Consider the following 144,179-nt stretch of genomic DNA (forward strand, 5'->3'; position numbering starts at 1 on the left):
TGAGTGTGCTTTGCCTTCTAGTATGCCCAACAGCTCACTCCTCACCTACAGCCATGCTAACTCAGTATTTAATTGAAATTTGCCCAGATTCTTCATTTGTAACTATAATGACTTCTCCTTTTATGTTGGAAGCAATTAGTATATTTTAGGTGTCCCCATGGCCAAGAATGGAAGCACCCCTTGATGTACTGTAGCGGTGTGCTTATACCAGGACTTCACTTAATGTCTTTTTCTTTCATTTAAATATTCTGATGTATGATCCTTATCAATGACAGATATTCAGGGAACTCAATTTAAATCAAGTTCTTTAGCAATATAGCCCTTTATCTGTTTATTTTGCTGGAAATAATAAAGAAATCTTACCTGAGGTACCCTGGGGAGTTTTATTCTTAGTGGAATAACAAGAATTTATTTAAAAAAAAATTAAAAATACATAGTTCAAGAGAACTATATATATTAAGATTCTTCCCCTCCTACCCGACTTCCCTCTTAAATGTCCATTAAAGATGTAACTCTAACACCTTTTACTGGCACTTCTTGTCATCCCATTCACTTTCATGGTTTTCACTTGGTTTCGCCATTTTTTCCCTTTCTTTTTGTTTCATTTCACTTCTTTAAATTTGTCTCCTGTCCCTTTATGTGCATTCCTTTCCTGATTTCAGGATTTGAATTGGAGTAATTTTGGCAAGTTTTGGTCCTTTTCACTGCCCCTCATTTCATCTCAGGCCATTTGGTCGGAATCGCTCCAGTTCCAGATTTAATTTTCTTGTTTTTTCACTTGCACTGTTTTTCATCCTATCTCCTTTCCAGAGCAGTTGTTTGACTTTGATTTCATAGCTGTACAGCGTTCCTCACTATGCTTGGTTAATTAAAGTTATTATGAAAATCTAAAATCATTACAATGAATAATTGTACCCTCTTTTATTAATAAAAAGGCATAAATTATCAAAGAAGCCTCATGAACTGCATACAGTAATTTTAATTTGAAAGGTTTTAGAAGTGTATGCTCTACTTTCTGTGGCCTGCAAAGCACTGCTCTTCATTATTTCATGAAGAAATGTTTTTTCTGTGTTTTACTTTTGTGAATTTCTTTTTAACAATAGCATGCTTATACTTGTAATGAGTTTGAAAAATTTAGATTTATGAAAATTTAAGCAAAATCTCTGTATTAATGAAGAAGGAGGAGTGTATGAGGAGAACAAAAAGTAGCTTTTATAGGATGGTTTTTGTAGATTAGTTCTCCAGATCCCTAAGATGTGGATTATCATGTGGGTTTGTTTTTTTGGTGGTTTTTTTTTAACTGTGGGGTGGGATTTTAAACTCTATTTCTTCAGAAGACTCTCTGTGCTGGGTGTTGTGATGAGTATCCCTGCACTAGGGAGTGCCAATGTGAACACAGAGGATGCAGCACACCGGGGCTTGGGACACCAGGGGAGGGACAGAGGTAGGGACACTGCCCCAGCTTTCTGTGCAGCTCCATGTGTACCAGAAGGCTGGCTGTGTGCATTCATCACGAGCCATCTGTGAGGCTGATATGGAGACAGAGGAGAAAGAATGGACAGAACGGTGATTCTTCACCTTCTCCAGGCCTGTGTTTGGTGATTTGAAGCCTGCTGAGCAGAGACTTTCCTTGTCTTTGTGATCTCTCATGGACATCAGTGGGCTACTCTGTGGAGTGTGGTCTGAAAATCGCTAGGTACCTTGAGGAGTAGTGATTATGGTGCAGAAAAAAGCCCCAGAACTGGAGGTTTTGGATTCTTTCAGGATGATGAAGTAATTTACATTATTTGTAGGCACTTGTTTTTAATGCCAGAATTCCATTTTTGTTCAGTTAGAAAGGAAGAAAACAGAAAAAGGAGTATTTTGAGAAAAGCGGGCGATGGTGGGAAGACTGACTAATTCTCACTCTTCTGTTGGCTCCAGCTGACCAAGGATGAGACAAGTTTGCTTTGCAACAATGTTGATGCTCAGCTTTTTGCAAGACAGCTAGATGGGAAACAGGAAATCTGCCCGTTCTACAAGCACACTTCAGGTTTCAAAGCTATGTAACTACAAGTGAAAAACTTATTTTTTGAGTTTAACTGGATGTCTTCAAATCTCTGTGATGTGTTATGTACTAAAGAAAGGAAGTGGTTCCTCGTTCTCTCTAAGACTAAAGCATATCCTAAAATATTTTTGTAAAATACCCATTTGCATTCTTGCATTCAGATATTGTATTTAATAACTCATCAGCTGCACCAATTGCCTTATGTGCACTATAAATATTGTCTGAAATGTAGGTGTACTGTACCAGATAGGATTGCTTACACATGCACAAAGGCAGCATCATTCTCAAACATGGTATTTGTTTCCAGATCAATACCAATTTTCTTAGTAGCCAAGTTAGCACATGACATGCCTTTGACCAAGTCCAAAATCATACAATGAAAGAGCAATGCCTTGTGTACAAGTCAGGAAGACATTTAAAAAGTGTAATTGGCCAAAAATCACCAGGAGAACATTATGCACCTTACTCTGCTTTCTAAGCTGCAGTCATTAAACACTTGGCAGCTTCAGAAGCCAAAAGGGCAGTGAGACCTATTGCTGGGAGACTGGAATGCTACATTCACTGGCCCATAATATATGCTCATAGCCAAGAAAGACAAGTTTACATTTTTGAAGTATTTATGAATTCTGCTGCTTGGAACTCACAGGAATCCAGGTCTTAATTCAAGACTCTTCTAAGTCTGCCATGGGTATATGCAGGATCTGGAGTTTTGGTGTAAATATTCTGTGGAAGGTAGGCAAGAAAGCCCTTCCTTAAGGAAAGATAAAATGTTCCTGAAGCCTCAGTCTCTCAGTTCACTTGTCCTTACATGTTAAAAGGAGTCTGAAGGACGGATGACTTTCTGCAGACTTCTCTTGGCTCTTTTTTTGAAATAATTGGAAACGCTACACTTAGATCTTTGAAGTGTTTTTAATGATGCCTCTTACCAAAGAAATGAAGCTACTGTGGATAAAAGGACATTTTCTTCTGGCTTAATAACAGGCAGGAAATAGCAGGAAAAGATTATTGCTCAAAAGGAGAGAGAATACCAAAGGAACAATCCTGAGGCCAGTCTTCTTGGTCACTGATTGATCAAATGAGTGGTCTAAAAAACCCTTTACTGACAATACTTTCTTTACTGATTCAAGAGAGTAATACTGAGAGGGGATCTGCCACAGTCATGTACCCAAACAGCAAAATAGCTCTTTGATTGCTATTGTTCCCAATCAATGCACTGGTGGCTATCTTGAGATGTGAGGGGAACTGAATCTAGAAGAGGAAGGAAACCTGTGGATAAAGAGCTGGAAAATTTGATTTCTCTTCTGAAGGGATCGTCTGCTTCAGCAGTAGGAATAAAGAACTGTCTCTAGGTGATTGTAGAAAAATTGCATATCACAGGTTCCTAAGTACATTGCTAATGTGAGCTCCACAACCTCCCTTGTTTAAGCTTTTTACAGAATTGTAATTGTTGCTTAGGAGTTCCACTCTTCACCTGTGAGAGGTTGTTTGCATCCGAGTATATCTGTTAAGCACTCAGTGCTTAAGAATACCAACTGCCACCTTCTTTAAAGTGATCTTGTGCATATATGAAGATCCCTCTAATGAAGTTCCAGATAGAAAAGTATAAGGTTTATTATTTTCAGAAACATTAGTTTGAGATACTGGTCCTGTCCCTTAAGAGTTTGATTTCTCCTTAGAAGATTTTTAGGCTACAGGTCATAAGATTTTTATGCTCTTTTTTTTCTTACTTCCTTTTTAATGTTCACAACTTCTGCATAAGGTGCAGATTATTATGGAAATGCCCTAGAACATACCAGCGAAAGAAGAGAATCTGACTGCTTCTCCTTTAATAATTATGAGGTAATTAAACTCATCTGTCAAAATCCATTCCTGCGGGCAGTTTCTGCAGAGAGGGCTTGCATGAGTACTGCACTGTGAAAGAAACTTCTCAGCCTTGGCCTTTACCAAGGAATAACTCGGGTTTGGAGGCCTTGAAACTCCATCCGTTCAGCAGGACATGCAGGGGACGTGGAGTCGAACTCGTGGTAGTTTATGGATTTACAGCATGTGCATAGACTTCGTTTCTTCAAACTGGAGTCATTGCAATGGACAGGTGGGCATCTTGCCCTGGAAGGTGTTTCACAAAAGTATTTATTTCGGATTCTATCAGCAGCTCTCCTGTGCTTCTGATTCACATGTGCTGTATTATTTCTGACTGCTTTTCTTTCCCCCTTCCTTGAAGAGATGCCTGGTCCCAGGCTGGTGTCTGAGCCCACACAGCCAAGACAAGGTGGCTGGGGCTACTCCCAGAGCTTCTGAAGGGCTGGAGAACCTACGTCCTTTTTAGTGAAGAGGATGTTTCCGTGAGTTTGAGTTGTGCACATTTGTGAGTTTATTTGGAATATGATCCAAAGCAACGCAAATCTATCTAGGCTTTCATGTTGACTCATTGCACAGGGTAACCTTCACTTCTCTGTTTGTTTTTGGGCCTGCAGACACCAGTTGTCTGCAGACAGGTTTCTGACCAGAAATGTGTCAGCCTCGTCATGTTGTCTTCTCTGTAAGTTGAAGGTAAAGTATCTTTATAACTCTGACCAGGTCAGTATTGCACTGGTTTTGTTTTAGACTGCTCTGGAGAGCTGGGGATGGGAGATTTGTTCCTGAGCTCACAGGAAGCATCAATTCAGCCCCAGAACTTGATGATCTACAGGTCCTGCTAGTCTACCCTCAGCTCCCAAGGGCTTAAGAACTTAAGAACAGTTAAGCTACATACTGATTTCAGTGTCTTCTGTTCGTCTGTTGATTATTGTGGTTGGATTTCTGCCCTTCATGGCTGTTTTTTGAAGGCAATTGATATGAATACAGCCATTCTAGACAGAAGATCAGGAGAAGCTTTTTAACATAAGCCCATCTCTGACCCATGTGCTGATAAAAGGCTCATGCAGTCATTGCAGAGAGTTGCAATAAAAAATTATTACAAAGGTAGCAGCAGGAGACAACAGGACAAGGACAAAGGCACACAAGGCAGGAGGAGGACTGCTGTGCCCTCTCACTGCTGTATTGTGCAGCACTGAAAGCCAGCAGCTGCAATGAGGTCTGGTGATGCTATTTGCTTTTCTGGGATTTTTTCCTCATCTTGCTGTTATAACAAGCCCACTGGATGGTTACTGGACACTTACAGGGCTAAGCTGGGGCAGCAAGTTGCCAGACCTTGAACAAGGGTGCACACTTGTGGCTGGTAGTGCTCTGTGAGGGCAGGAGATGGGCAATGATGATTCCAACTTCAGAGACACCTGAAGAAGCCTCATGCTGGAGGCAGGGACCTGCAGTCCTGCCTGAGGAGGTTCAAGGTGGCCAGTGGTGGGCTAAAAGTGCTACTGCCAGGCTTGTGTGGCTCTGTGCTGCAGAGCAGGTATGGCCCTGCAGGGCAGTGTGGGGTCCATACACAGCAGCAGTGGGTCTGGCTCACTGAGCACGCAGTGCTTCGGCCTCTGAGGGCAAGGAAGAGAGTCTGCCACAGCTCAGCTCTCCTCTCCAAAGCACTGAATTTGTCCTGGGCATCCTTTCACAGTCTGACATCAGGAGTTCAACCTTGCCTTCACCTGAAGGGTGGCCTGGTTACATCTAGTGCCTTGTCAGAGGCATTTGCTCTGGCTTGTCCTTCTGGTGAAAGCCAACAACTCCATTTTTTTTCATTCCTCAGCTTCAGATCTGTGATGCTTTGGCATGTAGAGATGTGTACACATACCATATAGAATGCTGCATTCTGGTTCTCCTAATCACATCCTGGGCTTCACTGTCTGGAAGGTTTTTCTACCCTGTGGCTTATTGTCAAGTCAGGTGTTTATGCTTAGGGCAAGGTGTTGCCTGAAAAGATGTAGGTAATTCCACTTGGTTAAAATGGCTAGCTCAGAGTTGCTTCACATGGGTAATCTAGTCTGCACAGTTCCCACTCAGAAGAGAGATGGTTTCTGAAATGCTGTTTGAAATCCAAGCCCCTCACATGTGTTTAGCCTGTTCTCAGGAAGGATGAGCCAACAGAAAGCAATGACTTAGTTGTATTTGGTAAATGAGAGTTTTACTAATGCTGCTGTCCATTCTGGTGCACAAATTCCCCCACAATCCATGCTGAATGCTAAAAAACCTGCTTACCTTTTGATTAAAGACACACATTAGTTGCAGCTTTTAAGATGGCGTTTGGAACCTTTTGAACACTTACAGACTGCATCAAGCACACAAGAAAATGAAGTGTGGAGATTACAGAAGATTCCACTTTGTGGGACTATAGAAAATGGAAGGACTGCTTATATATTCTTCTCTGGCCTTGCTCAGAGAGGAGGCTTGGGGAGGATGACATCCTCAAGGATGACAAAATAATTTGTCTGAAGATGGAATAAACTTGAATCTGGGACTTTTCAGGTCAAGTTCTATGTGTGCCCTTCAATGCAGTTATTGGAGTTGTACCTGTGTTCCTGTCTTGTGCCTTTACCCTCCTGTTCCCAAAGAAATAGATATGAAAATTCTATTTTTTTAGGTATTTTTTAGGAGTGTAATCTCTGTCAGCAGGTCTTTAGTGTCTGGTTATCGAGCAATATGGTGGGGACAAGCATACAGCCTGGACTAGGGTCTGGGTATTGATTCACAATTAATGTTACAAATTCAGGTCCCAGTCATGGCCCAAATACGTGTTAGCATATGCACGAGTGGCTGCTCACTGATGTATTCAGAGATAATTTTTCCCTTGGTCTCCTTCTGCTGGATGTCTGTTTCCTGCCTGATGCCTAACAGCATCCCTCTAGATGGATTTGTGCAGGCAGTGTAGAGCAGACTTTGCTGTCTTGGACAGACACATTAGCAGTGCCTTGAGATGCCACCTTGGCTGCTTTTGTCGTGTATCTCCCTTCTGATCACACAAATACTACCCACAGCAGAACTGCAATAAAGGTTCAGTCAAGAGAAGGAAAAGGATAGCATTGGCTGAGGCTGAGTTTAAAATCTTTTATTATTTAGCTTTGCCAAACAGATAATGGAATCTGAAGTTGATCTGCTAAAATGTTTTGAAGTGGATGCCACCCCTGCCTGAGACAAAGAGGACCTCAGTGGTAGCAGGGACCTTAGGCTATGGCAGCAGTTCAAAAGAACACTTTTAATTTTGTATGCAACAATGTAAACTTCAAAAATAGTAAACTATAACCTTTTTTCCCCCCTTTTTACATAGCATGTGATCTATCACAGATAGAAATTTAATGGCGAACCAAAATCGCATAAGTAAACATCCTGGTGCTTACAAGTTTCATAAAAAGTGTTACATTTGATGTAAATATCTTACATTTTTAACTCTTAACACTCACAATTATGGAGTAAAAGCAATTGGCGATTCACCCCCTTAGTCCATGCTCTCAGACTGTACATCAGCAACCACGCTCTTGCCAGCCCCTTTGATCATTTTCGGTCGGATTGTCCCACAAGATTTCCCCTTCCTCACATCGGCATTAATCAAGCGCAGCTCCACACAGGGGTAAAACCTGTGAAGTGAGAAGAGAACCAGGTCTCCTGCGCTCGAACTTGCAGTGCCCTGGGCCCCACGCTCCCACAGAAGCCACAGCCTGTATGGGAGGCACGTCCTGATGTCGGTGGGAATTTGGGGTCCTTTGGGGCCACAAACCTGAGCCCTGCCTTTGCAAGTGCCTCGCAGCAGGACCTGGTTCTGCGTGGATAAAGACAAGAGTTCTGTAGAAGGCACTGGATTTCTCTTGCATGATTTTAAACGTGGACTACAGTCGTATGCAGAATAAGGAGATTTGGGCTCTAGACTGCTTTCTCTCTATGCTTTAGTGCAAGCATTTTTTGCGCTTGAATTTTCCCTGTTTGCGGCGCAACACGCGCTCATCTACATAAAGTGATTTCTAAATCTTCTTTCCACACTTCCACCCCATCTTTCTGTCCCCAAAAAGATTCCCTTTTTTTTTTTTTTTTTTTTTGCTCCTTGAAAACTTTCAAAGTACAGCTCTGGTCAAAAATAAACATGTGATGTAGCATAGCATTTGTTTCTTTTAAATCACAGTGTGCAATGCATCATTCAGTACCTAATGTACAAAATGTCTGCCCTGCTTTTCATGAAAGTCATTCTTTAAAATAACCTATGCAAATATATTTTGACTATATATTACATTCATTTAAAAAGAGAAGAGAGGTTCTTGGTTTGCAGTTTTTTTCAGTGTACTACTTAAGTGAAAGATCAGATGTGAAAAAAGTACAAGCAAACTGGACATGCCAAGACTCGATGCTTTAGATGGTGATCATATCAAAACTGTACAGGTATGTACACCGTGTTGGACAGGTGTGCTTCTTCCCAAGAAAAGACCTTTGCATCATCATATGTAACGTTAACCACAAAGTTTTGGTAAAAAGAGCATTTAATGAGCAAAGGATGACATGGAAGGGCGAGTTCTCCGGCTTTTATTAGGCAGTCCTGAAGCAATGTCTCCATTCCCTTCAGGAATTTCTTCCTTCTTCCGGACTTTGAGACGTGTGAGGAGCTTTATTACCCAGACATCCCATTCCTCTGGCAGGAGCAACAGGAGGAAGCCCAGGCCAATAATGATGATGGCGATTACTCGGACACTATTGAAGACAATTTCACTTGTGTAGTGATCAACAACTGTGTGGGACATTGAACGGGTGTCATTACATGGGAAAAGGCATTAGGACAGTATCCCCTTCCCTCCCCCTCACCTTCCCAGCTCTGAGGGCTGGATGTGGCAGGGGAACATGGCCATGGAGGTAATGATGACAGGAGCTCTGCTTCCTGCTGGCTGAGCACACAGCAGGGTATGTCCACCAACAGCACAGGAACTCCTGCTGAGGTGCCGGGACACAATGAAAGGGGCATTTCTCTTCCCTGCACAGTAGCTCCTGATTGCAAATTTTTCTTGTCACCCTGAGTGCCCTGTGAAGTAAGAAACCCTGCCCAGGCTGAGCCATCCACACACTCTTGAAGGGATCACACATTTTGGGAGCCAAATCTGCTAGAGCAGTGCCTAGCTCTTAGTCAGCATGAAGCTGCGAGCTGCCACCTGTACTGTGGCACCAGCTGAGCATTCTGCGTTTTAGGAGCTGCTTTAGGTTGGGGTTGTGTCTGCACTCCCCTGGCCAGCCCTCTCAGACACTGCAGTCTCCTGGCTTTCAATAAATTTCAGAAAAACTATCAGAGAAATGTACCAGGCCATGTCCAAAATTGAATTGTCCAGTGTTCTTGATGAACACCCACAATGTTATTTACCAAGACAAGCAGAGTTATTAGTACATATCTACTCTAAAATGTAAGCAATTTTATTTGTTTGAATTAAATGTTAAGCCTGCCTTGAAGAAATCATTAAGAACTGATATTCCAGCCCAGAGATGAATGTCTCCAAATCTACTTTGTTTTTCAGTAGGCAGGCTTCTTCAGACAGTAATTTAAAAAACAATTTTAGGGATTATGAATATTCATGTAATATTATACAATACATATTTAGCGCATATAGAATAAATTTTTAACCAGTGTTATCTCTGTAAGTCTTCGAGAGAAGGTGCAAAACATGTTTAATAAATCTATTTTCTTTTATCCCTCCTGTGTATTTGAAAGGCCACAGATTTAATGTATCCATTAAGATGCAAAAGACAGAAAATCTTACCTGCATTCACTGGGACACTCAGTACAATTCCAAGAGAAATCAAGGTGGGGTAGGTAATAGCAATCCCGAAATTTAGTAGAATATTGAATGCTGATGAAGGAAAGAAAAATGTCTTTTAGTACAGTGAAATTAGGCAGAAGGAATGTCACTTGAAACATGCTTTATTACTCTATTTGTTGTTCAAATAAAGGGTACATCAACTTCTGTTGTTTTTCCTGAAGATACCAGAGGACAAAGCTCTGTCTGCTGCATGCCCACCTGCACATTTGTGAGTTTATTTGGAATATGAGACATTTGAAAAATGAGACATTGCTGTTTCTGGGGAATCCAGTATCGCTCTGGAATCCAGTGGCAGGATCAGGGTGGGTTTTGGGTACAGCCTGTCTCTCAGTGTCATGTGCAGTAATTCCCACTCTTTATACTGATCCAGTGATCCCCTTGGCCCTGCTGAAAGACTTAACACTCTTCATCTGAGAGATTTCAGCTGAACAGGAGCTTCTGTCTGGGTGCTTTTTTGTAGAAAAGCTGCCTCCAGTTGCAGGTGGAAGTTGCTGTAAACCTAGCCCTCTTCCAGGCAGGAACTTGCTAAATATAATTTCAAACCATGAGATTATAGTATCATTACTACAGAATGATTATAATATCACTCCATTGTAATACCATATGCAGTTTGTGGGGTGTTTCATGACAAATTAATAATTGCTTTGGATCAAATTCACCCTTGTTTTAAGGTGATCAGCTTTAGCAGAGTCAGGAGAGCCTTGCCAATACTGAGCTTGTTGGGAGCTGGGGCTTCAACTGTCTTCCAGTAGTACCCAAGTATTGCACACACCTGGAATTGCTTCTGCAGCACTTTCTTACAGACACTTTCCACTGAGTCCACTGATAAGTAACCAGGAGATACTTCTGGAGTTGTGATTGTTCAGGGTAAAAGGAGCTGGGACTCAAGACAGGGCTAGAGAAGAGCTCTTTCCAGTAGAAATTCATGTTTTAGGACAGGGGATTCCATTATCCAGTTTAGGGACCAACTGTGGTAGCAAGTCAACACATCTAGTTTAACAATGAACAACATCATGTTTCTGGTAACCTTTAAAATTCAGACTGGCATCCCTCCCTGCTGGGCTCCTTTACTGGCATAGTAATGGCAGCAGGAGATAGGATTGCCACTTATCAGAATGTTTGTCACTGTGCAACACTACATTTTCAAAAGTTTCCTCCTCTTTAGGAGTAGCAATTAGCTGTTACTGCAGGCAGCAGAGGCATTGCCCTTGACTGGCCTGGCCTAACCTCCTTGCCATCGGGATGCTGATGAGCCCCAGGTAATGCCCTCCCACAGGGCTGCTTCCATCACAGCCTGGGCAAGTGTTACCTGTCTCTATCACACAGAGTTCATAAATAAGAGTTAGGACAAGCTTTACAGTTTAGTCCCACAGCACCTTCTAGAGAGAGCCACAGTATTTTGGTGTAATAACAGCAGAAGCAGGTCTTCACCGCCTTAGGAATGGCCCCTCTCATAATATCTCAAGCTAATAATTACATTGAGAAGAAGAGAAAACAGCTCCAATATGGGAGAGGCTTGCAGTTTCCACCAGTGGCCAGTCTCTGGCACCCTCTTCCACCCTTAGCAGTGTGAGAGCCCTCCCATCTACTCACTCAATAAGAGAATTGAAAATCCGCAGAGGTTCCCCCAAGGAATGACGTCAAAAGAGCTCCAGTACTCCACTTTGGTAAAATAAAGGATGACAGGAATACAGGTAACGAAGAGGACGTTGAAGACAGCTAACACAGACAGGAATAAGGCAGCTTCTCCAAATTTAGCACTGCCCAAAAGAAGTTTGAATAAAACCTAAAAGAGGAAAACACATAGGTTTAACTCTCTTGCACCACATCCCTGGAAGGCTGGTGTTCTGTTCTGGCACCTGTGCAGTGATGCTTGCTGGACACTTGGGACGGCTGCTTGTGATACAGTGGTGAGCAGCTCGTGTGGCCCAGCCTTCACCTTCCTGGCACCCCTGGAACACAGGCAGGGGCAGCTGCCAACAGAGTCCATGCAGAAAGGGGACTCAGCACCTTTGTCTATGCATGTCCTGAAAGAAAAGGTCACTAACCCTAACTTGGACTCTTCAACCCTAGCTTAGACCCTTCAGTCTTTTTTCTGCACCTCCAGAAAACCTGTCATTAAGGAGACTGTGGAGCAGGGCAGGGGGAGAAGATTGAGCAGTGTAGATGAAGAGTCTCCCTCCATGAGACATCACTGGTCCAGGCCTTTGGCTGCCCCCTGAGTGATGCTGTGGTGGTGGGCAAGCACAGTCCATGCTGTCTGTCCTTTCACCTTCTCCCTGGGAACTCATCTCCAGGAGGCAGATAGCAGAGCAGCAGTGCCACAGCCCAGAGCAGATGCAGCCTGAGCAATGAGACTGCAGGGAGGGATTTAAAAGCTTTGATTTGTTAGTGGGAGAAGGAAAAAAAGACAATAGAAATGAAGGATGTGAGCAGCCCATCTGTGGCTGGGGACTGCCTGTGGACAGGTCTTTAGTTTTCATTAGTTTTCACCACACAGCTGCGGAGATTCTGTTGGATACCATGGTCTGGGAACAGTTTTCCTCTGCTGCTGGCTGCAGACCAGGACAGCCAATGGACTCTTAGTGTTTTGTGCTGCACTGGCAGTCCCCCTCACCAATGTCAGTTCTCTCCTTTCCCTACACAGAGCAGGCAAGTCTGCAGGGCTGCTGTGTTAGCAGGGCTCTGCCCACTCCCACCATCCCACAGCCATCACTGGCCTGTGCAGCTGTGTTGCTGCTCTGCAGTATGGAGGAAAATGTCCCCAAAGCAACTCACTCCTCGTTTGCCACCTGAGGACAGTGTGTTGTGCTGCCCCCGGCAGGGCCACCTCTACTGTCCTCCTACCCCGCATATGCAGTGGCTCTGCTGCACATGGTGAGATCTGCCTGCTTGCAGATGTGCCTGCCCCTTTGGCACCCACCACTCGTGGAAACTGAGCCAGACTGTGGAAAGCAAGAGCAGGGTGGCAGCAGCAGTGGCAGCAGCATGTGTTGCACAACAAGCTGCAGAGCTTCATCTGTCCTGGCATGCAGAGCACACTGCAGAGAGTAACACCCTGCTGGCACTGCCACCACCACCCTCCTGTGCACAGGTTCTGGTGGAGCAGCCCTGAGACTCCCATTCCCAGAGGGAGCCACAGTGTCATGGGAAAGGGAACACAGCTAGGCTCTAGCCTTTCATTTTCTCTGGTTTGGTGGGCCATATCTCTGGTCCTGCAAGGAAATGCTCTGTTAGAGGAATGAGCTGTATGAAACTCCATAACCTTCCTAATGTAAAATACCATCTGATCTGAAAAAATGAGCAGAAAGCATTGCAGAACTGTGCTGCACAGGCAGATGCTTCTCAGTTTGGCAAGTTTCCCTGGACTGCTGGTATTAGGGCTGCAGGGCTCTCCTGGCCAATTCCTGCCGGATGACTGGTACAGGGCAATTCATTACACTAGATGAAGGCATCTACACCTCCTCCTAATCTATGCATCCGAGCCAGGGTGGACAAACCACGCTCTACAAATGCTTATTCCTTACTGCAGACTGTGACTTGGAGCACTATGAGCAGCACAGAGGCAAATGCCCAGAAGTGTTTCAGGCTGAGTGAAATGGCTCTGCTCAGCAGAGAAGGCTGCAGCTTACACGTAGTGCAGCTTACCCAGCTGCTCAGGATGAGGTCTTGATTCATAGGGCATGTGCTTTGCATTTTAAGGATGTGACTGCTTCCATGATAAGCAATGCTTTAAGCCCAACACAACCTACATATGTTATTGAAGGAGGTCTGGCAAGGGGAGGTAACATAGTCACTTGAACAAACTAAATCTCTGCAGGGTGCTTCCAGAATGAGTGTTCAAATCCAGAATCCATGGAAAAGCAGCCTCATTTTTCATGAAGATGGGTCATCTGCGAATCCTCTCCCTGGTGTAGGAGCACTGGAGAAGATATTCCAAGGAAATAGTTTTTATCCTAAGTGAGAGCAGATATCAAAGCAGTGCTGCAGTGCTGCAGAGCCAGCGTGTTTATGGCAGAGCTCTAAAAGAAGGGCACATGGCACTGAACTGCACAGAGGTTTGCAAGTAAGACAGGAACAGCCCAAGTGAGTGACGAGAGTGACAGGGCATCTTTCTGGGGGGAAAGAGCCAGGTGTGCTTACCTTGTAGAGAGCAGACATTGAGGCAGAGCCCACCACCAGGGCTATCCCAATAACGGAGTGGCTGTGAAACCCATCGGCGTACGTCATCATAACTATCCCTGCAATAGCAAATATAGCAGCCACAATCTGGTTGGAGACAAAGAAAGAAAGCAAGAAAGTGTTACTAGACAGCCCCCACGATGGAGAAGCAGGCAGGCAGATTTACATGCCAGTGCAGTACTTCTGCATCATCTGCTTATGTAGAAAATAGTCGCAAGCCCGGGCCAATACCCAGGGAGCAGATGCTGCCTGCCCTCGTGGTTTCCCTGGCTGCAGGGAAGCTGCAGGCAGAGCTGCAAAGGAGTGGCTGCTTTGGGCGTGTGCGACAGACCAGCCTGCAGGGCTCAGTGCCTCTGACTGAGCTGAAGCGGGGATTTCATCTCTGTCACTGAGCTTCCCCACCAGTGGGTCCCTGCAGCTTGTGCATGACAATAATACACAAGTAATAATTCCCTGGAGCTTGTAGAAAAGGCTTCGAGTCCTGTTGAAGTTTCGGAGGAAAAAGGTTATAGAAATAAACAGGGGAATAAAATTCATGCAACCACTTTCCAGTCTAGACGAGTCATTTCAGAGTAGGAGGAGGTCATTTTTCAGCCAGCTAAGCACACTGCAATGCCTGAAGGGTGTCTCCCAAACAGAGGGAGCATTCACAAAGGCAGGGGATGTGCTGCCACAATTTACCAGGGTCAGCAAGGAGCTCCTGGCTTCTCTAGGGTTGTCCTTCCAGATACCTTCAGCCTCCCAATGTGTTAATTCTGGGGTGAATAGGGTTTTCTGTATGCTCGTGCTTCCTGGCTCTGCAGGGCTGTGCACACCCCCCTTACACCACAGGCCTTTTGGCTGCACAGTCATGATGATGCCTCCAAGATGACTTATTTTGATCCACAGATGGGTAAGTGCCAGCCAACTGTCCTCTCTCCTAGGACCAGACTGGGGTTTTAAGCCCCATCCACAGGCTGCAGCTGCTTATCCATCTACGAGCATCCTCTCATCTTTCCTGCTTCCCACCAGAGATACCAGGGCTGCTGTGAAGATGCAGGAGAAAAGCCTGTGCCAAGCTCTGCTGCTGCCTGATCAGCAAGATGTGGTGAGGTAGTCTCTTTACCAGCTGCAGGTCCCAACCCAGCAGCATCAGCAGCCTCTTCCCTGGGCTGAACTGGGGCTGCTGCCAGGGGACACCCGTAAACCAGACAATCATCCAGCAGATCCTTCCTGCACACTGACATCAACACCTTCAATTTCCCCTAACACAAAAACGGCCCATTTTTGCAAGCAAAACTTTATCAATTTCTCCACAGATGTTGCTGTATAATGGCAGGGTGGCATAAGGCAGAATGCTGATTTATGACTTGAGCAGGGTGGAGTCCAGTACAAACTGCAAAGGCTGGGTACACAACCCTGCAGAGTCAGAGAGGTTCAGATATAGCATCTTGGCTTGCAGCCCTGTTGGCATCTGGTCTCTCCATGCACAGCTGTGGGACATAATTTCTAAAATGAAGTTTTGTGGTGGTGTAACTGGGCCCTATAGTCCAGGACAGGCTTCTTCTTAAGGCAAGGAGAGAGCCCCCCCTGCATTGCTCTACAGCAGTGTGAGGCAGTTCTCTCACCAGTGTGCTGATGCTTGTCAAATCATCACTCTGTGTGGCTTCAGAGGGACAAGAAAAATGGTCATTTAATGAGACTAGCATGAGGCAGGTGCAGAACAAGGGAAAATAGATCTGCCTTCACCCAACACATAATCAAGTGAAGGAAAGCTTTGCTGTTGCACCCTGTGGATGTGTAAAGTTTACAAGGATAAACTCATGGAAGAAAAAATTCCATCAACAACTATTAGCTATAGAAACACTGCTTCCATCTCAGGAAGTCTTTGAGCCTCAAATTGTTGGAGGCTGGAAAGTCTCATAAGGAAATATCATTATAGGCTTTTCCTACTTAGATTTTTCTAGGTGTCCACTACAGGCAGCTGCTGCAGGCAGGCTTCTGGGGCAGAGGCACCTTTGCTCTGACTAACAATGACTCTTGGAGAGCTGCAAGGTACCTGGCTCAGGCTTAGCTGAAACATGGCAACTCTGCACCTTCCTTCAGCATCATCTGTGCTACAGATGAGTTGACAAAGAGTGGAAGATGCAGCATCTTCTGTAGCATCTGCTCCAGATGTGACTGTCCTCCTGTGAGCTGTATGATGCTTGTCTGGCCTTCACTGGAGGGCTGAGGAGAGCCACAACCACGTTCCAGGCTGTGACATCCAGCTGGCACCTCCAGGTGCATTGCCTCAACCCCCACAGGCAGCTGTAACGCCTCTGCACTGGAAACTTGGGGGCTGCATGCATGAACTGCAGAATTAAAACTCTCCATCTTTGCTTTTAACATCAGGAGCTGATCTGCTTCAGAGCATCTTCCAAAAGACCATGTCTCTTCAGTTTGAGATTTGATAGGATATGTGTTTCCAAGTCCCACAGGCAGATGTGCTTGTCTATGATGTTATGTACACAGGAGGCACTTGCAGGTGATGGCTCTCTTGGATCCTGAGCTGTTTTACTCACCGTAGCATGGAGGAAAAGACCAAAGTCAAAGATCAAAGCAAATAAATGCAGTCTGCAAACAGTTCTGCCGGGGCAGAGGTCCTTGCTTATTCCATCAAGCATGTCACAAGTGTCAGATGAGTCTTGGCCTCACTTTGCAGCCTCCTGTTGACCTGCAAGGGGTGTCACATGCACCTTCTCTGAAAGTCTTTCAGCCTTTCTATCAAGCACGTTGTTAGTGGCAGTCACAGGCTGCTCACACACCACAGTGCCCACAGATGTCACAGCACTGCAGGGTTTGCAGAGGCAGTGCTTCAGGCACTCACAGCTTCATTATGTGTGTGTCTTTGACAGCTCACAGCCCAGTCAGTTGTTCTCTGGGCACAGTGAAGGGCAAGGGGGAAAAGCTCAACTTCATTACGGGAGATGGGGACACTTAAAAGAACCTGAATGGCAAGGATGAGACTTGTAGCTTGCCCTTACATTTAAATTCCAGTTAAATTGTGATTTATGTGCTTATACAATTTGTACTTGCATTTCTGAAGGCCAAATAGGATACTTGCTTTAACCCCACTGAGCTGCTGCCTTTCTCACCTTGCCTGTGTCAGTGGGCATGAACAGGAACACCCAAATGTGCAGTCAGAGCTTTGCTGTGGCCCTTTCCATCTGCTGCACTGCTGTGGGGATGGAGCAGGAGCATGGGAAGGCACTCTCCCCCTTGCAGCCTTGTCTGTCACACACCCTCTCAAAGGGTGCTTTTAAGAGGGCCAGCAGCTCTGACACTGGGTGGCCTTGAGGGACCAGGTGTTTGGGGCTGGGCTGTGCCGTGGCTGCAGCCCCCAGGTCACTCCCAGGGAAGCCTTAGCAGCCGCCTTTCCTCCTGGCTGCCAGGGCCAGGAAGAAGGCAGTGTGTTGGGGCCATCCTGAGGCTATCCCCCAGCAGTGACACTCTTTCTTCCTGTTGCTTTTCACATGAGCTGTACAGAAGAGAGGAAAGAGGGAAGAAAATTATTCTCTCTAAAGGCTCCATGCAACGTCCCTCTGCAGACAGGAGTGCCCTGGCGCTCCCACTGTGCCACACAAAGCTGGGTGGTAGAACTGCTGTGTGGCCATTTGCCCTTCCAATCCCTAAGGAAAAATGCCTCCTCACTTTCATATTGCCACAGGTCAGGATGCCACAACTGCTTAAGAGCAAACAGCCCAGTCTGTCTGCAAGCCCCTTCTCCCTCCACCCAGGTCCCTTGCTGGCCTGTCACCTGGGAAGGAGACAGCTGTGTTCCTTCTTAGATTCAGGATACAGCTTGTTCCTTCTCGGGAAGGCCCCTGCCACAATCTCACCAATGCCAGGTTCCACAGGGAGGGCTGGAACACATGGCAGGAGTCTCACACAGCCACCACTGCCCTGGCCCCTGTTCTGCCTCTCTGCTTCATTGCTGCTTTCCCAAAGTAGTGCAGATAGGAAACTAAAGACAGCTGGACATGGCCAGGACCACCACGTGGGTCTGTTTCTCTGCTCCTCCCACTCCTTCTGCCCCTTTGAGGAGGGAGGCATACAGAACAGGATTCATCCCCCAGTGCATGTCCCCTGCCATGGCACAAGATAACCTGCCCAAGAAGCTCCTGACCATCCTTGCTCTTCCATCATGGCCATGAACTCAGGAGAGCCCAAGAAGCACCTCTACTCCAGAATGTAAGTGTCCATGTGGATATCCCTGCACACACAGGTTGGTTTCTTTCCCTCCACACCACAGCTGTATCCCACGGTGAGAGACGGCACATTCAGACTGAGGAGCAAACTGTGGGTGCAGACTTGCCAGTGGTCACCCCTCCATATGCCATCTCTCCTGGTGTCCCACCACTGCTACAGCTGACAGTGCCACAAGAGAGATGAAGACACAAAAATACCTTTTTTTATTTTCATTTATCAAAATGGCCAGCCCATCCAGCTTTGATAACAATGAGACTTCCCTAACTCCAGGATCATTTCAGGATACCCTTGCTTCTGCACTCAAAAATCACAGTTCATTCGTTTTCAGGGTAGGGCTGCTTGGGCAGAGGGGTGGGCAGACACCAGCTGGCCACGCTGAGCTTTTGGCAGGTACATTTTGCAACCATCCCCTGAGCAGCCTCTTGGCTGCCACCACTGAAAGGCTGGCCAAGCTTTCCTGCCAAATTCTCCTGCCAGAGAGGAATACTTCTTGAAAAGTTAACTCTCAGCTGCTTCATGCAACAGCCTCTTCTTAGCACTACCAGCCTGGGTGGGTGAGCAGGGAGCTCCTCAAGTAGTGGGCAGGAGACAGGAATAATTATAGTTATTGCTGTTGATCTTGATTATTAATTAATATTAATTGGTGAAGCCAGGAAGGAGGGACTCACTGGTGCTTTTTCCTTGCAGTTGGCCCCGGGGTGGTGGGTTACCCACCCACCCACTCTGCTGCCAAAGGACGCAATGTGCCAAGGGCTGCTAGAGGGGCAGCAGGGTGAGCAGGGAGCCGAGGGGTTTTCTGACAAACCCTCTGCACGTGGCTCTGCTGCTGCTGCAGAGGCATTCACGTAGGGTGCAGAACTAAAGGTGTCAGCGAACATTTGGGGTGCCACCAGAAGAGCAGCCTAGAGCTGCCGGCCAAATGCAAGTCCCTGTGGAGACTGATCTTCCTTCCATCAGTGACACATGCAGACACACATTTCGGCCACAGGTGGGCGAGGGTAGCTCAGCTCTGTTCTGCTGTCCGCAGCTGCTGCTACCTGACATGGATGCAAAAGATGACTGTCCCACCCTGCTGTCACACGTAGAAAGGTGAGGGCCCTGTTAAATTCCCAGGATGGGACCAGAAGTGCATTATGCATAGCCAGGGCTTGCGAGAATACACAGTTAGAAACAAGCAGGTCTGGCGGCAGCCTGGGAATAGTCACTTGGAAGGCATTGTCATGAGCTGACACACATCCACAGCAGAACAGAGGTAGCGCATATCCTTTGTGACCCACTCTGGAGCAAGCTACCTCTTTCCTGAAGGAATTTGCACAAAGACATTGGGCTGGAGGAGCCAGGGGCTCCAGGAGCTCACAGGCACCTGGGAAGGCTGCAGGGAAGGATGCATTCCTGCTCTGCAAGGACTTCTGTGCCTGTGCAGCTGTCTGCATGGGTGCTGCTTGACTCAGCTGGCAGGAGGCAAGGGGTAAAGGAAAGACACAAGGGTGAGGGGGAAGAGGGGAGACAGAGATAAGGAGTCACTTACCCTCACTCCCATGAACCTGTCCCTCAGAACGATCCATGAAAGCAAGAACACAAAAGCTTTGTTGCAGCAGAACAACACGGAGACATCCGTAGTGTTTATTTTCTTTATTGCATGTAAGTAAAGGTAGTTTGTGAGTGTCCAAAGAACACCAAAGGGTGCTGCCTTGGTAAAAAACACCTTCAAAGTCAAGCCATTGTCTCCAAAAAATCGGCAGCACTCCCTAAAACAACGAGAGAAAGGCAGTGTTATTACATAAGCCAGTCACAGTCTGCAGCAAATATATGGCCTTTTTTGCTTCTCTTATTTTCCTTTGGGGAGAGAAGAACACACCTTAAAGAGGAGGAAAAAACCCAAATTTCAGCTTCTGCTGCAACAGCCAGCACCTGCACAGCGTACAAACAGGCAGGGGCTGCAAACATGGAAGGGGGCTGCAAAGAAAGAGCAAAGGGAGAGGTGACAACAGGAGGTGAAATATCGCTCTTTCCGTTAATCCCTTCACAGTGAACATCTTGAAGCAGTGTGGGGCCATCCTCCTCCCTTCACCCCTGTGGGCACCAGGATGCTGAGGGCCCGGGGTTGGCAGCAAAGCCCCTAGCTCCCCGCTCCTGATGAAGCCATGGGGAGCTGGTGCCCATCTGATCTGCTGTGTGGGGCTTGGAAGAAGCCTCGCAGGAGCCTGCTCTGGGGTTTTTCCACCCCAGGGGTGGGACCTGGCTCAAATCTCCAGCAGCATCAGGGCAGGAGCAGGAGGGGGCGGCAGGCAGCTGCCGGCTCCCCCTGAGGTGGCAACAGGGCATGGCAGCACCTGGGGACACGCTGGAGCAGCTGGAGCAGCAGTGGGGAGTCAGGAGTCATGTGTGCAGTCCAGGCTGGGGGCGCTGGGAATCCCTGAGCGAGAGGCAGCCTGAGCAGGTTCAGCCCTGGCACAAAGAGAAGAAGCACCAGCAGTTTGTTTGTGTCCCCAATGTAGCAGTGGGCAACAGGACACAGGAGGTGCAGCTTGGCCCTGCTGGCAGGGCTGGCATGGGGCTGCAGAGGTGGGGGGGACACCTGCCTGTGTCCTGTGCCTGCCTGGCAGCAGAGCTGGAAGCTGCCAGCTGCGTGGAAATTCAGTAACACAAAGGAGGAATGAATCAGCCTGCGGGGCTGGGGCTGTGGCCAGCAGCCTGCAAGGTGTGTGTGGGGCAGCCAGCACAGTGCCCTGGCCTGCACTGCCATTGCTCACTTTCAAACCTGCAAACTCCCCTGAAGTACTTTATTCGGGTGTTTTGACAAAATCTGAGCAGAATTAAATTTCCTGCTGACAATGATGGACGAATAGGTTTTCACTGCTGTCATGAATTTCAAGCTGTTTGTTTCCTGGGACTGGGCATGTAAAGATCATTATTTGGACACTGATGAAAGCTTTGTTTTGATCCACTTTCCCAGAAGACAGAGCCATACTAGACGAATACCTAAAATGCCCCCATCCATTCCTTGAACCTCATCAGATCTCCATATCCACAAGTCTACATGAGCCTACAGCCCCTCTGCTACAGCAGGTACAAGACTGCAAGATAGAGGAGACACATATTTTATGTTTATTGGGTTTTGTTGCCTGCCAGTCGCTTGTATCAAATCATAGCTATGCAGAACTTGCCCATCTCTGGATGTGATGACCCTGTACTTTGGCTGCTATACATGAACACTTTCATTTGAGCTGCTGGTTCCGCATTGTGTCGTTCAGTGTCCCTTGTCCTCTGCAAAATTGCCTGCTGGCAGCAGCCTATTCCCTGCCAAACCTGTTAACTGTCTCTCTGAATCAGTAGAAGAGCTGCCCATCTGCACTACAAACCACATCCCAACTTCCCACCTGCTGGAGCCATGCTGGGCTGTCCAGGGAGGCTCATGACCCTAACAGATGCTGCCTGTGCTCAGCATGTGGCCCTAATCCAGCCTCCCCTTCCACAGACACCATACCCACTTTGGATCTCGCCTTCAGTCCTGCACAGCACTGACTGTACCAGCCACTTGCCACAGGGGACAAAGGGAGTGCAAAAGGAAGCAGAGACACACTGAAAAAGCCAGTCCCAAACTTCATTAGAGGCTTAAACCTGCTTCCTAAGACACCATGGAGGGTTTCACTGCCAGGCTGTCATAGGCAGCCAGCCTCATGCCTATGAAAACAAAAAACCACAGGCACAGTTTAAATTAAGTGACGTGAAGCAAGGCTAGTATGAGAGGAACAGGAATGCTAGAGTCAAATGAGAGGACAAAAAATGGAATTCATGTTGGGATTCATTCTGGGGAAGAAAAATTCTTCCTGCCAAAAATCTGTTCCCCACATATAGAATTGGCTATTACTATTTCACATACAGTAGAAACATGTGCTTTTACTGTCTTGTGAGCCTGACTCTTGTTTCATAAATACCACTGGATTCCTATGATATCACAGCCTGGATCCCTGAAGCATTCAGTATAGTGCTGTGCTGCCCCAAAGGACAGCCTTGCCCTGACATGGATCATGATCCTGAACTGCAGTGCCCAGCTGGGGAGCCTCTCCCCTAAACAATGAAGTTTCCTTTTAGCTGTTCTGGCTGGCTTCACCAAGCGCGAATTACTTTCCGTAGGCTGGCTCCAGCTTTCAAAGGAGACCTCCTAATGACAGAGATTTCCTTACCCAGCCCAGAGCTGTAAGGAAATTTCTCCCTGAGGACCCCTAGGGCTGTGGAGGGTGCTGCCAGCCATGCACCCACATCCACAGTGAGCCCTGGTGCTCCAAACAGGGGCGCTCCTGCAGATGGGCTGGATGGCTGCCTTGGACCTGGCATCTTCGGTGAAGTATGAGGAGCATCTGGGAGAATGTGGCATATTTTGTGCACCAGAATGACTATGTGCCATACAATAAACCCCTCACAATTAACTGTCTCCCCAGGTTGGCCACTGCTTACTGGGAAAACTGATTTTTCCTTGGTGCCATAGCACAGTTGTGAAGCCATGCCAGGAAGCATTTGATGAAGGGAGTTTTCAGTGAGTAATGGTAGATCAGTGGTTATGGGAAGCAAGGCTGGACTGTGATATTACCTATGCTGTAAGCTCAAAACAGCCAGGGATGACTCCAGAAAAAAACGACCTTCAGCTTTAATATTTTGACAGAACATTTGAACACAGCTGTTCCTGCTGTCCACTAATTTCTGGGCCCAGCACAGACACGGGCAAATCCACTGTGTTAACCCCCACACTGTGTTAAAAGAGAAATTGTCATCTTAGACTGACCAAACTTATTCCTGGTCACATTACCAGAAATCCTGCACTTGCTGCTCTCACCTGCCTCCTCATCCTGAAAGCTGCTTTGGTGCTCTCTTGACAATAGAGTTTTGCTTGCTGGGAACAACCTGCTTTGCCCATGGAACAGTTGGAGTTTGGGTGTGGACAACAGCCAGAAAGGCTATAGGGGGAAGTTGATGCAAAGCTCAGTTGTGCCCTGGCCCTGTAAATCCCCAGGTCATGCTGAGCAGAGAAGCTGCCCTGCAGAGCCCCTCTGCTGAGATGGTCTCCCCCTTAATCTCTGTAATCCTCTGTGTGAGGAGTAAATTCCTGCAAGTGCCAAGCTGTGTGCAGGTAAGGTGGCAGCACACAGCAAGAAGCTGTGGCGTTGCAGAGTGTAATGCTGTATTTTTGAGATAAACGATCTTCCTGCATTTTTTTTCCTCGGTTTTTCCTCCATCATGAGCTGGAGCTCCATTGTAATCACAGCAATTGATTTGAAATATAAATACAAGGCATTAGCAAAGGCAACAGCCAAGGTTTGTGTAAGACTGGAATGGAAATGTCAGAGGAAGGAGTCTGGAAGGGAAACATACTGGCTTTATTGCCGCAGCAGCAATACAGAAAAGTTTGCTTCCACCTAAAAGTGCCATGTCCATGTCTAGACAGCCTGAAGATTGCTACAGTACAACAGGAAGAGGAGTAAAAGATACCACAGAAAAGCCTGAAGCACAGTAATCTTTTGTTGGTGTCTTGACTCTAAATTGTTTGCTGGTTTCTTTAGCTTTCATGCACTAGATCTTGTTCTTCCTCATAACTCTTTTAAGTGTGTATCTTCATTAACCCAGCAAATGTCAAATTAGCTCTACTCCATTAGTCAAGTCTCCCACACAATACTAGCAAAATAACTCTGTCACTGGAACCAAGCATCCCCAGTGAAGTAAACCAGAAGTAATGAGTGCCCAAATTCTATGCTAAGTAAGAGTTAATTATATTGAAAGCAGGTGTTGCAGTCAAATAAAACTTGCAAATGAAATATGACAGTAAAGCTCCACTTTTTTCCCGCTGAGTTCACAATCATATATTTAACACTATTCACCTTCCACTGCCTGTTTTGTCTTGAACCAATGCTAGGCACGGGTGACGTTTTCCCACTTCTCTGAAGCTTGTGCAAATGAATTTATAAAGTCTTGCCAACACTGGAATGAATGTTTTTTTTATTCCCTCTATTTTGAAAAAAGAAAATCTCATCTGTGAAGAGGAAAGGTAGACAAGAACCAGAAAAAAGTACACACTGTGTGCTGCCCGAAGCTAGGGGTTTGGTCTCTTGATACTCTTTGCAGAACAAACGTATGCCGAAAAAGGTTTGTAAGCCATTGAAACAGCCATTACATCTTTGGGAAATTTGCAGTAAAGTAGAAAATTTCTGGGAGTAAGTAATACATATCCTAAGGGAATACTTTGCACAAGTCAGCTATTTCTCCTCTCCAGACTGTTAACTTTTGCTACAATTTTTTCACTGTCTCGGTGCTCATACTGGAGCCTCTTCCTCCAAACCAGATTTGGATCTGCTGTTGCTCTTACAGGGTAATAATATTTCTTTGTAGACTGTGCTTCTTACTTTGACCTTGCAAGGTCTGTACCTGCAAATTGAATTTGGCTAAATTGCTTCTGATTTTCAGCAGAGTGAGCATCACTTCCCTGGAGCACAGCAAAGCCACCACTGTGCCAGTGAATCTGTCTTCTTGATTAGAGATTGGCAGGCAAAACGTGTTTTGCTAATCCCTGCACCAATTAGGCCTGCATGGATAAATAATCTGCAGATGTGCAACAGTCTTACATTTTCTGCTCAATGTATAAAAAAAGAGACATAGACTAAAATGTCATGCCATGTCTTCTGGGAGGACTTGCAAGCCAGTTGTAGTAAGCAAAAGCAAAGCAGACAGACAAGATGCATTGACAGCAATATGAGAGAAGGAAATTAGACTCAGGTTTAATTTCTTCCAGTGAAAAAAACCCCAGAAGGATGTTATTTGCAATTCATCCTGTTAGGACCACAGCATCTTTCATGCATTAAGCTCACTAGTAATGGTAAGTATGGCTGCTGTACAGATAAAAAATGCAAGTTAACTCAATATATTCTTCAAGAATGGTCTCCAGGAAAGTAAAGATGTGTTTTGCAGAAAAAAGGATCATGCCTTCAGCTTCGCCTTTGAGCCACCACTGACCCAAAGGGTAGCCATGACAAAATCAGCCTCTCAGGTGAGTGGGTTTCAAAGCAGTGCAAGAAAAGGGTGAGCTCATGAAACCCATTTGACAGATGTGCAAGCTGGGGCACAGAAAAGCAAAGTCCCTAGGTGCTTTAAAGTGGCAGGATGAGGGATGCCTGTGGATCTCACCTTCAGAGAGATGGGGATTTGCTTTTCCTGCATGTTTACTTTTTAGCCAGCTCCTGTTACTTATCAAGACAGTCCCTGAGTGCCTTTTTCCTGAGTCACCACAGGTTCACATGCCAGCAGAACAGTTGCACGAAGGCTCCTGTGGTGTGTCCCAGATCATAAAATGCTGTGAATAAACCCGCTAGCCTCAGCACTTTGCAGAGAGATGCCCAGGACTCCTGCCATGGCTTTTATTGCCCTGCTGGTCTGAGGCTCCTACAACAAAACCTGTACACCCCTGTCTGCAGCTTTCCTCAGGAAAACTGCTTCCAGGTGCTGGAGGGCACAAGCTTCTCCTCAGCTTCTGTGGGGTAGAGGTCTGAGACTTGTCCTGTGTGTGCTGGTGTGCCTTGCCTGCCCTGCTGCCTGCAGTGCCCACTGAGGAACGCTGCAGCCCATGGCCAAGGACCTGTTGCTCCTCAGAGGTGTCTACTTATCCAGTCTGTCCATGCTGGGGACTGAACTAGGGCTGCAAACCCTGGCTCTTCAGCCTCTCGTTATACCCTTCCTAACGGGAATGGCAGCACTGTAGCCCCAGAGGTAACCTCAGCCTCAATGACAGCACTGCTTTCTGGAGATGGATGCAAAGGGTGACTTATCTAAAATACTCTAATGACTTTTTAATGTCCATTGTCACATGCACACTTTTCTGTAAGCACATTATTAAATGCAGGACATTACCCCAGAAGCCAATCAACCACCCAGCTGCCACTTTTAAATGTCTGTGCCTGCGACTGACTTGATTACTTGTTTCTACACTTAGTTCGGGGGTAGTGTTCTGCCTTTGAGGTTTTATCTGTTCTGGGAGTTTCCAGCTCATTTGCAGAAAATACATTCTCATAGGCAATGGAATGAGAAAATTGTCTTCTCTTAAATTAAACAAAAAATAAATGAAATTTAAAAAACCACAGACTGACCTTCTCTGAACTAGAGAGACAAGCAATTGGTTTTGCTCAGCACTGAGCACGTGCCGTTACTAGACGTCTGCACAATAAATGGTCCCAGGAAATGCTTAGCTATGGATTTACATAATACACCAGAATGGCTCCAAAAGAAGCAAATAATACAAATCTTACAAACCACCTGAATACACATTTTCAAGACAAGTCTTAGAACAGACTCAGAAACTTTAATGAGAGACTGTTTAAACTAACATTTAATAAAAAAAAGGTTAACAGAACAAGACCGAACCACATTTCAGAAAATGCAGCAAGTATTCCTGGCAAGAAGCAGCTTTTAATGTGACAAGATACCTTCAGCAGTCAGGCAGCTGAAATTATCATGAATTATCCAACATTTTCTGTCTTTACACCCCAGAGGTACCCAGAGCCTGAAGTACTTTATGCTCTTCTAGACAACCGGCATTATACAAATAAAATGTAAGACTGTTGCTATGTGCAAGCTCCAAACACCCACAGACCAGGCAGACATCACACTTGAACACAGAAATGAGCTTTTTAGCTACACTCAAAGATTGCTGTGGAGCACCTTTTTTTTCTGAGCCCACGAGAAAGGCAACCCTTGACTTGATCTGGTGTAGCACTCAGCATTGGCCTCAAATCTTTATCAGAACCCACCAAGCAGTGGCCAGGAGGTACTCACATTGGACATTCTCCTCCACAGCAGCAGTGCCTGAAGCTGAAAGGGGCAGGAGGGGAATGAAAGTTTCAAAGGTTCCTGGGGGTGACTGGCATTCTCACAGTGCAAGCAGAGGGACAGTTCCCGCTGGTGTTTGAGACCGGGCTGGAAGATGAGCTGGAGCGAACTGACCCATTTGCACACTGGGGTGTGATGAAGGGTATGCCAGGACCCACCACCACGCCCAGGTGGAGTACAGGCAAAGTACAGTCAGCTCCAACAGCACCAGGTAAAGCCACCTACAGGCAGCCAGGCAGGGTGTGAGGAGCAGTCAATGATCTGTATGGAAGCTAATGACAGTCCTTAGGGAGCTTTGGAGCAAGCTGAGAAAACGAGCAGCACCACATCATCAGACAGCATTTACTCAAGAGTTCAAAAAAGCCCAGGAATGAAATAGGGAATTCATAACTGGGCTCTGTAATTCCCTTAAAACAGCCTTTTTGCCCAAAGCAAATGTCACATTGATTCTTTAAATCCAATTTGTGCAGTGACTATGGCTGGCTATAAAATTTGAAGATGACCATTGCTAGTTAAAGACTGCACCTCTTTCTCCTCCTGGGTTCATCAAAGAGCAACAAGGACAGGGGAATGCTCAGTTCAAGGAGCATGCTGGCACAGCCAGGTGTTGCAGGCAGTATTTTCATCGCAGGAAATTGGCTGCTGAGCAGGTGTCCTTAAGGCCTAAGCCCAGCAGGATTACTCCTTGTACCATGCACCTAATGACTGCTGCCATCCTCAAAAACAGAATGCTGTTTGCAGCAATATCATGCTGATAAATTCAGACCTTCCTGAGGGTCTCTCGCTGCACCAGTCACATGGAAGTGGCCTGGGGCTGCTGGGTCTCCAGAAGGACCATTCCCCTAAAGGCTCTTGCTCCTTACTTTTATCCTCTGCAGCTGCAATTAGAAAAACGCTTGGGGCTCTGCCTGCCTGAAGGGAAGGCGCCTCACCTCTGCAGGTGCAGCTCCTCCTGGACAGGGAGCAACACAGCACAGCAGCTCCTCAGCCTCACCAGCCTCCTCAGCTGCCTGGGCCCAGCTGGGGGGACCACCCCAGCTCTGGGAAAGGGATCCCAGCTGTCGGAAGATCTGCTTCAGGGCAGATCTGCTTTTCCTTGCCCTCTGCAGGTGGGTGTTGCACTAAGGAGGGGGGTTGTGTTTTGGGTGGCTTGGGAAATGCACTGGCACCAAAGTCACGGCTAAACTGTGTCCTGCATGGCCCATGAATGGGTTTGCTAATGTTGGCCTTCAAAAGGCTAGTTAATCAAACTGTTTTTTGGAAAAAAAGCTGAACTACAAACCCACATTATTTTTAATGTAACCCAAGTGGATTAGGCAATTCCCCGCAGGTCCCAGTGGTTTGGAGAGGCACTTTATGCAACACTTCAGTAGTTCATTTACTGAAAAGATGAAAAGCATGGAAAGCTTTCCAGGGAAAGCACTTGGAAAGGGCACCAGGAGGCTAAATTTTGAGGTCCATAGTTTAGATAGTTTATCACAAATTTTCACTGTGAGCTTGGACAAGTACCCCAGCCAGCCTGTCCCCCCTCGGCAGTGGGGTATGAGGGTAGAGGCTCGCTGTTATTTCCCAGGGCTGTGTTGAGATAAATGCAGTCAAGCATTTGTGCGGCGTTCGGCGTATGGTGAGGGACAGCATATACAAACTGAGGCAGAGAAAACCTAAACATTAGACTCTCAAAGCTTTGACTGCCAGAGTCAACATCATCACTGCTCTCCATCATCATCCAAAATTTCCATTGACGTCAGTGGATGTTCTGGGTGTGAAAGGCCTGCAGACTCTGAAACTGTGCAGCGATTGCTTGTGGATGTCTTAAGCATGCCCTGATGTGATTTATATCCAGCTTGTCCTCTTCAGCTGTGACCTGAACCACTCAGTACTTTTTGGAATAGTCAGAATGAAACTTTTAGGAGAAACTGGCCAGCTGGCCTCCTGCAAATTGGATTTTTGTAGTGGTTGGCATAGGCAGACCAAATAAGTATGCAAGAATAAAATGCTTTTCTAGTAGTTTCTGTCTTGGCTTCTGTGCTCTGCTGATATAGAAGTACAGTGCTGACAGGAGGGGCAGCAGTGCTGCTGTGTCTTGGGAGAAGGAACAAGACAAGGGGCAAAACAAGGAGGAGAGAAATATTGCAGTGATAAAATTTGCTATGCAAACACCCTGAGACAGCTGTTACAGAAACACACATATATACCCTCACACACATATTAAATTTGCACCTTTATGCAATTCAGAGAGACTGTGTGGAGATATGGCTCCAGCTGGGAAAATCTCCTGTTAGCCCTTGCTGTTAGTACTGCCAGCCTTGGGCCAAAGGCATAAACTAACCAACCTCATAGCCCAAGTGCTAACTGTTCAGCGCCACAGTGGGGTGCTGGGGATACCTGGGAAGAGGAAGGCACAATCGGTGCCTTTTGGTATCTCCTGCTGAGTCAGGATACACCAAAAGACACACCATTAACTTGGCAGCTCGTCTATGAAAAGGAGGAAAGTTATACTAAAAAGAAAGCTGAGAGTTTGCTAACAGAGAAGCTGACATTTACTATGCACAAATTGCCCCTAGATGCATTAAGTAAACGGGATATAGAAAGGAAATAATCTTTTCTAAATACTTGTATTTGTGGTCATTTTTAGAGTACCTCCTTTCAAGAACAGGTGAATCTTTTCTGTTTGAAGTTTGTTTGCCTTTTTAGTTGTACTGCTGATGTCCATTTAACACAAAACCAGAGCACTCTCTGCCCTGTACTCCCTTTCTGTTCTTCAACAAAGTCATCCCAATCCTGCACACAGCAGCAGAGCAAGGAGGGGACCATGGAAGTGGAGTGAGGAGGTCTCAAGACTCTGTGATGGCATCTACCCTCACCCCAGAGCCTGAGTGAATAGCACCTTTCAGAGCACAGCAATCTTTGAAAAGCAGTCTCTGAAAGATTGAGAAATTCTACAGTCACACGAGGTGAACGAGTACAGCCGATGAGTTTGGTGCCAAAAGGGAAGGATGTTAGAAAATACGATGTCCATTGCTTCTGAGATTGAGATTTCTGAGCAGATTTACTTGTTTTGACCTTTCTCCCAATAGGCTAATCCTTAAAAAAACATTGATGTTGCTAGCTGCATTAAATTTGTGTAACACCTTAGTATAAGTGGCAAAACCAGAGCAATATGTAACAGAAATTTAATGGCTTTCATCTCTGCTACTGGAACATTAAGGTCTCTCAAGTGGCATACAATAACTGAGAATGGCTGGAAATCAATTTCTTGCCATCCAAGGCAAGCATGAAATTTTCTGCTCCCCATATAAACAAATTGTTGTTTGAACAGTAAACATGCAAATTAAAAAATACTGACACCTACTGTATTTTTAAAGGACTGGATAGCACAGAAATAAAGCCATAGTAGCTAGAGCACCAAGACAATGTACTCATGAAGAATTAGGCAGCTATAACTCCAGTGAAGAGCTGCAAGAACTTGTGTGGTTTGGATTTTTGAGGGTAACATCTCCTCTACAATATTGTTCTACAAATATTGGTTGAAAAGTTGTACATTTCAATTTTCATTCAATTTGCAGTGAAACAAAATGCTCATTTACTGAATCAGAAGCTTCTGAAGAAGGGTACGGGTTAACAAAAGAACTTGCAAAAATAAGTTTTGGAATTTTTTGATTTGAACAATTTAAATTAAATTTGTCTGTTGAATTCCTAGTGAATATTAACTAAGTCTATAGTGGAAAATAATGGAAGTGAACAAAATCCGCAGAAAATAATAACAAAAAATAGGCCAGATTGTATTGTACTTGAAAAGTGGTTTTATTTTAATTTCTTTCCTCTGTATGCTCTTGGATTTCACCTGTCATCCACTTAGAACAAGATTTCTTTTAAAATTTCAGAATGCGTCCTAGAAAGCAAAGTCCATTATCCCTTAACGCCTCCTCTATGTGACTGCATAAAAGGCACTGCTGACCCAAGCTTCACAGTACTTTCCTGAAGAAGGGGTATTTTACCCTCCATAGCCTTACAGCATAGCTTATAGTTATCTTTATAAATAAGGCCTGCAAAGGAAATATTAAAAAGAATTAATAAATCTGATCATGCACATGCCAGTTCAGAAGCCTTGTCTCAAAGGAATTTTCTCCTCCCTACTTTTCAGAGTTATAAAGGAATCTGTAAAATGACATGTAGTATTGCATGAGGATCCTATATAAAAGCAAAACTTTCTTTGAAGACTGCTCTCAAGACACAACTGTACAGAGCATCAACTTCATTTTCTTTCTGAGCACAAGTGGCAGGTCTACAGGATAAATACAAGACAGTTGTCTTTCAGTCTTCTTGCACTGTGAGGGGTTGACATCTTCATAGCTCTTTCAAGCTCTTTTTATGCTTATGGATTGATGGGATACTCATTCTTACAGGGTTCAGAAGCTCAATCTCAGTTTCATGATCCATAAATCTGCAGGTTGTGCATTTTCTCCTTTATACACTCCAATGAAGTGAGCAGGATACTGAGTTTTGTGATAGATCCTACTTCCAGAGAGGAAGCTGAGCTACTGCAGAGCAGTCCCAGGAGCATGATTTGTGCCTACTTTTGCAGCTCAGAAAATTTCCAGCTCCTTCCATCAGCTCCTTGCAACTCCCAGACACCCTATGTGAAAAGCCCTTGACATTTCAGAATTGTGGAAGCAGGTAACCCTTGCCTTTCCTCCTCTGCTCAAGCCAGCAGCTTCCAATTCCAAAGAAACTACAACCAGTTGTCTCCTTGAGAGATGTGTTATTTGCATGGGAGAAAGGGCTACCTGTGGGCTGGGAAAGCACAGGGTACAAAAGGTATCTGCTGAGGTCTGCCATGAGCAGCCACATGCCCATCTTCATCTTCCCCAGCATGTGGCCACTGACACAGGAGAACTACTGAAGGTGAATCCGCGGATGGCTGGGACAAGGAATTCTGTCAATCTGTATATTCTAGAACATGTGGTTTTATTGCAAGGGCCGTGGGTAAAAGGGCCTTGCCTTCAGCCACCAGCCTTGGCTGAAGGGAAGTCCCAAAGAGAGAGGGAGAAAGAACAGGAGGGTGTGGGCTAAGTGAGAAGGGAGCGAGAGAGCAAGGGGGCAGGGGGAAGAGAGCAGGAGAGAGCAAGAGCAGGGGGAAGAGGAAGGGTAAGAGCGAGCAAAGAGCAGCGGGAAGGAGAGGAGGAGGATGTAAGAGAGTGAGGTCCTTGTTACAATACATTATATCTTTTTTTGTGATGAATATTCTAATTTTCAGTGACCAACTAACACAAGACACAAAATCTTATAGAATCTACATACAGCCTATAAAAACTACTATATTACCATACTGTGTTATATTCTAAACTCTAAAAACTACTCTTTAAACTTCTGTTTTGCTACATTGACCTTTGGATCCCTTAGCCAGCAGAAAGGGTTCTGCTCAATCAAAAGGGATTCTCCTTCAGCTAGGTAGACCATTGTTTTCAGGTTATATAGCAACTAAGACTCAGTATCCTACAACTCAAAGTAAGCTTTCATTTCTATTTCAATTATAGGTTTCATATTTTCAGAATCTTTGCTAAGCAATCATATTTATAAGGTTTCCCTGATTCATCTTCCCCAACATCTACAAAGCAATCCATAGACAGTGACAGATGCAGATGTCCTCCAGCAGCATTAGTAATGACAAACTCCATCAGAGCCTTGCCTGATGATGCTGGTGTGAATTTAGGGCCCAGAAACAGGAGAAACAGTAAATATATAGCACAGATTCAAAGAGCTACAATGCCCCTGTTAAGTGTATTGTTGAACTGATCAGATCAGGTCTTTAAAGCAGATGCCAGCTGCCATGGCTATTAAGTCTCATGCTCATTTGAATTCCTGAATGGTGTAGCTTTATTTATCTCTCTGGTTTGTACTGGAAGTGTGGAGTGACACATGTGGGTCACCCTTGTGCCTCCACTGTTGATTTTTAGAGCAGCCACCTTTGGCACTGACACTTTTCTTCCAGCTGCTGTCAATGTCCCACTCTGGACTTTTCAGCCAACAGCCTCCTTAGACAGAAAACAATAACATAAATATCTAATGGGGTTATTAGCCTTCAGTTGCTTCATTCAGAATGGAGTAAAGCAAGTGTGATATTAAAAAGAACAGAAAAGAAATATAAGAAAACAGAGGGATCAGATAGAAATTAATTCATTCTACAAGTAAGCAAAAGGATCATGGCACTGAAGTGATTACACTGCTTAGAGGTTATAAGAGAATGAGATCTATTTGAAGTAACTGGAAAGATCAGAAATGAGAACCGTGGTGAGGGATACTTATGGTAGTTTCAAATTTGCCATATTTAAAAAACAGAATTTGAATTTGAGATGGTGGAGTTACATGGTGCTTGTGAATAAAAATTGCTGGAAGCCATGAGAGTCCCTCTGAACAGGATGCTAACCATTATTATTTATGTGTTTGGATGGAATACACAGCTGTTCTTCAGAGGCCAGGCGGAAATTTGTTTTGAATCTGAAGCCTTCCACAGATATGATGCTTCAGAGTGTTCATCTCTGTGTTTTAAAATGTTATATTGTTTATATGAAATATTTTGTATTTTTAAGGTTTTCATCTTACATGATAAGAGGTGCTGAAGCACCAAAAAAGTCTTTGGCCAGAGTCTGGTGCCACAGAAGTAGGAAAATACAAAGCAGTTGCATCTTGTCATTGCTGTGCATGTGTGGGGGGAATGTCAGTATGGTTTGGATAAGGCTGTTACAGCACACACTGCTCTCCTTCCCAGTGACATTTTTTATGTACTTGTTCTTTTTATTTTATATTTTTATTGCCTACTAAATGGTTTCTTTTGGCTCTGCTTTGTGTGAAACTCAGTGCAAAGAAAACAGTTCTGTTCAGAGAAGCACTTTGCAAACTGCCCTGAGGAGGAGCAAGCTGGTGCCTCGCTAGCTGTAATGACTAGCACCATCCTGATCTTGGCTGTGAACCCACAAATGAGGATTTCCACCCAGTCATTGCTGAACGTACCCACTTACTTTGTGAAGGGCTGAAAACCAGAAAGGAGCCCTTATTTGTAATGGTAATAACATAGGAACTTTTCGGCATAAGATGCAGAACCCCCGAGTAAATGAATTGGAAAACCCATCTGCTGGTCCAAATGCCACACTTGTCTTTCTGGGAACAAAATCACTGGAAGACTAATACAGTATAAACTGTCCCTTCTTTCCCTGCCCAATCTGTGTCACTGAGGCATTCACTCAGAGATGCCTCTGAAGAGATGGACCTGGACCCCACAGGAATTACCAGCCTGGGTCCAGCCAAACCCTGTCCTATCTCTGGCAGCTGCTGATGGCAGAGGCACCAGGGACGTGGCACACATTAAGAAACCTGTCCTCTGGGACAAGCTGCCACTTTCTTGTCTTTCTCTTCCTGCCCTCCTGCTTAACCCACCTTGGATACATTAGCCATGCACCTTCACTCAGCCTCTAACACAAGTGTAGCTCCCAGCAGTTCAGGAGAAGTGAAAATTAACTAAAATTTCATGAGTTAAAGCACTCTGAAGCACTCAGGTATAAGTACAGAGCCAAAGTACTTCTCTACTGCCTTTATGAATCACTGTCATAAGCTCCTGATTATATGCACAGCTCAGCTTGGACTTTGCCACCCTCTACGAATGCATATGTTTGGTCTGACAAATTTGGGACTTCTTCCTGTGATAAGAAACCATCCATACTGCATGTTGTGATGGTGCAGGGTGATTGGAATTTACTGAGACTACATTTCTGGGAGAAAACAGCATCATTACTTGTTGGGAATTAGCAGAGCAGATAGAGGAAGAATACAGATTATTCAGGGAGAAGGTACATTGTCTAGCAAGAGCTCCTGGAAGACTTGCAAAGAAAGCCTTTGCTTTCAAGTGGCAGAGACTGACTGCTGACAATAAACTTGAGGTGACTCAGAAATATGGTATCTGGATTTGTCTCCGAAATGCGACTGTGACATTTGAAACTGTCAAATGGAAATGACAACTTTTAACGTGGATTTCCCTTAATTGGAATAGATCATGCATTTCATGCTGGAAATGTTCTGGCTGCTATCTGCTTCTGTGCTATTACATTTTGATGTGCCTCTGGTAATGGCTCTAATAAAATGTCTGGAATGGAGCTTGTTAAAGAGTTTCCTTAGATTTAGATGCTCAGATACCACGGGATTGCTTGTAGCACAGACAAACATCCTTTTATGACAGAAGATTTCTAAAATAAAATCTAAGAATATTAGGGAAGAGCCCCATGTACTACAACCTGATTTAAAGCCACAAAAGTGATTTCTGTTCTTGACTCTTTATGACTGGAGGAGTAAAGCTCCTTCTAATCTACGTCAGCGAAGCGCGCAGCATATCCATTCTTACAGCGCTCACTTTCGGCTAGAATGAAATAGCTTTGTGACACACAGCTGCAGTTCATGGCATCTTCTTGGATTTCATGGGTAGAGGGAGAACAGGGACTGTGATTTTCTGAGCAAGACTGGAAGGGCTATGCAAGGAGCCTCCCTCCTGCTTGTTGGTTCTGAAACTCGAGCTGCAGTGAGGAGAGCCAAGTATTTGCCAGACACGAAATTACCGGGCTCATTTGTCTTCTGTCTTCTACTCCTGTGACATGCTTATTCCTTCCTTCATTTTGGAAAATGACCTTGTGATCCTTCCTTCCAGCATCACACTATTTCCAGAGCAGCTGCACAGAGAGCAGTGAAAAATCTGCTCCCTGCTATTACAGGGTAAAAGCACTATGAGGGAAGGAAGCACAGGGTGTCCTTGCGGCAGGAGCCAGCTCCTGCTGAAACCTTGCAGCTTGCCACCTGGGAGAAAAGTGGACCCCCTCTAGCCATGATTAATGCCTGCCCTGTGGGTGTGCCTGCTCTGTCTTCATTTTAATAACAAATTTTTAAGGCCTGTGACAGACTATAATTGTAAAATGGCTTTTCTGGCCCTCTCCCAGATCTGTGGCTCTAGAGGCCAAAATCAGAACGTGCTACATAATTTGGATCAGATACCCTTTGGTTGCAGTTATGGTTAGTGCAATTGCAGCCATGTACAGTGGACTGCCTGGGAAATGAAAATAGTTTGGTTTATAGCAGAAAGCATGAGAGGAGGAGGAGGCACAGTGCTGTTCTGAGAATGGTTAAAAGCAGAGGAGACAAGCATAGTTAGCTGGCCTGTTTCAGCGTGCCTGTGAATCCTTACACATGGATAGCAGGGGGTGTTGAAAAATTTAACAGAATTACTGCTGGGGATTTATCACAGCCTACATACTCTGGTAAGCACTTACCTCAGTTTAAGTTCAGACATAGATTAATTTAACCAAATAACTTGTTGGCTCTATCTGAAAAGCATGTTTACGTCTCTCTAAGTCTCTTAGATTTCTGTCAACCTTTTATTTCATAAACTGCTTTCGGTTAAGCCAGCCCAGCCAGGCTGAGCTCAGCTGCAAGCTTTCTGGGGGTGCTTTGCAGTGAGACTCATCATTTGCCTGCTTCTCACATAGGGCTTCCTCTGTCACTGTCATTAGTAAGATCTGACGCCTTATGTCACATTCTGACATGAACTGGGGGAGATTGAGGTGTTATGTTGGCAGAAAGCAGATCTAAAGCAGAAGAGGAACTGGGCCTTTTGAAAATCCTGGGGTTATTTGCATCTACAAGGATGTTTGTAATTATTTCCCTTCCTGTTCACCTGCTACTGCATCACATGTTGTGTTACTTAGGTTCATGGTGAGGTCCATGAAGAGATGAGAAAAGCATCTCCCTGATATCCCCATCTTTCTGTCCAGCCTTAAAGAATCATAGAATCACTGAGGGCAAAAAAGGCCTCTAAGATTAATAAGTCCAGCCATCAGCTTAGCATCATTACCATGTTCACAACTAAACCAGTGTCCCCAAGTGCCACAGCCACATATTTTTTTAACATTTCTAGGAAGAGTGACTCCATCACTTCCCTGGGCAGCCTGTTCCAGTGTTTGACAACCCTCTCCATGAGGAAATCTTTCTAGTACCTGATCTAAACCTCCTCTGGCACAACTTGAAGCCATTTCATTTCCTTCTGTCACTTGTTACCTGCGAGAAGAGACTGACATCACCTCACTATAACCTTTCAGGTGCTTGTAGAGAGGGATAAGGTCCCCTCCTGAAACCTCTTTTTTTCTCCAGGCTAAATGACCCCAGCTCCCTCAGCTGCTCCTTATGAGACTTGTGCTCCAGACCCTTCCCTGGCTTTGTTGCCCTTCTCTGCACATGGCCCTCCCTTGGCAAGTACTGTGGGACCAAAGTCCCTCCACAGGTTGCTGAGCAGAAGCCAAAGAAATCAGCCCTCACCAGACAAAGGAAAAATGGTAGGTTTTAGCAGATAAAACCTGCCTCAACCTTGATGGTGAACTCTTGTGGCACAGGTGCTGTGTTTGTTTCCCCGATGAAAAAGCACCTTTCACAAGCTGGTCCAAATCAGGATTTGCTGGATGCTAATTTCATACAAATATTAAGCAATAGTAATATTAAGCATGACTGTGTGAGCTAAGAAAAGCAGACATGGGCTTAGATAATGGAGATTTAATATAGGGTGTCTCTAGGAGAGGAACGGAATTAGAAGTCAGTAAGTAGAAAACAAAAATACATGAATGAACTGTTCAGCAATGAAAATGTGTATGGCTTGAGTTAAGCCAGAGAGGCCTGAACCTGGGGAAAAAGTAAGACATCAAAGATTAAGGCTAAGTCTCCTTATTGCTCGTGGCATCTGAAGAGCATGTAAGATGATGGATGCGTTAATTAGCTCACTGTATCTCAGGAGCTGAAATAGTTGGTAGGTGGGTTGAGCCATCAACTAAAATAATCCCAGCATGTGAGAGAGGATGAGCAGGCAGCTTCAAGATTACACAGGGGATGGAAGCAGACAATGTCAACTGTCCAAAAAGAAAACATGGAATAATATCTTCGAAATCCATAGTAAAAGACTAATCTATTTAACAATACTTGCTCTTTGATATGAATTTTATTTTATTGCTATGCTTGTTAAGCAAAAATATATTTAGCCTTTTTCTCTTCATTATCAATAGCATATGTAACAAGAATGAATATACAAAGTTTAGGGTATGTGGTCAATGCATTCTTAGTTTTCACTAATTATAATTTGTGAAACAACAGATAAACTATTACTTTGGAAACTCCCCATATCCATTTTTGCTGATGTTCACTGCCAGAATGGAGTAACTGTGTTTTATATGAGGCTGATACTGAAACTTAGAGCATCCCTGGAGGTCTTTGACAATTGAGGTTTACATGTGTTAGGAAATGGCTCGCAATCACATTTAATGTATGCATGAATCATCCCAAAAAGTAAACCAACAGACAGAAATGATTTGGTGAGATTGATTAAATTTCTCATCAAGATAATACAAAAAGAGTTTGACAAATAATCCACAGACAGGAAAATGAGTAAACTGCAAGAAATGACTGGATTACTCCATCTTCACGCTGAAATCCTAGGAGGATCATACCAAATTAAAAACATCAATTCATATTCAGGTACTAATGCGCTGACTTTTCCAGCGATTCAAAGATTATCACTACCCATAGGCTTCAAAAGGAATTATGGGTGATCAATTTGGATCTTAAAATAGGTGCAGGAAGGTTAAGTTCAGTGTCTCTCACGCAGGGCATCAACCATGGTGGGATTTCAGTCCAGGAGAGAGCCAAAAAACTTTTCTAAAGGAGAGTTTTCCCTTTTGGAAGGTTTGTAGGCAGCTGAGTGCTGGGGGTACCTTGTCCTCTGCCTGGGGCTTTGGCTATGTCTGCAGGCAGGGAGGAGGGGACTTTGGGAGCAGCACCAGGCAGTGCTTTGCAGACAGATGCTTGAGAATGAGCAGCCTTCTTCCTGCTGGGAGAAGGCAGTTGCCAGTTCCCTCAGCAAACAAACTCGGGCCTGATCCTGGACACTGTGCTTTTCTATCCAGACCCCCAGGGAAAGATACTTGTTGCATAAGGGAATTTTTCCACCCCATTCAAGAGCATGACCCCCACATTGATCCTAGAGCTAGAAAGCACAAAATCTGTGGCTTCACTTTCCTTTCAACAGTTTGCACTTTACAGGAGAGCTCCTGTTCTGCAGGATGTTCTATAAATACTGTCAAAAGGAAAACAGCCTGTTACCTCCCTGGGAAATCCCTGTTCTTGCAGGATAAAGGGATGTAGCTGACATCAAATGGTGCTTATATACACACGCACATATGCACAACACCACAAGGAGACATTTCCAACAGATTTTACTACTGGTTCACCACTCCTTCCAACTGAATCTTTATGGTTCCACCACAACCTTCAGCAAAAAATGGAAAATCCAGCAGCAGAACTTCAAAAATGCTGCCCAAAATATCCTGACGCCTCACTAAATCTCAGCAACAGAGTCATTCAGAGTCACAGTGCCCTGTGATATCCTTATCTGTCATTCCCTTCCCCCTCTCCCCCAAAGGTACCTAACATAAATCTGGCTCATTATACTGTAAATGTGCACTAGGGAATCTGCTAAATTTGGCTCTATCAATACTGCACCTACACAACTAGAATAAAGAGCTTCAGTGTTTGAACTCAGCCCTTTCTCAAAACTTAATGCACTATGATGAAACTGAGAGAAAGGGAGGTTACTCAATAAGCTTAAGCCCTTGAGAGACAGAAAAATTTACTGAACAGTAGTTCATATTGTTACTAATTTTAGTCTGACTTTCTTTACAGATTGTTTCCCAGGAAGAGTGACAAAAGCAGCAATGTGCTTTCAGCTATCTGTTCAGAAATCTGGCAGAGGCGATGCCTGTTTTGCTACCCTGCTCTCTGCTGGATCCCTAGCGGTGAGGGTGCCGCTCCTCTGGCAGGCACCTGCTACTGCAGGGAAGGGATCTGAAGCACCTCACTAAGGCAGGTGGGCAAAGCACTCTTGAGATACACAGGGCTCCAGGTAGCTGGGGACACCAGCTTAGTTATCTTCTAGGGCTGCTGCCTACCTTCCCAGTGCCGGAGAGCTGGTCAGATTTGCCATGGCCACGTTTGGGTTAACCAGGAGGTACAGCCTGCTGAAATCTCACTACAACACCAAGGAGAGCTGAAGAGCTGCATAACTAGCTGGTCATGGGGGAGACAGGTGGCCATTTTGTGGAAGGGATCCCACAGCAGAAATGACAGTTCCTGTTCAAGCAGAAAGACCAGTGGCATGCAGAGGCAGAAAACAGGTGAACCTGGCATTCAGCTGGAGACATTTTCCATCTCACTGCAAATCACCTGCTCTTGTTCACTGTGTTGTTGTGGGCTGGAATGAACAGCTCTGTGTGAGCAGGGGAGAGGCATGAGATGTCCTGTGATGACTGTAACACAGCTATTGGGAACACTCAGGCACACTGCGGACCACGGGGACATCAGTGTGATTTGTACCAAGTCTAATGGAAAAATCAATTAATTCATTCTTGAAGAAGAAACAAAGCTGCATTAACAAATCTTGTCTGGTCAGTGCTATTTACATCTTTAATTGCCAGGAAAGGGGAGAGCATCAGAACACGGAGGTGGCTATAAACCGAGTCCCTGTGGAGGAGGGATTTGACCAAGTAAGCATGCACTTAAACCAGGACATGTCTGCATTTTGTCAAGCACGGAGGGACTGTGTTCAAAGGCTTGGGTGACCTGGGTGTGTGCTAAGGAGCTTATCTGCTGGAATAGGTTAGATCAGCCATGAGAAGCCAAATTAAGATGGCTTGTATCTCACTCGCTGCTGCCAGTGCCACCGTATCTTCAGCCTGTCTGTGTTTGTGGGGATGGATCTGCTTATGCCTTACCTCTGCAGAGAAGAGAGGCTCCTGAGGAGGAGGAAAGGTCTGCTGGAAGCCACACATAGATGTTTAGGGCTGTTTGCAGGATGGGGAACGTTTTAGCCTTTTTGTGGCTCTGACCCTTTGACAAGCTTTGCTGCTCAGCAAGGAGTGCCAGTCAGCACCACTGAAAATCAGCACTGGCACTCCAAAATCTTAGTAATTAGTCAAATTAAAGATACAGAAAACAACACTAGCAAGGAATCAGCATGGTTTACTGATTATTCTCTTCCCATTTGGCTTCTAAATGTTGCTGGGGAGCTGGAAGCCAGTTTCAGGTAACTTATACTAGTCCAGATTCTCATCTACACCCACCCCAGAGCTGTGCCAACGTGAGATATTTTTGGTTTGAAAAGAGTGTAAATGAACTGAGAGTTTGGCTCATGGGTGAGGATTGGATAACATGATGACAGAAGGGCTTTATAAACATTTATTATTCAAAATCTCTTCTGCAAATGTGAACACGCCTAGGCAATTATCTTGCTTGAGCCGCAGATGGGCAATTTTGATGCAATTATTATGCACCTTCAGTATGACAAAGCTTTCAGTGCCATTCCTTTTGAAAATGTCTGAATTAAACAGAATGAAAAAACTAATGAACTATTGCATCTTTTTCCTGTCAGCTGCACAACATCTAGTAGATGCCATCAGCATGCTTCATGTGGAAGAACTGCGTGGTCATGGCTGTTAGCCCAACGGCTTGCAAAAGCTGAGCTTTTTGCTGAAGACAAACACATCTGTAGCCTTTGGTAGCTGAGTTACTTGAGGAAGGATAATTTGTTGTTGCACACTCAGATCACAACATTACACTGATACCAAGACTTCATTTGTTGTCTCTCTCTCAAATATCACCAATGACATGTTTCTATGTGTCCCCAAAAATCTGTGGTTGTTTACTATTCTGTGCTAGACAAAAGCCTTTTGAGACTCCAGATACCATAATAGTGGAAAGTGTCAGAAGCCACACTGACAAAGAGAACAGTTTGTTTTTAGCACAATCGCTATGGAGGAAACACACTTGTCTCCAGTTTCTCGAAACCACTTGTGTCTGGTTTCTTGTAGCAAACACATCCGGGAAGCCAGCTGGTTTTTGTTTTGTTTTGTTTTGTTTTAGTCTTTAAAACAAAGCAAAGCTCAAGAAATATAAAGCAGCAGACAAGTTAGTTTGCAACTTGCCAGCCAAAAGTAAAGTCCACAATTAACTATACATATAACTGGCACGATTTTCAAGAGCAATTTCCTCATTATTACTCCTGTTCACCTGAAAATAAAGCCAATTCACTGCTTACTTTTAAAAAGACCGCAAGAAGGTATCTTTAGCAGTTTGGCAAATTTCAGTTGCACATTCATTCTTGTTAAGAAGCAAATCCGTTAACACATGAAATAACTCTTGGTGGTATGATTATATCTTCCTTAGGTGGTTCTGAGCGACTTATCTGGACCTCCATCACTTGGATGGCTGCTGAGCCAAACCAAGCCCTGCTATATCCTATGCTAAAGTCGGCAGCCAGCCACAGGACTCTATACAAGAACACGATTCTATACAAGAAACACACAGTCCACCAAAATCAGACAGGATTAACTGAGCCAGCTTAGCCTATACAGCAGCTATAAGTACTATCACTCATGCAAATGTTCCATTTCAGCAGAGCTCATGCACTCTGTTTCCACAACACACAACATCCGGCCCACCATCTCTGATTCCCAATGCATGCACTAACCAGTCTTTGAAGTTCTTCTTGCTTTTCAGACTCCTCACAGCTCACTAGCACACTGAAAGAAACCACCTTCCTTTGTTTCAAATACCTCCCTTATTCTGCTTGATGTCACTTAGCTCTTCCCTCACCTTCCTCAATCCATGGTTTAGCCGATCTTCATCATACTCCTGTACAGTTATTTGTCTTACATGATCAAGAGTTTTTAGCAACTCTGCTAAAAATCCATGTGGAACTTGGTAAGGCATAGGAAAATTATGGCATGGGATCTATCTGGAACTACAGAAGAGCATGGTTTTCAAAATTGAAAAACCTATGAAATAAATACAGCTCTTTATTAAATGCTGTAAGACTTTCAGACAGTTGACCTTAATTGTCAGAAATTTTATGAGCAAGGGCAGGTCTGCACACATATTAACAGAAAGCAGCTGATCATGTGTTTCTACGTCACTATATCCTCTTCTGGCACACTGTTTTTCAACAATAAGTTTTTCCTATTTCACTTCCCCAGAATCAAAAGACACTTTTCAAAAAATAATGTGGAGGATCAACATGAATTTCAGTCTGGTCAAAACCTGAGCTCCCCTCTGCAAGATGAAATACATCTAAATAGTTATTAATTTGATCTTTTTAATATTCACTCAGCCAGACACCCTCTGATAGAAATTAGGAAGAAATTAGTTGCTGTGAGGGTGGTGAGGCATGAGAACAGGTTGCCCAGAGAAGCTGTGATGCCACATCCCTGGAAGTGTTTAAGGTCAGGATAGATGGGGCTTTGAGCAATCTGGTCTAGTGGGAGGTGTCCCTGCCCATGGTGGGGGAGCTGGAACTAGATGATCTGTAAGATCCCTGCCATTCTGTGATGAAATCAGCATTCTGTCCTGGGGCTCAGTGGAATTATTCTAGATAGGGTCAAGTGCTGCCTGTACCCATCGCATTTAATACAGAGAACTTCATGAAATACTGACAATGCTAGGTGAAAATTTATTTGATTATTAAAAATAAGTTCAGCTCTCATTTTAGTGGCTTAACACAATTTCTTTTTAAATTTCAAGGTTAATAAAAAAATAAATCAAATGCTCCCTGTTTGAATTAACATATCTTTGCCTGAAGACAGAAAAACATTTAAGATGGCTCTGGCAAAAAGGGGCAAACAGAAGCAGAACGAGTACATTCATGGCAATATGTTCTGGTATGTGTAATTCTGGGATATCCTGGAGACAGCACAATGAAAGATGTGATAGAGTACACCTAAATTTAATAACAGCTATGCCTCATTCAGTATCTGCAGACCAATAATGATTAACAAACTTAAAAGGTGGATATGATGTGGCTCTGCACTGAACAGGTTGGACTAGAGATGCCTCTCCAGGTCCCCAGTAGCTAGAACTATGCCATGATTCCATGACCTGATGTTCAGGGTATTGCAGTGAGATGGTCTAACAAGACCACCAGTTGTTGGATGGAAAAAAATAGCAGGCAACATTAGAGAGCTCTGGTTTCACTTTTCTTCCAGTCAGTTTTAAGAGGTACTGAAAGCAGAGGTGAAATTCATGCTATTTTCTAGTGTTCTATTGAATAGGAGTTTTTAATACTAGAAGAACTATCTTTCTGTACTTAGAAATCTATATGTACTCCAGCTGAAGGTATAATAAACCAGACTAGTGAAGAAAGTTGCAGTTCCAGGGCAGAAAAGGCAAGATACAATTTTCAGTTGGCCTGGCTCTATAATAGATACTGTGAAGAGAATTAAGTTTAAAAAATGCAGTATTTTGGTGAAGCAAAACATTTTTTCAGATGCAATGCAAGGGCAAATGCCAGATGATGTAGAGGAAAAAAGACCTAGAGTCCTCCTTTGCCTAATGGACCTGGATTCATACCATCCAAGGTGCCTCATCTTAGCCATGTACTACATGAAGGTTAATAATACTCTGTCGCTGAAGGGGCACCCATGGATGCTTGAAGGGACTTGAGATCCTTGAGGCTTAACAGTTGAGGATGCTGAAAGAGATGGGGGATGCCATCCTTCACATAAGGCATCCAGAGGGCCCACTCCCCAGTGGAAATCTGAATGTTTCACTCAGGCAGTAGAAGTTTTTCGAGTATATGAAGGGAACATTGCAGCAGTCTCTAACTGCTTGTGAAATGAACAGCTTTAGTAAATGACTAAACAGCTCCAAAGAGAAGGGACACAATTTATAAATTAACAAACCACAAGCAACCAACATCAGCTCTAGATGGGCAAGAGCTCTATCTAGATGGGCAAGAGCTCAGTCAGAGATATGAGGAACAGGGAACAGATGAGGCAGCCCAATGAGTTGTAGTGTAGGCTTGCTTAGCAAAGAGACCCAAATGATGTGGCGATGCCCATTAAGCCATAAAGTAAATGAGGTTTTCCTTTAAACTCACTGAGTTGTAGCCCTGACCTCAAGGATTAACAAAAAAACCAACAGGAGGGTTGTTTTCTTTTCCACAGCCAGGATGAAGAGAAGCAATCTTCATTAGCTGCCACCCAAAGCAGGTGAACAAGCTAACAAAACCATATGTTGTTTGCCATCCCCATTTTTGGATTGGATTCTCTGGCAAAAAGCTAATATATGGAAAGGTGTTTTAGCATTGGAAAACACAAAATGGTTGCACATGAGTGTGTGAACACCATATATGAACCTGTCTAGCCATCAGCTCATACCTTAACATCATTTCCCTCCAAAAGCCTTTATGGATGTTCACAGACAACGTTATGTAGCTGCTCAACAGGGTTTTTCGGTTTATGATGCCCTATTCATATACCTCTGTTGTTGCCAACCTCCACCTTTGGCTATTTGTTTCTTTTTACCACTTACAGCTTTGTCTGACAAGCAAGGGTGGCCAGCTCCTGGAGACCTGGACTGAAGAGGATCCTCAGCCAGGTATGTGTGCATTTATATGAGGCCGCCTTTTCATACAAACACAAACAATCCTGGGAAATCTGGACACAATCCATAACCACTAGGCAGCTGGACAAATAGGTTTTTTCCACTTCTGTAGTACTGCCAGCCTCCAACACTTCTCACTGTATCATCCGTCTTTATTGAGAGCTGTTAATTATAGCTACAAAGTCTGTTGCCATACATGCACTTTCCTTTTATAAAGTAGCTTTAAAGGTAGATGCCTTCAAGGTATTTTGACACAGATCTGGGCTGGAAAAAACAAAAGCAGAATTCCTTATCACTCCTTCCTGGGTTTTGTTGTTATTTTTGTTGCTGCTGTAAACATCATGGAGAATCTATCTAGGACAGTCCTCATTTAATGAGTCTGGGCACTTGGGATCAAGGTACTTGGTGTGTTGACCAAGGCAAACGACATTCTGCAAAAAAGGTCACCTGTGAAACCTTCTTCCATGTTATGATGGTTGGAAAAACAGCAAATCCATGCTCACCCTCAGCTTTCTGCTTCTTCCTCTATACAGTAAACACGATCACACACTCTTTTCCCAGTCCATTTTTTTCCTTTGCCAGCCATAAAATACAACTACATTTCTGCTTGTGTGTGCAGATCATGCCTGGAGGCAGGAAAGGGAGGAGGTGACCTGAGGTCCTTTCAGCCTGGCTTGCTTTTGTCCCATGGTCTCAGAGAGTGCAGAGAGGTCAGATCACCTTGCGTGGGACCAGCAGAGGCAGATTTGCTCGTGAGGTCTCCTGATAAAAGCCCTAGCAGTGTGGGAGCTTGGCAGCTTGCTTAAGTAACCAGAGGCAGTGTTAATGAAATGCAGTTTAACTACTGACCAGGGAGAGATCAGAAGGTGCTGCAAGACACAACATTTTTTTTCCAAGCAAAATCCATTACATAAATACATTGTTTCATAGCACATGCCCTGTCTGCAGGAAACAAGAACAATTACTTCTCTTTCTAGTCCTTGCCTCAAGCACTGTTACCTCATAGGAGGCAGGTAATGTAATTATTTTGAAGCATCTGTTCAAGCCACAGCAGAGGAGACAAAAGTAATGGAACAACAAGACAAAATTACAGGACATTACTTAATTCAATCATCCTTGGAATGATTTTGCAAACCAGGCTCAAGATTAGAGAACGTGATTCTCCTGATCAGGCAATAGCCAATTTTTATTCACAATTAGTGCTTCACAGAAGTCCAAAAGCCCAGAAGAGGTGATTCTCAACAGAGAAGGCTCCTCAGATTAAGGGAAAGCTTTTCACAGGACATGAATGCTAAGCTCTTTTCAGAACATCATTGTCTGAAAACCAAATGCAAACTCCAAGTATAATCTATGAGGTTAAATTAGAAAGGACTAGTGTCCTAAAGAAGGACCCGTGAACATTTTCTCACTAAAGCTAAGACATGAGTTCTCAGAGACAGTGTTAGCTACCTGAATAGAAAGAATTAGCAAATTAGTCAAACAGCATTTTAAAAGAAATCTCTCAAACGTATTTCCAGGAGGTTTAAAAAGAGAGGGAAGCATCTAAGTACCACCTTACATTCCTGAGCCCACCATGCAGGCTTACCACTGTGAGAGCTACCTCCAGTGAAGCTAGGACTGGGCCATTCATTTTGTGGCTTTCTGCCAAACACTCACATCAAGAGTCTGATGCGGGTACCAAGCTCCATACCATGCATTTGAGGGAGAGAAAAACTATCACCTTCACCACAGTTCAGAAGTTTTTCAGTGGAAGACATTGAGAGGAGCAGTATCTCTAGTTAGTATCTCTAGCAGTATCTCTAATTCTAGTTAGGTGCCTAAATCTGGGATGGTGGAAGGCCCCCACTAGCAGCCTGTTTGACCATAGCCTCTTCCCTTTCTCCTCACCTGTTTGCCTTACATGCCTCACATTTGTGTTTCTGCTGTAGGTTTTGCTCTCCCTGTGAATTCTATGGGGAAACCAGACATTCAGCTCCAAGCTGGCAGTGCTGGAATATGCAGTGTGACACTGAGAAGCCAGCTGTGGCACATTTCCTCTCTAATTCAATCCCTGGTACTGTCTTCAGAGGAGACTGATGTAAACAGAAGGCTACTCTAGAAAAACTCTGGAGCTGTTTTTTTGTCAGAAACAGGCAGCCTGTAGAGCATATTTTTGAGAGCCGGCCGAGAAAATTTTGCTTCAGGAGGCATAAAGACCAAGAGACCATGACATTAATCTTTAATCACCTAAGAAAACAAATCTTCCCAAAGAAAGCAGCTGAAACCACGACTCATGCAATCATCTGGCCATAGTACAGCACAGCTGTATTATGTCAAGGCAGCAGTGAGAAGCCACCTCCAGAACCCCTGTGGGGTGACAGCACACCCACCCCACCTCCCATAGGGACACACCTTCCTCCTCAAAAGGCAAGAAACAGCAGCTACTGCAGGTTTCATCAGGAAGTGGTAACTACTTGACTTGAGAAACAGAAGTTAACAGCATCACCCTGAGCTCTGTGGCTTGGGCTTCAGCTGAGCTAAGTCCAAATGTATGCTCCGTGACCAAGCTTGATGCCACACGGACAGCAGGTTGGACACCGGACACATGCCTCCCAGCACTGCCACTACCACAAACTTCATGCTGTTCCAGCAGAAAGCTTCACTACTACTGCTACTTGCTGTAGGAGTTTAGGACTTTTATACAACTAACTAATATGACTGAGCAGAAGCTATTTATTGTTTACATTAGGTTATATTTATACATTCTAAGTCTACTGTTCCCACAATTATGTATTATTTGACTGGAACTTTTATCTTGTCTACACATTTAGTATGCACCTTTCAGGAAATATGATTGGTTACAGTCCATTACTTCATTGGGCTTCCTTTATCTCGTTTTTGTATTCTTGGTATTTTGTTTTTCAGGCTCTTCTTTCTTAATTTAGTATTGTTTATGGCTCAGTAACTTGAATGAATTCTTGAGGGTTTGATAAGAATAACTACAGGTGGCTTGGCTGGAGCACTACATTATAACTTAAACTCTTCAAATACATTACTACAACTTTCTGGTTGTACAATTTGGCCTTGTCTTCAGCTAGAACCTCTGGCAGAAAAAATGCATATTCACTGAAAATAGTCAGAGAAGTGATAGAGTGGTCTATCAATAACATGACACCGCCAGCACCTCAGATATCTGCAGGAGAGATAAAGATGACTACAAGTATCATAAACCTCTTGCACAATATCCATATCTTCTTTTAATTAATTGTTTTGATAACAAGCACAAAGGTGAGTCCTGAGAGACGACTGTAGAGATCAAAATGATTTCTTGCTGTAGACATCAAACTGATTTCATCTGGAGTTACTCCTAACTGGTCTCTGTCAAACTCGTGTAAGAATTACATACTTTGTCTTTTAATGTCAATGGTTTATTTTGTTCCTTGGTTGTTTTTTGTTATTATTTTTATTTTCCCCAAGAAGCTAATGTGAACTTGAAATGTAAAAGTGATTTTATTTTGAGGAACACAAAGTAAATAGGTATTATTTTAAGGATAATGTTCTGAATTAGACAAATAGAGTTTATAAACTGAACTTTTTTGAAAGAAAACATGCTTCATTGGGTGACATTTGCTAAAAACACTTGCATTTGTCACATCTTGATGCCTCCACAGCTTATTTATGACTCTCCTAATGCTGTCTGCTCTGGTGGCGAAACTCCCATCTAAGTAGTAATATAAATCAGTAGGATGCCAAAAGTTAACCACACTGCAACATTTTAATGCTGCTAGGTAAGAGAGACTCATGAACACAAACCACTGAAAAATCGATAGTAAAACAGCATCCAGTCATGCCAAATGGCTCTGACCTTCTTTCCCCTTAGAGCTTCATCGTGGCCAGGGGTTTGGTAACCAGTGGGGTTCTCTGCCTGCTGCAGAAAAGGAGGGCAGTACCCATGGTGCAGTAAATTGCACTTCATATGAGTCAGGATCAACTAATGGACTCAGCTCCTTCTGTTACTGGGGGTAATGGCTAGTGTCTCATCTTTTCCATCACAGCAGAAATACCTGTGAATCACATTTAGAAACTGGCCCACATTGACCTCACATGAAGCTATGGCACTGAAACTTCATGGCCCTGAAGAACCAAATCTTGAATTTGAGTCGATGGGCATACAAAACAAAAATTACTTTTGTGAAGTCAATATGTTGGTATACCAGAGTAAGTGGGATCTACTACACTAGTCTTCTACCATTGTTGCACCAGTATTTTGATTCCATTTTGAAGACGTAACAATACTTCAGCATTACCTCTAACCTTTTTTCTTTATTTTCAAAGAAAAATCTTCAAATCCTGGAAGATGAGTGGCAGATAATTTGGGGGCAAAACTCTGAATCAGTGAAAAAGAACATTCTAAAATGTTCAAATGTGGTTGCAGATCAGTGTAGGGACTGCACTGTGATGATTGATTCTTTCATTCACCCAACACAGGTACATTCAAAGTTTCAGAAGAGATTTAGTTCTACCTTCTGGTGTTTTCTTTAGTCCTAAAGCTTTTTGAAATAAAAATCAAGACCAAAATTATAAATAAATAAATAATCCTGCAAACCAGTCTTGAAAATCCTTTCCTTTCCTTCTCAAAAAAGCCATTAGATAAGACCATACCATCAAAATAAGCAAGCTTTCTGAGGTATTTTTCTAAAACATGAACAAACCCCTCTGTTATTCCTCCCAGCTGGAACAGAGGGTGAATCTTTATAGAAGGCGTGTTTTCTGCCTAGAGATACACAAAGCCAAGCAGTATCTTGCACAGATTTTAATTTAATCTTTCATGTAGCCAGGGAGTTATAAGCCCTAGTGCTTTTAATTTATGTTACCTCATAAATTAATAATGTATGTATGATGGAGGATAGCTCATCAGATTAAATGTGTCATTTTACAAAGCAGTTTGGAAGCAGAAAGTATGAAGTATTCTTAAATGATGCATTAGGTGCACAAATCATTACATATGTTATTTCTGGACTGGACAATAGCATAAATGAATAATAGTTTAGTTACAGTTATTTTAAGCTAGTGAGCACTTGCACAAGAAGTATAGAGTGATGCTGACCCTGGCATGCTCTTCCGTGGCCTTCCAGAGCTTTCCGTATCACTTCCATGCACACAGTCCTGCACCATGACACCCTTGGTAGCAGCCATGGGAGAAGCTCTCCCTGAGCAGTCTATACTTGGGCACAACCCTGGAAGTGTTTGATGGAGCTGCACAGGGGAGAAGCAGTTTGAAGTGAATGCATGAGTTCTGATTTGCTATGAAGCACGGCTCTGTCCCCATGGTGTGGACACCATGATAGTCTACTTCAGCTAAAACAGCAAGCTTCTTACCATGCTCAATCATAAGTTCTTAATACTTCACATTGTGCCCTAGTACTCAAAATCTGATAAAGAAACTGAATAAACCTGCTCTTACATTCAATGTGTCACTACAAAATTTTGGTGGTAAATTTACTGCTACTATACATGCTATAAAAAGGGAAAAAACATCTAGTTTTCTGTCATAAACCAGTTAAAACTTGTTTATGTCCATGACAGGTATGTTCTTCTTGTGGGACTACAAAACGTAAAAATTCATGTTTTTACAGCATAGCATGAATACTGGTACAATACAACCAGGAATTTAAAGCCTGTAATAAACCATATATAACCTGTGCAGGAGGGATTACACATCTGTTCACTGTTGCTACATCTTATGAGCCCCCTTTTGTGTACTTTTCCTGTTTGCTGTTTGTTACATGCCCTCTCACTGTATAGGGAGGCACCCAAAGCACAGTGCTGGCTCCAGTGCCCTCAGCCAGGGGCAGTGTGAAAGCCTGTGCCAGGCGGAGGGGAGGCTGAGCAGCCCAGTCCTGCTGAGGTGGGTGGGCAGGTGTCCTGGGAGAGCTTTGCTGCCAAAAACATTAGGTACCTGTGGATTGTAGCAGCCTGTGTAGGCAAGATCTGAGAACCCCTTCCTTTTTTCTTCACTGCTAAGGTGATTTGGACATCATATTTCCATCTTCTCCCACTATCGCCTTTTAATTTATCTTGTTCCAAATTCCTGCCAGAGAGCTCAGATAAGATGTAAAATATAGATGAAAGTGAAGGATAAAAGAAGCAGAAAGTGACTATGCCAGTTTCTTTATAGTTCTAGGTCAGAATTGTCTGCTTTTAACTACCCAGAAGTCTGTGAAATATCTTCCCAATGTGTCCAACCACACCTGGGCTACAAGCTTTCCTGAAGATGGTGATGCCTCATACGGAGCTGTAAGTCTCTGTGTATCTCTTTCTCTATATATTTGCACACATATATAATGTGGAAAAAGGAGCCATAATTAGGAGGGGAGGCTGGACTGCAGTGCTCGGGTTTACTGACGTACATGCATGTGACCTCTCAGCTGTAACGGAGCAAGCAGATGAGCAGGAAATAATTTCACAGTAACTCTTGGTGCAGCACCACCAAAAGGCCTCAGTGTAGATAGGAGACATGCTGAGGCAGACACTAAGTAAACACATGGTAAGGGGGAGTCCTCCCTCCTCCCTAAAGGACTGGCTCCTCCAAAAGAAATCAGAGGTCTGCAGTGTGACTTGCTCCAAACCACATAACAAATCTGCAGCAAAGCTGGGAGCCACAGCCACAACTCCAAATGCACACATCTTCCCTGACATGCAGAAAAACCTTGCTGAGTTAACCCTACTTTGTCTGCTTCTCAGACACAAAAACACACACTCTCTATGAAGCCTGGGCAAGCCTACTGCTAATGATGTCCCCCTGCATCCCAAACAGGCTGCAGGGCTTGCACCTGCTCTTCAATTCAACCCTCATTTAATTAATGAAAGACAACTACCAGTTGTATCAATTTACTGCAGCAATGAGTACAACGCTCTGGGATTTTAACCCCAGGGATCTGGCAAATCACAACCACTCACCCCGGAATTCAGCATTATTTAAAACATTATTTGAGAGCAGCTGAGAAGAAAAATACTTAAAAACAAAGAAACAAAAAGGTATTTGCTTTTAGGCTAGCATTTGTTGCTGTTTTCAGATTAAACTATAGCTTTCTGTAGCCTCCATACTCCTCTTATCTCTGAAGCAACCACATTTGCCATGAACAAATACAACCTGAAGACTGAAGTGCAGGAAACATGGGACTTATGAAAATGCCTTTAAAACTCCTGGATCCTGCTCTAGAACCTGCAGTGAATGGTCATATCCATTATTTGCAACCCCTCACATTATTCAAAAGATGAAGAAACCATAATGATGGCTAAGCAGTAAAATTTTTTAAATCTAGTAATCTGAGGTAGAGCATTTCCTGAGTAACCTGGTTTCTCAGATTTTTCTTGTAGTAAGTTTCCACCTTGCTGCTACGCAGCTGGGAGCTGAGAAATATGTACTTCTTACTGTTTACTTTTCTGAGCTACTTCATTAAAAGTCTATGAGCCCCACTGTGTAACAGAAGGGGAAAAGGTTGTTCACATCCTTCCATGTATCAGGGAAGCTCTCTGACATGGGACATCTTGATGGCTGAGTCATCCCATCTGTCCCAGACACCTCTCAGGCCAAAATGAGCAGAGCAGAGCTGAGGGAGTGCTCAGTGAGAGGCAGTCCTTCAAGCAGACAGCATCCTCAGCCTCTCACAGAGGACAGGCACTCAGGGCTTTCCATGAGGGACTCGGGCTTTGCGGGTTTGGCGTGCAGTAAAGACAAGGTGTGCTGAAGACAAAGTGCTGCCTTTGGTTATGACTGTGCTTCCTCCCGGAAATAAACATAACAGCTCAAGTTTAACTGGGATCAGAGCTTGGCCTTTGATGTCAAGGGCACAGTGCCAGGAAAATACTGCAGTACTTTTTACTCAGCTATTCAAGGCTCTGCTCTAGTCCTGAGCTTGGACAAGAAAAGCTTACTTAGCTTACTCAGGGACTAAACAGAAGTCAGCCATGGGTGACATTTCCCCATAGGGGAAAGAGATATTAATAAAAAAATTATGCTTGCAGAAAACTGGATAAATAATTGCAGAAAATGCAGACTTTCATTACATGACTTGCATGAGTTGGAAATAAATCTGGATTTCTTACTGCTGGAGTGAAATTACATTAGGAATAATAATAGCACCTAACATAGGACACCAAATCAACTCAGATCATCCTTTAACAAAACTGGAGAGGAAAGCAAACACAAGTTCGATGTAACTGACTGATTTGAACAAAATGTCTGTGAAATGTAGAGCAGCATGCAAGAGCCATGGGATTAAAAACAAAAGCTCCCATACCTGTATCTTTGCTTTGGAGACTGCTTTTCAGCTGACTTAAAAACATGTCCAAGATAATACAAAGGAAAGAATAAAAAGTTCCAGTTTGTTGCAAACCACGTTAGAGTGAAGGGTGCATCGAATTTCTTAAAGGTCAGTTTTGCTAGCTGGGTTGAACCCGACCAAGAGGAGCAGACACCCAGGACCACGGCCACACCCCAGAAAATCTTCTTGAGTTGCGTCACGGAACATTTCCAGCAGCAGCGGTTCACCCTTCCACTGCCTTCCGCCCCAGCTTGCATCTGTGCTTCAGCTGGGGCTGGAGACTCCCGGGAGCGCTCATCCCCTGCGGAGAAGAAAACACATGGCTTACTAAGGAAATCCATCCTGCATTTTAGTTTTCAAATCTTCGGCCCTTCTGAAGGCACGTGGAGCTTTACGAGCAAAGGAACCCACCGGATCTTGCCACAAAATCTCCTTTGTTTTTAGATCATTGCAAAGCCTCTGGTTGAACTGAGGCATAATTAGAATGCAAATAACAATTATCACCTCTAGATTTAGAAGCCATTTGGTAAAATGGAAGTGAAAATTACATGTTGCTTTGATGTACATAGAAACGCTTAACACACCACTTAAACTCGTGCTGTTAGGATGTGTAAACGAATGGAAAATTTGGTATTGAGTTTGATAAAGCAGCAAAGGGGATTATAAAGCACTTGAAATTGTTATTTTCTTGGAAAATGCAGGAATGGCCAGTTTATGGAATATGATGTTTCTTAAAAGAGAGGGAGGGCAACATATTTAATTTTGAAGTTAGGCAAAATGACTGCAACATAAATAGCGTGATTAACACCGAATTGGATCACCAGGCATTTCAGTGATCCCTGGGAAAACAGGTCTCCTGTGGCTGTAGCCAGATGGCAAAAATGAGACCAACCGAGAGATGCCCTGAAGTCCATCTCTGACCAGGCAGTCCTAACTTTTTATTAGTTTGAGTCCTGCACAAACTGAGACTGGATTGGAGCTTTGCCCCATTATAATGAGCCTAGCATGCTGCTGGAAACTTTTCATCTAAAAACTTTGCCCCTTCAACACTCCAACATGAATTGTTACAGCCCTGCTATCCTACAGCTGTCAGTCGATAATGTATCCAGCTTGTGAAGGAATGAGCAAAGAGAGGTTAGCTGGTTGAGTTGTCACAGAAATCAAAACTTGCTGGCAGACCTCAGCAGCAGGCTACTGCCTTTAGGGCTCTCTACCTGCCTTTCTTGAATTCACCCCATTCAACATCTGCTGAAGCTGTCAGTCACCCACACACAACACTCATACACTTCTCCAAGAGGCTGACTGCAGTTTAGTTGGTCCATTCACCTAAAGCAGGAAGTAACAGTAGTTCATGTTGAAATCCAGGAATCTGCAACTTCAAAACTGTCCAGAGTTTACTGCATGCATTGAAAGGTGAAAACATGTAAGTAAAGCCAGGACAATGAGCGACCCTATTATTGCCAAACATATATTCAAGGCAGACTAAGAGAAGTCCACATAAAAAAATAATAATAAAAAAAATTCTTCCTTATCCTGGTGTGAATATTATGTGGAACAGAAAATATCTTCTTTAATGCTAACCTAAATTTGTATTTATATGACCTAATATATTATGAAAGAAAATGTTTATTTCTATGGAAAGAACTATTTAGTTATTTCTCTACAGATATGAAATGCATGATCTGAGCTAAAAGTATCATTAGTTTGCCTAGTAAAGCTATATTTTATAACAAGAAGGGTTGTAGCCTCTGTTTGATGGCTTGATATCTAAAAAGTATGTACAGCAGTAAAATGTAAACACCTAGTCTTTTTGTGTGGCTTTCAGAGAGAGAAGGATACTTCTGATCTCTCCATTTATTTTAGTTTTCAATAAATAAGTGTGTGGGCAGCCTCCCACATAACAAGAGATGCACCAGCAAGCCAATGAATTGTCCAAAGTTAATGTGACCTTGTATTAAACACATAATGGAAAAGTTACAAGCCACCTGCCAAATGTTTCAATTGAAAAAACAGACTGCCTGCAAACACTCAGCTCATTCAAAATAATTCTAAAGCATTTTATTAGTAATACATTGCTTGTAACTTATGCTTCTTGCCTCACTTGCTGCACAGACCAGTGTCAGGGTTCAGTTTATACCAAGCAAGGCTACACTCATTTCTTTTAACTTCACCATTGTTGTGGTTTCACATTCGCCAAATTTCGTTTACCAACTGGGAGATAGGATTTTGGGAGAAAAAGGCAAACCAGGTACAACTTAAAAGTAAAAAAACAGATTGATTTTATTAATACCCACTAAAGAAAAAGAGAGAGGAAAAAAAAAACATTCAAACACCTCCCCCCCCCACCTCCTTCTGTTCACTTTCCCATTCACCACAGAGATAAAACTATGATTTTCAGTCAGTCACCACCATTTAAACACGATCCTACATCACCTTGGGAGAGGAGCCTCTCTAGAGTTAAGGAGAACACACTACAAGAAAAGGTCTGGTGGCTTTCACAGACCTGCAACCGCACGGAATTTTTGCAGATTCTGTGCAGTCCCAGCCATAGAACAGTTTCCCAAGCTGTTTATGGGTTTCTGCATGTTTGGGGTATCGTTTTAAGAATGCTTTTCCAGTACAAAACAAGGATTCTCTTCTGTATCTAAAATCGTCTCTATCTCGAAAGAAATAGAGACCTCCTTATTCCTTCTCAGGAGCCAGGGATATATTCTACTCAAAATTCTCAATTAAAACCCATGTATGTCAGTACACACAACCCTTTGGCTAGAACTTGCATTCCCCCAAGCAGCATTAGGATATTACAAAAACAGTCCATTTCCCCAAAATTCACATCCAGAGAAAGTCCAGTCAAAAATGTCCACTTCCTCCATCCCATCTCCCAATAGTCTTTCTCAGTTCTTTCGCTGACTTTGTCTCAATGCTGTCTCTCTACATTTTACATTACTCTGTCTTCCATGGAGGAGGGAAAAAGAGTTAATGTCTTTGCCCAGAGTCTTTTTTTCCTCCACTCCAGCTGACTCCTGGAACTTCAAGGCTGCAGGTGATGGGGGGAGGAAGGGGGAGAGGGAGCATGCTCAAGAATGCTGATGGACGAAACCTCCTCCACCCCTGGTCAGATCTAAAACGACTCAAACTTGGATCAGCTCCCTGGAGCTCCGGAGAAAAGTTTTCCAAAGTCTCTCCTCCCTCGGACCAGCGGCTCTGGCAGCCGAGCCCAGAGTACAGCCACCATGGCCCCTGGGGCAGGGCTAGACTGCTGGTCTGCAGTCCTCCTCCTCCTCCTCTCCCCATCAGAGGAGCTGGGAGGGGACAGAGGGGACACGGCCAGCCCCGGCCACCGTCCCACAGGCAGGGCCCCCCCTGAACTCCTGACTTACCAGGTGATGTTAGCTCCTTGCCAGCCAGAAAAGGAAAAGGCTGAGTCACTTGGGACTTTTGATTTAAGACTGGGTTTCCAGAGGCGTAGAAAACACTCTTATTCATCAGCCAAGCTGTCAATCCATGCTAGAACTTCCTTAGGAAAAAAACTTTTCACATTCATGCTAAACCACCACAACCATATAATGGGCAGTTGCCAGTGCCCTCTTTGCTGTCCACCACATAAGTCCTAGAATGATTACCAAATTTCCCCCTTCCATTCAAGATTTTCTTCTGGGCATCATCACTGCAACCCCAAACACTTCACACACCCTAACAAATTCCAGCATCCTTCTTCCCTTGGACCACTGGGTTTCTGAGCATGGGAAAAACTAATTCAGGAAGCCAGTGTGCCAAATGAGACCTTAAGAGGAGTTTGTGCCTCCGTGTCAATGCCACTTCACTCAGAGTTCATGTTTTTGAAACTGCTTGGAGAGGTAGGCAAAAATGGTCCTCCTTCTTGAGACATCTGCCATTTGCATCTTTCTGCAATTACTCCCCAGGGAAACAGGAAACCAGGATTTAAACCACTCCTGCTGAAGATATTTAACATTAGAGAATATGCCTAAAGCCACTAGGGTATATGAGACTTTAAGATGAGTCGGTTGCTCTGAAGCTGTGTTATTTTTTTGTACAATGAGAATCAATCACAACTGTCTGATGCACCAGACACTCAACATCTGGTAATAGGGTGTTGATAAACAGCCAACTGCAGACACTGTGGTGAAGATCTTCCCCTCATGAAGGGCTGAAGCCACCTGCCCAGTCCCCCACTGTACTGTGCATGTACACAAGAGTCAGCAGTTCATCTGGACAGCTTGAATGAATATCATTGCCTTCTACTCTGTTCCATGGCTATTGCTCCCTAAAGCTGTATTTACTGATGTTTTCTCAGCTACACAGGCAAAATTACTTGCCCAGGTATATTTAATTTTGTGTTAAACACACCAACAGAAACATTTGCTTTCAGCAATAGACAATACTGCATGTGAAACTTCTAAAATGAACTTGCACCTGAAAGGTTAACTTTCTAGGAATGTTCATTCTTTTGATGCATTTACAGACTGGAGGGACTAAAAACTTACCCCAGGCACAGTGGATTTCATGACAATAGGGGTAAAAATCCCCGTCTGATGATGAACAGTTACAAGCTGAGATTTGTAATATCTGTCAGTATCTGTAGTATCTGTCAATGAAACTTTATTGTGTCCTCATGATTGCTTGTGCTGCAAGGGTTGGAGAGTTAGATGCCAAATGGCCACAGACTTTTCCAGTGGATGTACCACTGACCTGGAGGATACCTGTGACATAATCTGCCCCCCAAAACCAGATTTTCTTTAGACCATAGAGGTGATATACACTCATGTGGTCTCATCCTCTCATTTACTGTGGAGGGCATTTGCCTGCCAGCTGGCAAACACAAAATCCAGAGCTGTAGTTTGTCATGTCTAGTCCCTGTGTCTCTGCTAGGGGCATTTTCCTCACCTAAACCACAGGTGCACAGATAGGATGACAGTAAACCCACACGTGGCTGGAAAGCTTCTCTCTCTCTCCAACACTGCACAAGAGTCAGCTGGCAACAGAATGCACATGAATTTAAAGATGGCAAAATGTCTTTTTAGAATCGATGAGGCAGGATATTGAAGAATTTCAGTTCTGCAGATTTTAATGTGTTTCTTCCATTGCTTCCTGCAGCAAACTGCTCTGTATGCTACTGTATCTCTCAAAAGAACAAATTGAGATACTGAGGTAGAGGAAAAATGCCTATCCTGCTTTTACTAATTTTGGTTTTTCATTGTCCCTTTTGTTCATGCATTTTCCTTTTTCAAAAATCCCAAATGGAACCATTCCTTCTCTCTCCCTTTCAGTGCCAACCTCTCTGCCATGACATTTAAAAACAAAGCAAGGAAATAATCTCCAAAGTTACTGCCAATGCCATTAGCCCCAGAAAACAGCTGTCTCTCTGTTTCTTCTATTATGGCAAAGACCCCCCTCAGATGACTTTGGATACCTGTATCAAGGGCCATCTATATCCAAGCTATTTACTCCACAGACTCAGCTAAAGGTCACCAAGCAAGAGGCATGGGAAAGCACTACACCTTTAAACCATTTAGGGTAACACCTTTAAACAGGCTGTCCAGACCTCTTCTAAAGTCTGTACGAGAGTCTTACAACTCCTGTGCACAGCTAGACAGTTGTAGGATTACTGTAGGACCACACTGAACCTAAATGTGTCTATTAAAAAAAAATGATACTGATAAAAACCAAGGGTGGCATTCTTCTTCTTAGTTTGAGACATCTGCCGTGCCGACTTGTGTATCTGAGACAGTGATTTACACTTTCCGCATAGTTAGTAGACAGAAAAAAGACATTTCCACAGCACGATTTATCTCCTCCTAAAGTACATGATTAAAACAAGCCAGATGAATCACTCCCTCTGAGTGCTTGTTTCTCTCCACCAGCTCTAAACAGTCTGGGGCGACAAGCTGGAGGTAGGTGTCTTTGGTGTGGGTGTCTGAAGCTGGGTGAGATGAGTCCCACCTCTCCACCACTGCTGTCGGGAACAGAGGGTAAAGCCACCACAGACAGCGCTGGGGGACTCAGAGCTGTGCAGTGCCACATAAACATATTTAGCTGTCATCAACGACCTGCTTTAGCTGCTGTCAGCTACTCAGCAACACAGGGAAGGAAGCATTACACAACTGCTGGGTGCCCTTTCCAGCCCTTCACAGTGACAAAGTGACCCTTACAGACAAAGGTCTTGCCTATTAGGGACCAAAACCTGTACCTAATGATAATGCACAACTCTTCCAGATTCCCAGGCTAGGAATGTGCTTCAAAGTAAGCATATTCTTAAACAGTTCTTCAAATCAGGCCTCTGGAAAAAAGTTCTGATAAAAAGAACAACCCTCACAAATCTCTGACAATTATAAATGAGATATCCTGAAGTTATTTCCATTTTGCCACCCTATCAAATATTTTGTAACTCCTTGAGCATTGTGCCTCATAGCAGACTCACAACTCCTCAAATTTTGTTTTTATCCCGTTCCTGCCTACCATGGTTTTTACCCCGTTCCTACCACACTAACCATGCACTATTCAGGTGTTTGAGATTTTTGAACCTGTTAAAAACCAGCTGTGGCATTATCCTGTGAAAAGATGATGAAATACCAAATTTATGAAATTATTTACATCTCTAATTACCACTGGTAGCTGTCTAAACCTGAAATGTTGCTATTTGATCAGATCTGTTGCCCAGACATTTTCTTCACAGTCAGGTTAAAGAGTGAAGTTTCAGGGACTCACTTGCTGCCTGGCAGACCACCCAGTACCTAGTGCAGCTTTCCTGTGCCATTGTCAGTGGTGGCCTCTCCTTTCACAGGTAGATCATCATCCTGGTGTCTGGTTTTGAGAAACCAGTAATATTTCATTTTGGAAGCCAGTAATGCCCATGTATTAACCTTCCTGGTCAGCTGCAATGAGAGCATACACACACCAACTTCTGCATCAAGGGACATTCCCTCATTTTCCAAATTAGCTCTAGCTTTGCCAAAGTTGCTTGTAGCAGATGTAACCTCCTCACAATCCCAATAGAGCTCATCAGATGCCAAAGAATCTGTTCCTGGGTATGCCAAAGGACCATGACTCCTAACACCCATGTATCTCTCTTACATCCAGACTCTATCAGGATTCAAAGACATATTTGAGAGTTCCCATGTCTTATTTTAGGAGTCATCTTCAAGAAGGATCTCCATTCTTGTTCCAGTAGTCACTGGAACAAGGCTAGGGCTTCACTTTTTCTCCTCTGAGCAAATGACCTCCTGAGTTTATGCTTTCCTAATAACTAAGGATGTTTTCTATTCTGAGCCAACCAGTTTTCCTGCTATCTGGGTACCCCTGGACTTGGAGGGCTTGTGGACACTCTCTTTGTCAGATGGATTTCCTGCTCCTAGCAGAGGGGTAGAAGTCTACACACTGAGCTACTGAAGAGGGCACACACTCCACCTCCAGCTTTTGAAGGAAAGGTTTCAGCCACTTACCTGCCAACTCAGCTTTGAAACAGAGTGGTAAGTGCTAAAGAGAGTGAGCAATAGCTAGAATGGATATCCTAGATGGCATAAAGGACAGCATTATGTACTGGGCAAGTACATAATGCAGCCCACCAGTGTTCTCTGACAGTGGTCAACAGGCACATTGATAAAGGAGCTACCCTTTCCAGGTTTTGAAGAGTCTCCCAATAAAATCCCACTCCAAGGAGCCTTACAGAAAATAGGCAGATAGGGAAAGAGTTGGAATAGATAAACTGCTCAGCACAGGACAGGAGACCAATGAGGAGTATACACAGAGATGGGGGAAGAGGCCAAAGCTCTGCAGGGGTTTGCTGTGAGAACTGCACTTTTCCCCATGAACCACAGTTAGCTCACCAAGGGAGCAAGCCACAAGGTTTCCTAATGATGTGAAATTAGGCAGGTCAGCAAGTTCAGTGGCCAGCTGCAGGGGATGACAGACCATGACTGGCTCACACACTGGCAGATGGAGAAGTGTGCTGATAAAGAGGTGCAGGTGGGAGTAAACAAACCCACATGCTGCATGCCCAGTGATGGGCCCTGGCCACCAGGGATTATGAGCTCTTCACAGGATGCTCCATAGAAAAGGGCAACTCTGTTCAAGAGCAGCGAAAAAAGCAAAATAACTGCCAAAAATTACTAGGAACAAAGTAGAAAAAAATCCTTTCCTACATCTGGGGAAGCTGCAGCTGTCAGCACACTCACACTGTGAGAGATGAATGGCTAGAAGATACATGTTCCTGTTCAATTTCACTAAGCTGGAGGCAGGATCTGATGGACTTTTGGTCAGGTCCATATGGCAACTGCTGTGATTTTTGAGGAAGCTGCTCCTGGATTCCTACAGGAAAGCTGAGAGTCCCTGTGGGTGGCTGGTGGGTGGAACTGTAACAAAGCGTTGGAATGACTTTGGGTTTGCTCACTGTTCCCCAGTTTTCCAACCACGGTCAGGGCTGAAGGTCTAAAAGATCAGTACTCTATTTTTTTATTGAATACCAATTGATGTATCACACTGGAAAAAATTACAAAACCCCATAAAACCTTATTAAATCAATTTTTAAATTAGAATATCTGGTCAACACAGCATTGCATTGATGGATTTTTAGATGCTATTTGAGAAAAGTTTAAAGTGCTTTCTTTAAATACTTTGCTCTTACAGTATGAGATAAAAAGAATTTTACTTAATTTGATCATGAAATAGCATTATTAAATTAAGATTAAATTAATACGGAAAATAGTTTTGAAGTCCACAATAGAATTATTTTGAAGAACAAACCCAGGGTATTAACCTGTTAGGTCAGAAGGTCTGAATTTGCTTGAAGGCTACAGAATACGGGATGTGGGTAAATGAAAATAGGGACAATTCCATGAACAAAACCTCAAGCCAAGAAAAAAGCATTTTGAGTTCAGACCCTCTTCTGCTACTGAAATTCATAGTATAAATTAACTAATTATTAAAGTGTTACAATACTCTATGTAGGCTATTTGAACTTGTCTGGTCCTCTCACCTTAATTACAGCAGGGTAGGAAATAGGACTTTTGGTTCAGTGACAAACAAGGTGACTCTTATCTGTGGAAATCTGTCCCATACTACTGATATCATCAGATCATCCATATTTGTATCAAATAGGCCCAAGTTTCTTGTTGTAGCAGGTAGTCTCATACCCTAAAGTATTATCCACAGACGTGTGTTCTATCACTGATGCTTAATATATATTAATTCCTGTTTTATCCTGTGCTAAATATTATCTCTAAACTTACTAAGAGCTGGATTAAATAACCTCCACGTATTTTTGAAGATATGCCAAATTCTCCTCCCTAGCACACATACGCCTTTCTGCTTCTGTCAAATTTGCCAGCAAGGCTTTCTGCAAAATACATATTCTAATTCCTGTTGGTGATATATAAAGAGAACTGAAAAGTTACCAACTTTATACTGCAGCAATTTGGACTTTAATCCATTTAACTCATCTTCAGAGGCAACTGCCTTGAAATTCCATTAAAAGTTCTGCATTCAAAATGGCCTCATTATGATACTCTACTTTGAATTTTATGAGGTGAGGAGTTCCCTGAATAGTGTCCTTTTTATTATTAATCAGAATTCATGACCAGAGTCCACAGTGAAAAGGGAAGATACTGGGTGCTTTTTATAGTAGCAGCATTGTGGGATTGGAAAGTAATCACATGCAAGGAGTAACCCTGATTATAAGTTACATGTTCTTGATATTATTCTGCATTCCATTCTTGAATAAAAATTGGACTGAATCTTACAGAGAGTTACCTGGCAAGGTTACTAGGAGTTTCACCACTTACTTCGAGGAGTTATGGAGGCAGAACTTCTATTAGAACAAAAATCAGATATGAGCAAAACTGCATTCTGGGAAAATTTTGATCAGTCTGTTTAAATTTCAGACTGAACAAAGGGTTGAGAGATGGTAAAAAGACAGGCTGGATTCTCTGCAGGAAACTACTGTAATAATTATCGAGGCATTTGAGTGCTACATGTCTTTCTTGAGTAATAGTTTTATCTCCAAGGGAATTGAATTACTTACATACTAATATAAAAAGCACATTTTTATCAGTGCCTATATACTGGGAGATAAGTGAATTCAAGCTAACTGCGGAGGCTCTGCTGACTGCACTTTATCAAAAACAAGCCAATGTTCTTTCATTCTTAAGGAGTTTTCAAAAACTCAGAGCTGCCTGGCTTTCAAGTAAGCACAGTTTTAGACAGAAGACTCTGCTGTAGACCATTGGTTTCTTCCATAATGAATTCCAGCCCCACATGATCTTTCTTCTGTGAGCTAAAGGCTTCACCTGCTATTGAACCTCAAACACAATGCTTCTCTTAGGTCTTAAGTTCAGATCAAGATAGTTGGAGCATCAGTTCTCTGACAACCAATAACGAGATACTAGTGTGGACTTGACATGGACTTCAGCGAGCTCACAGTGGTTAGAGTAATGCTCATACAGCCACAGAAGTCCCCACATGATTTACCCAGTGATCTCCTGGAAGGAAGAAGACATACCTCCTCACCTCTCAGCAGCAAACTCATCAAAAGCTGAGTCTCCTTTAAAAAAAATACGGTTTTGGCTAGAGCCATGTGGGCACCGAGGTACTCAGTATAAAGCAAAAATACATTACATACAAAAATTCTAGTTTCTATTTTCTCTCTGATACTTGCCTCATCCTCTTTGCAGTGAGAAAGGCTTTTGCAACCCACTATTCCTCACTTGTTTCAGTCAGCTACAGAAGACAGACTCATGCCTTTTTCAGTCACAAATAAAATATTATCCTTACTGAGAGCTGTGCTAGGGAATTTGAGGTGATTGTGGAAAAGGCATTTTGAGCTCTTACCTCCTCATTTCTGTACTCTCCACGACTGAATGACAAGGATAACGGGGTTCACACTTGTTTGGGTTTTTTTAGTTGAAGAGGCTGGGGTCAGAAGTAGTGATACTGAACAAAATGTATACCTAATACTTCCAGAAGAGTCAACATACAATTTTTGTATAGCCAAAGGGAGCTTGATCTCATGTCAAAGTTCATGCCTTGAGTAGGGCTCACAAAATTTCCAGGCTGGATACCCCTGCATTATGTCTAGATAGAGAGAATCCATGTATTTGGAACCAGGCAGCTAACATGGGAAATCCAGTACCTGAATTCTCCAATAGGTGGTGGGCAGCTCTGCCTAGAAGCAAGCCAGCTCTGCACTGCTAAAAACACCTTGTTTCCTGTTGCCTTTGATCTTCTGCCGCAGTGGCTGTCAGCAAAGCTCAGTGAAGACTCCAAAGGAAACCTACTCTTTCACTGGCCAAATTCCTGCTTCCGCAGGATGCTATCCAGGTCTGCAGTGGCATCTCACGGTTTATAATTAACAAAGATTAACCGGGCTGTGGACTAAAGGTTGGCAGTGGTGCTCCAGCCAAGCAGAGAGCTGCTTACTACATAAGTGAATGTGCTGTACTGAGTATAATGTGCTAGGAAAGCAACAACATAAATAATCCTATATATGAGCCTTGTGGCTGGGAAATTGCTGGGGAATTCATACTGAGTTAACTTAGACTTTTATGTTGAACTAGGAGCCTTTTTGGAACACTGGTTCTTGCACTGAGCTACAAATCCTACTGTTTACGATAGTCAGCCATCAGGAAAGAAGGACAAAAATTTCTTTTACATTATTTATAAAATTAAAATACGGAGACAGTGAATAATGCATTCTGGTGACTTCATATTTATTTTTTACCGGTTCTTGCTCCAACTTCTCATGGGAGAAGTCTATAATTAAATAGGTGGATTAGTAATCTGCTTATTTTTTGAAAGCAAATGCCTAAATTGATTCAAGATGACTAAAAAATGCACCTAACTTCATTTAGGGATAAGTGGGTGAAATGTAATAGCCTGTGATCTATGGAAGGACTGAGAAGATGATCCATTGGATGCTGTCATTCTTAAGTTCCGTTATTGTAAATGAAACTACTGTTTGTCCATTGTGTGTACATACTGTCTCATTTCAGCCACTAAAGTAAGGAAGCTTAGATAAATCTTTAATAACTTCTCTTTCTGCTTTGTGATACATTAAAACTCCTGCTCTGGCATTAGTTTAGTAACATCAAAATGGTCTCATTTTATTCTTGTTTCATTTGAGGAGGAGACACAGTGCAGAAATAATGAGTCACCTCCAAACCTGTACCTCATGAGTTTGCCCAGGCAAGATGGTAGACAAAACAACCAGAGTGACACGATCAAAGATAAGCTAGAGGGACTCCCCAGTGAGTAAGCTAGCACAGCTAAGAGCAGCTCATTTTGAGGCTGTTTAAAGCCTAAGAAAGCATGGTGCCATTTGGGAAGTGAGCCAGGTGTTATGCAACAAGAAACTCCTCACGCCTTTGGAACAAGATCTTGGCTATCTACTCAAATATGCTGTTGTGCTAACTGAAAATACTGCAAGGAATACAAAAATTGGGCAAAAGCTGCCTTGAGCCAAAGCCAGAGTGTAATTACTGTCCATGTGTACTTAACACTCAGTACCCACAGAAGAGGGTACAGCTTTTCTGTCAGCCGAGTAAGTGACATTATCTTTATCCTGTGGTAACGGGGTGCATACTGGTAGGTCCAAAGGAGAAGCAGACACACAGCAAACTTAAAGCCCCATTCATGTGAACTTGTCACCATCACCTTCACAACTTCTGGTCAGGAGGGGAAGAAAACTGCCATTATAGCTAAAGAGCAAGAACTAGGTGGGTTAAAGTGCCCTGACTGCTCACACTGAACACTGTCCCCTGTGCAGAGAGGCAGCCTGAACAAAAGCAAACGCTTTGAAAGTTAAGTTCTCCATGCAGAAGCCAACACAAATTCCTTGCCAAAGCTGCTTCAGTGGGGAAGCACATCCAAACCCACAGCCCTGGCTGAGCCACCAAAACACTGGCCTCTCCTGCTCACCAGTGCTTCTGTTTTCTAGGATGCATGAGCATTGCATAGGTCTGTCAGGTATGGCTTTCATGGGAAAAAGACCAGTGGCCACCAAATCTTGCTTCTGCAGTTGTGAAGTCCTGGGTGAGATGTTCACAAGGTCTGCCCTAGTGCTCAGTAGTACAAGCATTGCCTGACTACCAAAGCCTTTGGATGCCACCAGCAGAACACTGCTAATAGTTACACAGCATTTATTCAGAAATTAAGTAGCATTTGAGCTTATTTCCTGAAAATGAAGCTTTACTCACCAATTTCGATAACCAAAGGCTTCTCTGACCCCTGCTGCATCCACTCATGGCCTCCCTATGGCCACAAAGTTACGTGTGGAAAGTATGGGGGTCCATTCCTATCTGCTGTAAGTCTTTTCTTGCCTGCTCTGTGAAAAGATTTGCTGCTTGTTTTTAGGCAAGTTGCTTCATTCTGCAGTTTCTCAGCTGCTCCATCTGCAAAATGAGGATAATAAGAACCTCCTCTCTTAAAGAAGCTACTGCTACTCATGGAAGTTTTTTGCTGTGCTTGGGATCTTTAGTTTGTGCTTGCTAAAGAAGCGAAAAAGATTTATTATTAAAACAATTACAGTGTTGATATGCTTGTGATGAATTCCCTGCAGGCGTGCAAATATACTAAAGGCCAAATTTATTTCTCGTTCGTACTTATACAAATTCCCTGCAACTCCAGCAACACAGACAAGGTTACTCCAGCTGAACATGTGGCAGCATCTGATTCCATGGCAACTCAGTTTAGATGTTTATGTGCAGTAATTGATAGCAGAGAGGTATCATTTGCCTTATAAGAAACTTGGAATATTGTCAGTCACTCATTCCTGACAGAACAGTGCAGAGGAAACGTGCTGTAGGGGAGGCTGCAATAGCATTTCCTTGGTGCTGAAAGCCTCAGAATAAGCATCTCCTAGTAGGGGCTAATTAAGTGGAGGATGTGTTTTCTCTGCTGTGGTGACTGTTTTGCAATTCTTTGTCAAATCTGATGTTACCTGTGTCTGGAAGATCCCGAGATTCAGAGCAAGAAGGGAGATATCTACCCTCCTAAGGAAGACAAGTCAGTCCTCGAAGTACACTGTGCTTTCATGTACAAATAGGGTGATACCAGTCAATGGCTGGTTTGAGAGGAATGGCCACTGCAGTGTGGACAGAAACTTGTGAGAAAAACAGCAACAGAAGGAAGAACGAGCACAAATCAGGCACCAAGCCTACATTTCTCAAAATATGAAGGGTGTACAATGGTACCAGGCACAGAAATCACATGGTATGGTTACTGCCTGCCTGAGCAATGCATGTAGACACAGTTGTCTTGAAAAGTGCTGGTACAGCAAGCTCCAAGCATACTGATGATTCAATCTCCAAAATAATTTGGAATGGCAGTCACGCTTCTGAACGCACAAAGTCCTTATCTTCCTTTTAAAGCAAAGAAGTCACTGCACCGGCAGGAAAAGAGAAGGAATGCTGGAGGGCTTTACAGCAATGCATATCAATGAAAGGTTCCTCTTGACTAACCATTCTGGAATGAAACATGCTCCTAGTGGTTCTGCCAAAGATCCTTGAGACGCTTTGATGGTGGTTGATAGGGGAGAAAATAACCATAACTTTGAAGCAGATGAAAGTTTTTACTGTCTTTCTCTTGTAGCATTATCTATGCCTTTGAATTGGACTTGGACTACCAGATGAAGACAAATCTTTGCCAGAGGTACAGCAACCAGGCCAAGGGAAGTCAGCAGTCCACAGTGTGCCAGCTGTCTGACTTTATTTTTGCCTATAACTACTTGTTTTTGTTTTTGTTTTTAAATATATGACTTTAACACCAGCTGGCAAAATTAATTGATTAATTAATTAATCAATGTTAATCTGGAAGCAAATGTTGTCAATTGGTTTGGAAAAAGAAGCTCTCAAATGGAGCCTGTCTGTTTCATTAAAGAGAAGGAAAGAAACTCCAGGTCCACAAGGCATATATCATCGAGGCAATTTAGATTTTTGCCACTGATGATAAAGGGAAAAGGAATCTGAAGTAAAGAAGGGAAAGTTCAACTAGGTCAATGAAGTCCCCGGTGGGCAGCAATAGGGTATCTGAGAGCTGGTATGCAGAGCAGACATGGAAATGCTTGAAAGGATTCAATTTTATGGCACAGTGAAAGATTGCTCTGTTTCTGTTTCTATATAAGGTAGGTAATAAACTGTATTTGAACTGGTGAAAGAGGAATGAGATGACCCACATTTCAAAGCTGGAACCTGGTAGGTTATTATTATTTATGATTCATAAAGCTTGTGCAGTGCACCAAAAGAAAGGGAGGCGAGCTCCTTGCCCAGAGGAGCTTCCAATGCAAACATGGAGAGAAACACTCTGTTGTGCACGGGGGTCAACTCTCAGGGCTTTTTAAAATTCTAATTATAGTGTAATGAATATCAGGCCTGCTCTTTTCATTAGAAAACTAGGATCTCTTTTCATTTCTCTGGTTTTTATGTTAAGGGAATGCAACAGATGAATATTCTGTGAACTGAAATAAGAACCTTCAGGTACCCCTTATTTTCCACTCTTACTTGCTGCTTTTAGTTCCTTTTCTCCTCTTGCACATTTCTGCATTTTCTCACTTTCTGCTCCACAGAGCTTTTGCTACCATTTTTTCTTTTCCCTTTATTAATTTCTCAGTATTTCAGTATTAGTTTTTTCTTTTTCATGAGCTTTCTCTGGAGTCTCACATTCACATATTACATCTTACCATTCGATCATTCCCTTTTCTCAGCTGTTCTTACTCTTTGCCTCCTCTCTCTGCTCATCCTTTTTCTGCCTCTCCTCCTTCCATTCCCCCCCGGCCAATGTTTTTCTCCCACCAGCTCCATTCTCTCAACCAACGATATACCCCAGTGTTATCCCCCAAACCAGCAGCTTTCCCTTTGCTCTTCCTTCAGGAACTGAGCTCTGTATCCATCCTTCAGACACGCTCCTCTTCCTGACCTGCACCCTGCCTTTGCATCACCCCTCCATCTCTAGGACATGGCTTACAGGTTTCTACCCAAGATAACAGCTCCTCACCCTCAGATTTGCTCCAGGGAACCTTCCTGAGCACATCAGTGTCCTTTTCAAGGTCCCGGCCATGATCCCTGAAAGTCTTCAAAGGTCCCTGTGGACCCTAAAGATCTGCCAGCCCTCATTGCTCTTTGGCTCTCATGTCCCTCCTGGCCATAAGACTCCAACTCCACGGCTACCATGCAGCTGGACTGGCAAACAGAGGTGAGGACAGACAGCTGGAACATGGGGCAGCATTCCTCACATCGGGAGAAGAAATCTGCCGAGGATCTTTCTTCCCTCCTGCCAAGGGTCTTGCATGGCAGCTACTTGCCTGTGGGTTTAGGGGCTACTCCCGAGTCCCGAGGGGAGGTCCGGAGAGGTGCTCTGCCTCTGGAGCATGAGCGAGGAAAGAGCCGGGACAGGGCAGGGCGATGGACAGGGGTAAGCGCCGGCGATGCCCGGCGGCCGGGAGCCGCGCTCCCCGTGGGTTCCCACGCTCGCCCACGAGTCGCGCAGTCCCCTGCCGCCGCGCATCGCCCCAGCACCGCACTCGGTCTCCCCGGAGCATCCCCCGTCGCGGTACCCGGTCCTCCCGGGACACCCTCGTCCCGCTCCCGGCGGCGTCGTTTACCTTCCACTTTGGTGAGGGTGAGGACGGGGCTGTTGCAGGCGCTGAGCGGGGCCACCCTGGCCGAATGCTTCTTCATGGCGAGCCCGTCGCCGGCGGCAGCTCCCCGCCGCCCCGCGCCTACATCCTGGCGCCTCCGGAGCCCTCCTCGGCGGCGCTCCCCGGTTCGGCTCCCGGCCCGCCGCCCTCTGCCGCAGCACCGGGCGGCGGGGGCTGGGGCTCGCCCGCCCGCCCGCTGCCGCTCGGGGCTGCTGCAAACCCGACGTCACCGGCACGGCCCCCCCCGCCCGCCCCCAGGGCTCCCGGGGCCGCCCCCCGGGTCCGGGCGGGGGAGGCGCCGCGGCGAGAGGCGCTGCGGAGCCCCCGGACGGCGCCGGGCCCGGCGGAGCTCGCAGGGAGCCGGCACCGTAATGCGGCTGCGGACAGCGCTCCCGCTCCGCCGGTGCGCCAGGGCTCCCCGGAGCCGGCCGCTGGGCTACTGCACCGCGCGGAAAGGGCTCCTGGCTCAGCACGCTTTGCTTAGCTCTCTTCGCACTGCCTCAGGGGAAAGGAGAATTTACGCTCTCCGAACCAATCCATTATTTACTCAGTATTACCCCTCCTTTGTTTTCCTTCAAGTCCAGCCACTATTCTGGTCAATTTTCATCCGCGCCTTTAGTAATTTCTGCCATCCTCGCCACAGCCTTTCTGTTCCTGCTGTATCCTTTTGGAGGGAGACCAAAACTCGACCCAGCAGCCAAGATGAGATACTCACTCCATGGATTTATCAATAATACTCCAACACCTGCAGTCACATACTCCACAGCCCTCTTAGTACAGTTTAACAACTTATTTTTGAGGCACAAAACGAAGTATGTCAATATCTACAAGGTTAAATAAAATATTTATCACGACTGGATGCTGCTTGTATGTAGCAGCCTTTTATGGTGTTTTTGGTTTTTTCAGCAATAATTTTAAGATCTCCAATCATGACATACCATCAACATGTGATAGAGCTATCCCTCCGTAGCACAAAAATTTAACTGGTATTGATTAACAAGACTTAATGCGCGTGGATTCAGGAGAGAATGCATCATAATGAATGAGTCTAAAAGACGTAAAAATTATTTACATCACTTACTGTAAGCAAAACACCAGAATTCACAAGATGCTGAGCACAGTGACCTTAGCACCCTTTGGTCCTTGTGATTGTTCCTGTAGATATGAAAATACTCTGCAGATTTACCTGGTTCCAAACTGAGATGCGTCAGCAGACAAAGGTGCAAATACTCAACATTTCTTAAGACCTGGTCAAATTAAAATGAGTGTACTTTGCAAACAAGACTGGGCAGCCATCAATACTCCACAAACATTCCAAAGTATTCTTTAATTATATAAATAGTAGCTATTGAAAATCAGTCCTGACAGACTTTTCAGGAAACTGTGGGAAAACACCACCTTACTTCTGCTGGCTAGAAAGTTCTTTATATTTAAGAGGTGAGGTTTCTCAAGCTTTCACAGAATTAGTCTGCATGGGTCTCATTGGCTGATCTGCTGATGAAGCTCCAGGGCGTTTTGCACTTCCTATGCCTCTTCTGTGCAACCTTTGGGTTGAACCTTATACAAAAATCATTAAGCTGCTTTCAAAGTGATTCTTCTGAAAAAAAAAAAAAATCATGTACTCAGTGCTAAGACCACAAAATGTCAGTTTGGTCAAATGAAATAAAGACAATCCTGGTTATTTCCAAGACTTTTTAGTAGAATTGTCTGACCAATTCAGCTTCCTGGGATGTTACAGATCGTAGGCATTTGAGAACTGTGGGTCCGTCTTGTTTCATTGCACTATTTAGTTTCAGAGTCCATTTGGTTTCTGGTTATTGAAAGAAGTCACATAAAGAGAAGCAGATTTCTCCTCAGATGGTTCTGTCCATGAAATATTTTGCAATGTTGCAGTGCCTGTTATCTGAGGATTTCAAAGCACATTGTAAAGTATTAACTCATTTTACACTGCCTTTGGGAAGAAACTTCAGGCTCACTGGTAGTTAAAATACAGCCACATAAAGAGACTCCCTTAGATTCAGGTGATGAGTAACACCAGAACCTGGAGAATTCTGTCTGGCTTCTGCTCTGAGCAGATCTTCCAGGATCATCTCAGCCTCGGCTATATAAGGAGTAAAACATTAAATTCTATATCCAAATATAAATTTTTTTCCCAGACGTAAACAGTTGTGCAAGGATGATCAGACTTCTCTTCTGGTTGTGTTTGCAATCAATGGGATGGTCATAAGAATTAAAAGGATATTTATTAAAAAGTCTTTGTTGCTGAGCACTTATATTTTTTCCCTCCAGAAGGCTTATGCTCTCTTATTTGTCAAAGGAAAGACATGGTAAATACATTATTTTACTTGGAGGGTGGTGCTGCTCACAGAGAACATCACATTGAGAAAATGGGGGTTTGGATGACTTGTTACTCTAACCCTGCACATGTGTAATATTTCAGGCTTTGCAGAGTTGTTAACATGTCTCAGGCTCACAATGTTTTATTTAAGCCTGGAACTCCAAATGTCAAAGATGTGTATGGCAGAAGTGTCTGCTGTGGCTGCTGGCCCCCTCTGCAGCTGGTGCTGCAGGAGAGCTGAGGCATCTTGTTCTCCTTCCTCCTCTGATGATGCCTTGCACAGCCACAGCACTCAAGCTTTGCCTCCTCAGTGTTCAGTTTAGTCACCCAGAGAAGCTTTCAAAGCCATTGAGGACATTCCATATCCAGCTAAGCCTGGTTTCAAACTGGGGAGAGGACATCCAGCATGTGGGCTCTTGGAAACCTTTTCCCCAATATATGTGTGGGAAGTACAGCTGACTCACACACAGCTCTACTCAACTCCAACCCCAGAGCATTTTCACAGTCTCTGGTTTCTCATGCTGCCCTTTACAGGTGCACACACTTGGACCAGAGATCTGCACTAGGGCCCTGTCTTACACTGTGCATAAAAATACCAGCCACATAGCACAGTAACAAAAAGTTGTGTTTATTTAATGAAGACTAGGGTGCCTGAGGATGGTTTTCCAGGGACTGTTCTGTGAAAGCTGCATTTGGCAGCAGGCTTGTTACTTTCTATAGCTGCATCATCCCCACCTCCCCAAGCTTTAACACATTTACTGCTGGATTACGTTTAATTTCATTTACCATAAGCACCTTACAGTATAAGAAATGCAAAATTGATTCACACGGTAAAATTTCAAGTCAAACTTTTTGTCTTTTTACCTTTGAAACACCACTCCTGTATTCAGGAGGCAATGGAGGAGAAACTAGTGGATGTCTGGGCTGTGGACAGCTTACAAATGTGGAGAGAAACTCTCAAACTTTGTAAATTGGAAAGGCAGATTTTTATTACCAATCAAGAGCAAGAATGTGAAAAAGGATTAAAAATTCAGGAAAAGGCAGTCAGAACTTGCCTAGTTTGAAGAATTTGTAGACTTTGTAGTTTGATGGAACTAGTTTTGTTCGAGTCGGTTACCCTTATTCATTTTTGATTAAAAAATTATAGTAATTGGGTTAGTTTTGTGCATATAAACTTTTATATAAGTGTGGTAACACTCAGCATCACACTGCTTTTAAGCCTATGGATCATAATCCCTTTCCTGAAAGATTCTTTTTTCACACAGGATGGTAGATTCAAGACAAAACTAAATTCTCAGTAATGTGTGCTACGGCCTTTGATTTTTATCCTGTTTGTTTAACTAACATGAAACACAATGTTGCTAACAGGCACAGTTGGTATTTCCCCAGTTCAGACATTTTCATGTTTAGTGTACTCATTAATAGGACATTTATTAATTTATGTGCTTGCTTTACCACTGAGGGCAATAATTGTTGTGCTTAGCAACCTTAAAGGAAATGGAGTGTGGACTTTTACTCATGTAGCCAATTTCCTAATAGGCTCCATCTCATACCAGAATGAATTCATATGCTAGGAATCAAACACATACACAATACCAACACTGGCCGCAACCTGCCAGGAAAAAAACCCCAAATCTCCTTTCCTCTAGTATATTTGAAGTAATTTGGCGAATCTACAATAATTAATAACTTTATAATCTGTTTCTATTTCCCAGCTAAAAAACACAGATGTCAAAAGCACATTTCCAACACAAGCATTAGCTGTTTTGGAAGTAATAGTTGCTGTCCTGCAATCATTCTGCAATCTGCATTGAGATGATCTGTCTGGTGACCATCCACCACTATTCTGTTTGCAGCCTCCTACATTTGCAACCTCCACTCAGAACAAATTCACATTTTTGTCAAATTCACATACAGGTTTTCTCTGCAATATTAACCTAGCTGTGAGGACAATGTCTTTCCAATTTTCCTTCTTCCAAAATAGTTCAGTTACTTTTAGTATCATGTCTTGAATTCACAGAACGAGGCTGTGAAGGAAAGGAGAAAGGAAGAGGAGGGATTGAAAACTCCCTGGCCAAAGGTGTTCAGCAGACTGCACCACACAGACACTGCTGTGCTGCTGTGGAGTCACTGCTATACCTGAATCTGATCAGAAGAGATTGCTACAAATAACAGTGAAATGTGAGGCATCTGTAAGGGCTGCAGGGCTGCAGATTGTCTACACAACAACAAATCCAACAGTTCCTAGACATAGATGCAAAGTCTTGGTGAGAATATCTTCCTCTCTCTCTCTCTCTTTTTTTTTTTTTTTTTTTTTTTTTCATCTTTCTGTTTATAACTGCTGTAAGCATTACTGGAGGAGACAGCACTGCTGGATTTTATTTCCAAGTCTCATAAAATATTAACTATTTCCAATATTTTATGAGGAGCTCTCCTGGTGTTGTGCATGAAGAACAGCTGCATTTCAAATAATACTGGTGAATTCCACAAAATCTAGATTTAATCTCAGAGTTTTAACACCCTCCTGGGTTTATCTGGCAATTGCTTTTCCTTGTGTATTTCTATATGGGACACTGACTACAAGACCCAAATCACCTCAAATCATAAAAAAAAGACATTGTTACACCATCAACATCAACAATGCAGCAACAATTACTTCTTAAGCCTTTAATTACCTAATATGCATACAGTATTAAGAATAACTGGGCATCACCTCTACATTCTTCACCACCAGCCCACTCACTCCTGGCCAGTTGTTTCTGTAAAAACACTGAATGTGAAGTGCATTTCAATGTAGTTGTGAACATTTTCTGCCATCATAAACAGTTAAGCTGAGTTAAACCACTTCTCCTGAAACACCCCAGTTCAGGATTTGACTTCTAGCAAAGACACAAAGGATAGGAGACCATGTTTGACAGTAGCTCACACTTTGGGTACTGCAGGAAGAGTAGGTGAAAATTCTGAAGTTGGAATATATGAAAATAGAATTGAAATATCTAAAACCTAAAAACACAGTTAAAAAAACCAATCTATTGTTCAAATTGTGACTCAGAAGGAAAAGAAACAAATTCAGTCTGTGAGGTGACCTTTTGTCCTCAAAAAAAAGTTTCTTTCAAAATTGAGACAATAAGCACATGCTCCTGGCCTCAAACATCCAAAAACAGACCATAAGAACTGAAGACAGAATCACTTTTTTTTTTCATCTTCTTAACTGGATATTTACAGAGCTCTGCACTGCCCTCCTAATTTGTATCAGGCAGGACAGGAATAAGAGATGAGATGAAATGAAAAAGGGGCATCCAAAGATCTTTCAGAAAATAACAGTAAAGATACTTCTGAGGAAATATATTCTGTATTTCAAGTCACTATATTTACAGACAGTGCCCTAGGATGAAAATCACAAAATCTGTCCAATTTAAGTTTTGCTGCCAGGTGCTTGAACCAAAGATTAGGTAGGATTTAAGCACTCCGAATGGCCTGTGAAATGGAGAGGGTTTCAACCTACATGAAAAACTTGCCAGATATTGGCCAGGAAGAAAATTGCTGCCAATCTAGGATACAAGGATGTGTAAGAGCCAGCAGATCCAGACTGATTCCTGTGTTGCCCTTTTACCAGGAAGACTGATTTTAAACACTTTAAATAACTACATTCTTTCCTGTTCTTCTGTGTATACTCTGCACTTTGTCTTTCTTCTTATTTTTATTGTCAGTATTTCTTTGGTTCTTTTTTCCTTTGCATTGTCTTTTCTCTTTCATGTATTTCTTTTGTCAAATTCCTCCCAGTGCCAATACTAAAGAGCCTGGAATATGAAGTGAATGCCACATCCACTTATAAAGTTACACAGACAAACAGAAAAAACCCCATTCAGTTGTGCTTTTGTTTTGAACTGTTCATGTCCATCACAACCCTTAACAGTTAGTACTGGAATCTTTGGAAGTGTCTCAGACCTCACAATTTACAGCATCAAAGCAAATCTGCTGTAGCTGTGCACCTCTCAAGCTCTCAGACCCTTTGCTCTATGATTTAAGTTTCTGACTGCGCACAGTAACGGTGCTATGTCCAGAAGAATTCAAGATGAGGATTAAAAATAACATCCTAGGCACAGCCTCTCCCCAGATTTTCCAAGTCTGCCCTGCTTCCTCACAGGAGCTCCAAGTGAGGTTCTGCAGAGTGGGCTTCTGGGTTAATTCTCAGGAAGCAGCAAGTCAGATCTCTTGAAGCAAACAGGTTAATTTTCCTGGTAACTCTCACTGAAGTGCTTAAAGCAAGTAGCTGTGCTGATTGCCCTCAGAGAGACCAATCAGTTTGGCACACTGAGTTCACCCTTCAAGCATAGATATTATTTAAAAGAAATGATATAGGATGAGCCTTTTAGCACCACCTGCTTTGTAATTATATCTTCCCTATCCTGTTGTCCTAATCACTCCAGTCTCCCACTCTCACTGAGGCCAATTGTTTTTCTTGAGCCCACTGCCTATTTCCCACTGGCTATTCCTCTTTTTTTGGTAGGAGCTTTTCCTTTTACTTCTTTCAGCTGTCATTAGGGCACATATTAATATAGATGGGTCCCAGCTACCTTATTATGAGACAGCAATATAAGCCTGTTTCCTAGATGAGTATCTGCCTTCAGACACTGGGAAAAGGGAGAAAAATGCTGGGGTGGAAATGCCCATTGTAAAATCTAAAAGTACCTATTGGTGTGTGCAGTGAGCAGTGGCAGTGCAATCCTCCCACTCCATTTCAGGCTCTGCCATCATCGTGGCACCAGGTCTGAGTTAAGCTGCTGCCACCAGTTACTCACAAGTACCTTGGGACAAAACTTGGCTATTTTCTTCATGTGCTTTTGAGATCCTGTGCTGAAAAGCCCTGAGAACATCCAAGCATTATTGTTCAACACTCAGAGCATATGTTCAGCACTCAGGCTTAATATTTGTAATCTATTACCCTTTCTTAATGAAGAGGATGCCTTTTATTATTAGTGCAGAGCATGAATATATTATTACTGCTGTTTATCACTAGTGCAAGAATAATTAAAATTGTTCGGTCACATGTTAAATATGAATTTTTGAAATGACAGTGAAAGAGTGCTTTGTAGACCAAGAAGTACCTCTCTTAATACTCTAGATGTTCATAAATTGATTCATAATCTTATCCATCTTTACAAAGTGAATTATTTTAAGCTCACAAGTGCATTGCTGCACAATGCAATGTCAGATGAATGCCTTCAGAAAAGCTATAGTGACCTTTCACTGTATTCATGAGCAACACCACAGAGAAAGAATAAGTCCTTTGTGCTCGTTCAAGGCCATGGGGTTTTGATTAAAAGAGCAGGCTCTAAGACAAGAAACAAGCTTGAGGTTGTGGCTGGAAAGTTAGGAGGACTGCTTTGTCCATTCAGAAAGAAGGTACTTTATCTGAAGGGCCATGGACATAGTCAGGAGATTCATAACAGTGCAAAAGTAGAATAATCCCAAAGGTTTAAGTGTAGCCATATCAGACAAATGCATGGGCAGCAAAGAGGATCATCTACCCCAAATATCTGGGATTAAATTCAGTCTTTTACTTAGACTATAGCATTGTGTTTGTAGAAGCCTTCAAGAGGGCTGAGGAGAATGGGAAGCTTTTTTCTAACAGCTTACTTTGGATAAACAAGGCAGAATTGTAACATTATAGTTTCTATTTGACGGATTTAATTTAAAATAAGCAAAAAAACTTTGCATGTTTATTTCCTCAGACAGGAAATTCAGCTTAGCTCTAAAATATTTCGTACATATTGGTCAGATATTGGTGAGAAGGTGTTGCACATTGCCTTAGGTTTCAGCAGATATAGAGGAACCACACCCTCAGGATCTGTGAAGGTCAGGAAAGAAACTGGAAGAAAATTATAGTTTCTCTTAGTCACTCACATGCTCTCCCTGTTTTCAGCTGGGCCAGTGAATACTATGGCACATGAATTTACTACAGTAATTAACTATATTTACTACCTTATTTTTTCCCCATCCACCTGGGCACAAGATATATGTGCTGTTTGTGGAAGTTCTGTATGATACACAGCTTTTATCATTTGTCAGCTTGATCCCTGCCAATGTTTAGGAGTTTGCAATTTACATAGGGCTTCAAAAAGCAATGGTTTCTACAAATGTCCTTGGGATGTGAATATACATTGGTGGATCTTGTCTTTTTTTTTTCTTGCAATACAAGACAAAAGAAGTTAGAGTGGGTTCATGCTGTCTCTTGCTAGCAGGACCTGCTAAACCTTACCTTACTTGTTAAAATAGTCATGGTGATTTTTAAAAATGCTGGAGTAGAAATTCCAAGTTCCATGCTTATGTGACAATGGCTGTGAGCACCAAAGATGTGTCATTTTATGCTATAAGCCCCGACTTTCATGGAATAACAGGACAACTCTTTATAAAACCTTCTTGCTGCTTATCATTAATCCCCCAGCTTCTAGACTGGATTTGGTTAATGCTTTTGGGGAATGAATCTGGATGATTAATTAACAGTACCAGGGATATCTGTAATAAGATTAGGCACATGGTTTTACATTCCCATGACTCGGTTAATTTTCTTTTGAACTAATGGGAACTTCATTATTGCATTCAATGCACTCTGTGTTGGAACTGTCATTGCTGATAAAACTGTAATAATAAAACAGCTAAAAGGAAACCAAATTTAAAATTTTGACAAACAAAAAATATTAACTTATAGAGTAGTTGGAGGGAGGGTCATGGGAGGGATATCCTAGGAATCCATATTCTTATGAAGATAGGAAGAAGGCAAAGCATTTGGCAGAAAAATCCAAGATAAACAAGGAAAATGAGGACTAGTAGGTAGGATAAGCCAAAGACTGCTGGACAATAGTTCAGGCAAGCATCAGAACACAAATACAAATCATAATTGGAATAAGAAATAATAAGAATGTTAGGTTAATTCAGAAAAATTGAAGCAACTTCCTATTGTGAGGAACGTCCATATGTTCTTTGGATAGAGCAGGGGAATTCATCAGATCCCATTCCTTTCAGGCAGAGTAAGAACACACTACTAAAACCACAGTTTTCTATTAAAAGGAGGCTCCTTGTCCTATAATGTGTTATTAGGGGTTAACGTGTCCTTGTGCAAAGGGACTTCAGACTCATTCTTTAGCTGCAGTTCGATCCCTTCACTATGGCCACCTGGACAAATCCTTTGGAGAATGCAGCTGATTTGTATCCTCCTGTCACACAAAGCAGTCTTGTCAGATATTTCCATAGTAGCATTCACTGTATGGCACATAGATATAAAGTGGGAGTAATGGGGAGACAACTGCCCTCCATCAGAGGCTCCCTTGGCTGGTATCCAATGGTCTTAGCATAACCCTGGGGCAGCATCAGTGTCTGATGTCACTTACAGTAGGATGAGGCATGCTCTGATCTTTGCTAGGAACTTGACAGATGCCTGGATGATTGTAGGACAAGGGACCTGAGGGCCAGAGATAGTTTAACTATCTGCCTCTCAATTGTACTGAACCTCCATCAGACAGGCTCCAGCCACTGCACCCACGGCAGAAAATTTCTCCTGAGATCTGGAACAAGGAAACTCCCCCTGAGTTGACTGTTCGTGCTCTTCTCCACTCTCCCACTCCCAGCAGATGAAGGTCTGGATCTCAGGTTAAATTTCCACTGAGAAGCAGGAGGAGAGCAGATTTACACCTTGCATGTTATTTCCAACAGTGTATATAAAACATTACTATAATTCTGTCCTAGGGTTATGTTGGTATTAATAAACCACTTGAAATTTGCTCTAAGAAATTAAAATCACAAGTGCTTTTTGTTGCAGTTACAGGCAGGAGGCAAACACAGCTAGGGCTTTATTATTTAGATATGTGTGATAATTCAGGCAGCAGCAAGTATTTCTTTAACTGCTTTTCTTTCACATAAGTCTAAAGCCTTCACCAATGCAATACACAGTCCCTCAATGCTTCAAAACACAAATCTAGATCCCATACCACCTGATGGAAATAAATAGCACAAAAGCCAAGAAATTTATTCCTGGTTAACTAAGTATAAAACACTTCGCAAGTAATTTACAGTTGTTTCATGTAGTAACTCACTACAAAGAAATAAATCTTCAATGTCAATTAACACCTGGCTTTGATATTGGCATTTCTAATGCAAAACGTAATTACAAATGGAGTGTTACTCATTGAGGTCTAAAAAAATAAAGCTTTAGACTCAGTCCAGGCTCTCTGGCTCTTTCAGACACCACTAGGAACAAGCCAGCACTTCACCAGAAGTAAGCATAAGACTTGCTGTTAGCTCAGTCTTTCCCCCACTAATGGCATTTCTCTAGGAGTGACTTTCTAGAGTGGATTAAAATGACAGCAACAACAGACACATAGAGAAAAGAAGGGAAAAATCAGTAAGTAAATGCATTTATAGGAGACTGGAAGGTTATAAGGCCTCTCAGGCCCTATTTGCTGAAATGCATAATCACTGTATAGAGCACAGCATTTAAAGAAACTTCAGAAACCCTATTTGAAAAAGTATCCCCTGGCACAAGATTATTATATGGGAATTGACAAGCTTTTTGTTGGTTTCTTTTTTGCCCATCAGAAAAGCTTATCTTGTGCTCTTTTCCAGATTGTTTGGATGAACAAGGGAGGTTGCAGAACTATGCCTGCAAGGCTTGTGCGAGATACATGAAAGAATAAAACCACAGCTTTAAATCTACAAGGAGTTAAGACCACTGCATGACTAACCTTGAGATAAGTTTTTGCCTGTCAAACAGGAGAAAAGACTCTTGGGCTTGTTAATCAGAATCTCAGAACAGTTTTTTTATTCTTATATTTAAGAGCTACTCTTTTAATTACTGTGTAAAAGAAGGTCATAGAAGGCTTTTTGTGAGAGGCATTTTCTTGAATTATACTTTTGTGTCTGACAAAACAAACAGCATCAGTTGAAGAAAGCAATCTAAAGGCAGAAAAGAGGCAGAACCATACAAATCTTAACAGGGCAATTAAGGCAGCAGCAAGCAAGGACATGAAATACTAACAAGGCAAATATTGGGAGTGCAAGTTCACTATGCTGAGAAAAAAGCATTAGAGATCAATCCAAAACAGCATCCAAACAGATATTCACAGACAGCTTGCATCCATTTCATTATTTTAGGATTTACTTGAAAATTTCTTTAAAAAATATGAATGTTTTACTTGTCTGGACAGCATCCAGATGCAGATCTCTTCAGCCAGTCTCCTTCCCTTAACTGCAGAGGCACTTCAGAGAAATCCTCAAACTACAACTCTAGCTTTTAGGGGAATACATTTAGATGAAAACTGGCCCTTAATTTCTATGCTTCAGTCCATGTAATGTAGTAATGATAATGATAATCATTATAATAGTAATAATAATGTTTCATCTAAGTTAATGCTGTATACTTAGAAGAGTTTTGACCCTGGTCTTCCTCCTCTGTCAGTGTATAATGTACCTGAGGATAAGAAAATAAACTGTTTACATTTTAGTCAATCTATACCACCCACATCAAGCTTCAACCAATTTAACTGCCAGTTGATGTCTGACTGCAAACTGTCTAAATCCCTGAGAAGCAGGATTGGTTTAAGTCCTTTTACTTAAAAAGAAGTGTTCTTTATCTGGTATATAACCATACAGCTGTTCCAACAGAGGCTATTTTTCAGTGAAGCCAACACCTAGATATTGGCACTCTATCTGATCATTTAAAGCACTTCAGCATTGAGCCAAGTTATTTGTTTTTTATCTTGCTATCTCCCTATCTCCCCTCTATCTTATCAAACATAACTTTGTAGTATGCAATTGCTAATCCTAAACAATTCACCCTTAATGGTAGAATAATCTTTTTATCATGTGCTGTAATCATTGAATACTATCAGAAGTAGTGATGAGCATCTTACATTTATTGGAAAAGCCTTTTATCTCTGGTGTGGATATGTTTCTTCCTATAATTCCCTTCCTGTGTCACTGCAGTGAAAAAAAAGAAACCCTTTTACATTTTATTTCACAGTGACTTTTACTCCCCCTACTATTAATTGGGTTTTTTGGGATTTGTTGATTTTTTTAACAGAAAAGTCTTAAACTGAAGAGATACCACATCCTATTGCATTACCAGTAAAATTACTACATTTCAGTGTGCAGAGATGTAACAAGTTCAACCAGATTGGTCTCACTTCCAGATGGTTTGTAGTTTCAAAACTGCTTTTTCTGCTTCAAGGGAAGTCACAGAAACTTGCTGAAAACTTTGCTATAAATGGTAGTGTGATGTCACTATACACTGGCAACAATCAGGGCCATTATGTTTTACCTTTCATACCTACCTTTCATTTCTTTAACCCCATGAGCAGGAGCTTGGGGAAAGCTCTTTATTCTGTGGTATTTTTTCTGTGTTTCACCTGGAGAAATTATGTTTTCTTTTTTATTTCCAATTCAAAACACGTACAAGGAATTTGGTGTGACAAAATTGCTACCCAAAGGGTCTGCCAATGATTGCCTGGCCAGTGCTGAGAGTGTTGGGCTTCTGGTATTCTGGTATTGTTTTGGGAGAGGTTTTTTTTGTTGGATTTTTTTTTTTCCTTTGGGGGGTGTTTTTTGCTTTGTTTTGTTTTTCATTTGGGTTTTGTTTGTTTGGGTTTCTTTTAATGGTTGCACAACTTTGAGGTGAAAGGTATTGAAAAGCAAACAAAAATCATTAATACTTCCCTTTTCACTTATCCACTAACATTCTGATATATTCCTGCCTGCTTATATGCTGCACATGAGCATTAACAAACCTCATTTTAAAAAGAGATTAACAGAAAATGGTATCCATAAATGTAGCAAATGGGGGAAGGGAGCTTATTTGCAGGTTGAAGAATGCCAAATCCTCAACAATTTGCCAGAAACAGAGGAGAATATGAACAGAATATCTGCTGCTGGGGTAGGACCATCTCAAAGAAGAAACAGATAATTTATAAAATGTTAATGATTGCAGAAATTTCATAATTAGAATCTCTGCTACTTCTGTTGCAGATAATACAGATGGATGAAAGGGAACAGAGAAGGTCCTCCAGGCTTGCAGGAAATTTTTTTTGCTGTTCAGCACTAAGGAAGATTATGAGAATCCAAAGCCTAAGTAAGGGAGAAGCTGAATAAGAAGGAGGAGGCAAATATGTCAGGGTGAGAAAGGCAAAGCAACTATGGATAATACATAAGAGAGAAGAGTGTGTCAGAATGGTTTAATATAAATCTCAACCAAGGGCCTTTTAAAATTTGTTCTCATTTTTCTTTTCAGATGTTCTTTCCTCAGTACATATTTTAATGTGAAGGAGACTTAGAAATTTGCCATGGATCCCAAGAATGACTTGAACTGAGTCTCACACTCACAAGAACAAAGGAAAGTGAGCACAGAACAAAATAATTTCTATTATAGTCATATAAAATAGCATACTGTAAGTCATACACTTTTATCTGTCACATCAGTAACATGCCATGATTCCTGACAGAAGTCATATATATTAAGCAGGCTCTATGTCTCATCAGTTGAAGCCAGAGCAATGGCAATAGGAGGGCTGCTTTCAAATATTACACCTTTTGATATATACATTCTGTGTTTTTCTGCTGTATTGCATGGCTCATAATTCCATGCTTAGTATGCTTGCTGCTGACATTACCCCTCAGCATGTTTCAATTTCAGGCTCCATATGACAAAAAAGTGCCCAGGCATATAATCAAAACACTAAATAATGAAGCTTCAACTTAACCAACTTGAGCACATCTTCAGAGCTCTGTAGCTGCTTACAAAGTGATTTGCTGAGTGGCTTTAAGTAGATATTTAAAGCTAAAAATGTTCATCAGTCCTTTACTGATGCTGATTCACCTCTTTCTCTCCATGCCATATATTTAACCCTTGACATACATATTTCCCTTTCGTTTGACATTGCTGAGACTACATTGAACCTCATCCAAAAAGTCCCATCCTCTCCAGAGTCCTGCTGAACTTACAGTCTCAGTATATTTTTCATTGCAGGAGTCCTAAAGGTTAGTTTTGCCCCATGTGAAAAACACTACTCTCAGTTTCACAGCTGCTGCCTATCTGTTTTACTGGCTAAGTAATCCAAAACAATTCTCTTTTTTTTCTTGTTTCATGAGAAAACTCAAACAGGAGAAGACTGAAACATGATCCCTCAACCATTTTTTTCCCTGCACTCACTTTGTTCTCTCCTATTTAACCCTTCTCTAAATGAAATAGCTCTGTCTTTCCATCCTCTCTTCATTCTGGACCTTTTGTGTAATTCTGGTCTTTTCCCTATCTCATGTTTTCTCCTATTCCTGCTGAAGTTGGTCCATGAAGAGTTGGTCAAAACTGAGGAGAATAGATAAATTTAATGTAATACATTAGGAATTTATACTAACAGGGAATTATGCTACTTCAGCATGGAAGCCAGAAAGACTGGGAGGGTAGTGTTTCTTTAAATTTAGTGGTCTGATTTAATGTGATTAATCCTGCCAACAACTTTGCCAGAAGTCAGAGGAAGAAAAGAAGGAACTGAAAAGACTAAGTCACATTTTAATGTTCTGAATGTTAAGGGAGACAGAGAAATGGCTATGTGTCTGTCTTTCTTGTAAGTGAATTCATGAGACCAAAATGCTGTACAGGCATTGCTTCCATAATACGTAAATCACATTTACCTACCAAAAGGAGGAATGTTCACATTACAGTCATTCTGTCTGGGACAGGAAGAGACTGCAATGTAATTAGCAGGAGGATATGTCTGTTGTAAAAGGTCACCTCTCCTATGAAAAGAGATTTTGCACAGTGCAACCTAGACAGGCTTGAACAATATTACAAAAACATTCATTATATCCATTATAATGTCTCAAGCACATTTGCAGCCAACCCAGGCTGCAAATACATTTTCCTAAATGGATTAATAGGAAAGCAGAGGTCCTAGCATTGCTCTGACATGTAATTTATACACATTGTAATCCTGACAACTGTTAAGTATTAGAGAAAATCCAAGACAGAGACTATTCAAGGAGAGCCCACAATTTATTACACTCTACAATGCAGCATGCTGATCTCTTGATTAGCCCTCAGCTGTAACAGCTAAGAGATGTCTCAGAAAAAGTTTAGAAGATAGTCAGAATATTTCACATATATACATATTCATATAATCTCATCTTCTTTTTTAACACTCTTATTTATAACTATGTTTTCATATTTACGATCAAGAATGTAGCCTATTGCTTTGCTAGACAACACTTGTTTTCATTCACTTTATGCCTGCCCGTCATTTAAATCTCCTGAGACAGATAAATTACTTCCTCAGAAGCAAAAGGATGAAATAAAGCAGTACTACAGTCAGGCTGTGGATGCCAGCAGACTAAGTCACAGCTTGGATTTTCAAGCAGCAGCAGCTGAGGGAAGTGTGCACTGCTGTGGGTGAAGTGCTGCATGTGGAAATCCATTTGTGACAGAACACAGGTGCCCCCAGCTCCCCAGGCCAAGCACGGGTGTTCTGCAGAACACACACAGGAACAAGCCTCTTGCAAGGCATTTGGGGAGAGGAGATGTGTACACCCAGACACCCAGGAGCTCTGCAAGTACAAGGACTTGCTCAGCCCTCCTGGGTGAAGACCTCAAGACTATTGCAGCATTTGAACGTGCTTTTAGGTAAAATTTGTGACTGAGTACTTCCCTCTCTGCTACTTCTTTGGATGTGTACTCTGGTTTCTCTTCAGATCATATAAGGATAAAGATGTGTTCAAAGAATTCCAGTGAAGCAGAAAGCTTCACTGTACAAGCCTAAGAGCTGCCTGTATGAATGATGCCTATTGACTCTCCAGGAGAACGGTATCTGCAGCCTGGTCTTGAAGATAACATCCAAATTCCACAGGAGTCAACAGAGAAGTTACTGCTGCTGTCTCTGGAAAACTTACTCCTGGGATTGGGCAACTCTGGGTAACTCACCAAGAGCACAGTTGGTCTATTCTGCTGAAGTCCATGGAATTGTAGAAGAAAAGAAGTGCCACAGAAGGAAGCATTCAGTGAATCACTGTCTTTTCAGCAATGAACCAGACCATTGGGAGTGCTGGAAAGTGTAGAAGGTTTTCAGTGGAGATAGAAAGAACCAGAGCAAAGGATTTACACCAGGCATGCCTCATCTGTGAACAGCTACCAGACATTGGGTTTCCAGATAAGAGAACATTATGAGAAATATAAAAAAAAAATTGTGTAGGTATTCAGAACATCATATTTATAACCTGTACATATGACATCTTAAAATGCATTCTTAATCTTCATGTAGATACACTATTTATAGAAAACTCACTGTCACTTTGAACTAGAAGGCAAGAGAGAAAAAGAGTTGAAAATTTCATTTAAGTAATTTTAGTGATGGAACATCTAATTTTATTTGCTTCCTCAAGATGTCCATACATTTATACATAACTGGTGCACAATAATAAACAAGTAAGAGAAGATTATTATTAGAACCCATGGTATACTGTACAGTGACTTACTAAGTGCAATTAAGATACGGCCTATCTCAAATATTTCTCTTCAGTTTGAGCCTCCCTATAAAGGCAGCAAAAACTGCTGCTCTGCTTTTTTATAAAACGTCTTTGTCAAAGCACTACAATTGGACTCTAAGTCACCAAAATGATTTAGACTTTCACACAAAGTGTGATAAGGCTTTTCCTCCTCACTCAGCCATTTTGGCTGGTTGTTACAATCACCTTGAGATTGCTCTGATTTAGCTCTGTTATGTTTTAGAGCTGAGACAAGGCATTCTGCTTGCAGTGTTACTAGGTGTATTTGGCATTGGCTGCAGTTCTGTGTGGCTATTGTTAGAGTGGATCCACATAAGCAGTGACAGCACTGTGATGGGAACAAACCCCTGACGGAAAGTGGGGGCAGAATAGTGCATGGAGTGAGTGCTGGTAAGGGCATCATCTGTATTTCTGTACACTCTACACTCAAAGCAAACAGAAAGCTGAGAGTCTGTTAGTACAAGCATGGTGAATATTTCAGATACATGATTTATAAATATGATACAGTCCTGGAAATGTAGTTACCATGAGTAACTAGCACAGTTATTATTTTACAAAATGCAGCAATGATTCAAACTTGAAAGAATGTGCTAATTAAGCAACACAGTGGGGAGAAAGGAAGGCCTCACTTGCTATTTCAGCATCATTTTATTTCAGAGCTTGGTGCCAGATAGGAAGGTAAAACACCGCTTCATCACAGTCATCTGCTTATAATCACAAAATTTACCTGATGGTGGGTGGCAAGACTGAGATGACAGAGGATGGGAATCCATCCTAAAAAGAGGAACAGGGTAGATTAAAAAAAGTAGGAGAGCTCCCAAAGCAAATTGAATTGGCAAACTAAGTTGCCTGTTGTGCTAGGTAGTTCTGGATAGTCACTCCATGGGCAGGAGATTGCTGCCTAAAGGACACTTGTTGCATGGGGTCTGAACAACCTGGTCTCGTGGAAGGAGCACAATGTGAGACAGACATCCTTCATGGGCATGAGGACATGACTTTTATAATCAGAGAACAGAACCATAGAATGGCCTGGGCTGGAAGACACCTTAATGATCATTGAGTTCCAACCCCTCCTACTACGGGCAGGGACACCTTCAACCGTCCCAGGTTGCTCCAAGCCCTGTCCAGTGTGGCCTTGGACACTTCCATGGATGGGGCAGCCACAGCTCCATTGTACAACATGTGCCAGAGCCTCACCATCCTCAAAGGGAAGATCTTCCTAATATCCCATTTAAACCTATTCTCTTTCAATTTGAAGACATTCCCCGTTTTCCTGTCACTCCAGGTGCTCTTAAATGGTCATTCTCCATCTTTCTTGTTGGCACCCGTCAGGTACTGAAAGGCCACAGTTAGGTCATCACAGAACCTCCTTTTCTTCAGGCTGAACAATCTCAAGTCTCTCAGCCTTCCCTCACAACAGAGCTTCTCCATCTCTCTGATCATCCTGGTGCCTCCTCCAGACTCCTTCAGCAGCTCCAGCTCCTTCCTGTGCTGGGAACCAAAGCTGGAGGCAGCTCTGCAGGTGGGGGTTCACTTGAGAGGAGCAGAGGGGCAGAATCCCCCCCTCACCTGCTGCTCACCCTGCTTTGGATTGGCTTTCTGGGCAGCAAATGCACATTTAGAAAACACCTTTCCACTCTGCCTTTTGGGAAGAGGACTATTCACTACTGACTTTGTTGAAATCTCTGCTGCAAATGCACTGCCACGTTCACACTCAGAGTCCTGGATGCCATACAGATGGGGTACTCTGACAGTGCAGGCTGCTGTTTCCCACTTCCCATTTTGGTTTTGTTTTACATTATTGGAGCACCACTCTTCACTAGAATAAACTTGGGGGGGTTGTATTTTATGTTAATATTTGAAACAGATTTGAGAGCACCTAATGCCCCTGGATTTTCTTACTTCCTGGGCAGGCAAGAATCCAGACCAAAAGGGGTGTGCAGATACCCACTGTGTCTGCAGCTTGGTCTCTATGAAGAGACTCAAAGGCTCTGGAGGTGCTTATGATCAAGTGTTAGGGAGAAATCAGCCCTGCCACACAGGCAAAAATATATAAGGAATAGTTCATTTGCCACTTTGGATGATCCTCAGATTAACAAAAATATCTTTGCGTGGAAAGATACGTGTGTTCCAGAAACCTGGAAAAGGGGAGAAACTTGTAAGGCTGAAGATAAATGAGCAATCTCTCCTTACAGGAGGAATGAGAAGCAGAGTTTAGTTATTCCAAGCTGTTCTGTGCAGGGTACATCAATTAGTTTGAAAGTAGGGTATGTGGCAGCAAAGTGTAGAAGCACTTCCATTGCTGACAGTATTAAAAACAGATCAAAAGACAAACACTGTAAATTGGGATTTGAGTTTTAGTTGTTCTGAAGGGCTGTTAGCAGTGGAAATTACCTTGCAACTGACTCCCCAGACAATCTCTTCATGCAGAGAGAATGATCCAAAGGTAATTAGCATCAGTGGAAAAAAACTCCTGGGTAAAATTTGTGTCTGCACTGAAGTGAAGATTAAATGTTTTAGTTGTGGGGGAAAGGATTTCATCCAATGCACATCCTGTGAATGGGTTACACCCAGTGAGCCCTTCAGACAAGAATAACACATCTCCTTTCTGTTCCCCATGCATTCCTCTTTGTTTTCTCTCAGACATCATCAGGAGCTTCCCCTGAACATCTTGTAAATAAGGACTTTTCTTAGGAGTGACAAGAAGTGCACACCTGCAGTATGGCTACCATAAGTAAGTGAGAAAACAGTCTGAAATGTGCAGCCTCTACTTCCACTCCCTAAAATAAGGACTACTCACCCATCTTCGCATATTTAAAAATAAGGCATTTTTAGAAGCAGTATGAAGTAAAAGTAATTTTAGTAGCCCCATTCATAAGTTTGTCAGCTTTGATAAGGTAGGAAGAGTATGTAACATGAAAAAAATAAGTGGGAAAGGAGTAAACCCCCCAAACTACCTAATGACCAGCTAATAATATATTTTGCTGCATATTATTCAATGCCTAAGCAAATAAGAAAGATTTCAAGAAGGAAGTGTTTCAATTGGGCTATAAAGTCTGTTGTATGAAAGCTATCAAATACTGCCCTGGGTTACATTTGTGATATTTTAAATACACCATAGTATCTTTTTCCGTCATCGTTTTCTTAATTCTACATCCTCCAAAATGCATGTGCTCGTAAACCAAGTTCTGCTTTTAGGAATGAGTGCCCTTGACTGTTAATTTCTGTAGCACTTGAGTGCAACTGTGTCAAAGCCTCAATGTTTAATAAGTATCCTTCATCTTGTTCCACTTCTCCAGGCCATGGTACACTGCCAAGTCCAGAATTCAAGTGCACCTCTAACTTTCCTTATCCAGTGCTACTGAGTCATAGCAAAGTGATTATTAAAATGCATGTTTTTGTCCTATTATTCATCCATTTCAGGTGAAAACCACAATTTAAAATTTTATTTTAGTGTCTTAGCTCTACAGAGCTGGCAGAGTTTTAAGGGCAGTCATTTGAGATTGTCTTCTGCCTTGCACATCATCAACTCATCAACAATCTTTTCCAGGTAATTTCCACTTTAAAATCTTTAGTATGAGTAGTTGTATTACATGCAATTGCATTAAAATCTTTCTTGCCTAAGATCCGAAGTGACCTTATATTTCAGGAAGAAAACAACAACGTGTTTTTCCTGTAAATTTACTGAGTATTCATACACTCTCCATATGTGTTTTGAGCTGAAACCTCTGCAGACCTTGTGGGGAAGACACGTGGACAGACTAATGAAAGCTGGCTCCCTTTTAGGGTTTCTATATTTTGGAGAGCAGGGGGAAGAGAAAACTTCCATTGTGCAAGTGAATAATTTGTTCTGACACGTTGAAGGTCATTGAAACCCTAAAAACCAGTTATGTTATGTTAAAGCTTTGCCCAGCAGTGTCAAGCCTGTTTTTATTTTAAAGTCTCCTTGAACAACTAACTTACACCAACCTAGATATTTAAATATTGCCAACAAATCATCAGGCAGAACCTATTGTATGTCTCTTGGACATGCTATCTAAGGTTAGCCTGCACAGGAGCTGAATCAGTAAGTTTCCATCTCTCATCCTGCAAGAATGATGCAAAAGATGCCTTACTACAAAAGGAAGGGATTTCTTTTCCAGATGAAAAACCTCATATGTCAGAAATGCTGCCACACATATCAGTCTTTCTGCTGCAAAAGGATCCAACTTACTGAAATGCCACAAGTCTCCCTGTCAAAAATACAAAGCTTATTTGCCAGTGATACCCTCCTACTCTGCTGCAGCCCACAAGATGCTTAAAATAACCAAAGGTAAGCTTCAAAGCCTTCAGCCTTGAGCTTCAGTTTCAAACAAAGCAACTGAAATTTAAACAGAGGAAGTAACTGTTGTTCTGTTCATGATTTCACCCTTCAACCAGAAATAAATATAAATCCCTTATTTCTTAACTATTTCGTGGAACTTTGAATCAGGTGAGTGTTCATGAAAGTGCAAAACATTGTTAAAAGTTACAACAGTGGAGTAACTTTCAGCATGAAAACACTGAGTGCTTGGGGTGGCCCTGCCATCTCTGGTCACCTTGCAAGTATGAGGAAGGTGCCAAAAAGTTCTGTAACACATCTCAGTATTTTCTCTGTAATATTGCTACATAGGTACTTAAAACTGGAGGCTGCAAATCCTGAACAATATTCTAGCATTAGCTGCTGCCTTCAGTTGCAGTTATCCTAGCAGGCTTTACCTTCCAGTAAACAGAATGAGCCATGAGAGAGACAGGGAAGTGTCTGCTGGACTGCCCATAATTTGTAACTGCATCACACAGGTGGATTTATGCATTACAGTTCCCTGTGTCCTGTCTCTTGCCTGCCCTTTCTGGCCTTCATCCCTGATTTTTGACTCAGTCTACAGGTCAAGCAGGCTCCTGCTTGCCTTTCCTTCAAAACTTTCTTTTGTTCTTTTGTTCCCTGGCAAGTCATGTGTTTGCTGGGTAACTCCTTTCTGCCTCAGCCAAATAAACAAACATGATTGCCCTTCATTCCTGTCCCATTCTTCTACCGTATTTCTGTCCCTTAATATCAAGTCAATGCTTTGCAGCTTGACCCTCTCTTCCTCCAATCCTTCTGAGGTTGTAAAGGGCTGAAAATCCCCATTTCCTTACACTTGAGCCATATAGAGACACTGCTGACTACGCTGGGAAGCACACTGGGATAGCAGATGTTGAAACTGAGATTATTAAATATTCTGGTTATGAATCAGCATGAGTGTATTTGAGGAGACGAGCTTCTAGCTCTTCTGTAAGTGACTTGAGAAGAGTTAACTGCAGTTTGGGTAGCACAGACGAACATTTTCAAAGATAGAAACCCTGAAATGTCAAAGAACAGAGTTATCAAAACAGATCATTGTTAACAAATGGCTGTTTATTGCTAACACAAAGCAAGTGTACAGTTTGAAGCTGGATTCCTTCTGTAAGTGTTTACTGGAGGAAGAGACAAAAATAGACATTTGTATCCTATCAGTTGTTCATAACACTCACAACTGCTTCCATATGGCCCACTACTCTACTGTTTTACTTCCAATTACTTTCAATTCCAATTGCTTTCAATATGAATTCCAACTTTTGGGTTTTTACAACTATCCATTGAGTGAAATGCTCTCTCAGTATTACTGTAGGGACATCCTATTTTCAGTCTAATTGTTTAGAGGAGAATTAATTTGAAATAATAGAGGAAATAATTTGACTAGAATAAACTTTATGCAATTGAGGCTCTCAAAATATCATTCATCTCTGGACAAAATTTGACATATTACAGTTGATTTAAAAATCCATTGGTGACTGTATTACTTCGTTTGGGTTTTCCTCAGTTTCCTGCCTAAATTCATGCCCAGTATCTGTGCATCTTTGGAAATGACTTGGCACCTCTTTTGTGGTGGGAATTAAATCAGTAATGCATAATGCACAGTAGCAAAAACCACACTGCAGAACATGATCTGATGAAAGCACCACAGAGAGAAGCGACTGAAATTATATTCAGACAGTTCAGAATACTGTTTTCAAAAAATACTCACCAGGACATTTCATCCATAACTAGTTTCTGTTACCATGGTTTTTCTTCCTGCACATGTTCAAGTAGATAAAAAATGGGCATCAAGTGCACATGCCAGCTGAAAGTCTCATTCCCTTGCTTCTGTGCAATACAAAAATAGTATTTCTGAGAGCTAGGCTGTCTGCTCTCCTCTGCCAAATAGTGGGAGAGTCAAAGGTAGGAAAGAAACCTTTGCTGCTCTCTTTGGCATTCACTGTCAGTCATGCAGATACGACATTACAAAGACACATATGCCAGCATCCATTAAGTGTCTTTACTGTAAATAACACCTCATTTCTGTGGCAGGCAGTCTCATCCCACTGGAAGTGCCCTGAATGCAATACTGTGTAATTGAAATAACATTCGCAATGCCATCTGAGAAAAGGCTTCACCTTGGAACTTATTAACAACCTAAGGATGAAAAAAACCACTCAAACTACAATTTGAGGGGTAGGTAAATATCTAGCAGACTTTGATGGCAAGGCAGGGGAGAAGGACCTTATCACCATTTGGCCTTCTCTACGAGAAAGAAGGAGAACTTAAACAACACTGCCTGGCTACAATGAAATGCAAGGTAACATAAGGAAAAGATCAGCTATCTAGGGGCACAGCGTGAATTCTCAAAGCTTTAAAACACACAGGCCCAGAAGTTAAAAATCACAGCACTGCACAGGTGGAGCAAAGGGCTGTTTTCCCTCTGTGCAGGATACTGAGGGCTTGCTGGCACCTCAGAGCAAGGGCAGGTTTGGTCAGGGCCGGGGCCAGGTCAACCATGAATAGCTGGGGAAACCCTGACGGGGGAGGGATGGCAGCAGTGGGTACTTCTGCACAAGTAAAGATGGGAGAAGGAGCCTCTGGGGATCCTGGTAGGCAGGTTGTTTGCTAAAATCAGTGTCCTCAGAGCCAGTTGGAGAAAGCTGGCAAAAAGGAGCTAGTATCACACTTTTGGTTTAAGCATGGATATATCCCCTGTTTATTCAGCATGGGCTCTAGTATCAGAAAAATTTGGAACCTGTTCCTTCCCCTGACTTCCAAAAGGAACGGCAGGAACCACCTGCTCTCCTTTCCAGGCCCCAGTCAAGTGAGGAAATCTGCTACTATCCAGTACAGCCCCTGGCATCAGCGAGACCTCACCTACACACCAGAGGTTTCACCAAAGTGATTGCACCATTCTGGACTGTGAAACAGTATCTGGTCCATAAAGTATGCAACTTCCCCAGAAAATGGCCCAATATGGCTGTCATACTGGGAGGAAACATTTCTGCTGACCTACCTGATTTCATTTCTGGATGAAGCTGTACAAGAAAAAAGCACTCCCGGTAAGAAGTGAATTTTGAAGGGTTATACTTCTGATAGTGCAGCCACATCTGTCAAACCTTCTTTAGTAGAGGCAAAGGATAAGTTTGTCAACACTTGCACAACAAAGGATGATCGAGACCTGCCTTTAAATTCCAAGTAAAATAAGCCCGTTCAGCCCACTGGTCACAGACCTGTGAACTGCCAAAGTTTTAAATCTCCTGAAACAGAGACAGTAGCAGGCATGGTTGCTGGGAGGCAGGATTTAGTCTTCAGATTACAGCAAGAGCTGAGAACTCCAGCTAAGATCAGTCTGTCATGACAGTGACATGAGGACAAATATATTGATGGTGATGCCAAGACAGCCAGACAAAAGCTTTCTGAGCTGAAGTGTTTTCTGTGTCTCAGTACAGGAGTTTCATACAATCACAAACTAAATGTAGTCAAAATTTGTGACTCATAGAGCAATTCCAGAACTTGTTTCAGGTTCAATAGTCAGTGTTTGCAATGAGCTCAGGCATTAGGGCTTCTTTTCAGATGTTCTTTGAAAATCACGAGCACCAGTGAGAGCCATACCCCATTACACAGCATCTGACATCAAATGTGTGTGTTCTTATGCAGTTTTCTACTTTATTAATTTTCTACCTGATGGCAGTATGCTCCTATTATTTTTGCCTCCCACTCGTGTTCTGTGATGAAAAGCCTGCAGCAAAAATTCAGACTAATTCCTTTTATTTTACTCTCTCCTGCTGCTGTTCTATCTGTCACAGCTGCTGCAGGAAAGAAAAAATGTAGCAGAATAGACTAATGAAAACATTGCTCTGCCTTTTGTGATATTTAATACTGACAGAATTTCATAGCTCCCTGTCTCAGACAGTAAAGAAAACAGCTCTTATTTTTCATATTCCAACTATTATTTTCCCATTGTCACAGGGTAGCAGAAAATCAGAACCACCCACCACCTTTTGCACAAAAGCCACCCCCTAGAGCTGCACACAGAACACTGTCATCTCCCAGTGGCTTTAGTGATTCCAGCTTTCCTGACTTTTTTTTTTTTTTTTTTTTTTTTTTTTTTTTCCCTGTTTTGGGTATTTGGTTGTTTGTTTTCTTTCTTCTACATCACTACTAGTATCCAGTCCATGGCTAGAGACAAAGCAAAGTATCACCTTCTACTTGCTGTGTCCAGACGGGAAAGATGCAGTCACTTCTGTGAAAATTCTTCTCCACCACCTGATCTGGAAGCACAGTGCAGAAGCAGTCGGGACTATGATCAGCCACAATATGAACAACCAAATCCATAATCCCCCTTTTTTGCCTTGTTCAGCCACAATTGTGTTACTTAGTCACGTATCTTAGAACCTAGAGTGTCCTTTGTAGCTAACACCTGAGATGATGTTATGTTTGATTAGCAATGTTTTATGAATAGTAATGGATGGATTGCTAACAATTCAGGTAAGCACCTAAAAATGTCAGTCCCTGGTACAAACCTCCAGCCACAAGCATTACTAGTAATACTACTGAGATTTAGGGAGTTATTTTGCACCCTATTTTTTTTTACATATATATATTAGTAAAAATATTCCTCTAATGCCCTCTAGTGTCCACAAATAAGAGAAATTCTTGCTATTGCTTTGTCTCAGCATTCCTTTTGGCAGGGAAGTTTACAGCCTTACATGTTGCTTAAGAGCATGCAAGGAGTTCAGATCATTAAATATTAGACATGCATTACCTGCTCTCACCTGTTTCACTGCATAGGGAGAACAGTCGAGTCCCACCAAAGCTGACTGGGGCACACAGGGTGACACTTAGTTCTTGCAGGAAAGACACAGGTAACACCGATGTCAATCATATGGGAACCTGGAGAAGCTACTGACTCGACCTGAAAAAACCCCAAACTTTCTCCTGCTCCTCCCCTACCATTCCCATTGCCCTGAAGACAAAGATGCCCTCAGAAAAGAAGTGTAGTGACCACAATAGAAACACTTTGCAATGTGTTTATCTCAGCATAGATATAATACCGGATGTGCAGGAGCCCAGAAAGGATAACCTGACTTACCCAAGGTCACAGCACATGGCCATGAATAGATCCAGACCTCCTGGCTCCCAGACCTGTGCTTAAACCACAACAGTGTGCTCCTTCCTCTCTGCAAATGTGCTGAGAAGGTGTACAGCCTGAACCTGCTGGTTACATTTCTTTCTGAAGGTCCTGAGAGCAATCTATAACCAGATACTTCAAGCTCAGCATTAAGACTGCGATCTATTGGTGGAGACACACACACACTCTTTGTGTTTGATGTTGTATCAGGTCACTTTTAGACAAAAATCTGGTTCTTGATTAACAGCTGAGGTGCAATGTATCTGCAGAGATCATAAAGTATATACAGTGAATTCCAGTGCTCTCCGTGAGACTTAAAACATGTTGATTTAGGAAGATTTTATTGCCACAAATACTTCAGCTATTACTATTTCTTGTAACTTCTGAGTTCATAGAATCCTATTTACTTAACTAGTTTTGGTTTTAATCTTAAAGGCAACTGCCAAAGTATCCTGATTTTTTTTATGGGGTTGTCCCTTTAACCCAGTTTGCCGAAGGAACAATTCTTCCTCCCCTTACTGATTTAAAATTCACTGGAATTTTACAGACACTCATGAACTAAGCTGGAGCAGCACTTTCTAGATGCTATGAGAAGACTATTTTGAGCCTTGAAATCTATTATTTAAAGTTGTTCCTTGTGCTAAGTTACTTTTTCTGATTTCACAGACTTGTGTGAAATGAATAAATCAAAAATCTTTTTTCCTTTTTTCTCTTTTCAGGTTTTTGTGGGTTTTTTTGAGTTCGGGTAGACCACATATAACTTGAGTTCTGCCCTATGAACTGCTGAAAGTGGCTTGCTGTTCAGTTAGTGATAGGAAAAGGCCAAATCCCCAGCCTACAGATGGAAGGTCAAACCAAGGCATCACTAGATTTGGCTTCCAAAGGGATAGCAGGGAAAATTTTGGGCATAATTCAACAGAAATAGGTCACTGAATGAAATTCTGTTTTACAGTAGAAAACATAAAAAATGCATTTTACTTCTCTGCCTGTGAGTGTGGGACTAGAAGCAGGGATGCTCTGCAGCTGCAGTAAAGAGGAGATGGAAGGTTATTGAAATTGCCACTGCATGGTAGGCACTGGGCTGAGGCATGCCAGTATATGCTCTGTGTAGAATGCAAATGCCCTTTAGACAGAAAGTGAACTTCACCCTTTTTTATTAATTTCTACGCTACTTAGGCTGTCTTCTTTTCCTCTCACTTCTGGGGCTGTAACCTCTGATCCCCAATCACCCACCCTCTCCTTCCCAAGAGGCACAGGCTGCTTCCCAAGGCCAGGAGCTGCTCCCGGTGCCGGGTGAACCTCTGCTCCTGCAAACCCTTCATGCCCCAGAGCACGGTTGGGCAGGGCACAGCATCCTTGTGGGACAAATCAGCACTGTACCACGTGGGACCGAGAAGGACATGCAGAAGAAAATCTTTGTGTCGTTGTCTTAGTCAGTGTTTCATCTTCCCGTTGGGAATTGTTGTAAGATCAAGTGATTGCAGCCGCAATGCTGGTCTTCCTGAAAACATTTTCGAGTGCTTAAGTTCAAGGAACTAATTACAAGGCTGAGTTTACTAAAGACAATGTACCTTGAGGGTCACATATTTGAAAGTCAGAAGCCTAATGGTACTGGTATGTATAGATGAGGAATTTCAGAATCTAATGATACGCCAAATTTCCACTGAAATGAATGGAAATTGAAGGGGCTAAGGTCCCCAAAACTCCATCTATAACAATAGGTGTCTCTCAACAGCTTCAGGTGCTTCACTAACTTTAAATGCCATGCCAAAAATCCATCTTCCAGCTGCCAGTACCATATGTAAGAGGGATCAGACATACAAAAACTTTAAAAAATATTCTTACAAAACTAATTCAAAACTTACAAAGAAACACTTTGTGAAATGTTCCTTGACTAATTCAGGAGCCAAAAGATTATTTTGAAGTTACAATACCTGAAGGGCAAGGTTTTCAAGGGTACATAAGGAATAGAGAGGTGCTTTTCAAAGTATTATTAGAATTGGCTTTAAAACTATTAAAATAGGAAAGATAAACAAAATTTTATTAATTTCACATAAACACACATTCCTCAAGCAGAAGACACTGCCACAGGGCCATTTATTCAAACAATGTTTGCCAGCAATATTATTCTTTCAAGTGTTTTGTAGACAAATAGGCCCTTTCCTTCTATACACTTGATATACCCAGTAAATATGTTAAAGATTTAGCTTTATTAGACACTGCTAATAGTCTTAATATTGACTTTTGTAAACTCCTTTAACAGTTACTGCTTTCTGCACTTGAATTGACATTTAGCTCAGAACTGAATACACCAATGACACCCTTTCTGGAAATTACTCCAGTTATTTAAATCCTAGAATGTGTTACAACATATACAAAAACTGAAATAAATGTAAAAGAGGAACCATTAAGCTTACTGGCAATATTTAGCTATGGGAAACATCCATAATTTATAAACATCCACATAGCTTCTTTCCCAATAAACATTTCAAATCAATAATTTTACTTTTAAGCTTCACATGGATCATCTTAACTGACTATAGATCTGATGCTCATTTTCATAGAACAAATAAGCTTATTGTAAAATCATACTTTACTCATAAAAAAGGTTCCAAACAGAGAAGTTTTAAAAGAAATATAGAATTACTGAAGTAAAAGAAATGCTGATTTCATCTTGTAAACAGATTCAAAGTTTGTTACTTCTTACGTGAAAGCAGCATGAAATTGCAGTCTGGACAACATTCTTGAGCAAAGCAGGAATAGTAAACACAACATAAATTCTTTAGAGCATTTTTTATAATACTGGTGCCCATATGTCCATGCACTTTCCAGCCTTGACACCACTGACCAACACAGGTACCCCTGCCAGTGTGGGGAAGAGGCAGGCAGGGAAAGGGGTGCACTGGGCTGGGAGGGCATGTTTCTGCCCCCTCCTTTCTGAGCTATGAGGCTTCTGGACAGACACTTGACAGCAGCACACTTCTGGCCCATATCAGCCCTCGCTGATATATGCAACTCAGTAAAACAATTTCCCCTTTCAAACTGAGGGCATTACGGAAGAGACAGAAACAATCTCCCAGTCCTGAACCTATAAACCCTTGTGCTCTTCCCAGGAAACTACTAAAGCAGTTCAGAAAGTCTACAGGGCTGAGCAGCCAGCTGGCCATGGCCAGGGAGGGTGTCTGTCCTTCACACTGGGCTTTGCTGGTGTAGCACTGGTCACAACACTGCCTTTCATCTTCTGTTTTGTTAGTGGACTTTTATATAACAACAGCCTTTTTAAAAATTAGAACTACTGTACCAAAGTTGTACATCAAAACCTGTTCAAAGTAACAGGAACACATCAGTCAAATTCTGATTGTGCATATTCTTCTATTATTTATTTTTAAACTCAAGTTTGTTCTTTGGACTCAACCTTTTCCAGATCACTTCAGATTGAAGTCAATAATGCCAGCCCATGGCAAACTAAAACTGATTCAAAAATCTGCCTTAGGAAGCCATGTTGTCCACACCCTTTGCAAAAAAAGATTTGCCTCATATTGCCATGAAGTGAAATTTTACGAAGGTTTGTATTTTTATTTTAAAAGTTTATCTACATTTTCCCTTGTTACTTGTTGAGGATGGACTCTCCTATCTCTTATTGGAAAATATTGCTGAAAGCTTTCATTTAAATTACAAGCTTATAACAAAAATAAGAATATTTTCTATCAATCAGAAACTCTGAGGACAGTGTTGCATTAGGACTACTACAAAAATATTCCACATCTTTGAGGTGAAGGTCATGTGCACAGGTATTGCTGCTGAACTAGCCCATAGTTCAACTGTTATAAAAATATATATATTCTTTAAAGGAACCTTAAAAGTGAGGCAAATATGTTTTCCAGTTTATCTAGTTTCCAGCTAAGCCAAGTTTTCACAAATAACCATTTTTGAACTTGTGCCAAAAGAGGCATTAGATAAAATGCCCTTTTTAGTGTTTTTAGGTGGAATTATGAACAGAGTAAGTCTTCTCTTATCTTCTCTTCTACTATGCCAGTGCCACTGTTGCATAAGCAGATCTTTACTTGCTAGTTTCATTTTTACACCTGGTGAGAGATTACCTATTGAGTTACTAAAGCAAAATTCACCTTTTCAATTTCACCACTGAGCTGAGAGATAAATACCTACTTAGATGCTTGAATTCAAGCAGACAGGTTCTCCCTCTGGAGCACTTTGGAGATTTCCATTCATTTGACATGGAAGGCAGGTGCTTATTTTAGGAGGCTTTCTCCACTAGACATCTAAAATTCAGATCCAAGCTAGACAGTCAGATGCAGAGTTGCAAGAGGTAGATGCAAGCTGGGTCTTACCCCATATGATTAACATTTTATGAAAGTCAGATGGCCTTAAGTGAAATGTCTCTCCCAGTGGTCTTTCTGCCTTCAAATGGCCATTAAGATTCTGAACTATTTTTAGCACTTCAATATGATTTATTAAATATTAAAAAGTTAAGCAGGTAAGGAAAATTACTGTGTATTGCTGTCAACCTGAAAAACAGCCTGATATGAAAACTTTCGAGTCTGTAACTCAGAGTGTATTTGGGTCAGCACAAGCCAAGTAATGAGGCAACTTTATCCCGCAACGAGAAACAGTGAAAGGAGGTCAGGAAGTATGAATGCCCAGATGAATTATCATACACTCTGCAGCTCAGAGAGAGAATGAAACTATTCCAAACCAAGAATTTTGAACTCAAGTTGGAAAGTCATTAAAGGATACAAATTTGGATGAAACAGTCTCATCATTCAAGACAATAACTGTAGCAAAAAAAGACATTAAATTTAAAAGCAAGGCAACACTTCGCTATTAATAGAACAATATTTTCATTCAAGATAGAATTACACATATTCTGGAAGCACATACATTTGGTTCTACACACATTCCATAAAATTTTTTGGTTATGTGACAAGAAATGATTTTATCAGCTGTTCTCAGATGACCAGCTGCTATTAAGATGGTAGCAGTTGTCTAGAACCCTGCTGCACCCCAGCTACTCCATGTTCTGCAAAGGCTCCTCACAGCATTGTTCTAACACACCCCACAAATCACAGGAGGCTGCACTTCCCACACATTCCCATTTCTTGTAGGTGTTATGCTAAGCACTTGCTCTGAATTCATTCTTATGGGGTCACACAAAGAAGGTCTATATGTCTTTAGAAGAACTACTAAATGGTAGCATTGTTATCCGTGTCTTATATTGTTAAAAAGTCCTTAAGATTTCAAATACAGTGAAGCGATGAAACACTGAAACATCTTCCAAAGCAATGGAAAGAATTATCTGAAAATCTTATTAATAGATTAGAGTCAATCAAAGGTGTACAGTAGTGCTTTGTGGGCAGCTTTGTCAAAAAAAAGCTGCCATGCTATGAATACATCTGGCACGTGGTGGTGATTTTAATAATGATAAATTGCGGGGGGTATAAAAATAGGACTAATCACTCCGTATGAAGCATTACTCACCAGAAATTAATGTGCATTCTGGAAAATAAATTAATTCCTGCTGTCCTTTCTGAAATACATATTATTAGACTTACTAATTTTGCCAGTGACTTTTCCAAGGTACATTATTCAAACACAGAGTATTTGCTTACTATTTCTCATAAAAACAGATGAAACATTTAAATACAGCATAAACTGTGTCACAGAAATAATCTCCTGTTGTTGGTAAACTTTTAAAACAAACTAAAAGGGAAGGGTTTTCTATAAAGCAATTAGTTTTGTGGAAGTAAGTAATCACAATCTAAATTTCACAGAGTTTCTTTACATTTGTGTGTAATTTTATTTTTAAATCAGTCATCCTGTAGTTTGTGTGAAACTCTACACTCCAACTGTGCTTTTCAAGGACAGTACTTGATCTGGAAGCTTCTACAGCTGCCTAACAATTCATGCACATCTGCCAGCCCTTCACATGCCTGGAGAGTGCAGAAAAGATACAGATGTGATTTTGTTTTTTGAGATGCTTCAGAGGCACTCCACTTCTTAATCCCCTTTTGACTTTTTGGCTGCCACATCACAAAATCACAAAGGTTGCAGCAGGACATAAAACCTGCATACACACAAACACACCTGGCTGTGGGCAGAACAGTGCAGGTGCACAACATGCCAGCTCTCAGGTGGGAAATGTTTGCCTACTATAGTGTTTACCTACTGAGTTTGCTTTGTGATACATGGGGGTGGCTTATCCCTCAGAGACCATGATCCCTGGAGAATGAGCTCCTTAACAGTGAGAGACAGCTCCACTGGAGTCAGATTTAAAAGAACAATCAGAACAGTTTGACCTAAGAGAAGGCTTCTAAATTTGATATTATGTGGGGAAAGGACTATTACATATTTGCAAGAGTCAATATTCAAAAAATAATTGTGTAAATTAAGTGATATGGACAGAAAAATGACCTGTAAGAACAAGAGCAGTAGTACAGCATTAAAAAGGTTAACATTTTACCTAATTAACAGAATAGCTTTTAAGACAGAATCTGAAAGAAAAGAAAGCAAGACACTCAAAGAGAGAGTTCTAGGGTAGGGAAATTCAAATATAACTTGTAAACTTCTTTAACAGGCTTCTAAAGAGTTTCTAATTCAAATTCTTTTATCCTGCCACACCTCCTTCTCAACTCAGTACTTTGAAGATTAAAGCAAATATACTGGAACAAGTGCCAACAGGATTCTGCTCTTTAAAATCATTACCCAAAAGCAAACATTGCGCACTACCTCCTGAATGTGTAGAGTTTTGGGCCACTCTCTAATTTTTTCCTTTCTCACTTTGCTTTGTATTTTTCCTTCTTGGTTGCCTGTTATGGGCCAATTTCTCTCTTCAAATCTTTATCTCCATGTCAATAACAGAAAAGATACCGCTCTCTATGTACCTTGGAAAACCTGAAGGGACTCAAATGACAATCAGATTTTAAGAACTACTCCTCTTCCCTGCTAACTGAGATGGAAAATTCAGATCCATGTATATGCTCTTCTTTCATTATAATTCCATTTGGCCTAGACAACCAGTATATATCAATCTTTGTGCTTATGCCTGTGTGAGGGGTGGAAAAATATTTACATTTTAAATTGAAAAAAAAGTAGGATGTCAGTGTCTTGGGACAAAAGAGAGATTGATGATTACAATATAATCTTACAACACAGGCATGCCAGAATGTTCTAAATTTTCAAAATTTAACTCCTTAATAGTGAAAGATTTTGCATGTTAAACTTCTATATTGGGACCACCAATATCAAGAAAATGAAAAAGTTTCTATCCACAGGGCTTTCTTTCAACTAGAAAAGGGAAGACATTGCCAGCATCAGCAAATATCTATCAGACCTTTACAAAGGGACCTTTACCACAGTTATTAAACAAAAATAAATGTTTATAATAGAATTTTTCCTTGCTCTGGTTCACCCTTAATCATCCACCACAGCCATTTGTGATCCTATGATAAGATATTGCCATTTGTAGGTTTTGCTAGATAGACACAATAGATATGTGTAGGACACACATATTTTAGCTGCTACTTTACTAATAAGGCAAGCATTTTCTCTTTGCAGACAGAACTTGTTTAAAATCATGGTTTTGATTATCAGATACGAATTACGTGAATTGCTACTGAAGCTTGCTTCATAATTCTACTACCATTTGTATCCCGTGTCCTAGTTGTTCTGTGATTTTGTGATTCTATTATATAGCTCTAAGATGCCAGCTACAGCCAAAAAATTTGGAAACATTTTTTTTCAATACAGGGAAAGGGTGGTATAGCAGCTGCAAATGGTATTGCCGTGGAGCTGGCCTCATTGCTTCAAACTGATGCTGTTAAAAAATACTTGTAGACCTTATTAATCCAAAACTTTCAAAGTGTCTGACAGCAATTTGCCTGAAAAAGGGTAAGCTCAGGCCCCTAGAATGATCTAATGACCCTCTCCTCTATCTCCCGTGTCCCAATGCATGCACACAGTGTCCAGATGATGCTGATGTGGCAAAAGATTTGGAGTGCCTAGACTTTCACCTTTGTGAATTCCTATTTGCATTCTCTTTGGTTTGCAAGGGGTGAAAGTTACACAAACCCTGATGGAAGCCAACAGTGCCAGTGAAGATAATAAAAAAGAGTTTCTACTACTATGAATCAATTTTTCAGGGTTGCAAGTTCAGCCAATGGCAAATTGCTCACAAAATGGCCCTGTATTAGATTCCTGGAAGATGATCTCCTATGAGACTTTTTAGAAATATCTTGATTGTTCCATCTCTTTTCTTATGGTAAAGTAAGACTGCAAATACCCAGAGACTTTCACTGTTCAATAAATGGTGGGAATACATTAACAGTTGTGATCCTTTGTGTCATTCCAGCGAATAAAAATTCTTTCAATAGGAAAACTAACCCACAGTATTTTCTTGAGAAATACAAAGTATTAAGACTTTCTGTCTCACTTTAGAAGACAGAAACAGTATCACTCTGTACCACTCACCACAGGCAAGGTGCTAATGAGAAACCACAAATGCGGGGCTATAACTGAGAAACAATTGGGATTTTTTGATCATAACTGAAATAAAATCTCTTCAGGAAATTTTGCAATAATTTAAGTATTTAAAGTAGGAATCTCATTAATTTTCATTTTAGATGCCATTTCAAGGCTTTCCACTTCAAACTTAGAAAATGAATGTGCCATGAGTTCAGGAAGCCACTTTGCAAAACCTTACACATATTATTACTATTTGTGCAATTAAAACACTGACATTGCTGTCAGGCAGAGGAGCTTGTAGGGAAATAATGTGGCTGTGTTACACATGTGAAAGACAGAAACAAGAACCCTAATGAAACTGTTCAGTATGTATAGTATCTGTGAGTGTCCCCACCTGTGGGTGTGTTGCGGCACACTGTGTGCAGGAGCTTGGAGGAGTAAAGGAGAGATGGAATATACAGTGGTATCTCTGGTTGTATCCTTCTGCCTTCCAGCAGTTTGCAGCCAGAGAGCTTTGTGAAAGAGAAATTATCTTCCTCACTTTGTTCAGCAGTTCCTTTCCAGCTGTAAATTCATTAGGTTTCCTGTTACGTATAGAATCATGGAACATCTCAAGTTGGAAGTGACCCATAAGGATCATCAATTCCAACTCCCTGCTCCTTGCAGGACTACAAGAAGTTAAAGAAATATGAATAGCCTCATTGTCAGATGATAGAGCTTTTTTGAATAGATTGTAAGTATGCAATACAAGATAGGTGGTTTGACTTCTATACTTGCCTCAATAAGTACTTTTTAAGGGAAAAGTTTGGAGTCAACTGTGACCATGTTACCTTGAATGTGAGCTTCTCAGTCTTTCTGGACAAAGCTTCCTATTGTTTTAAGAAATCTCTAAATTCTATAGTTTTTTCTCTGATTTCCCTTTGGTTTGTTTTTGTTTTAAGCTGCAGTGTGCCCAAACGAGAAGCAAACCTTGCTTCATCCTTCTAGGATACAGAAACCCCTAGCAGAGAGGCCAGAGAGCAACAAATAGAGCAGGAAACAGTCTCTCCTCGAAGCACAGGCATGGGACTGCTATACTTCAATTTAAATATTGATGTCAAGGTCCTGAAGAAACATCACCTGCTTTACTTGAACACAGTATAGAAACATATGTTTAGGCCTAAGGGTGGACTCGGGGAAAGTTAGCATTAGGTCATTTAGGGCATCTGCAGAAAGTTCCCGAGAGAAAGAGAAAAAAGAGAAATTTTGTCTCATCAAAAAGTCACTGGCTTATTTATTACAACATGGAGCTTTTTCTAACCTACGCTTCAGTTTTCATCTTTTGAAGCAATGTACTGTGAGCAGATAACTACTATAGATCAATTGAAATTATTATTTATAGGCTAGAGTTCTACTTCTTCCAAATAAAATCTCAAACATTCCTGATTTCAAATGTCTTTTTAATTTGCTATGAACAAAGCAAAGAAAATCTATCACTGAGAAATGAGACTTGGGCTTATATTTGATCATCTTCCTCTCACACTGTAGACTAACACAAAGAAATCTTTATATCACTGAGCATTTCAAATAGGAGCTGACAGTATCTACTTGTGTATGTCAACAGAGCCATCAGTAGACTTTATTCTGTCTACAAAAAAAAAAAACAACTCAGGCTGATCCTTCTTCCTCAGCTACGTCATACCTCATCTCAAGAAGTAACTGTAAATATTTATTTTTAAAAGCCTTTGTTCCTGTGAAATGAATCCATGTTTCATGTACTTAGAAAAAGCTGAGATCCACTGAATTATCATCAGCAAACTTCTCACTTTCATTACCTCTTCCTGTTACTGATAACTAGGAATGCCCCAGACCAGAGTCTCTCCAGTGCAATCACAGGTACAAGGCCTGGGTACCACCTAAGTGTGAGGGATATTTGCTCCCACTGCTCACCAGCTGTGCCCATGGAGGGCACACCATGGCCCCCCACCACACAGTCACAGCCCTGCACCTTCCAGGTGTTCACCACCCACTCTGAAAGGGTGACAAATGCATTGCCTTGGACCTCTGTCCAACTGCTTTATTTAGCAGCTGTGCACGTGGTACTTAGTGCAGCTCAGCTGATTGGCACTGATTCATTAAGCCACAATAACATCTTTCTCTTGTTGCCCATCCCCTACCATACCTGCTGGCCCAAACCAGGGAAAAATGGGAATTCAGCCCTTTGTACTGACAATCTTTTCTGTTGTTTTCCACTCTGGCACTCTCACCTTTTATTTATTTATTTATTTATTTATCTATCTATCTATTTATTTATTTATTTAAAGTTCCGATTGCTGACATTTTATTTAGGATTTTAAAAAAATCTGAAAATTAAGCCCACCATTATTACTTTTTGAGTTTTGTTATTTAATAACCAGCTGTCTTCCTGTAGAGCAGAAGCTGCAGATTGAAATGAATGCATGTGAAATTTGTATCTGCTTTAGGTAGTATCAAAGAGTAAACATAATATGGCCAAAACTGTCTTACACTGATCATTGCTCTGATTAGCATATACAACATATTAATTTAACTGGCTGGTTATTAGCAGGTGGTTATTAACAGCACAAAATGTAAAAAATTGGAATACTTTCCTAATTTGTTAGGTAAATAAGAAAAACAACTTGTGAATATGCATTTTTGTTCTATACTCAACAGGATACTGTCAAAGACACTTTCAACTATTGATACTATAGAATCATAGAAAGGTTTTGTTTGAAAGGGACCTTCAAGATTACCTAGTTATACAGTCCCTCTTGCCCAGAGACAAGATGATTCATTTCACTAGGAATTTCCTAGTTAAGTGTTTTAATAAATACACATATGTTCACTGAGGTTTCATTTTCACCTATTTAAAAATAGTAAAATAAAATTTTTAAAAAAAATTTGAAAAACAGAAATACAGGTTTTCTATTTATTTTTAGTTCTGCTGCTGTCACATTTCAAAGTAGTTTGAGAATAAAGGTTTCCAAGATATGAATCACTGCCAAACCCATATCCTCCTTATAAAGCAGCACTGAGCCAAGCCTTCCCAGCATGTGTCACTGAGCTGACATCTGCAGGACAAATGACTTCCTAGGAACTGAGGCCCAGATCATAAAACGAAAAGGAACACAGAAGGTGCTTTTACACCAATTTGGTACCACTACCACCTTCAAAACTGCTGCTTCACTGTCACAGGGCCTTGAGTGGAGCACAAAGCATCCTCAGGACTGGTGCCACCTGAGAGCAAATTAGCTGCTCAGAGATCCAACATGGGCTAAACTTTACAGCTTCCCAGGATGCATGATTATTTCTTGACACAAGTCTCTCCACTTCTTTCCAGCTATGAGACATTCTCAGCATGCTGGTGGCTTTATAGATGGAGATGGAAAGACATGGAGACGCCTACGAGTTTTGCCTTTGGGAATACCATAGTTGATAAATTATTTTGAGTATCTCAGAGATTGCCTATGCAATGGCTCTGACAGAGAATTAGTTAAGCAATGCTCTAGCACTGAGCTGGGAGGTTTCGGCAGCTCCGTATATAATTTCTCTCTTTCCAGATTATGAAGTATGGTGCAAACTAGAGATGTTTTAAAGGAAGAGCAGATGACTCCAATCCTTCTAGATCAGTGGTCAGCCTTCAAACTTTCTTGGGGGGTACCATACATCATTTATACTCAAGCTTTTATTTGAATATCATATAAATTTGACTGATACAATTATCTGACATCGACTCACTGACATATGTGGAACCATATGATGGATCCATCCATATGATGGAACCACAAACTAAAAGTAAGACCAAAATTTTTAGTTTAGCTTAGTAGCTGAACCCTGATCTTTCCCAGTAGTGACTTTCCCTGGCAGGCATTGGCACCACATGACAAGAGTCATTGCTTTTAGCCATTGTGATATCAGCATTGTGTGATACCATGATTGGCAGGCAGTGCAGGAAGTTTTGGGACTAAAAAACTACAGACAAATAAAGTTCCTTCTAATTGTATGAAGGCAATCATTCATAGCTAAATAATCTTGTTGAAAAGATTCAGAGAAACTCATAGCTTCACACTTTAGGGCCATGGCAGTTGTGTGAAAACATTTTGAACATGTTTCCAGCAGTTATTGTTTTATCACATATTTTCTTCTGCTAAAGTTCCAGCTCTTGGATAATTGATTACATGAGTATTTTAAGGTTTTTCAATAAAAATAGATCATAATACTGTGAAAAGAAACTCTGAACCAACCATCTAAGTATAATATCTTAGGATACCAGGCTCAAAACCCACAGTAACAACATTTATGTTTGGGACCATAAGTAGAAATAAGCATATTGTATTTCGTGAGATAATGCCTTGACTGTGAAGAGCAGTTCACAGCTTTTGAGTGCTTGTGGCTGGTGATAGGATTCCAAGTTCTAATAATTGAAGCAGTATCTGTGAACACATTGAAAAAAATACTGTACAGCTCCTCAGCCTCAATGCTTTATATGTGCTGGTATATTTTATGACATCCAACGAGGCAAACAGTGACCAAATGTGTGTTTATAAATGTTTTCACACCTATGAAAATGAAAGAGCAATGAGGGAATGAGAAAAAATCCATAAAATCTTCTGTAAATTCAATAGAACATCTTGCTCCACTGCATTTTTAATCAATCAGATGTGAAATCATTAGACCCAAGTCAGTAGTAGCCTAAGTTTGACTTCAGCTTACGGATTTTTCAAGTGGGTATCACAACTTGAAGATACTGAGATAAAGAATACTTGAGATAAACTTCTTGAGACTGGCAATAGCTAAAAGTGTGGCTTTTAACTTGATACTGATCTATATTTTAATAGTTGCTAGACATCTGATCACATACTGGATAGCCCCATGAGGCAGCATGCAAAGCAGAATGAAAGTAATGCCACTGGCCCAATGATCATACATTTTACACATAGGGCAAAGCAACCAAGAGGGGAACAGGAGATGGATGATACAGATCAAACCCATCTTAGCAAGTCAGTAAGTTAGTTAACACCAAAGATGCTCCTCAGTCTCTATATTTTCATATTTTTGTAAACGGTGGGGAAGGGGTTAGTATTTGCATTGTTTTCGTTCAGGTTTTTTCAGAGCAAAAATTGCAAAGCCTGTGATCAGCTAAGCCACACTGCTGTGGTTGATAACTATTAATATTACAGTAAATATGCCCTTACAAATTCTTGAAAACATAGATGTGGAAGAATACTCTCTGTGGGCCTATTAAGAGCACCACAAAAAACCCCATTGGCTCAGAAAATGAATTAAACATTGTAAAGTTAATTCCTACAGTGCCACCTTGTGTTCAGATACATTTTCTAATCCTTCAACGCCTCAACCGTTTATTTGTGCCAATGAAGCCTTCCAGCCCTGGAAACTGATTCACCCCAAGACTAGTTTAACATCTCCTTGGGCATTGGAGAAGCTGCTTCTTTTATCATCAAACTCTGGAAGTTTTATGACTTCCACAAGGAAGGAGTTCCAGAGACCTCAGTTCAGAACCCAGATTCTTCTAGAGCTGGGATATTCTTTAAGCTGCAGCAGTACCTGGCAGTTAAGACTTCCCCTGATAAACTGGAAAACAGGAAAACTCCCTGGAGAGTGAACTTGCTGCACTTTGGAACTTTAAAGGAACAGTTTTTGCAAAAAACATTCAAGCAAATTACATTCACCTGACTACAACAGGCCACAAAGATCTATATCCAAGTATAGGTCCAGATTTAATCTCTCTCCATACAGAGGAGATTTTTAAAATTTACCAGCAATTCACTTCTAACTGCAAAAAGTCTGGTGAGAAAACACAAGCAGTCATCCTATATGCAGTATGACACTAAAGTAGGTCGCTTCTATTCCATAGGAGAAAACTTGCAGAATTCCAGGGTAGCACAGTGAGGAAAGTATAGGTAATCATTATCAAAGCCCCCTAAAATTTCTCACAAAACTAGTAGTACAGGTGAAGGAATTCCACTAAAGTTCAGCATATTATGGTCATTGCAACAATATCACAAGAAAATAGATGCTGTTTTCAAACCCCCAAAGCAACAGATTTATTTGTTTATAAATGTAACATCTAGAAATATTTTTGAAGAAGTTTAATGACCACAGTTCAAGGGCTTCCTGGCTATATAAGGTTTCCAGATACAGCAGAGATACCAATGGTGCATATAAACCAGAATTTATGGATAGCAGATACATCTACATCTACTGTGCAGCCTTGAGGAACTTAGGGTGCACACAGGAGTTTAGCTGGGCACAAGGCTGTTTCATCCCTTGTGGTATGAATATCAAACATGCAGCACTACTTGGTGCTAGCCTAGGATCAGAAAAGCTTAACTGGTTAACTGCACTCTTCCTGCAGAGCGCTGGTCCTGCACAGCTTTGTGAGGCTGCTCCACAGAAGGGACCCAACAAGAGCAATCCCTTCCAGGGTGCCAAAGCCATATGGGCATTGTCCTGGGGAACGAGTCACGGAACATGATGCAGAGATTTCTAAACCTCACATTTTACCCAACTCATAAGCACCTCCCCTGCCACTGACCTGAAATAGCAAACCCTGAAACACCTCCCCATGCGTGGTAGCATCCTCTGTGACACTGCTGATCTCACTAAGGCAGGCTGTGGTTTAGTGAGGATGAGGAAGGACAGGAGAGTGGACAGGAGAGTGACCAGGAGGTTCCAGGTAGCTTGAGGCAAGAGTTATGGAGTGGCTATCCCAGGAGATGGCAGCATGACGCAGGACTGCGAGCAGTACCACCACCAGACGCACTTTGGCTGTAACCAGGAGCACGAACAATGTTGCTGGACACTGCTAAGTGCTGACCTGCTGCTGTGTATCAGCACTTCTGGCCCCACACACTGTCATCACTACAGTGACAAGTCTGTCAAGTGCCATTTCAAGCCAGGAAGACTTGAATTAAGTCACTAATTCCAAGATATGAAAAGCCACTTTCATCAAAGACTGACAGAAGGGCCAAGGTAGGATAGGAGCCCTAGAAATCTAGTCCAACCCCTGCTCAAGCAGGGTGAGCCAGAGCCAGTTTCATAGGACCATATCCATATAGCTTGAATATCTTCAGGGATGGAGGCTCCACAACCTCTCTGGGCAATTTGTGCCAGTGTTCACCATAAAGCCCCAGTATGGTTCTCCAGGACCTTCACCACCTCTGCCAGAGCGGAAGGAGCATTCTCAGATCAAGCACTGCACTTGACAGTCCTAGCTCCCCTCCACTCCAGAGTGCAACTTACTTTTTTGAGTTTTAAGAGGACTTTAAATATCTGAAGTGCGAATGTGTGAGCCTTTCTTTCACCAAATGCCACAGCTTTAAAGAACTGTGAGATTCAATAAAGCACAGTTCAAAAAGCAAGATGGGAAGAAGAGCAGATGTAAGACAAAAGCCTCAGATGTTTCAGTTCATTTGAGCTTGTGTTTGCAGACTCCCATTGCAATGGATAGAATTCCATTAATATGTGCCTATCTGGATTTGTTGAACTGGACATTCGCACACAGCAACTACTCCTTAGGCAGAGCAATCCAGAGGCTCACAAACTCTCTGCAAGATAGCTGCCTTCTTTCCTCTCCTTAACTTCAGACTGCAGCTGTAAAATCAGCTTCATTCCTGACGTATGAAAAGTCTCTTGACATGTATACCCTCCCCACAATCTGTCATGCCAAAGATCTTGCTGTCGTGAGCTTTAGGAAATTCTGACCAGGTCACGGTCGAAAGAGGGAGCACAAGCCCCTCTGTTTTTGTTCTCAGAGCTCCATCACTAGCAAAGATGCTCAGTTTACTTTTCCTTTTTTTTTTTTTTTTTTTTTTTTTTAACATGGCATTTTCGATTCTAAATAATTTATGGAAGCTGCTTGGAAATTCAGAACACTCCTCATCACACAATGCATGAAATCTGAAGATAAATGGATGGTGATTTAGGGCCTGAGAAATAAGAGTTCAAAATCAGGAAGGATTTATGGTTACTTCAGAAATACAAAAAAACCCGCAGACCCAAAGCTATGACTTTCAATCCTTGACCAAAACAAATCCTGGAGCACTAGAGAGTTTATGTGTATGTGTATGTACCTACAATGTATTGCATCTATATGTATGCATGCATGCAAATGTGTGTTTTACCACATCTAAAATCAGAGCGAACATTTCTATCCCTTTACAAAGAAGGAAGGCAATCTCCCTTTAGTAGGTGGGGACAAACAAACACCAAACACACAGCAGGGATCTTGGCCAGGCTGCAGCAGTGACAGGGCTATCAGGACAAACTTGGGACTTTAAGCTCACGGCTGGGTGCAGACCCCTGTGCCTCTGCTGGAGGGCTCAGCTCAGCTGAATGTGGTTACAGTTTACAGACTGAGCCATCTCCCATTTGCTTTGCTGTGCTCTGACCCCAGGCAGAGCAGCTACATAGCTGTTTGCATTTCTCTGGGCTGCTGTAATCTGGAAGGCTTGACTCCCACTCTGTTGTCACAGGCTCAAAACCACACTGTGTCAGCGATGAGAGGGCGTCAAATTGTCATGTCTGGTAAGAAAGGAGACATGCAGGGTATAGCACAGCAAGAACAGCATCCTGTGGGAATGCTCTTGCTTACAGTAGGTGGGGGGCTGTGAGGTGTACCTTTGGAAATTGCAGATTTTTACGACAAAAATAAAACAACTACCCACTAGCTAGTTTACACAGGAGAGGGAAGTATCTATGTATCTATAGGTATTGTGACACTACCAAAAAAATCATGTTTTGGCTGCAAAAATCCCAGTGCAGCAATAAACACAACGATATCTTTGTGAAAACAATTGTATCAGTTTCATTAAGGCCAGACTCTGAGAGAAATCTATAGCATTGGCAATTCTCCAAATTTCATGCAGTTTTTTAAGATACCTGCTATTCTGCTTCTACCACAATTGTGGATGTGTCCCTGCGAGAATCTGAATTATCTTTGAAAACATTTCTAGTGCTGTTGGCTAGGGAAACATGGTCAAAAACTTGATGCACATGCACTCTGGGATTCAGTCACAAGATGACAAAATGAATAGGTAAAAGCAATAAAATGTTACATCATCATCATCATCATTATTATTATTACATCTGCTGCTTTTCAAGCCTTCCTTTGTAGACTTCTGACTGGCAGTTCTGGAAAGCTTAGTGATAAAAATACTGAACATCCAAAAAAACCCAGCAGATGCAGCTACTGAATTTACTAGTGTAGTACAAAGTGAAAAGGAGGCCTGGGTATACAATCCCAAAAATCTGGCATGAACCAACAGGTGACTAGAAAAGCTTCTGCCTTCCAACAGAGAGACTGAGTAAAGAAAACAAAAATTTACATCTCCTGTTTCATCACAAATCAAAAGATGAGAGCTTCAAGTTCCTCAGAGAACCAGTTAGTCAGAAAATGAAATGAAACATGGACCCTCCAGGCAGTGCACAGACACCCTCATTAGTGGCATTCCCAGCATCCAAGCCAGTAAGTCCCAAGAAATGCCAACAGCACGATAACAGCAAGTTCTCACTAGGTCTCAGGCTTCTCGGCAACACTAATAAATCCCACTTCTCAGTCCCCCATTAATTTTTCAACTCTTAGCTCACTCAGTTGTACAGCAATAAGCTGGTTGGAAAATAATTGCAAATTGCATCACCAGGTGTGTAAGTCTTCACTTGCTTTGACTGGGAAGGTGATTATTAGCAGAAACCATGCAACAATCCCATTGCAAGGATTGTTGGGGACAAACTGAGAATCTTGTCATGAAACAGCACTCAAAGGCAGTCTTTTCAGAACGAAAGAAAGGATTTGAGTTTTGAAAGGGCACAATATTTTGCTCCTGAATTGCACAGTAATGTTTGCCAATATTCAGTGCTGCTGTCCTCAGAAGAGAGAAAAGTCTGCTTCTTCTCCAGCTGGTGCTCAGGAATAGAAACAGGAACCTGCAAAGTCAGTGCCAGCTTACACATGGCCCATTTGGCTGCCAGCTCTGGGTATGGAGAGACATTTTTGCTCCTGAGTCACATTGAGTTCATTTCCCAGTGCTCTGGTAAGGTGAAGAAGTATAATGATTAACAAGAGCAATGTTTCTGTCAATTTTAGGGAGCTGTAAGGATGCTGTAAAGTCATCCCAGTATAAATCTCAATGGGCTATATCAAACTACTTTTCCTGGACTGCTGAATCTTGTATTTATCCATCTTTCAGTATTAAAGCAACAAACTCAATATTGAGCTACAGCAATATGCTAAGAAATTATTGTTAATTCCTCTTAACCAGAGTCTTCAAGCCTCTTCTTGTTGGCTTCTCCTATTTATCCCCTCCTTACTGCTGCTCCTTCTCCATCCTTCCTGCCATCACCTCTCACAGCTTTGCCCAAGCAGTCTGACACACTGGCCTTCAGCAGTGGTCTTCTTTCAGCCCCAGCACCTGCCTTATCTTCTTCCAAAATCCAAGGCGGAAAAATCCAAGTAGAAGGCTTGAAAACAGAAGAAAGATTTTTCTTAACCCTGCTGCTGTCACTCCTCTGGAGAAGATAGCTTGAGCCAACTCATCTTTAGTGTGGGAGAATTTAGTAAGTTGGTACCAGTGCTCTACATTGGTCTATGAAGCCTTCTGCTCATTAGAGCTTAAAACATTCCTCCACTGAAAGTCTTAATTATATTCATGACAGCTGCCTTCACCCCTTTATACTTCTCTTGGTAGAAACGACATGTAAATATATCTTCTAACGTTTCATCACTAGAATTATAGAAAGAGGTTTCAATGCAAATAAGAACAACACTCAGGCTGCTGCAGTAAGTTATATGTGCCTTTTGGTAGAACACAATATGCTTAGTTCTTAATTCTGATTTTTCATGCCCCTATCACCACTTGTTTTGAGCACACAACTGTGAAATTACACAGTAAAAAGGAAATTAAAGATCAAAGAGATATGAGACAAATCCTATGAATTTCAGCATAGTCTTTCAAGTATTGCAACCCTGTACTTCTCACACTTGTCCCCTACTCACTTTACAAGTTATCTGCTAGTAGACGGAGCATGCTACTTCCCTGCAGACACTGCATGGAAAGTTAAAGGAGGGACTTTGGTGAGCTTAATGTGGGACATGACATATGTAGGAGGCCACAAAGTCATGCACTGCTTTGCTGCGAAGGCAGCAAAGGACTAACTTGAAAGCTCTCTGTGAGTATATCTCAACAGCTTGGTGAACACTGCTTTGGGAATGTCCATGTGGGCTGCTAACTACACAAATGACAGGGACTTCTGCACAGATTTGTGTCTGGTAAGACCAAAGAGTGCTGTCATTAGGCTGATTATCAGAACCATCCCCTGATGGTGTCACACAGGCTGAGCCTAGCACTGCTGAAATGATTTCAGAGCTCCTGACTCTAGAGCAGGCTCCTTCAGGGCAAGTGCATTTCTTCCACACAGAACTGGACTGAGTTTCCCTGTGTGTTCCAAGGTATGAAGCACACCTTCACTAACTTTTAACCATTTGCTCTCTTGCTGATCATCTGTATGTTATCAAGATCAAGATATATTAAAGTTGGTTTATTTGCAGATTGAATGTAGCATTCCTAAATTTACAACCAGGCCAAGTCACCTTGGTAAGTGTCAAATGGCAAAAGAAAAAGGGAAGAAAATTAAGACCAGACTTCTAGGAAAACTCCCAGTGTGAGAAACTCCCAGTGTGAAGGCAGCAGGGAAAGAAATTCAGAATTGTGTTAGAGTTGAAAAATGGTTACTATTTAGCTGACATCAAAAGGCATTTTTGAGAGATTTAATGCAGTATGAGAACCTCAGAGCAATGTAATTAATAGAATTGCTAGGAGAGAAAGTAATGCTTTTCACCTGCAAAACATTTGAATTTAGTAGGAAAGTCTCTACTATTAATTTGGATAGTGACAATGTTTCTCAGGAGTAATCTAAGTACAAAATATTCATCTCCAGATAAAAGTACCTCCTTGTGAGAGAACATTATTTCCTTTCAGATCCAACCCAGGTGTATTACCTCCCATGTGTTATGGCTATGAACTTGTGTTTAAAACACGAATGCAGGACTCCACAGTGGGCAAATACTTCATAATCACCAACCCTACTATGTATCTGTGATTGAAATCTCCAGCCAGGCAGAGACAGTGCTAATTTCATACATAACCCACTGGCCTCAGAAAGCAGAAGTTTCCAATAAATCTGAACAGCTTCTTTCTCATGCAAGTGCCATTACTAAATCCATTCACTGCCAGGAAGAAACAGAAAAGTCACAACTGTTTTCAAAAGTCCAATACTCTTGAGGGAAAGGAAAAACACGAACAAAACTTATTACTTAGCAACTCATGACAATTCATGATGAGAAAGTACCCATTGGCCTGCAGATGCATGCCCACATCAAGCATTGAAGAAAAGAACATTCCTATAATAATTTTAATAAAAAATGCCAAATACTCAATTCTGTCTCACAAAACCTGTATAGGAGTCAAGTTAATTTTTACCCTGCGTGATGGAGTTTAGTGAAGACATACAAACTAATTTTTAATTAGCTAAACTGGGTCCTAGGCATGGCATTTGATAGCATTTCTCATGGCACCTAAGCCAACAGCCTGTCTGAGAGGCAGGGTAAACTAGCCTAGATAAAGCACTCTGTAAACATCACTGTAGATCTGCAAAAGCCTGCACTAGACTGTATTGCTTATACACAATTTGGTTTAAGCCACAAAGATATAATCTGTCTCCACGTATACCAGGAAATATGATGTGGTTGCCAGAGTGCCAACAGCAGTGACCTGAGACCCTGGGAAACAAATATGTCAGCCGATGACAGGGTTAAACTTACGTCAAATAATCCTTGTGCTTGAAAAAAAGCAGCAAAGAAAGCACAGCTAAAAGTTGTAATTGCCGTAGCTCACTGAGTGTTCCCTTGGGCACTGTATTCTGGAGCCTGGAATGAAAGTTATCAGCATCCTGAATGGAGCTGTCAAGCCACACTTGTTAGCAAAATTGGTTGATAAGATGAAAAATCCCCTTTTACTTGCAATTGATAGAGGCAATAACTCAGGCTTGCCAGAAGAAGCCTCTAACAATGATGACATCTGAGGCAATTTAAAATCATCCAGAACTCCCTGATGGCCTTCTCTGAGTTGGGCTCCCAAGGGACCCTCTGAAATAAGCAGAAACTTGTATAAAAATCTTTCCATGGTTGAATGTTCATACAGCAGAGAACACTGAATTTCCTCCATGGTAGATACTCTGCAGAGAAGTTGGATATGGAAGGCCTTCATGGTCAACACTCACATGTTTGTCTAGAGTCATAAGTTAAAATAGTATTTTGTTCAGTGTTATGGGATGTGGGATGATTCTTAGGAAACTATTTGAGAGAGCCCCCAATGGCCTGTGCAAAACCAGAGAACTCAGGGTATACACCACTAACAAAAGCTTCCTGCCACCCAGAGCAAGGCAGCAAAGAAAATTCCTAAGGCTTTGCTCTGTTAGGAAGAGATTTTCTGGCTGTTCTTTCTGAGTAGATGTTAAAAGGTCCCAGCAGAGGCACTTTTATCCACTGAATGTATGTGAGATTTCTAAAGACAGAGAAGTGTATTTTTACCTGTTCATGTTACGAATGTAAAAGTCCCTAAGAAATCACCTAAAGGAGCTTGGGGAACTTCCACCAGTTGTTCAGTAAAGCACAGACAAGAAAAATCTTGTCTGATTTCTGAACAGTGAAGAATATCTTCTTGATAACAGTGTGCTCACAGTACATATCACCATCACAGGAGGAAGATGTCACTTGCAAAATTTGCATATTTTCTAACGGTGTTACTGCTTTTCTTGAAGAAGCTGATGGTTCTGCTTGTGAGCTGTCACTGCTACAGAACACAGCTCTACACCACTTAGTCTATAGACAGGGCTTGAATACCAGGAAACATTCAAACCACATAAATACTGTTCTCAATAGAACAATTTATAGCTTTTCTCAAAGGATGGAGACTCAAGATATTCGTAAGAGAAGCCAAAGTAGCTGAATTTCTCAAGGAAAGAAGAATTGCAGGACATTTCATGTTAGGCATTTCTTTTTTTCAAAGCTTGCTGATCCATGCATTGGACATAAACTGTTTGTCTCAAGGCTGAGAGTGGCTGCAAGGCTTATTCATACATAATCCCTCTGCAACATAAGCAGAGAGACAATTTTTGTTAGAACTGTTTGAAGACACGCAGAAAATTGATGAATCATACTAGGAAAGTGAATGTACCCTCTGCTCCTCACGAGAACAACCACAAACAACATTACTGGGAATCTCTCCTGAAGTAAGCCCAAAAAGAGTTCACAGAATCCAAATGTTGACCCGAATCTTCACTTGTTCTGCACAATCTGCATCTCTAGAGCACGGGAAGAAAAATGTGCTTGTCTGAACAATGTAAGCAGTGGGTGCATGGCTGGCATCTGCAGCTGACTTGGGATAGAAATAGCCACTCAATACCAATAAGCACTTGGAATTCTGTTTCACCATTACTCTTTTTACTCAATACAAAACCTTATAGACATGCTCTATTATCAAGAGAGCCATGCTATCCACGTTTTGACTCTGGATATTACACTAAATACATCTCTATTTTTACTTGCATTCATTAACACTGTGGGGTTTATATTGTCACAATAAAAAGCAATGCTGAGCTAATAAATAGCTCAGACCTCCAGACAAGTGCTAGGCAAATCTCCCACAAGCCTGGGGCCGAAACTGGTCAGATCTGCAGTAAGTGGTTTTGCAGAAATTCTTGGGAGAGACATTTGCTAAACATAGCCAGTACCAGGCCCTTTTTCCTTTAAGAAAAATTGGCATCTGGAAGAGTCATATTTTAAGGAAGACAGCCTAAGGCAATTCATTTTCTTAAAAGAAGCCCAATCCAACACAAGAAGCAGCTGAGTTTCAGTACAAAATTAGATCTCAAATGTCACAATTGAGCCCTTCAAGCATAAGAAGAGATATATTCCAGATAGAGAAGTTCTCTGTCTAGAGAGGCCCTTCACCTCCTTGACACCCTTGAAATCTGCTAAGCTTGAGATATAATAAATCTTTTTAAGCTTTCTCTTGGGTGAGCTTCAACATCACAGAGTCATCAAGAAGGTTCCTAAGCCCTGCTGCAGGTTTTTCTTGACTAACTGACAATCTGAAATGTGGTTTCTAGAAAAAACTGTCCATGACTTCATCTCCAGAGGACCTGTTCTGAAATCTGTCTGATAAATTTGTAGCTATTATGACCAAACTAAGACTATGAATAGAAGACACAAATTTCTTTTCACAATAGATTTTTCGTATCAGATTCAGCACAGATTTTCCTTTCTAATGATGAAAAACTAATCTCCATGTTTCAGAAAGATCAACTCTTTACCTGATGATCAAGAATTTACATAAACTTCGCTATTTTCTCCACCACCAGCTCTATCTGGGAGTTGAGTGCAATTTGTGAAAAATGCAGACAAGCCAGTAAATTCTAAGGGTACAAAAATGCCTATTCAGTGCCCCGAAGCACGGAATGTAATTCTTAATGCATTTTGCCTTAGCAACACTTCTTGTGTCTCAGAAGCATCTCCATGTAATCTGAAAAGACAGATTCTAGCAAGTCAAAGCAGCCTAATTTTAAGTCTACAGCAGTATGTTTCCTCAGTGGAATCCTGCTAAAATCAAGACCATGTACAATTAGTTTCCTCTTTTCACTCAAAGTTATTGCATTAAAAAATAAACGTGTATAGTGCAGCCTTGTAGTTCATAACCTCCTTGAAGTTACCTGCAGCCATTTGACTCCTCTTCTGTTGGTCTGCTGGGATGGCACTTTATCAGCTTTTGTTACCCCACTGACTGCCTGATGTGAAGTCTAGCATATGATTTATAAATATTCTTTCTGTACTCAAAAAGTAACAAAACAACTCATATCTGGTCCACTTAGGTGCTTCTAACACATAAAATAAACAAGGAAAAATCACTCTTATTTCCCTCTTAAGGCAATTTTTAGCATTTCTTCTTCAATGCTTCTTGTCCAGGCTATTCATATCTTGGTACTAAGATGTCATTCAGGTATCCAAAAAAACATCCCCAGAGATGTGGTGAGAGGACTTGCCATCACTGGAGATGTTCAAGATGCAATAGAATGGGGTGCTAGCTAATCCCAGGTGATTTTTTAAGGTCCTTTCCCATCTGGGCTGCTCTAAGACTCTGTCTCACATAACAGTGGTTTCATGAATCTGAAGTGTGTGAAAGTTTTTAGCTTTAATTGACCACACTCTTTCTGTACTTTTTAGTCCCTTTATTCTGGTGAAGTTGGTGATGCAATATGCCCAAGTGCAAAAGCACGCACAGGTTCTTCAGCTAAGTATGCATGAACTACATTAAATGCAGTCACTTCAGTACTATATTCCCAAACTTTACATAATAATTTTTCACTGCTTGAGCACTCTGAGGCTCAAATAACAAAACCAATTTTTCTGTTTTATAAGTTACTCTCATTGAAAGCTCCAGATGAAGACTGGTAGTTCTGCCCACTGTATAACAATGCCATTTTTCAAATAAGGGCCTGCAAGTGAGACAACCTGCTGTTTTTACTACTCCCACAGTAGACTCAAACTCTCAGAGAGCACAGGAGACCTTATAAAGGACTGTGATTTACTGATTCATGGTCTTTTGAGGGAAGTGTAAGATGAGATCTGGAGAAGGAACTGGCACATGAAAAAAAGCAAATATCAATGAAGGGTAATTTACAATAAGACTTGGCTTCAAACAGAGGTGGTGCTTTCTTTCCTTAACTGTTTTCAAATCCCAGTGGTGCTTCTGTGGCCCTAAATGTGTTTCAGCACCTTTTCAAATACAGCCAAACCTTCCCAAAAGGTTGAAAATACACAATATACAGTCAAAAATATAAATAGTTAGCTGAAAAATGGGTTTGGCATCATGTGACAGAAATGGCCAGGAGGATCTTTTATCTAGCAAACAGTTTTAGCAAGCTACACGTCTTTAAAACCCAGCAGAGCTCATACAAAACACTTTCATGGAGGTGTCATTGACCATATCCTTGGGTTTGTGGTCACATCTCTGTTGTTTGACCTGTTCATATGCAACCTTTAATTCTGCTTTAGGCATGCAACTGCTCAAAGCCCAGGGCTTAGTAATGCCAAAGAGTTCGGCATATATTTTATATACAGAGGTCGTGTGTTTGTGATAAAACATATTGCACACTAAGTAACATTTATCTCCATTATTTTAGACAGTCATCTACAGACAGTTGAAAAGAAATAAATAAATGACATATGGTCATAAAAAGAGAGAAAATAAATCCACAAATCAGGGTAAAGTCAGGAAGGAAACAAGTTATCATTATGCCTTTTCTCTAAAAACCAAACCAAACAACCACCTAACCTAGTATTTTCAAATGTATGACTTTGGACACTGTTCTTTAATATTCACTCACCACTCCCATTTCACATCCTAGACCTTAATCATTCAAGCCTATATGAAAAAGCTCATAGCTTTGTGAATAATTACTACTTTTGCTAGCTCTCCTATCAACTGATCTTTTTGTTTCCTCATGTAAACAGCAATTGCTTTCCTGTTTCTTTCCCTCTTCTTTCTGTTCCTCCTCCTGAATGCTCTTTATCATGACAGAAAAGCTGCTTTATTTTCTTTTAAAATTACTGCTGGAATGACCCTGTATGAAACACTGCCTTGAAGGTTTCCTTTCAATCTATTAAGCTGTTATGCTTCAGATACTGCATAGATAAGCACCAAAATTGCCAGGGGGGTTGGAAATCAATAAAATAATGTACTGTATAGGTGAGACATTGTGAGCACGATTTGGTTGAGTGATAAGTCACAGCATGCAAAGACCCTTCGATCAAAACAATGTGAGATGGTAAAACCCCTGATTAACAAGAAATGAACGCACAATGTAAGGGTTAGGATTCAAGTAAGCCCTGAAAAGAAAGACATGTCACATACAGTTAAGTGAATGCAGCATGGCTCCATTTAGGGAAGACTTTCTGGTTTTTAAAGATATTTCTGTCTCCATCATTATTTCTGAGAGGGAGACTTTCAATATGGAATCACCTGTATTTACATGCAGAATTGGCTAATTGTTTCTGCTTTACGTTTTGTATTTTTAAGTCATGATTTTTGATACCTTTGTGCTTATACCACTGTAAACAATTTACACTCATCCTGAAAAGTGACTGTAACATTTAGGTCATATTCTGAGCACTATTTTTGCACAGATATGTTAAGTATCTAAGGCTGAGTTTCTTTCTGTGTGCACACAGCATATAAAGATGGTAAAATCCTTCATGTTTAAGAGAGAAGGTACAACGAGAAGAAAACCAGGGCAGAATCTTCCTATTCACATTGCCTACTAGATTCAAAATATGTTTCACACCAATTCAAGGAGCACAAAATGGACTTCAGACATGCAATTGACAAAAAGGAAAGCAAGATCAGTAGTTCCCAAGTATCTCAGAGAAAAAAAAATAAGTACCAATAAAATATTGTTGTTGTAGTGGTAGTTGTTGTTGTTTACATTGAAAAGCCTGAAGCAAATCCTCCCCCTTGCACAGCCTCCCTGCCAGGGAAGGAGAAAGCCAGCTGTGAACTTGTCTACCTACGTGGGTTTTCTTCTCAAGCAGTGCACACGCAGTAGCTAATGTGAATTCACCAATACATTACAGCCAGTGAGAGCCAGCTGGCTCTCACCCTGCTATGGCTCAGCTTCCATGGGGCTTTCCTTTTCATTAAGTTTGCAGCAAATTATGCAGCCAAGTATCCCACAGTGCTTTGTCCCACTGTTGGGTCCAATTCTGTGAACTGAAGACAGTGAACCATTCTGGAGACACTCAAAGTTCAAGCAACCAAAATCTAATAAAGCATGTAAGGTCCAGGACTGAAATTATGGAAACAAAGCTGTGACATCTATGCATACGATTTCCTCCTTTTTTTTTAACGTCTAGTTTTTCTTAAAAAAATCTGAAAAATTCAGCAATGAGCATGAATCTTTACACCAGCGTCAACAAACACAGTAGTGCCAGGGCATGCAGACCCCAAGGTGATTTACTAGGCTCAGTGGACCTGCTGCCTCCCAACCCCTGTACATATGCATGTTTCCTTCAGGGCACACCAGGCTGAGTAATCAGCTATGCCATGATACACATGCAAGCTTCCTTGTCCAGGCAGCACTTTGTGACACATTTACAGTGCCTACCAAAGGCAACTAATGGCAATGATCCTCAAAAAGTCCTTGAGCCCCAAACCATGGGAGCCAGTGAGAATACTCTGGGGAGCTACAGCTGCATTCCTGCCCTGTCTGCGACTCTGCCCTCAAAGCTTGCTGCTGGAACTGTTTGAGATGAGACACCGTGCTGGACAGATCTCTGGTCTGGACTGCCACAGCCACTGTCAAGTCCTAAAGCCCTGGTGACAGTTTGATATATTTCATGCTCACTAATCCATTGTGACAAGGACTTGTTCTAACACTTCAAACTTCAAAGCAGTCATTTTTAAAAAGACATTTTAAGCCAAGGAAATATTCCTCTTCAGCTCTGTTCAGCTTTAGCACTGCAGATGTTGGAAAAGGTAGCACATTTTAAAAAATTATTTCCATCTGCTAACCAATGGACCAGTTTGATGCAGTGGATGGCCAGTTAAAAACCAAAACCAGGTAGAAAACAGCAGATACGGGGTTTTGGAAATTTAGTTTTTCAGAAAGCTCCCTAGGTTCCCCAGGAGCTTATAAGGCTACTGCCTAGGTAAGCTGAACCACTAAGGTGTCAGTAACATGCCATCCATAGCAGGAGAGTTCAGAAAGATTAACTGAGTTTTCCCCTTCCTTGTCTTAACTTCAAAACTGCACACACACACACAACCCACCTCTAAGGCAAAGTATAGAGCTGACGTTTAAACAACAGCCACAGACTCATACACCACGAACACTGCAAAGGCCAGATGCTCCTGTACCACATGGCACCTACAGAAATCATATTTATGAGCTCACAGAGATTAGAAACCTACTAAATCATCAGCCTGAGAAAAAAATATTACTTCAGTTTTTCATTCAAAAGGTACAGAACAATTTCTACTGCTTTTTGTATGGCCTAGATGTAACTCCTCAGTACCTTTATGGTTGGGATGTAGCCAGCTCCTCCTCAACAAAACTCTGCTTGCAAAACTACCTAAACCTGGATGGTTAAGCAACATGTAGTTGTGCTATGCATTAGAAAGACACCTTCCTCAGGTTCATTATTAACAACTAGATAAAGGCTAGGACATTCAGTGAAACATGTATCTAGGTTCATCAGATTCTCAGCTTCCTCATAGTGCACAATGTACCACCTTTAAAAAACACATGAACACATTCTGGCAAGCTTTTGAATTAAAAAATAAACAAGACAAAACTGTTTTGGAAGAATAGATGAAAATGTTGAAATACAGACTAGTTTTAAAGGAAAGGGGAATTTGAAGTCTTACTGATTTTTCTAGAAAGAAAAGAAACACTAAAAAACTCCTCTAGCTACAATATAAGTCTAATTTCTCTGGGTAGTATCTGCGGTTATACTATTTATTTTCTCATTTTCTCCCTCTTCTCCATTTCTTTTGTAAAAATATACTATAAATCAGAATGGAAAAGGATTGAATGCACACAGTAATCTTCTTATAAACCATATATGTGAAGGAGGCATATTCTGAATAAAAGAAAAGTTAATTTTCTCCTTCATTACCTTTGATTACAAGTGACCTTCAATGTTAGTTGAACTTGTAACATTAGCAAATTGAGAAAAACATGACAGATTGCAAAGTTGCATATCATCAACTTCTAAGACTAAAAATCTTTAGAAAACCACTACTTGTAGGAAAATACTTTGGAAAGAAATACAGTATTTAAGCTAATATAATTTCTCAAAAGTAGAGCCAGATAAAAGTAAAATTATCAGGAGAAGTTTTTTTTCACTTCAGGTTTTTTAATTTCATCTAGAATAAGCCAAATTTATAGAAGACCTTTAAAGGACACAGACATCTTTAAAAAGTTACTTGAATTACTTTTTTCTTTAATTCAGTCACTTGAAAGAAATAAACTTATATTATGTAGCTAAGCAGAAAACCTTCAGACATTTCAATGGATTATTTTCTAAATATCAGGCAGTAGAGTCTAAGATAAACCAGGATCAAAAATTAACTTACACCATTACAAAATTGTCTTGTAAAGCAAATTAGAATAATGGCATTACCCTCCAAGTAAAATTACGAATCAATATATTAGCAACTATTATCAACAATTCAATGATCTCCAGCAAAACAACCCATTATTTTAAGCTACTTTTCAAATATTTTGTATTGAGGCAATGAAGTGTATATGTGAAAAGAAATTATTTTAAGGAAAGACTTAAAATACTGTGAAGTATTGATGCCTTAAGCTCTAGCTTTCATATTTGCAGATTCTGTGCTGCCTAGGGATGTAGTTCTGAGTGCCAGCAAGCACTTCGAGCATTTTCTTATAGCTTTGAGCAGTTGAAGGCTCTGATACTACATTGTGACACAGAATAACTTTTCTGATGGCCCAAGAAAAATCCAAATTATCAAAATGAAGGGCATTTCCTACAAGTATTGGTGTTTTCATTTTCCAGTAAAAATTAAAAATCCAGTTACACAACTGCTTTTTCTAAGAGAGAGTATTTATGCACCCACACTGTTCCCACAGACTTGAAGTGGATCACTGCATACATTGGCTTGGATGCTGACAACTAAACTATTTATACGGCTTAAAGAAATCACTCTGCTTAATATTAAGCAAACTCACCTGAAGGTTGTACCTCCTGGACTTAAAATTCAGAACACTAAAAAATTAATTTTTATGTAATTTGGAAGTGAATATGTGTTGAATAACAATATAAATCAAGAAACAGCTCTTTGCTACTTCAGTGTGTTATGAAATAAGAATTTTGGAGGCTATTTGACACAGACGTTAATTAAATAGACCTTTCCTTTAATCATCACAGATGTATCGAGGAAAAGGATGAAGGGAGGACAGGGTTATTTCTTTTGTTATTTCTCCACACTTCCACTCTGAGCTTCATTTTTGCACTAAGATCTTCAGCTGTAAATGTTGTTGGGGTATCCCAGTGCAGCTCATAAGGATGCTCCTAACATGGGTGCCACTCACAGGCAAAACATGCCTCAATATATTAAGTGAGTTTATACATACAATCACAAATTTTAAAAATAAGTAATATGAGTTTCAGGAGATTGGTGATAAAAGAGCCATCACGCAGAATGGGTAGAGAAGTGCTACTTCATGGTTATCATTTCACTAACAGGTAGAATTGCTTTGGCCATCTGGCTGAAAATGAAATTCTTGGACCAAATTAACTTTGGTAAGAAACTTCCCACGTCATTTTTCAGGTACACAATGGATACAGGATAAATCTCATTATCTCAACCACTCCAGTAAAGATCTCCCTTTTGTGTGACCTCAAAGATGAAATTTAGTCATCAATGGCTGAAGCAAACTTCTCTTGACCTCAAGAATGCAATCCTGAGTAGAAGATTAGAGGTTGTTAACTCTTGTGCTGAGGACACTTGGCCCCTTCTTCTGCACCAATAAAACCTACTGATTTCTTCCAAGAGGAAAAAGGGAGTGTGCAGATTTTTTTTGTTAAAAATCTTACTGTGAAGAGTCAGTTCACAATGTGCCAGATGTTTCCCTTTTACGTACCTTTACATCAACACTTAAATTGCCAATACAGTACAAAGACCAAAAAATTTATCCTAATGGATTTACAATAAAAGGATATAAAATAAAACTGAAAACTGGCAGTTAGATCAGTAAAGAATTACACACTTGGGCCTTCTTGCTCTGCTAAGAAACAGGTACCTATTAATATTAGTGCATCCTCAGAGACACTATTGACACAAAGAAAGTTCACAGAGTAGGAAAGGAAATTATCTTAGACAATATCTTATGCAATAGAAATGCAGAGAAAAAAGAAAGATCCAACTTTTATAATTTCCAGTCGTGTTTCACTCTGATCCAAAGGGCTGAGAAAAAAAAAGCAAGGCCAATGGATTATGCTGCCACTGGCAGAACAGCAGCAGAAACATGAAGACACATTCCTGATCCCTAGGAAGGAAGTCGGATAACTCAAGATGGATGTCACTGAGAGGTAGACTCCAGCAAGTTCTATTTTGGGGTTTGTCATGTTTTTTATACCAATATTATTTTTAAAATTTACTAAAAATTCCAGCAATTGCATAAAGGTCAATACTGAGGGAATATACAGAGCCTACACCAACTCCTACGTAGTTATTGCAAATGCTGCAATTTGAAAGAGGATCATACTCAAGAGGAAGCCCATGAGATGAATTGTGTGCTTCTCAACAGTATTGCAGGGGAAAACACCGATGATAATCCAGTGTAGAAGTTTCTCTTTAAAAATGATCTGAACAATTAGGAACTAACTATTAGGAACATGCTTAGCAATAGTTTTATAAACAGCACAGTAGGATCTTCTGAATTATACTGCCATGAGTGACTTCTTTAAAAATGGGAATGAGCCCACTGGAGTAAAATGTAGTCCATTATTTAACTTTGGTGCTTAATGAGAGATACCCCGTAATTGTGATTTTTATCTCTTTGATATAAATCATAATTAATCAGAGAAGTACAATGAAAGATATATATTTTTATTATTATTTTTAGTGATTAAAATTCAGCTGTCTGTAGAAATAGCTTTCCATAATAAAATTACATTGAAGCTTCCAGTAATATATGACATAGCTTTGAGTGAAGTTAAAATGATGCTATTGAATATGAAACCTCTGAATCCATAGTGGCATTGAGAATTAAGAGGATTGTGCAGGTATTTGCTGACAATACAGTCTTGGCTGCACTTTCAAAAAATACAAATTGATCAACAAAGTAAATTGATGTATAAGATTTGGAAGCATATTTTAGAGATTCCTGAGTTACAAACCTAAAAGCATGAAGTAAATCAGGTATCCTCTATGTGTATAAAACAATTGTTTCAGTTTTATGGCAGTGTCAAAGTGAATCATGGTTCTCTGCCCTCTTTCCCTGAGCACAACTGCCCAGGGAGGTGCAAGCCAGACTGCTCTGTGGACATAAATGGAGGAAGCAACACACCTGGGTTTAATAGGAACTTGACTGCATCGGCTGGGAAGGAGCACAGCTACTTGATTTACAAAGTTAGATGTGGAAAAGCTGCTTGCTGTTTTATTCTGACGTAACTGTCCATTTTGTGCCAGAATGACAATAAAAAGGATTTTGTATAGAAACCGAAGCAGCATCTCCCAGGGCCTTCACTTTTTGGGAGGGAATTCTGTGGCTGGGGTGGGCACTAGAAAGGGGCTTGTTACTGCACACAGCACAGTTCCTCCAGTTTTGACTAAACTCTTTGACCAACAATAAAAAATACTGTCCAGAAGTGGGATTTTTTTTGGTTTGTGTTTTTTTGTTTGTTCGTTTTTTGTTTTGTTGTGGGGTTTGGGGGGGGTGTGGGTGGGGTTTTTTGGTGGTTTTTTGTTTTGTTTTTAATTTTTCTGCCTAGGATATGTACAACAACTTAGTAACAGCTCTCCCTGTCCCACCAGGTGGGTTTCTGGTACGCAGCCGAGGTCATCCCACCACAAAATCAGTTCAGCAGAAAAGACAAGTCAACTGGATGAGAAATGGCTGCTTACTAAGTTTTGTTCATGCATAATGAAAAGGCTTCACCTTATTTTTGATTCTGGAAAATTTAAGTTAATGAGATGTCTGAAGTTTTTTAGCTCCTTTATTATCAACGAGGATGAGACAGTCTGTACCAGCAGAGTTCACATTTCATCCCTAAGAACTGCAAAAAAATAAATCTGTGATCAAACTACAGAATACAGATTGTCCACTATTTGCTATTTGAATGATTAATGAGATACCATACATTGGCACAAATACTTTGCTTAATCACAGCAACATGTTTGACATTGCAAAGAGGCTTTAAAATGTCTTTAACTGGCATTTCTCTGCTTTAAGAGTTGAAAACATTGTAAAGGTTTGCCTCACAAGAAGATGCTAGATAGGGTGATGCTGAGATTTCAGAGCAGAATACAGCCCCTGTCCATAGAGAGGGAGAGGAGTGACAGAATGGGGCACACAGGTTAGCACAGGCCCTGAATTTAGGCAGTTCAGGAACTGCAAGGAAGTAGAGGACATATCAGGAGCTGGTGCTGGCTCCCTGTGGCTCCTGTTACTGCACTTAGCACTGCCACAGGGTGAGATGGCTTCCCAGGACACAGCCCAGTGGAGTGTCCTGACCTTGACTTACAGACAGATCTGGAATCAAGGTGTGGATTTGCCATTCCTACTTGTAAAAGGGTAACGTTGTGGAAAACAGAGCTGTATATCCTTGAAACACAGAAGAAAGATGGCTAGAGATATCAGTGCACTCATACAGGAGGACAGATCCCAGGATTCCAGAGATTATTGAAATTCACTTTTTTCCTCCCAAATATACAAAATGTTCCAACCAACACTGGAGTGTTTAATACTAAAACACAAGCAATTCTGGAAGGAGAGGTGAGTAACTTTACTTTGATGTTTAGTCCTATGGAAGCAAGGAGGATGCAAGGGCATATTTATGTGTTTTGATACTTGGGCATAAGAAGGGAAATACTCTATGGTCTCTGTTGCTTTTCATCAGGAAGGGTTAATACATGTTCTTCATCCTCTCTTTTCAAGGCAAACTTCATAATAAAAGACAATCCAGAAATTCATCAAAGAACATCAAGGGTTTGTTTGGGGCTTTTTAAAGATGTCATGCACCAGTATACAAAAATAAAAACAGTATGGCAAGTCTGAATGCAATTAATACATGAAAAGATCTGGAAGAGTTCAAAAGCTTGAAAGATACCTGCAAATATGGTCAGGTACTTCACAGTAATGGACACTTGTATAGATACAGCAAAACAAAGAGTGGGAATGTGAAACAGACTGTGCTGAAATATATTCTAAGGGAAAAAGATTTTTATGCTCAGTTTGCCCAAATTCTAATGACTCATTCAACAAAAGAGTATATTCTAGACAAAGGAATAGCAGTACTTCTTTTATGGTAATGCAAACTGCAATTTGAAATGGCCTCAGATTGTGCTTAATAACACAATTATAGTTTACGCTTTTTGTTTTTCAGCCGCAGATAAAAAAAATTCTGTTCACAATAAGGATGCTGATTATCCCTTATATCAAAAGCATTTTAAACAATAATGGTAAAAAAAATGGGCTTCAAATTACATCTATGTTTATTTTAAGCCTTCATTAAGCCTTCATTTAAGTCTGAGTGGAGCAGCAACATCTTGCCCGGGAAGTCACTGAGATGCAGATATTGGATACACTATTAGAGACAGGTGTTAGTATGGGCTTGTCCTGATCTCACTCCTCATTAAAACAGTTCACAGTCACTGACAGAGTGAAGATACTGAAGTACCTGAGCCTTTGATATGACCTAGTATAGCTCTTGTGCATTGCATGCACATGCTTTCACCCCCTCAGATCTGGGCTAACGCAGAACTACCGAACATAAAAAAAAAAGAAAAAAGAGAAAGCACAAGTCAACATTTAAAGAAGCAAGACACTGAATGCTATGCATTTAAATATATCCGACACAATAAAATAGTGAATGTTTTATGTTTTTACCTAAAGTTAAATTTTGAGTTACTTTGGTTTATTCCTTTATATACATTAACTATCCAGAAGCATTTACATTTAATATCTACCAGTATTTGAGAGACTATTTCCTGATGAGGTGTAGTTAATCCAGAGAGCAGCAATTATTTATTTTCAAGACATCAGTTAGGCTTTTGCTTTTGGCTAAAGATATGGAAGCTACAGCACACAAGAAGTACTCTAGAAGAGGAGTTAAATAAGCAAGAGGACAAATTAATTTAAGAATATAATGTTCTAAAAAGAATGTATAGCCATTTTTTTGCACTAACTTTCACCTATTTAATGATTGGAAACGTATTCCTAAAACTTAGTACCCACTAAAAAGAGGTTAAGGCAAAAAATCAGTCTGTTGCCAGGAAACAGTAAAACAAAATCTGAAGAAAACAGCCTTTAAGTTATAGTTACAATATGTGAACTTTCATTTCTGAAAATCTTCTCAGTCATGCAACTTAAACTGTACTCTCAGAGCTGCATGGACATTGTTTGCTGCATCAGTTATTATATGGAAGGAAAGAACTACAAAATTTGTTGAAATTTTGCCTCTACTGGAAGCAAGAGAACAAATCAATGGCAAGAAAAATGTGACAGGGAGAAGAATGCCATTTGGAAGTCTCTAAGGTGTCATTTCAAGTAGAGAGGAAAAAAGCCTGACAAAATGAAGAAAAATCCCCCATTGAGTTAGATAATAAAAATACAGTCTATACCATGTACCTGGGGCACCTAAATGGGTTACAGAGAGGTATGTGCTTTATGTGTGCATCGGTTCATGGAGAAAATGAGAACAGTGACTAAAATGTATGAGGACCCTTGCAGTGTCTTGCATGGGCAGCAGTGTCAGCTTGTGCTCGAGCTGTCTTTGCCCTGTTGCTACCTGTGCTAGCACTGCTTCTGAGCCTCATCGGTGAACCACCTCAGGCACAGGAGGTCTCTGAGCAGGGAGGAACCACAGCACTCTGCAGTCCTTGGGGCTGACTCACACAAAGAGGTTCTGTTCTCATGAGGTGTTATCAGCAGCTGCTGTCCACAGCCATTTCTCCCTTTTCAGACAGTCAGGCTGCTTCCTCTCCCCCGTTCAGGTGAAAGGAAGTACTGATGTACTCTTCTTCACTGTGAAATCCTAAGACCCTAAGCAAAGAAATTCCAAAAAGAGGGAATCAGTTCCCTACCAGGAAACCCCTATTTTACCTGTGTCCTGTTCTTACCTTGTTCTCAAAATATCTGATAATAGCCTCTCCAAGAAATGACACAACTTAAAGTTAGACCAACCTATGGTTTTCTACAATAGTCTTACATTGAGTCAGAAAAAGTTGACAGATTTGCACAAACTACAACATCTCCCTCTGTGTTGCTGCAGCAACATAATTTTAGAGTTATGGCAAACAGGCAAACAGATGAACAAAGATTGCCAAAGCAAAGACATCCATAAAAAAAAAAAAAAAAAAAAAAGTAGTCCAAGGACATAATATGCACAAGATGATTTTAAAAATATTAAGGAGGAAAATCTTGCATAGGTAAATACATGAGAAACTCTCAGAAAGAAGACAGATCTCCATTGAAAAATAGTTAGTTCTTAATAAATTTTTATTTTGTCTATGTTCATATTTACTATATATCTACCACTGTCAGGTCTTGAAAAAAACTCATTTATTAAGACTTGTCCAGAAACTCAACAAATATAAACAGTATTATGCAAAAAGACTGAAGTAATCCATAATACTATGTTAGAAATCTTCAGGTATTCGAACAAATAGTATTTTTCATTCCAGCACCTTAAGATTTTAGCAAAATTTTAAAATTAACTATCATACAAAAAATGATGCTTACGCAGTCTGGATAGCCCATCTGCATGTGGAAAAAGAGAGATAGTGAACCTGTCCTAGTGGTGCTCACCACTGGAGTGCCCATCAAAAGGAAAAGTAATAAATCAACCTGATGTCTGCCAATGACAGCTGATCGAACTACAATGCTTAAAATCACTGATCTAATAACGAACAAACTTTGATGTGTTTATCTTTTCTGTGGACTTGCCCAAGATCTGTAACACAGCTCTTAACCTGGAAGTGCCTCATCTTTGGGCTAACAATTTACAAAGCTTCCTCATTTCTGGTGCTAAGTCAAACTCTTACTTTTAAAGATCCTCTTCCTGCTGTTTCCTCACAGATTACAAACTATCATCCAAAATTGAAGCATGACTTGCATACAAATAACTTTTCTGTCTACTTCTCTCTTAATTTCCAATTAATTCCTCCACTGATTCCACTGAACTGAACAGTTTTAGTTTTCCTACTCTCAAAGCTGTTTGGAAATTATACCTAGAGGGTCAGGGAGGGAGCTGCATTTCCAATATATTTTATGGCCTCAGCTCCCACCACATATTCACAGTGTCATACAGTGTCATGTATGATCCCAATGTGATGGTATCACAGAGACTGAGAGGAAAAGGAGACAATATAGGAGTAGAAACCAGAATATTTTCTTCTATAAGTTGGAAAAAAAATTTTTCCTTCTCAGCCTCACTGCTATCCAGCAAGGATTTAAATAATCAAGACCCCTTTACTGCATTTTCATCTAAACAGTTTTCCTGTTGTAGTGCTATGTATCTACCTAGTTCTTATGCTCTCACTTCCCTTTAGTGTTCAAGTTCCAACCACAAATTTCCATTCATACATACTTTCACCTATTGAAACTCTCACTAAAATGTCCTGCTCATGCTTTTATTCAATTCTTTTTGCTACCCCACAGGTTCATCCTGTAACAAGCAGAGCAAACATATATGGAAATTTACTGTGTACATTTTTCAGAAATTTGACAGTAAGACTCAGCATGGCTGGTAGTTTAGTGGACTGATTTGAAAGAGAAGAAGATGGGGAGATTTGGAAATAATGTACCCAAGGCAGAAAGTGTTTCAACTAAGGGGAAAGTTATGGCAAAAGATATGTTCATTCTCTCAAGCTTCTCTAAAGCACTTTTTTCCCCAGAGTCAGTTTAGAAAAATGGGATTCTTTCTTCAATTTGCAATATTTCAGCATCCTAAGCAATCATTTTGGTACCATATTCTTCCTCCCTTAGTTGATATTTGGTCTCTTCAGACTTTCCAGCAGAGGTTACAATGATATCCAGTATTTAAACAGTCCTTCCTTATGCTCCAATTGTTGGAAAAATCAAGATATAAATGCAAGCCAGAGGCAAATGGACCACATCAAGAAGAGATAAAGATTTAGGGTTTTCTTTGCTTGTTTGTGTGTGTTTTGTTTATGATTGAGGTTCACTTGTTGCATGGAGGGGTTTTGTTAGCGTGCTTTTTTATCAATTTGTGCTTCCAAATTGGGGATGGTAATTTGAGAAAAACATTGATAAACAAACGTAATCCATGGTTTTCTCAGCTTGCAAGTCAAAAGATCCTCATCACGGAAGCCAACCAGGATTAAATGGGAATTTCTTAATTTATTTACGATCTTCAAAAAAATACACTCTCTAAAGGAAAAAAGAAATCTTAATTTCTTCCTTCCTATATCAAAGAAGTGAGAATAAAATGGATTCTTTGCAAGCATCTCTAATGGCATTTAAAGATGACAATGTTGTCTGTCACATTCCTGTATGGGTTGCTATTCAAATCTTTTTATGAAAATTATTTAGCGAAAATGTTTAAGGTAATTTTTAAAAGTGAAAGGTAACAAGCTGCATTGTGTACAGATAGAATGAAGGCTTCCTGGCTTGCTAACGGAAAACAATTTCCAGCTGCTAGTGTCCAAAACTCAACCTGGACCAAAGAAACTGTGTCTCTAATTTCATATGGTATGTTTAGTGTCCTAGTTTCTGAACTCCTGTGAAGAAACTGAAGTCTCCTTTAAAATTCTCCTTTAAAAGCCTGTTTCTAGTCACCTGATTACATGCATGGTGTGTTTTGCTTTGAGCCACGTGCAGGTGCAGAGTGTGAGAAACAAGAGTTCAAAAGTATGTCCATGACCTCTTCAAGTCCTAGCTCAGACAGACTTACGTTTGCAGTCTTGAAGTGAAGAGTGGTGGCAGGGAGCATCCCATGTCTCTGTCCCCCTTCCAAGGTTCTGCTGGCAAAGTCTGAGCCACACTGACATAGTACAATGTCCTTGTCATTACCTCTTGCACTTTAAAAGTGTTTGTGATTCATCAGCTGAAGTTCTGCAGGGGGTTTTATAGAAGAGGAAAAGGAAAGGTGTTGATGACAGCAACAGTGGGAAGGATGTATACCTGCTCTATTGTAAATACACTCTGCAAAGCAAGTAGAAGCAAGAAAAATTAAGATCATGCTTTAACTTCTAAAATAAACACGCATGGCTGTACCAGTCTGAGCCACACACTCATTTTTCAGTGTAGGTAGGACTACACCGAAAATCTTGAGATTCTCCAAGCATGAATGTGGCAGCAATTCAAGTTTCTGAGCTGAAAAAAAAACACAGAGAGCTTTAAGGAGCTGACAGAAAATTATCTGAGGAACAACTGCAAAATATAAACACATGGATTTCCAGGCTTTACTCTGTCCTTAGCTAGCTAGAGATGTGATGAACACCAAGGGCCAAATAGTAGTTCCGCTCAAGTCAGTTGGAGTTTTGCCATTGACTGTAACTGAGCTGTATTTGCCCCTGAAGTCAGAATTCATCATCATCTTCACAGGAAGAAGGCTGTCATACTTGCCTGATGTTTACACTAAATGGAAGTTTCACTAGAGGTTGAGAGGAGATGCACAATATACGTCTGCTACTCTTTAAAATATTTTGTTGGAGAATCTTGTAAGCAGGGATGTTTATGAACACTAGTACAAGAGAAGAGTCAGACCCAGTGTGGGTGGGGTGCTGCATAAACAGAGGTTTCATACTGGAACCACTACCCCTAGCTTCTTCACAACACTGTCTGGAATGGCCAAACAGTCGATCTAAAGTCTGGTTTTGCTCTTGGAGCTTTCCAGATGATGGCTGCAAACACAGCATAAATATATTGCAGTCTATATTGCTTTTGTACCACACGCAGTAGTTTAGAGACTGCTAATATGGGAGCCACAAACTCTCTCCAGTTGTGATTTATTCCAGACTAAATCCTAGGCAAGAAAAACTGAGAGAATCTGGTGCATAAACTCGGCTATTTACCAATGTGTCTGCACTCATATTATCATTCAAACACATTTAAAAAAACATGGTGGCAATAATTTCTTCATAAAACATCAAAATACTTGTAATCTAGAAAAATATTCTTAATACTTTCCTTGTCTTAAGAGATCATAAAAGCTTCAGGCATGTTCTGACTAATGCAACACATTCACAGATGTGCTCATGAGTAAACACCCTAACCTCATCTGATAAATTACAGCTTTTACCTCATTCATCTTGAAATTCCTCATTGTATTACCCTGCGTTTTTAAGAGGATTGTTTCCTCACTCCTATCCACTTCTCTCTCCTCATAATAACTCATAGCTCTACATCATCTACATCTATAAGTTTCACAGACACAGTACTCACCCTCCTTTATTCAGCAAGATAATAAAGTTTTACCTCTTTAAAAAGCCTTCAATCTCTGTATTATCTTTGACATTTCTTCCATGACAAGAAAATTGAAGAAATTTGTCTGCAAAGTGAAATTAATAAGTTGCAAAAGAGGCATATTTTTTTCAGACTTTTTTGTTCTTCTTTATATCCTTAAATACACATGAAAAAGTAATTATTTAGCATATGGAAAGAAGTTCATAGACTCTTTTCTTTAAATACAAAACCATACCATTGTGTATTCAGTTACTTCTTTAGTGACAGCCTCAGACTTCAGAAATGGAAAATTGTTCCAAATATTACTCAACTATTAAACTTATAGAATAATTACTACATAAGGCAGGAAGAAACCTCAGTTTAAAAAAATTTCTGAGGAATTTCACCTTCTAGTCTGCCTTTATAACTACATACATCATTTGACTTTTACACAATACATTCCTTTTCCTAACAGGATCATATATGTATATCATAAATCCTTCATATCAGAAGGATTTTTGAATTCCAGTTGTGGTCTTAAACAAATAAGTTACATTTAAAATCATCTCTAACCATAAAACCACTTCCTAAAACTTGTATCAAACCTAGTCAGATTTAGAAAACCTCTAGCTTGACTTTGGAAAAGACAACAAAGCAACATGGAAAATTCTAAAATTGGGGAATTAAAAATCTGAATGTTCAACATTTGGTTCACATGCAAGATAACAGTATTACTATGAACACATTAGGCTGAAAAATAATTGTAAGGCTGCAAACTGGATTTACATACAAAGATACATAAATAAGAAAGCATGTTCTTCTGTCTATTTGTAAAACAATCATGTAATCACAGATAAAAAGAATAAAACAATGCAGCAGTCAGTACAGAAACGTAAGCAAGCTTAAAGTAGTGCCACATAAGAGAAACTCCATTATGTTACAGTGACCCTGCAGCAACAGCTCTGTCTGTACCAGATGAACAACAGAGGAATATAAAGCACAAGATACAAGGATGTTGCTGGAAGCCTGCTGCAGTCTCAGCCCCTCCCAGAGCTCACAGCTGTAGCAGCACCTTGGGATAGAGACACGAATTTATATCCATTGCTGTTTAAATGCCATGAGTAACCTTCTCCTGAATGCGGGCCTGCAGGCCCCACAGAGCTGCTCAGCTTTCCATCCGGCAGGTGGCCAAGTGGGTGGTGAGAAAGTCAGGCACCTCTTCAGTAGGTATAATGACACTGTTAAACCTCCTTCCTGCAGCATTTGCAAGGGTGGCTGCAGTTTATTCCTGTCCTGGAGCGACAGGCAGATGTAACAAAGAGCAGTGTGGTGGGTGCTGGCAGTCTCCCCTGCTCTGAGTCTCTCCTAGTTTAGCCAACTGTTTTCCTCTTTGGCAAGTCTAACAGGGTTCTGTCCCATTTTCTTTGAGAATGGTTATAGACCATACTCTATACATCTGGGTGGAGCATGGGCATTCCCAGCAAACCTTGGATCCCTCATGTGGCCGAGTGTCCTGGGTTGTAGTATAGGATGTATTCTATCACCATCTTCAGTTAATGGCCCATCAATGCCTTGCTGCATTACTCATAGATAACTCCCTCCAGGGCTATCTCTCTCTTTAATGGGCCATCAAGGACCTCCTGTATGACTCATCATCCCATTGTGAGATGCTCTGCCCAGGGGGAGGAGCCAAGCATTCTCACCTGGATATAAGCTGGGATTTGGGACAGTACAGTCAGCTCTTACCCACTGGATTCCCAGAGGACTAGAGCTACCAGTACTTTCTACAGGATCACTGCTTCAGGAAGACCACCTCACCTGGACTGCTTCCATCACTCTGCTCAGGTTGTATTTTGACTCTGTCAGTGGTCTTTTTTCTATTATTGCATTTATTTTATTTTAATTTTTTTCCCTTTTCTTCTCATTAAATTGTATTTCTGACTTGGAGCCTCTCACTCGGTTTGTTTTCAAACCGCAACACCGAGTCACGTGTCTTCTGACATGTCACACTCTGTGTCAAGAATAACAACAAAAACAAGGAGTTTTGTCCCTCCTTGTGGTACGGTTTAGGGAAAATGTACAAACTTGTAGCAACTGCAGAACCTAAAACATGAGCAGCATCCTTTTCAATTAGTCTATTTTAGAGGGTTAATAAAGGATCAAAAGTTTCTTTAAGCCAGTGGTGAGTAAAAGCACATGATTGACCTAACCAGCTGTTGACTGGCTACATGGACTGCAGTGGCCCAGATTCAGAAACTCTGATGTCTCCACCTACACAAACTGGGTCACATCGAGGTTCTACAGGCAAATTGAATTCTAGCATTTGCAAATTACTCCACTTCTCTATCTTTGTCATTTTATTATAAATGAGAATTTCTCTGTATTTTGCCACTTCTAAAGTGAAACCAAAGAGGAAAAAAATAATCTCACAGAAACTTAAGCAAGGTTAAGTATTTCTGGATGCACTGTCTTTCTGTTACTTGAACTAGGGGAAGAACTGACAGCAGACAAGTGATTATCATAGGCTAATAAGCATGAAGCACAGGTTTTCATAGTTATATGTTAACATTAAGGAATATCGAGATTCATAAATCCTGGACCACATTTCTAGCTCTAAAAGGGGGAATATTTTAGCAGAACCAGACTTCGGTTTTTTTTTTTTTTTTGGTTGGTTGGTTGTTTTTTGGGGGTTTTTTTTTGTGGGTTTGGGGTTTTTTGGGGTTTTTTTGTTGTTGTTTGTTTGTTTGTTTGTTTTTCCCCAAGAAGAGCCTTGATGTCTGACCTTCCATGATCTGCACTGTTCATAACTGTCTCTAGATACCAGATTCATTCTTGGCTGTGCTTAGTCACAGTTCTGTTAACTCATTTTCTGAATCCTAGTCTTTCCTTTTCCTTCTAAAAACAGTAACTGAAATAATTAGAAAGTAAGTTTGTAAGTCTATCTCCCACCAAAATCAATAGAATTAGTATGAATCAAGGGATTTCTTTCTTCTTGATGGATTATTTAAAAGATAAATTCAGCTGGCAAATAGAAACAAACATTTAAAAGTACATCCAATTTTAAACATTTAACTCCTGAGAATAGTCAAGAATTTTAGTAATAAAAAGATAAAGGTGAATGGCAGAATCAGATAAAATGGAATAAGACAGCATGGAGATAATAATTCTGGCCTTATCATCTAAGGTTTTGTAATGATTGTTGATAAGAAAAAGTATTAAGAGCAAATGGAAGGTATTTAATTAAACCTTTCCCCAAACTCATGAAGATCAATGCCAGTTTCAACACAGAGTCTGTTACTGATCCATCCTAATAAATCCAGCAGGAGATCAATTTGACCCAGATACATATGAACCTGATATTTTTCAGAATCCATATGAACCTGATATTTTTCAGAATCCACATGAACAGTTGTCCTTGTGTTGTTCCAGCTGCATAACTAAAAATATTTAGGATACAAACCTTAGAAAAACTTAGTGTATCGCAGATAGAGTGCAAGGTTCCTGAGACACTTTCTTTTCCAATAGACTTGGTTGCTAAATGCTACTATTTGCCTGATACTGTTATTACTATTAGTATTAATCATACCTTTTCTGTGCATAAAGAGGAATAAAACATTTTTAAGCACTCTGTACCCAGTGAATAGAAGCAGTGCCTTTGTCCACAGGTGATGCCTGCAATACCCATTCCTGACGAAAACACCTTTGGTTGCTTGCATTAGCAATAGTTCGCATTACCTACAGAACATAATTAGTATCACCAATTGAGAACTAATCCTGCTGAAGCATTTGGTTGCATCCCTTTTCCAGTTCGATATATTTGGGAGCAGCACAATGCATCCTCCAGAGGTGTAGCCTACGTACAAAAGAATTGTTCTTTTACAAAGCTACAAAATATGTTGTGGTTCCAAATTTTTTCTCCTTGAAGGAGAAATAAAAACAAAGGATCCTTCAAAGTGCTGGGATTGTGAATCTTCAGCCCACAAATCTCCTCCCCCATACACAATGGTATGGAAAGTGTTTCTAAACAAAATCTTTAACAAGACAGATTTACAGACCTTTGTAAGCACAGCAGGTGAATAGTACAAGAATTTGTTTATCATTTGTTTCAAAATTATTCATTATCATCCTTGAACTTGGCATTACACCACCAAGTGAAGATCTGGATTACTTACTTTTGCTGTTTGGTCACAAGCAGTTATTTTTTTATTTCCCCATTATCTACCCCACCTTGGTTTTTCCTTTCAAACAAGTACAGTCAATTCATATTATAAACACTAACAACTTAAGGTGACAGAGTTCACTCTAAATGAAAGAATTAGCTATTGCAAACTGTTGCTAATTTTCTGCTTTGGCATATGTTCTGCAAGCTTTCATGGAGGCTTTAAGCTTAAATCTCTTCTACAAGCTTTGTAAAGATTTAATTGGCTTTTTGACCATAAAATCCCCACCACTTCTTTTCTTCTTGCTTGATGGATTTGGTGGCTTTTTAAGTCTAATTCAAGCTTCATTCTGCATTTTGTATGACTGCTGCTTTTATACACAGATCAGTCCAAAATGCTCTTCATATGCAAATATATAAACCACTTACTGCTTCTCTGTGTCATCCAAAGGATTGCTAAAGCCCCCTTGTACTAGGTTTTGCAAGGTAGCTACCTCTACAAGGCATCCCGATCCCCTCTGGACAAACAGCCATTGTTCACAGTATCTCCTGCAGCAAAGGTCAGGTCTGCAGGAACCATCAAGCCACACTAGCTGCAGACAAAATGGATGTCAATCTCACTCAAGTCAGCTTGCCAATGGCACTGCCTGCCCAATTTTGTTTATCAAAATATTTTAAGACACTGGGACTGTGTGCATTCCCCATTGCCAGATCACTTCAATATTACTGTCATTGTTAATACCAAATCTGAAAGCAAAGGCACAGCAAGAGGGAGGTAACCTGAATAAGTATCTACAGGATGATAGAAAATCGTTTTCACTTCATCTCACAGATGGCTCATCTCCTGGGAAGAGGCCCTTCAACGTTTTGGCAGAAAGACTCCACACCTCATCTCACACCACAGAAGTGCACCTCACACAATTCCTGGGGCTCTTGGACCTGAAGTCCCCTGCTCCACTGCTTTGCTCAGCCTTCCTCTTCCTCACACACGCACAAGTGCACTCTGGGCTGGCTGGCAGCAGTAGGTCCTGGGCAGCATCTGGTCTCTGACAGGTAATGGATTACCCTGGCCTATGTCACCTGCTTGCTTTCAGAGCCAAGGCTGGGACGTGCTGCAGCTTCTGCCATGTGCAGATCTGCTTGTTCACCTTGAATTCCCCATGAGCTTTCTGGCAATGTTATTAAAATTACCAGGGAAACTGCTCTGATTGAAAATTAGCAGCAGTGTCCCAAGTATGTCTGCACTCATGTGGATATGAAAAGATTATTTCTGCCGCTGAAATATTTCCACTGTCAGGAAAAGCACAATTAATTACATTTGCTATTCAACATACAAGATCATTTATTAAACCCACTTATGAATAATCTCATTTACCAACACCAGTTTTGCTTATCCCTGAATCACCTTCCTGTGAGCAGATGCCAGACACTTTATAAAAGAGTTTAGCCTACAGATTTAAGTCTAGAGGGAAAATCCTGCTGACCAGTCATAAGAGAAAAAATGCTACAGCTGCTGAGCAGCATGTCCTTAAAATATTTGCTGTTCTCCATGCTGAAGGACAATGGGGTGTCAGAGAGGTCTCAGGCCTAAAATCAAACCGGCAGCACACAGGTACTGGTTTTGTAGTATAGTTTGTTTAAGTAAATCTAAGGAGCTGGAAATGCTGCATCAGACAGCAACAGAACAGTAAACCAAAGATAAGAAAGAGTACAGAAACAGGGGAATGGGCGGATGAGGAAAAAAATGGCCTAGAGGTAGCTGAACAGCAAGGAAAACAAAGGCAGGAGAAAAGGGAAATGACTGAAGAAAACCCCAAAGAGCATTGATTGCACCTGCCTTTTGAAATCGCTTTGTTCTTAAAAAATAATTTATCAATTTTTTTTCATAGCCTTAAATTAAATGAACAATTGTATGCTCCAATTCTAGATAAACTTTACAATAAAGGAGATTTTAAAGGCTCCTCTAGTTAAAGGAAATTGAAAATGGTTCTCCAATTTACAAAAAAAACCCCAATCTCTATGGGCAAAATACACACTGCTGAAATGTAACTCACATTATTATTCCTAAAATCTTTCATGAACTGTTTTTGTACTTGAAATTAAGCATGTATATAATTAATGCAGAATCAGGAGCTAAGCTTTCTACTTATTTATTTATTTATTTCACAGGGCTTAATTCTATTACAGCAAAACAGCACAGCCTTAAGAAAGAAAAGTGATTTTGATTTTCAAACTTTCAGCACAGTTATGGTGAACTTCTGAAATGCAGTCAGATTTAATAACCTTTGAGTGACTTCTGAGTTCATGCTCAAACATACTGAGAAAAATTTCCAAAAGGATTTAAGTGACATGGGAGCATAAGTGACATGGAAGCACAAGCCCCAGAACTCTCACCCAGACACGCAGAAGTGCAGGATAGCAATAGTGGTTAAAAATATCCCCCACAACATTTACTTCCCAGCTTTGC

At 41.5% G+C, this 144,179-nt stretch overlaps 1 protein-coding gene across 1 annotated transcript; it reads right to left on the reverse strand.

Moving 5' to 3' along the window:
- Positions 1-8,004: 8,004 nt before the first annotated feature.
- On the reverse strand, positions 8,005-70,694 carry LOC136359255 (solute carrier family 35 member F3). Its single transcript, XM_066315713.1, has 7 exons — positions 70,462-70,694; positions 53,832-54,156; positions 19,703-19,922; positions 13,906-14,031; positions 11,356-11,548; positions 9,703-9,792; positions 8,005-8,687 (listed from the first exon to the last, which is right to left on the reverse strand). The coding sequence occupies exons 1-7, from the start codon at positions 70,535-70,537 to the stop codon at positions 8,443-8,445; spliced, it is 1,275 nt and encodes a 424-aa protein (XP_066171810.1). The 5' UTR covers positions 70,538-70,694; the 3' UTR covers positions 8,005-8,442.
- Positions 70,695-144,179: the final 73,485 nt, after the last annotated feature.

This window comes from Sylvia atricapilla, chromosome 3 (genome assembly GCF_009819655.1).
Source record: "Sylvia atricapilla isolate bSylAtr1 chromosome 3, bSylAtr1.pri, whole genome shotgun sequence".
NCBI lineage: Eukaryota > Metazoa > Chordata > Aves > Passeriformes > Sylviidae > Sylvia > Sylvia atricapilla.

Bases quoted from the DNA above. Each gene is read 5' to 3' on its own strand.
- LOC136359255 (XM_066315713.1), bottom strand. From the start codon at position 70,537: ATGAAGAAGCATTCGGCCAGGGTGGCCCCGCTCAGCGCCTGCAACAGC. The intron at 19,923-53,831 runs GTATGGGAGCTT...TCGTTGTTTTAG, and splicing joins TCTCCAAAGCAAAGATACAG to GGAGTGCTGCCGATTTTTTG. The intron at 11,549-13,905 runs GTAAGCACACCT...TTCCTCTTTTAG, and splicing joins CAATGTCTGCTCTCTACAAG to GTTTTATTCAAACTTCTTTT.